The 121,141-nt window shown below is 44.3% G+C and overlaps 2 protein-coding genes across 10 annotated transcripts in view; both read left to right on the top strand.

The window, feature by feature from the left end:
* The window catches only part of LOC133160076 (uncharacterized), a 171,727-nt gene extending 150,479 nt beyond the window's left edge, over nt 1-21,248 (top strand). For all 5 annotated transcript variants that reach the window (XR_009715809.1, XM_061287649.1, XM_061287652.1 and 2 more), the window contains 2 exons: nt 19,970-20,031; nt 20,979-21,248. Coding sequence is in view for 4 of the 5 variants with exons in the window: in XM_061287652.1 (XP_061143636.1) it covers nt 19,970-20,031; nt 20,979-20,990 (74 nt within the window). In the remaining variant the exon portion in view is untranslated. The remainder of the gene's footprint in view (nt 1-19,969; nt 20,032-20,978) is intronic.
* A 13,872-nt stretch (nt 21,249-35,120) lies between these two features.
* LOC133159483 (ribosomal RNA processing protein 1 homolog A-like) lies at nt 35,121-105,487 on the top strand. 5 transcript variants are annotated; one of them, XM_061286516.1, is made up of 17 exons: nt 35,121-35,359; nt 37,661-37,743; nt 40,323-40,380; nt 40,465-40,550; nt 40,629-40,690; nt 40,768-40,897; nt 54,200-54,264; nt 58,612-58,724; nt 76,405-76,499; nt 76,657-76,754; nt 77,843-77,862; nt 77,943-78,032; nt 90,265-91,166; nt 92,477-92,551; nt 92,743-92,809; nt 99,086-99,143; nt 104,382-105,487. In XM_061286516.1, exons 1-16 carry the CDS (start codon nt 35,233-35,235, stop codon nt 99,139-99,141), a joined length of 2,127 nt encoding a protein of 708 aa, XP_061142500.1. In that variant the 5' UTR covers nt 35,121-35,232; the 3' UTR covers nt 99,142-99,143; nt 104,382-105,487. The 5 variants fall into 5 exon arrangements, with proteins under 5 accessions (XP_061142500.1, XP_061142501.1, XP_061142498.1 ...); XM_061286517.1 differs by having other exon boundaries at nt 104,360-105,487; XM_061286514.1 differs by lacking the exons at nt 99,086-99,143; nt 104,382-105,487 and adding an exon at nt 97,194-97,892 and having other exon boundaries at nt 35,124-35,359.
* The last annotated feature ends 15,654 nt before the right edge of the window (nt 105,488-121,141 follow it).

The following is a 121,141-nucleotide window of genomic DNA, read 5'->3' as shown; positions in this document are numbered from 1 at the left end:
ACAAGCTGAACTAGCAAAAATAGAGATGAACAGAATAACACGGGGTCGGTATTGGGTCACGCACGGAAGCACAAATGTTGTTTTTAGTTTTTATCTTATTTTCTTTGCTTGGCTAAATATATTCTGTAACAGCTTAAAGCAGTGCTTCTCAATTATTTTCTGTTACGCCCCCCCCCTAGCAAGAAGAAATCTATTCGCGCCCCCCCTCCCCACCGTGACTATCCTAACTTGTCTTGTAAGTCGTAAAATGTTGCACTGTCGCAAACGTGACAGAAGTAACAATGAGAGCGCCACTGCCCCCTGCTGTAGTAAACCCGCAATTACACTTTATTCTAGTACTGCCAAAAAAAAAGCCTGTTCCCCAGGGTCACACGCGCCCCCCCAGGAATAGCACCGCGCCCCCCACTATTTGAGAAGCACTGGCTTAAAGCAATATTATCACTCAATTGGATCAAGGTGCCCACTACTATGAATATTGTGGTGTGTTAAAAGATGTTTAAAAGATTGATACAAATGTTGTTTTTATTTTTGATCTTATTCTCTTTGCTTGGCACTTATTCAAGATGGCGGCGCATGCACACGCAGCGACCTCTCTCTGTCCCGCCCGTACGGTTTTTATGTTCGTTTAATGAGTGTTTGTCCGAAAGTTTTGTGTGTTCGTCTCGTCGTACTGAGTCGTGCTACAAGTACAGCAGGCAGGTTCTGCTCGACATCGGCGCAAGCGAGTTTTGTGGCATTCTTTGCTGGACAACAAAATGGATTCCGGACTCTGCTGTACATCTGGAGCGGCTAGCGTGCTATTGGGCGGACCGGGCCATTGTAAAAGGGGGAAAATCGCGAGCAGGTGGACTATGCATCTACATCTGTGACGAATGGTACCAGGACTCTGTAGTGGTATGCAAGCGCTGCTCGCCACTGGCGGAGTTTGTGATCATTAAGTGCCGTCCTTTTTACCTGCCGAGGGAATTTACTGTGATTCTGCTAGTCGCGGTATTCATCCCGCGTTCCAACATCGAAGGCGACAGGATCGCGGCTCTTAGTGAACTGTACCAGGCTGTCAGTGAACAACAGACGGCGCACCCTAACGGTTTAACCATCTTCGCTGGGGATTTTAATCACGCTAACCTAAAGTCTGTTTTTCCGAGGCTTCGCCAACACGTTGATTTTCCAACACGTGGCGACAGCTTCCTGGACCTGGTTTACTCTTCACATAAAGGCGCTTTCAAAGTCGCCCCCCTCCCCCATCTTGGACTTTCTGACCATAACACTGTTATGCTTTTCCCCGCATGCAGACAAATGGTGACAGCATCCAGGCCGGTTCGCAAGCGGGTTAGAGTGTGGCCTGAGGGTGCCTCTGATGTGCTTTGAGACTGCTTTGGCTCGACTGACTGGGAAATGTTTAAGCAGGCGGCCACTTGCAATGATCGGACGGACATAGAGGAGTATACTGACTCTGTTTCCTCTTACGTCGCGAAGTGCATTGATGAAGTGACCCACTCGAAATACATCGTCAGTCGGGCTAACTGGAAACCGTGGCTGACTGGGCCTGTCCTCAGGCTGCTCAGGGCCAGGGACAAAGCCTTCAGAGCGGGGGATGAGGCTGGCTTGAGGGCAGCGAGGGCCGACCTATCCCGGGGCATCAAGGAGGCGAAAAGGGCGTTCTCTTGCAGGATTACCGCCCACTTCAAGGACAGCAAGGACGCACGGAGCCTTTGGCAGGGCATTCAGACCATCAGGGACTACAAGCCCACGCCGCAGAGCTGTGAGGGCGACATCCGTCTGCTCAACGATCTCAATCGCTTCGACTCGCAGAACAGCAATTGCCTGCTGAAGGCCCCTCCTCCTCCACAAGAGCAGCCCCTGTGCCTCTCTGCTGATAGCGTGAGGGGGGCCCTTGCCGCTATCAACACTCGTAAGGCGGCGGGCCCTGACAACATCCCGGGTCGAGCACTGAAGGACTGCGCTGGGGAGCTGACGGATGTCTTCACAGACATCTTCAACATTTCCCTGCAGCAAGCCGTCGTCCCTTCGTGTTTCAAGGCTGCCACCATCGTACGTGTGCCGAAGAAACCTGCCCCGTCCTGCTTCAATGACTACCGCCCCATGGCACTGGCGCCCATCATCATGAAGTGCTTTGAGCGGCTTGTCATGGAGCACATCAGATCCATTCTACCCCCCACCATAGACCCCTTCCAGTTTGCGTACCGAGCCAAACGGTCCTCTGAGGATGCCATCTGCTCTGCCCTCCACTCGGCCCTCACCCACCTGGAGAGTAGGGACTGGTATGTGAGATTGCTGTTTGTGGACTTCAGTTCTGCCTTCAACACCATTGTGCCACAACGACGCATCTGCAAACTCGCCAACCTGGGCCTCAGTACCTACCTCTGCAACTGGCTACTAGACCTCAGGTGGTATGTGTTGGCGACAAGATGTCTGCCAGCATCACGCTGAGCACGGGGGCCCCCCAAGGCTGCGTGCTCAGTCCGCTGCTCTTCACCCTGCTGACGCATGACTGCGCTGCGAGCAACAGCACCAACCGCATGGTGAAATTTGCTGACGACACGACTCTGGTGGGTCTCATCACCAAGGGCGACGAGACTCAGTACAGGTTGGAGGTTGACCTTCCGACCACGTGGTGCAAGGACAACAACCTCCTGCTGAACGTCAACAAGACCAAGGAGATTGTTGTTGACTTCCGGAAGGGTCACACACCTGCCGCTGACCATCGACGGTGCTGTGGTAGAGAGAGTGAGCAGCACCAGGTTCCTGGGGGTGCACATTAGTGAGGATCTCTCCTGGTCCACCAACACCGCATCACTGGCGAAGAAGGCCCAGCGCCGCCTGTACTTCCTGCGGAAACTCAGGCGAGCGTGTGCTCCTCCGGCCGTCATGACTACATTTTACCGTGGCACCATTGAGAGCGTCCTCTCCAGTTGTACCCATGTAGTATAATGCGCACCCCAGATTTTAGGACAATAAATTAGTTAAATTTTGCGCGTTATACATGAAAAAAACGGTAACTTGGAGTTAATCAAAAAACTTGGACCAGACAACATTGTATGTAGAACTGGGTGAGGGGAACGACTTTTTCTGTATTTACGCGAGTGGGGGGGACAGCCATCGGGTAGTCGGTCCTCTCGAAGCCAACCTACGTATTTCCCAAATTGGAATTTTAGAAATAAGATCGAACTGATCACTCAACTTTATTTCCACCAAAAAATAGCACCCAAATGATAGCTACCTTTTCCTTCTTTTCTGATTTATGTTTTATAATCAAAGGACTCCGGGATTGAATGATTTTATTTGCACGGGTATCAGTGAGTGAAATTGTTCAGTTTTTGGAGGAATTAAGATTTGTAATTCTATTTCATGCTTCTTCAATAAATATGGCTTATATACTCCTTTGAATCGTTGAGCGCTAATTTGTATGGTAGTATATGCAATCGATTGTTAGTTGTTGGTTTGACAATTCAATTCATTGACGGGTGGTTATTATTAGGGGTGTAACGATTCATCGATACACATCGCTTAATCGCTCTAATGCTCTACGATTTATTGGCATCGATGCTAAACGTAGAGAGAGAGAGAGTCTTACAACCACTCAAACATCCTGGAAGCAAATGCCTCAAAAGAAGTGGAGGTGGTTGTTTGGCGGTCAAACTCAGACGTTCCCCATAGGAGGGCTTTTTGGGTGAGATGCGTGATGGTGTAGCCTACCTTGGCTCCCTCCGTTTGTGGCTGGAGCGCAAACTGATTCCGGCAGCTTGAGATGAAGGGCTGTACTTGGTGCGGGTCCCCGTCGACCCGTTCCGGCTCTCCCACCTTGTGGGCTGAGCCATAACGGAGGCGTGCGGACACAGTTGGGCCGGACGGATGACCGCAGGGGCAGATGCAGTGGCTCCGCTGCCTTGCAATGCTTGCTGGAGCAGCCAAGTAGGGCTCTGGACTTGAGCCAATAGCTCCTCCAGTCACGTTTTGGTGAGCGTCAGTGTCAGGTCTAAATACCATCAGACATTTATTTACACACTGGAAACAAAGAGGAGAAGACAACCAGTATTCTTTTGCTCGCGAGGAGAATTAGATAGAAGGCCCAGTTCACAGTCCTCCACCAATTCTGACCTGCCCTACCGTCATCTCCTCTTTTTATATTGGGTTGCCCTGGTTACAAGAGGCGTTGCTACACTAAAGGGAGGGGAGAGTGTGTCTGTAGCAACGCTGTTTCAGCTAGCTAATAATGTTGTGTGGTGCGAGCCCGCATGGCCTTGGCCGATCCGTGACCCCAGGAATGCAGAGTCTGTTCTTAGATGGTTGGCAGCCTCGTTCCAGGCTGCAATCTCTAAACCTGGATGCCGTGTCTCTGTAAAACAATGCTCTAGACTTTCTTGCTACATTTCACACAATAATAATAATAAGTAAATAATCAGATACCTCTCGTGCAAACACTCTAACAAAGGTTAAGTAGATGTGAGATAACTTGCATGAAGTCTACTTAAACAAACATTGAGTAAATATGGGATAACTAAACACTGTCTCGGACAAAGCAATTAACAGAGAGAGGACTTCTCTTGAACTAACAAGAAACAAAGAACAAAGATGTTCTGTTTCTAACTTGTGAGGGACTCTCAAAGATAAGACAAGGAAAGGGAGTATAAGGACTCCCCAAGGCTAGCCGGCACATATGTTGACTTGAGCGAAGATATGTGACCTTCGGTTCCAGGCCGACCAGCGCTTCAGCAAAACTAATTATTCTAACATTTCCCTCCTGTTTATCACATATTTGCTCAAATCCTCACATCACCGTAAACAACCACTTCTCTCGATTTTCAGTTGTCGGATCACATTTATGAAAACAAATATGTTTACACTCAAAGGATAAACGTCGCGTCGTCATCATTCAGAATCACATGGATCGGGGAAAAAGTCTTCTAACGTCAGTGCACGAATCCCGTCATCAACATCATTATTATCATCATCATCATGTCGCTCAGACATTTGGTACATCCGAGCCATCTTGTCCTCCATGGGCGATATTGCTGTAGTGATGAGACGGTTAAACAGAGCACGCAGGCAAGGAACACAACAACATCCACACAAGGTGAGTATAGCAGCAAATACTGCAACTGATATCAAAATTGAGGACACAAGGCTTCATACTTCCCAAAAACATCCATCCATTTGTCCCACACTGATGTGTCCACACCAGAGTGCTCTTTCATCTTCGCATTGAGGGATTGCAGGCCTGCAATCGCCCTCGTCAGGCTCCAATCAGGAGCGGTGTTGTTGGGGATGAAGGTGCAGCATCGTTCTCCGAACATTGCGCAGACCCCTCCTTTCTCAGACAACAACATATCAAGAGCAATACGGTTCTGGAATGCCATTAGGGAGGTTGTGGCTAGCTGTTCATGCACTGCCTCAAGCCCCGCTTGTGTCCAATTGCCCAATTTCTTCACATTGTAGTGGATGTAGTTTATTCTGTCTACGTTCTTGTTCACCGCTCACCAACAGCAAATGGAGGACTCCCGTCGCGCTGCAATTTGGTCAATTAATTCTTATTAATCAGGGACTCCTCTAGGGACTCCAATTGCATCAATTTCGGTCAGATAATCGTCGCCTCTCAAATTTAAAAATATTTTGGTTTTTACTAGCTTTCTTTCCTGATCTTGGCATGTTGATGCATATACAATTTCACTTGACTACATTCTCTGAAAGCAATGGCTTCTTCTTTTTTTTTTTTTTCTTAATGGATGCTCAATAGAATGTTCTGTCACACATTTCACAATCCAATAGATAGATTTCACACAGTCTTTGATCAATGGTGACGGTACAACATAAAGCAATGGTCGCAAACCCATACATATGACATATTCAATTGTCTTTACAGCTTGTTTTGCCATTAGCAATCAATTGTTTCGTTTAGCAGTTTACTCTTATACTAGTTACCTGAAACAAATTATCCACATTCACTTTAGATATATTCATTAACATCCACAGCGATTGTTGACAAAGTACACATATAAACATCATACTTTCATGGCAGTCCAGATCTGACACAGCAGATCATCCTGCAAAGGTCAAATTTATCTTTTAAATCGCTACAATGCAGCATCATTTTTTAGGAGTGATCAATATAAGTTGTTCACTCATCTCTCCCCTACTCATTATGACTTAGTTCCCACAAATACCATATTGCTGAAGTTAACAAAGTGGCAACAAAGATGGCCACCTTACATGCAATAGCGTCATTGTTCCATTTTCTTGTTCCCGGCATTTCTCTAAGAGGTAAGGCTCCCTTTGGGTCACTTTTTCCGATTGAACGTTACCTCAAAAGAAATTACCCTTTTGTAATTTGCAAGGACCACCTCAACTGACCTTTCTGCTATTTTAATGGCAGTTGACGTAATTATCAATATTCAATGTGGCCCTTCCTCTTTGGAAGAACACCAGTGTTTCATTTTCAATGCTCTTAATGAGAACGTGCTTTGTTCTTTTTGCCTTTAAAACATTAATTATAAATATAGAATGTAAATGCCAAATTTGAATCATCCTTAGTTTCCCACTTGGTTTTAAAACATTGTAATCTATATTGTCGCCCAAACAATTTTTCATACGGGGTTAAACCCACAATACTTGTATTATTTATGTACAGTTTGACCAGGTCTAAACATTTTGTCCATTATCTTCCAGTTTCTTCCATGCACTTCGGCGATGGTGTGCACAATGATTTTTAAACTTTATTGAACATTGTGCTTCTTCTCCTCATTACTTGATTTACAAAGTGCCCCCATTATCATGAGAATTTATCTCCGAAATCCCATATCTCTGTATTATTTCTTTGCATAACGTGTTTGCCACTGTTAAGGCATTCAGTGTTTTTGTTGAAACCAATTCAAACCATTTTGAGAATGCATCTTTTATGACCAGGCAGTATAACCCTGTGGATTGCATGTTAAACAAGCTCTACAAAAAAAAATTGTTTTGAAAATGTTTTGAATATGAATCAAATCCGTATGTTGTATAAAGCTGACGACTGACCTGCCCCACTATCCCTCCTCTTGAGCCATGTGACACGCACTACGTATGGCTCAATATTGCTGCAATTGGTATGGGTTCTTTGGTAGGATAGGTCTGTCTTCTGGTCATTTATAGATGCCATTCTCTACTCTTGCCCCTCTTTTTGTCCATGATTGAATTTCAGTCTATGGACTTTGACGCTGCACATCTTTAAAAACGTTTCAGGAGTTTTAATTTGCTTCTTGTGTGTATAAAATCTGAAGCATCTCTTGCACCACAGCTATGCGGTTCCATCTGCAAGCTTGTTACCTCTTGAATTTAATCAGCTTCTTGTGTGTGTGCCCTGCACACGTGCATATAGCTACTCTTTGTGGCAATTGGACTGCTTCCACAACTAGCTTAGTTGTAGTTTCTTTTCAATCAGTTTCACATCGTTTATCACAAGAATCTTAGTAAAAATAAAAATAAAAATGTATGTTTTATTTTACTCAATAGTACGATTTAGAGAATCCATAAAGTGTTGTATTACTACATATGATTTCATCTTCATTTAATTTCGACACACCTTTCAAAATGCTTCTCAGTGTCCCAGTGCACACATGCTTTGCGTGTGTAACTGGGTGTCTCAACCCGTGTTCCACATCCTAATCTTTCCTCCCTCCAGGTGTCAAACCAATCAAGATAAAGATAAAAACTAACAAAATAACCGTCAGTAAATTAATATAATAGTCAATTCTTGTTGTTTCTTAACTTTAACTAACTCAATCACTCTCTTATCCTCAAATGTAAAAACTTGTGTAGTCTTTACACAACCAATCGACTATTTCTTTTAAATTTAGCTTTGAAATGTTGTTATTTAATAATTTTGCTTCATCCAATTCCAGAAAGCAAGTTCTTTCCATCTCTCAAATTTTGTTTCATCAGGGCTAGGCATTAATGCAGTGTGGACCAGTTCCTGCCCACAAAAAATTGCTTGCCTTTCTTTTCTTCTTATTTTCATTAAATTGCTTTTGTTTTGCGGTGCAAATCATATAGACTACAATCTAGCAAATTCTTTTGTGCACCTACATTAGCCAATTTTAACACATAACACTGACAGCACACAGACAACACAAAAACTTACAGCAGAGACACAGCTCACAAACAATACAAACAAACAAACAACGCTGCGCAAACGTCATCCTCTATTTTGACGTTTTGGTTATACTTTTGTTTTCTCATCAGTGCCTTTTATCCTTCATGCAAATATTGTCACATCTTCCTTAAGCATCACTCTCTGAGAAAATCACACTGGCCCTGCCCCGCCCGCAGCCATAGCACCCCTCGTGCTAGGGGAGGGCGCAGCATCAATGTTGATTGGTCACAGGCTGGCCATTTCCTGCAACAACCATGATGCCGGCCCACCGCCCACACGAGCATAGCAAAGGCCCACGCGGACAGCCCCGCCCCGCGACAACGCGCGAGCGCAGGCACGCTTATCAGTTTCACCTTCTCAAAGGGCAGGCCAACTTTGCTGTTGCCCTCCCCCATCATGTTCACCTTCAACATCTTTCAGTCTTCTACACAACATTTGCTGTCTCTTATTCTCGTCCTATCAAGCCACCGTCTGCCACGCACGTCTTATTTTCTCTACTGCCACACACTGCTCATCTTAGTTTCTCCAACCAACTTAAACACACCATTTTCCACTTCTCAATTTCCCTATTATTGCTCAACAGCCTCCAGAACATTCTCCATTACTGATTTCTTCCATAGGACACACATCTCACTCACACTCATACACACACTCATTCATGAGGATCCTCTGCGCGCACACGCACACCAGCACAAAAGGATGACGCACAACATATAAGAACACATAGAACGCACTAAGAACACCTTTTTGCTCGTATTACTTGTCAGATTTATTCTCTATTTTACTGTTAGAAGCTATTTGTAATTCCTTTCCATTTATTTTGCAAATTTTAACTTCAGTGTTCCTTTATATTACTTTAACCTTTTAACACAAATATCTCCTGTATATTTAAGCTAATTTCTTTTTAATTTTGCCAGCTAGGTTCCCACTTCATTACATGGAAACCTGATTTGATTTGACTTTGGCCTAGTCATAACTGTCTTTGTTAATTTGTGCAGTCACGTGTCATGTGACCGTTTTCTCCGCAACTCCAGCATTCTATTCGAGGTTGCACAACTCCTCTTCCTCGGCCTCTAAGGCCTTCTCTGTTGGGTATTGCTCGCCCTCTCTGGCCTTTCTGTCCTCTGCCTGCATTTTGGTAAAAAGTGTCACTATCCTGGTCTACCAAAAAAGTGTTTTTTGAAGCTTTCATTTGTTTTCGTTTTCGTTTGTCTATTACTACTCTTTCTGCATGGAGGGCGTGATTTATGTATTCCTCCCGCTATGATCTTTAGTTTTGAATTTGTAGCATGTGTTTTCTCTACGTGCTTCTCTACTTTCTCTAGACCTCTCCCTTCTTCTCTAACTCTGTAAATTTTGTTTTTCTCTTGCCTGCCTACTGTTAGGCCCCATCTCATCATCTTCCTGCCTGCAATACAGCGCTTTCTGAGTTTTCTTTTTTTTTTTTTTTTTTTCCTTTTCCTTTCTCTCTCTCTCCTGCTACTTTCAACCAAAACACTACATCCTCATCCCCCTCCTCCTTCATCTTTTTGGGGTTTCTTTTAGTCTTTTCTTTTATGGCACCTCTAAGTTCGGTCAATTTGGTTGTTTTAAGTTGACCCTCAAATTTATATTTTTTAACCCATTTATCAAGATTTTTAAGTCGGTCAGGATCCTGCCTTTCAATTATTTTCCAATCCTTACATTTAAGTGCATCTTGGAGCTTATTTTTGGTCTGCAAGTTCCCCATTTTAATCAATTTGGTCCCAACTGTAAAACCATAGGGGTTTCTAAAGTCGGGTGTTCCCAGTGGGATAACGAAAAGATCCTGTGGTGATTCTCACTTCTACCAGCGTTCTGGTGGGTTCTGGTGGAGAATCCTGGCCTATTGTGTCCACAGAACCACGTTATGTGTTCCCCACTGCTTTAATATGGAATACTATATCTAGTGATGTGTATTCCCATTCACACTCTCATTCACACAGTTTTACGGAATTTTCGGCTTCACGTGGACTCCGCTGACCTTTTTAGACGGACCTCTCCGTCGGACACTTCTGTCCCTTTATTTAAACGGACCTCTCCGTTTTGTTACCTTTAGACGGACATCTCCGTTTTGTAACTTTTCTTGGACACCTCTGTCCTTTTATTTCAACGGACCTCTCCGTTTTGTTACTTTAGACGGACATCTCCGTTTTGTAACTTTTCTTGGACACCTCTGTCCTTTTATTTCAACGGACCTCTCCGTTTTGGTACCTTTAGAACGGACCTCTCCGTTCTGTCCTAGGACTTTTATAGGGCACGACGAGCCCTCGGCCGCACCACACTTTTAAACAAAAACAAACTCACCCTCTGGTTCTCTTCACCTCTGCACTTCGGATTGCCTTCAACCTCTGGACCCCAGCTGACGAGCAGACAGCCAGCCCTTGAAAAGGATTCTAGGACCTCACCTAGGGAGGTCCTGCCGCGCGCGGTCTATCTGGATCTCCGCTGCCGCCCGCTGGAATCCTCGGGTGTATTGGCATCCGGCTCGAAGGACCAATAAAATGTCAGGTCTAAATACCATCAGACATTTATTTACACACTGGAAACAAAGAGGAGAAGACAACCAGTATTCTTTTGCTCGCGAGGAGAATTAGGTAGAAGGCCCAGTTCACAGTCCTCCACCAATTCTGACCTGCCCTACCGTCATCTCCTCTTTTTATATTGGGTTGCCCTGGTTACAAGAGGCGTTGCTACACTAAAGGGAGGGGAGAGTGTGTCTGTAGCAACGCTGTTTCAGCTAGCTAATAATGTTGTGTGGTGCGAGGCCGCATGGCCTTGGCCGATCCGTGACCCCAGGAATGCAGAGTCTGTTCTTAGATGGTTGGCAGCCTCGTTCCAGGCTGCAATCTCTAAACCTGGATGCCGTGTCTCTGTAAAACAATGCTCTAGACTTTCTTGCTACATTTCACACAATAATAATAATAATAAGTAAATAATCAGATACCTCTCGTGCAAACACTCTAACAAAGGTTAAGTAGATGTGAGATAACTTGCATGAAGTCTACTTAAACAAACATTGAGTAAATATGGGATAACTAAACACTGTCTCGGACAAAGCAATTAACAGAGAGAGGACTTCTCTTGAACTAACAAGAAACAAAGAACAAAGATGTTCTGTTTCTAACTTGTGAGGGCCTCTCAAAGATAAGACAAGGAAAGGGAGTATAAGGACTCCCCAAGGCTAGCCGGCACATATGTTGACTTGAGCGAAGATATGTGACCTTCGGTTCCAGGCCGACCAGCGCTTCAGCAAAACTAATTATTCTAACAGTCAGTCGCTCGGGGAGGACAGTTGGCAAGTATGCTTGTAAGTATGGCTTCAGATAAACAGGTTTGTACGGCTCCGTGCGCCACCTGCACCCTTCTTTTAAATAGGCTGTCCCTGTTAGTGGGACATGTCCGCCAGTTAGAGCAGAATAACCTAATAATCGGTTAACATTAGCCCTAAGCAATATGCTAACACAGATGAGCCTATAAAGACACATAGCCTTACCAATCCACCTCGGTCTACTGGCTCTCGCACCTTGGTCCAAGGTGACTCCATTACCCAACATTACGCTTAAAAATCCAGCCTGGAGCCATACCTCCTGACATTGAAGCTAACCTTAGGAAGCTGGCTCACAGCAGCCCTCGACAACAGCATAGCACTAACAACACTCGCTACTTGAGTATAGTGATACACGTCGGCTCCAACGATGCTAGGATGATGCAATAAGAGATTACAAAGAAAAACTTGGCGAGGACTTGTGATCTCGCCAGAAAGATAAGTGTTGGAATAATTTAAGTGAAGCCTTGGCCTGCCAGACCTGTAGGCCTTGTCTTTACGAGTTTATGGCTTTCCTTTTATCTACGTTCTTTCTCTTTAGTGACAAGGATGTCTTTTGATCCCTGTCAGCCATTTGTGTCCTTCCTGTCCTTATGTTATCTGTGTGTTTTTGTTCCTGTAAGAGGCCTTCACTAACAATGAGCAGAGCTTATTTGCATAGGCGAAATGTTCCTATTTGGTTGAAAGAAACTCCATTCCTTTTAGTTAACTGTAGGTTTGGTTCATAGATTGTTGTTGATCAGAACTGTTTTTCTTTGTTAAGTGTTAAACACAGTTTGAAGTGGTTGCGTACAAGTTATCCCATATTTACTCAAGTCTTGTTCAAGTGTTTAGGACAAGTCACTCATTGTTATTGAGTGTTAATTTACTAAGTAGATAAAGTCTAGCCAAGGTTTAGTTGCATTGTTCCACAGGAAAAGCGGCGATTCAAGTTATCTGATCACACTCGAGGACGACTCGGCCAACAACTGGAGAAGAACAGATGGACAAACTCTGCGGGGGTCACGGGCCGACAATGAAGTGCTAATTCACACCACACTACATTCCTTAGCTAATCAACGTTGCTACAGACACAATCTTCCCTCCCTTTAGTGTAGCAACGCCTCTGTAACCAGGGCAACCAAAACATTAAATAGAGGAGCACGTGGAGGGAGAACTCAGAATTGATGGAGATTGTAACCGAGTTTCATCTCTCTATCGTTCTCCTTGCGAGAAAAGACTTAATATTCTGTCTCACTTGTGGTTTGTTTGCTGTTGCTCTTCTCTTAATAGTTATTCAGTCATTGAAATAAACCTGACAATAAGTCTGCATTGCTGGCTCCATGCCTGCAAGAGGTAATGATGAGAGGTTTCGCAGATTATTCTCGCATAAGCGGTGGCTGGCTAATTTCTGTAAAAATCAGGGTCTGCAGTTCATGGACAATTGTGCTTGATGTCACGTTGCACCACAAGGTTGCTGCGAGTGTAGCCGTCCCTTCTGTCACTTCTAATGGCACACAAGTGCCACCAGGGGGAATGTGAGCACATGCAAACATCTTTCACTGGGACGAAAACTAAGTGCCAAGTATTGCACAACATAATCATCACACACTTCTGGATGTGTTTGTCAATGACAGTGTTGTGAGCCAGGTTAGTTAAAAATATATATTTGAGGTGGTTTGACTTAGTGGTCACAAGTTACCATAGCAGCGCTATGCGCATTTTGTACCTCACTTTGCATTTTGTCCCTCAATAGTACAAACCGGATTCGGTTGAAGTTGGGAAATTGTGTAAATAAAAACAAAATACAACGATTTGAAAATCCTTTTCAACCTACCGTTTTTTTCCGTGTATAGTGCGCAAAATTTAACGAATTTATTGTCCTAAAATCTGGGGTGCGCATTATACATGGGTACAATTTTTTTTAAAATTTTTATTTTTAAATTTTTTTTTTTTTTTTTTTTTTAGAAAAAAAAACCAACAACAGGACTGACCGACAAAGTCGTGGAACAAAAAGACAGGGTGACATTACCAAAGACAAGAACAGAAAGCAAACAGACATCATGACAGTAACACATGCAATGATCCGACGGTGAGCGAGGGGCAGACAGGACTTAAATACAAAACACGTTACATCGATTGAGGTGACACAGGAAGAGAGGGGCGACGCGAACAGAAACTATGGCAGCCTAGACACATAGCAAAACTGGGGACGAGACGTGACAAATGTCCCTCGAAATGAAACTTGAAATCACCTTTCTTCTTGTTTGTTGTCAATCGCGCATCGCATTCAGCCATCCTGCCCAACTGTTAGAAAAATGTATATATATGTTATCATGCGTTCTCTAATCAATGCCTTACCGCAATATTACTGCAATATATGCTTGCTGTTTGGCCTTGCTGTTTTTATGATGTACCACAGAAGGACAGTTCCTTTCTAACAAAGATCACTTTGTTAGACAACATGCCTCATTGCTGTCCTGCACCCCAGATGAACCTCCAAGTGACCATTAAAGTCAGGGTTTCCCAACTATCTTGATCGTAGGATTAGGTTGGAATGTATATAACCAGTAATAAATAACTTAGCTTGTTGCATCTGTCAAACGTGCACTTTTTATCGAAGTGCCTCCGGCTCCCCAGTAACGGGTTCAATAAGCCGGGGCGGAGGGACTCGTCCGTAGCTGACCACCCGAGTTAAATTAATTCTACCAGAATCAATGTAATTTCTATACGACGCCAACCCCTTTCAAGTCATCCGACGCGCAAGCCGAGTAACTCAATTCGAGACAAGTCGCCGGTATGACCGCGCCGTAATGATGGCTCCCTCCTGTTGTTTGATGCTGGTATTACGTTACGGATATTTTTTAGATGCCTTTGTTAAGACCTCAAGGATTCGTTAATTCACTAGAGCGCCCTCGCCCTAGCTGAGCTCAAGATAACTACTTCGAACCAGATCTGACAATTCCTGATGTTAAGGATTAAAGCTGTCTTCACTTTAAAAAGAATTGAACGGATTTAAAGAATGACTATGATAGGGAAATAAAGACATTTTAAAGTTGTAATTACCGCATATAAAACCATGCTCGACATAGTTAATACGAAATAATCGATACCGAATTAAGGCTCAAGAAGAGATTTAATGAATAAGCAAGAAAAAGAATTGCAAGTCGAAAAAACAAAATAACAAGACTCACCCAGACAGAACAAGAGAGGAGACTAAAGGTTTAAAATCCTATTTGGTTGAACAAGTCGAGTGATCGGCTCTCCTTTGTTCCAAAATCCGAATTCTGTTTAAAAAAGAGGAAAGGTCTGGCCATGAGGAGAAAGTAAAAGTGGCGACTTCCCCTTTTCTGCCCGGTGGATTTCTCCCCTGCTTTCCTCGAAGTTTAAAATTTGACAAAGTCCAATTCGAAGACTCTGGAAATTCATCTTAGTAGATTTTGGTTCAATCTTGAAGAATGTTCCTTAGCTGATGCCTGTCCAGGCCGGCTAGAAACCACTGGTTGTCTTGGCAACCTTGCTTCAAGCAGCAATCACCGGAAACAGATGTTTCCTGTTTTGCTCGCTCTTTACTTCTAGTATCAGCCCTTAAGTTTCCTCTCAACTTAATGCATTCAGGTATGGATGGAACACCAATGTTAAATACAGGTTGGACAAAACATTGCAACATGAATCACATATATCTTGTCTAATAAAGATCAATCTCAACACATAATAGTACTTAACACAATAATGGGTTCTTCCAACCTAAACACATATATTGATATTGCTCAAGCTGTTGCAACTTAAAATTATGGCATAGCAAATTCATATTCCAAAATTGTGCGTATCTACGTGTTTGAACAGGTCGTGTCCTCCCAATTGCTAACTATTTAATTTGTTAGATTTGTTCATTTCCATCAGGTCACCCCTATGTCAAGCTTTAACACCATCTCCTGGTGACATTTTGAACTACTACATGTTTTGGGATAGCCAATGTGCCTGGGCCAAATTCACTACCTAAGTTTACACCATCTCGTACCTCCATGTCACTTGACAACCCCTCCTTGAATTTCGGGACAGGCAACATAACTCCCCCCACCACAGTTGGGAGCCACTTTGGCATCTCGTCCTCGGAAAAAATAAATAAATAAAATTATATGTCCACAACTTCTCCAGCAGAAGAATCAGGGAGTAGTTCGTCGGGCGGGCTGAGGCAGCCCTATCCTGCAAGCCCCTCCCGGGTCCGAAGCAAGCGCTCCACGCGGTCCTGAATGAACAGGCCGCCGTGACGGACGCTGATGTCGTCGTCGTCGCTGCCGTTGCCATTGTTGTCGATGTTGTCGTTGACGTCGACGCCCCCCCTCAGTGATGGCTTGAAGAAGAAGCCGTCACCGGACCAATGTCCGAGGCAAGGTCCTCCGCATCGAGGGGAGGGTCACACAGCCACGACAGGAGCAGCATCCACTTGACAACGATGCTCACAAATGCTCACACGGTGTTTCGTCGTCCCTGTTCCAATAAAAAGAGTCACATCGCCTAGGGACACAGCCCCGTGTGGCTCTTCTCAGCAGTTCCATGGCCCGACCGGCCATTTTTCCGTTCTGTTTTCTTCGTATGATAACCGCACCTTTGCATGCGGCCAAACACACCAAGGCGGGGACAGCTAAGTTGTCAGCTGTAATCTGGTTCTTTTGGTTACATCTTAGCTCGAATCGGGTCAGCTGGCAATGGTTTCAACTGCTCACCCTCTGGATTTTATTCTTCAAGCGTCTTGATCACGCTCACGATTCCTGTTGGCGTCGGCTCTTCTCACCGCTTCCAGCCCTTCATGTCTTGACAAGGAGTCCACAAGCACACCTCTTGTGCTGTCAACTCACATTGGTCCAGCGACATACTGGCCCCCATGGCACAGTGCTTGAAAGTCAATCCGTCTGTTCGCTGTCCTCTGCGACCTGTGCTGTACCTGTTACACAGTTCATGCAAGGCAGCACGAATTGCACTTTCGGAAATCCAGAGCTCCAGCTTCTCCAACTCCTTTCCGTATAGGCACGGCTCTTCCGTGCCCTATGGCTTCATGTACGGCCGTTACCACATTCTTCACGGACTCACATATGGGACCACTTTCCGCGAGGGGTCTTTTCCCATTTCTCAACTCCTACAACTATAATTATCCTTTCTTGGACGTTTCGATGAACCTTCATTCTTCCAGCAGGCCCCCTCTTAGGGCCCATCCGGTCTTCCTTTCACACCCCCATAGTCATGTTCTTCCCAAATGTCCAGAACGTCTATGAGGGCTTCTTCACCATAACGGCTGTTGGTTATGACTCTCACGCTCCCTGCGTGTCTGTTCACAACCTCCAACAGTCTTTCCAGCACTGTGGGAGCAATTTCTCTTGCCTGTGCGTCACCGGGCGTTCTTCCCCAACGTCTGTAACCCCTCTTAGGGATGAAGCCCCAATGAGCTTTCAGGTCTCCATCCTTTCTTGATCCGTCTCTTTTCGCAGTGTCTGCTTCTGCGGGCCTGTCTGCAACTCGTTTCCTTTTGACATCTCATCAGTCTTGTGTGTGTTTGTGTGCTGGACACATGCATATAGCTTTCTTTTTGTGGCAATTGGACTGCCTCCACAACATTTTTTGCTGGCAAATCTTCTTCAGTCACTTTTCAATAATCTCCTGATTGTTCACAGCAAAAATGTTTACAATTTTGAAGAAAGAAAAAAAAATGAAAAACTTCAAAAATGTTCAGCTTCTTCTAAGTCAGCCAGCCTCAGAGGTCTTACTCAAGGCTGTCGACAGTTCCCTTTTTCGAGACAGCTGTTTCCTCTTTTTCCTCTCTCAAAGATTCTGATAACTCACTTCCCCAAAAAGAAAAGAAAATGGATTAAAAAAAAAAAACGGCTGCCAATAGAGTAATCAAAATTCTTGCTGCCTCAACTTTATATAACCTAATCTCTCTTATTTTCCTGTACAAAAACTTGTATAGTCTTGACACAGCCAATCAACTAGTTCTCCTAACTTTAGGATTGGAATGTCTTTATTTCATAATTTTGCTTCATCCTATTTCAGACAGAAAGCTCTCTGTCCTAAAAAAAAAAAAAAAAGGGGAAAAGAAAAAACAAAAACCAATCAAAAATCCTATTAGGGCTAGACCAGTTCCTGTAAACAACTAATCCCCCCACTATTTTTTTTTCTCCCATTTTGCGATGCAAACCAGACAAACTACAGTCCAGCATATTCTTCAGTGCACCATTATAGCCAATTTCGTCTTACAACACAACACCGACAGACAACATAGAAACAACCAAGCAACGCAGCGCAAATGTCATCCTCTCCCCGCTTCATACACCCTGTGGGAAACACAGACTGTCGCTTTAAAACTCTCCCCGAGCACACTCAGCCCCCACCGGGCGAACGGCCTGCTCTGCTCTTTCATCTTTAGTTTTTTCCTTTTTTACTTCATTCTCTAAAACTCCTTCCTCAAAAAGCGCACACACTACACAGCGAGGCGCCGCTCCCATGCCAGCTCTACTATGTATTTAGCAAACTCTGGAGGCCAGCTTCGCTTCACAAGCCGCCTCCAAAAAATAGTTGTAGGTTCGAGCTGTCTCCTTTCGAAGCCTTTCCGTGTGCACTCGGAATAGGGACGATACAGCTCTTAGTTACTCAACGGCGCCTTTTGCGTCGCCTCTACTCAGAACACCAATTCGAGAACTCCCGCCTCGCTAATTGATGCTCTCAACGGCGGGATGCACTTTCTGCCTTTCAATGTACCGCCACGCAAGAAACGTGCCCATGTACCGTCCCCTCTAGCTTTCGCAAGTTCTGCCGAATACTCTGCAAACAAAACTCATCCTTATAGCAACGTGCTAAGGGGTAGCGGTCACCGTTTACTATGACACAAAACAGTTCTAATCCTCCCGTGCTTTAAAAGGCTCTTTTCTAGGAAACTCTATTCCTTAAAGAAACTGTTTTTATGTCACTCAAGGCCGTTCTGACATTTGTTTGTATCAGTGAGCGGAATTATGACAGTTCCTAGGAAGAAAAAACTGAAAAAACTCCACACAGGTTCGTTTTGGAGCTGCGAGCAAACATCTATTAATAAATCTTAACTCACAACCCCCCTCAACTGTTGGGCGCCAAAATGTCAAACGGGCACTTTTTATTGAAGTGCCTCCGGCTCCCCAGTAACGGGTTCAATAAGCCGGGGCGAAGGAACTCGTCCGTAGCTGACCACCCGAGTTAAATTAATTCTACCAGAATCAATCTAACTTCTATACGACGCCAACCCCTTTCAAGTCATCCGACGCACAAGCCGAGTAACTCAATTCGAGACAAGTCGCCGGTATGACCGCGCCGTAATGATGGCTCCCTCCTGTTGTTTGATGCTGGTATTACGTTACGGATATTTTTTAGATGCCTTTGTTAAGACCTCAAGGATTCGTTAATTCACTAGAGCGCCCTCGCCCTAGCTGAGCTCAAGATAACTACTTTGAACCAGATCTGACAATTCCTGATGTTAAGGATTAAAGCTGTCTTCACTTTAAAAAGAATTGAACGGATTTAAAGAATGACTATGATAGGGAAATAAAGACATTTTAAAGTTGTAATTACCGCATATAAAACCATGCTCGACATAGTTAATACGAAATAATCGATACCGAATTAAGGCTCAAGAAGAGATTTAATGAATAAGCAAGAAAAAGAATTGCAAGTCGAAAAAACAAAATAACAAGACTCACCCAGACAGAACAAGAGAGGAGACTAAAGGTTTAAAATCTTATTTGGTTGAACAAGTCGAGTGATCGGCTCTCCTTTGTTCCAAAATCCGAATTCTGTTTAAAAAAGAGGAAAGGTCTGTCCTCTGCACCTCCATCACTGTCTGGTTTGGATCGGCCTCCAAACAAGACAAGCACAGACTACAACGGACAATCAGAACTGCAGAAAAGATCATTGGAATCAACCTCCCATCTATCCAAGACTTGTACCTGTCCAGGACCAGGAATCGGGCAAGGAACATCTCTACAGACCCTTCTCACCCGGGTTGCAGTCTGTTTGAACTACTCCCCTCCGGACGGCGTTATAGAGCTCGGTACGCCAAAACCAGCAGACACAGAGACAGCTTCTTCCCCCAGGCTGTTGCTCTGATGAACTCACACCACTCATAGAGTCTCAGAGACATTACTGTGCAATAACATCCTGCTCCTCACACCTTTTTGAATTTGTCTACACTGTTTTTGCCATTATTCACATGTCCTGAATGTTGTTAGTCACCTAAATGTTGAACAGAGGGTGTGTTTCTACCGAAGTCAAATTCCTTGTTTGGCACGCTCAAACATGGCGAATAAAAAACTCTTGAATCTTGAATCTTGAATCTTGAATCTTCAGTCCAGCCATGCTGCAGGAAGTGTGTCCTTTGGCACCACCTGGTGGACAAAACGGGAAGAAAACGCGCATGCTGAAATCAATGTTTCAAACATTTGTACATTTATGAAAGTGTGAATAATGTGTTTCACCAGTGAAGGGCGCAGGGCAGCACTGGACTTCTCTCCAACCGCAGCTTGCTGACCTAAAAGACACGGTAACGTTGGAACCATTCTACTTTTAAACTTTTAACCTTACAAGCTGGTTTGGCTTAGCTAGGGCAATCAAATGTCCTCTTTTCCCCGGACATGTCCTACTTTTGAGCCCAAGAAACATGTACGGGGGAATTTCAAAAAACTTTTGCAAAAAACTTTTGCAAAAAAAATTTTGTTGCACTGCCTCAAACATAATACATTGTCAATAGAATTGACACTCCATTCCATCCATCCATCCATTTTCTGTACCGCTTAGTCCCCACGTGGGTCGCGGGCGTGCCAGAGCCTATGCCAGCCGTCATCGGGGCGGGGGACACCCTGAACCGGTTGCCAGCCAATCACAGGGCACACAGAGCCGAACAATTATTCGAACTCGCACTCGCACCTAGGGACAATTTGGAGTGATCAATCGGCCTACCTTTTTGGGATGTGGGAGGAAACCGGAGTGCCCGGAGAAAACCCACGCGGACCCGGGGCGAACATGCAAACTCCACACAGGGAGGGCCGGAGGTAGAATCGAACCCGCACCCTCCTAACTTTGAGGCGGACGTGCTACCCAGTGCGCCACCAAGCCACCTGCCACTCCATTCCATTTAATAATTTCAGGTTTCAGCCATGTAAAGACATCCGGTTATCAAAATAAAAGCTTTAAATTCCAAATATACCTCACCATGTTTTAGTTTTGTCATTTTTCAAATTAAAAATATGTTATTGACATGCACATTTAAATTAGCCTCAGCCCAGAGTGGGAAAACATAGCAGTGCATAACCATGTAGAGACAACCAGTTTTCAAAATAAAATCAGTCAGTGAACATGTTTCGTCTCCTGGCGTGAACAATTCAGTGAGTGAATGTGAACTATGTAAGCCAGAATGTAGATTTACAATTTGCCAAGGAACGAAAGAACCACTCACTGAAACACCACTTCTTTTGTGCTTGTTTTCTCCAGGCTAACGGCTAATGTGCAAGCGTATGAAGAGACCTCCACTTCTTCAACTATATTGCATGAAGGTTATGCTATGCAACAGCAGGGAGATTATGCTTCTCTTTGGAAAATCTTTATTTTATAATACTTACAGTAAATTTTAAGTAACATATGTATGCATTTATACGAAATATCTATATCCAATCTATCTACTGCAATTTCACATTAGATTGCTGGTTTGAAATGTACTTTTATTAGTATTATTATTTGAATAAACCTTTATTTTAAAACTTGTCTGGTGTTTGAGTGTTTTATTCCTTGCTTTTATTTTTGCGCATGAAAACAGAAAAATCCCCCTCCATGAGTCGTCACCTTATCGTGGTGGAGGGGTTTGCGTACCCCTATGATCCTAGGAGCCATGTTGTCTGGGGCTTCATGCTCCTGGTAGGGTCACCCATGGCAAACGGGTCCTAGGTGAGGGGCCAGACAAAGCACGGCTCAAAAAGCCCCTTAGGATGATAAATATATATGGACACAGATTTCCCTCGCCCGGACGCAGGTCACCGGGGCCCCCCTCTGGAGCCAGGCCTGGAGGCGGGGCTCGAAGGCGAGCGTCTGGTGGCCGGGCCTTCGCCCATGGGGCCCGGCCGGGCAAAGCCCAAAAAGGAAATGTGGGTCCCCCTTCCCATGGGCTCACCACCTGTGGGAGGGGCCAAAGGGGTCGGGTGCAGTGCGAGCTGTCATAGTTTTTATGGACAGAATTTCTAGGCGCAGCCGAGGCGTTGAGGGTGTCCGGTTTGGGGACCTCAGCATCGCGTCTCTGCTTTTTGCAGACGACGTGGTGCTGTTGGCTTCTTCGTGCCGTGATCTCCAGCTCTCACTGGAGCGGTTCGCAGCCGAGTGTGAAGCGGTCGGGATGAGGGTCAGCACCTCCAAATCCGAGTCCATGGTCCTCGATCGGAAAAGGGTGGAATGCCCTCTCCGGATCGGGGATGAGATCCTGCCCCAAGTGGAGGAGTTTAAGTATCTTGCGGTCTTGTTCACGAGTGAGGGGAGGATGGAGCGCGAGATTGACAGGCGGATCGGTGCAGCGTCGGCAGTAATGCGGACTTTGTACCGGTCCGTCGTGGTAAAGAGAGAGCTGAGCCAAAAGGCAAAGCTCTCAATTTACCGGTCGATTTACGCTCCTACCCTCACCTATGGTCACGAGCTATGGGATTGGCAGAGAAGTGTCTCTCCAGGCTGTCCCCGTAACACCTCCTGGCTTTCCTGACCTCTCGGTTCAGTGTGTTTCAGCCGCTCCTGTAGGCCTCCTCCTTAACTTTGCGCAGCCTCCTGAGGTTCGGTGTAAAGCAAGGTTTGGCGTTGTTGTGGTGGCGTGGTGGGGGGTGCGTCCGCTAAGCCTTGTTTCAACAAAACAGCGCGGCGGATCTGCTGAAGTCCGTGTTCCTTGAAGTGAGGAGCAGCAGTCCGTCCATCTTGTTCGCCAGGGAGCGGACATTCGCCAGATGAATTGATGGTAGGGCAGAACGGAACCCTCTCTGCCTCAGCAGCCGAGGGCATGGACAACAAAGTAAAGACAATGTCACTGTGCAACTCTGGGCCTGGAGAGAGCGTCAACGCCACGCAGGGGGGACGAAGGTATGGACACAGGTCTGCCGGCAAGCCATCTAAGCCCACCAACTCCAGTTTACAGCCCCAGGGCATGAGAGACACTGGGGAATGCAAGTCCTGTGGCACTGCCAATCATTTTGCTAAAGTATGCATGAAGAGAGGTCAGCACGCACGCCAGTTGAATGCTGTGGATGACCCGTCGGCATGGGAACATGAGGACAGTGATGGAGATGAGAGATGTGTACACAGCAGAGAGTCTGGGAACTGTGAACACGCAAGGGAAGAAGTGGTTTGTCAATCTGCCACTGCAACAGGGGGTCCAGAGGTGCCAGTTCGACTCTGGTGCCACCTGCAATGTGATGAGCATGAAGGACAAGATGAGACAGGTGCCCAGAATGGCTCTTGAAGCTGTACGACAGTGAGTGGATGAACTCGCTGAGGTTGTACAGCACATGGTGTGTCATTAGGGGCAGAACACACAAGCTGGACTTTGAGGTTGTGCATACAGGCCAGAGGCCCTTGCTTTCAGGGGAGACATGTGAGAGACTGGGCCTGATACGATTCACCATTCCTGAAGAGCTAAATAAGGTGGAACACTGCAGGATGGGAGACCTGACCAAAGAGCGTCTCATCAACACATACCACGACGTGTTCACCAGCCTGGTGAAGTTCACTTAGAGCTGGACAGCAGTGTGGCGCCTGTGCAGTGTGCCCCCAGGAATGTTCCAGTGGCCCTCTAGGTAGCTGTTAAAGCACAGCTCGATCAATACAAAATGGATGGACATTTGACCACAATCACACAGCCCACAGACTGGATCAGCAATCTGATCATAGTGAAAAAGTTGAGACTTTGCATTGACCCGAAGCCACTCAACCAAGCCTTGAAACGGTCCCACTACCTTATGCCCACTTTAGATGACGTGCTGTACAAGCTGCCAGAGGAACGTATATTCACGCTAGTGGATGCGCGTGATGCATTCCTGCAGTGCCGACTGGATGAAGAGAGCAGCCGGATGACAACGTTCTGGACACCATAGGGCAGAAAACAGTTGCTGAAGCTCCCCTTTGGTGTATCAGTTGCTTCGGAAGTGTACCAGAGAAAGCAACATGAGCTCCTAGCTGGATTAAAAGCGATCAAGCCCATAGCTGATGACATCCTCATAGGGGATACGGACGTGAGGCCAACCGCGACCATGATGCAAACCTCCTTGCCCTGATGGACAGATGCAGGGAAGTTATGCTCAGGCTGAGGTTGAAAAAGTTGCAGTTCAGAGTGAAGGCGGTCCGCTTTCACGGCCACATACTGTCCACCGAGCGCCTCAAGGCTGACCCTGAAAAGGTCAGGGCGGTTCTGGACATGCCGAACCCCACAGACGCTAAAGGGGTCCAGCGGTGTGTCGGATTTGTGAACTATCTCTCCAGATTTATGCCCTGCCTGTCAGGCCTATGTGAACCATTGAGGAGGCCGCTGGACCAAGACGTGCCGTGGCACTGGCTGCCAAAACATGATGCTGCCATGAAGGAAATGAAGACACTGGTCACAGCAGTACCGGTCTTGCGTTATTATGACGCAAATAAGCCAGTCACCATACAGAGCGACTCCAGTCAGATACGCCTGGGCTGCTGCATGCTACAGGAAGGGCAGCCTGTCACTTTTGCCTCCCGCGCCCTGACCCAGACGGAACAAAACTATGCACAGATAGAAAAGGAGTGCCTGACCATCGTGTTCGCCTGTCAGCGCTTCCACTACTACCTATATGGATGTGGTGATATGACAGCAGAGACCGACCACCGCCCGTTAGTGTCCATCTTCACTAAGCCCCTCCTCAGCGCGCCTAAGCATGCCCTTGACACTCCAGAGCTACTGCCTTACGGTGGTGTACAAGCTAGGCCCTGAAATGTACATCAGTGACACACTTAGTAGAGCCAGCACCCTGCCACGGAAAACAGACACAGGGTACCGACGAGAAATGGTCTGCAGCATGCAACAGGAGCAGTGTGACGCAGCGGCCATTCAGCAGACAGACTACCTCAATGTCAGCAGCCAGCGCCTGGCACAGATCCGAGCACACACAGAGGAGGATGCGTGTCTCCAAACCCTCAAGACAGTCGTACTGCAGGGATGGCCAGAACACAAAGAAGAGGCCCCCATATTCATTAGGGACTACTGGGCCATCAGAGATGAAATAAACGCACAGGATGGTGTGCTCTTCAGGAGCCAGCGCGTCATCATTCCGAAAGCTATGCGTCCGGAAAAGCTGAGGAGGATCCACTGCAATCATGTGGGTGACGAAGCATGCTACAGACATGCCCGCGATACATTGTACTGGCCTGGCATGCAAGGGGAAGTCAAAGACTATGTACAGCAGTGCTCTGTGTGTAACGAGTATGCGCACGAGCAACAGAAAGAGACCATGATGTCACACCCGCTCCCCACGCGTCCATGGCAGCTGGTAAGCATGGTACAGCATGGTACAGCTATGCAGCACAGAACTTTTTTCTTGTGGTGGACCACTTCTCTGACTTCTGGGAGATCGACCTGTTTCCTGACTTGTCGGCCAACATCACGATCCGACGAATCAAGGCACAGTTTGCACGTTATGGCGTCCCGGACAGAGCAATTTCGGATGAGGGGAGCCAGTTTGCGTGTAGTGAGTTCCGGGCATTTTCGAGGGAGTGGGGCTTCGAACATGTCATGTCCTCACCGCGGCACCCTGAGGCTAATGGCAAAGCAGAATCGGCAGTAATGATTGTGAAGGGCCTGTGCAAAAAAGCTGACCGTGCCAAGGAGGACCCCTGGAAGGCCATTCTGCATTGGTGAAACATTGCATTGCAGCCCAGCACAGCGGCTCATGTCACGAAGGCTGAGAACCTTTCTTCCTGTGGCCGACCAGCTACTTGCACCTCAGGTCATCACAAGGGTTCCCGACAAGCTGAGGGGGAAGCATCAGGCGGCGAAGCTAGTGTATGACAAAGCGGTGAGGGATCTGCCGGAACTGAATGTCGGCCTGCCCATCAGGATGAAGCCGCTCCCGGGAGACAGGACGGGCAGAGGAAGGCGAGGGGTGTGCCTGCAGCAGTTGGGACTCCGATCCTATCTGGTCAACGTGGAGGGGACAACATATCGACGTAACAGAATTGATCTTCCACCGGCTGAGACGACCCCTGCCCAACCGCTGGCTCGACCAGGATTGACCCAAGAGCAGCCTGCGAATGGAAGCAGCAATGGAGGCGGCTTTGGCGGAGCCGGGGAGTCTCCACTGTCTTCAGCCTCCTGACAGTCTTGACCTCTAGGTCACACATGGACTGTGACACACACACATACACTCGAATACGGCATGCAAGGACTGGGTGCACTCTCAAACACACGTGGACTGTGAATTCTGTTGAAAAAAAAAAAAGGAAGTAAGTAATGTAACAAACAAAATAAGTGATGTTCTGATTTATTGTGATTTTGATGACAGGTGTGTTTTTATCCTGCTACTATGTAGTGTCACGTTCTATGACCATATATTTGATATCTGACATTTGATGCTGAACCAGGTATTGCTATCTCCATCCATCCATCTTCTTCCGCTTATCCGGGGTCGGGTCGCGGGGGCAGCAGCTTCAGGAGGGACTCCCAGACTTCCGTCTCCCCAGCCACTTCATCTAACTCATCCCGGGGTATCCCAAGGCGTTCCCAGGCCAGATGAGAGACATAGTCTCTCCAGCGCGTTCTGGGTCGTCCCCGGGGTCTCCTACCGGTGGGACATGCCCGGAACACCTCCCCAGGGAGGCGTCCAGGAGGCATCCTGATGAGATGTCCGAGCCACCTCATCTGGCTCCTCTCAACGTGGAGGAGTAGCAACTCTACTCCGAGTCTCTCCCGGATGACCGAACTTCTCACCCTATCTCTAAGGGAGAGCCCAGACATCCTGCGGAGAAAACTCATTTCGGCCGCTTTCGGATCTCGTTCTTTCGGTCACGACCCATAGCTCGTGACCATAGGTGAGGGTAGGAGCGTAAATCGACCGGTAAATTGAGAGCTTTGCCTTTTGGCTCAGCTCTCTCTTTACCACGACGGACCGGTACAGAGTCCGCATTACTGCCGACGCTGCCCCGATCCGCCTGTCGATCTCGCGCTCCATCCTCCTCTCACTCGTGAACAAGACCCCAAGATACTTAAACTCCTCAACTTGGGGCAGGATCTCATCCCCGATCCGGAGAGGGCATTCCACCCTTTTCCGATCGAGGACCATGGACTCGGATTTGGAGGTGCTGACCCTCATCCCGACCGCTTCACACTCGGCTGCGAACCGCTCCAGTGAGAGCTGGAGATCACGGCCTGAAGAAGCCAACAGCACCACGTCGTCTGCAAAAAGCAAAGACGCAATGCTGAGGTCCCCAAACCGGACACCCTCAACGCCTCGGCTGCGCCTAGAAATTCTGTCCATAAAAATTATGAACAGAATCGGTGACAAAGGGCAGCCTTGGTGGAGTCCAACCCTCACTGGAAACGGATCCGACTTACTGCCGGAAATGCGGACCCAACTCTGGCATCGGTGATACAGGGACCGAACCGCCCTTATCAGTTGGCTCGGTACCCCATACTCCCAAAGCACCCCCCACAGAACCTCCCGAGGGACACGGTCGAACGCCTTCTCCAAGTCCACAAAACAAATGTGGACTGGTTGGGCGAACTCCCATGCACCCTCGAGGATCCTGCTCAGGGTGAAGAGCTGGTTCACTGTTCCACGGCCAGGACGAAAGCCACACTGTTCCTCCTGAATCCGAGGTTCAACCTCCCGACGGACCCTCCTCTTCAGCACCCCTGAATAGACCTTACCAGGGAGGCTGAGGAGTGTAATTCCCCTGTAATTGGAACACACCCGCCGGTCCCCCTTCTTAAAGAGGTGAACCACCACCCCAGTCTGCCAATCCAGAGGCACTGTCCCCGATGTCCACGCGATGTTGTAGAGACGTGTCAGCCATGACAGCCCCACAACATCCAGAGCCCTTAAGAAATCCGGGCGGATCTCATCCACCCCCGGGGCCTTGCCACCGAGGAGTTTTTTAACTACCCCAGTGACTTCGACCCCAGAGATTGAAGAGTCCGCCTCAGAGTCCCCAGGCCCTGCTTCCACAATGGAAGGCATGTACGTAGGTGGAATTGAGGAGGTCTTCGAAGTATTCTCCCCACCGACACACGACGTCCCGAGTCGAGGTCAGCAGCACGCCATCGCCACTGTAAACAGTGTTGACGATGCACTGCTTCCCCCTCCTGAGACGCCGGATGGTGGACCAGAATTTCCTCGAAGCCGTCCGGAAGTCATTCTCCATGGCCTCGCCAAACTCCTCCCACGCCCGGGTTTTTGCCTCACCAACCGCCGAAGCCGCGTTCCGCTTGGCCATCCGGTACCTGTCAGCTGCCTCCGGAGTCCCGCAGGCCAAAACGGCCCGATAGGACTCCTTCTTCAGCTTGACGGCATCCCTTACCACTGGTGTCCACCAGCGGGTTCGGGGATTGCCGCCACGACAGGCACCAATGACCTTACGGCCACAGCTCCGGTCGGCCGCCTCAACAATGGAGGCACGGAACAAGGTCCACTCGGACTCAATGTCCCCCCCCTCCCCCGGGACGTGGGAAAAGCCCTGCCGGAGGTGGGAGTTGAAGCTCTTCCTGACAGGGGATTCCGCCAGACGTTCCCAGCAGACCCTCACAGAGCGTTTGGGTCTGCCAGGTCGGACCGGCATCTTCCCCCACCATCGGAGCCAACCCACCACCAGGTGGTGATCAGTTGACAGCTCCGCTCCTCTCTTCGCCCGAGTGTCCAAAACATGCGGACGCAAATCCGATGACACGACTACAAAGTCAATCATCGAACTGGACGTGCACACATGGACACCCTTATGTTTGAACATGGTGTTCATTATAGAAAATCCGTGTCGAGCACAGAAGTCTAATAATAGAACACCACTCGGGTTCAGATTGGGGGGGCCGTTCCTCCCAATCACGCCCTTCCAGGTCTCACTGTCATTGCCCACATGAGCATTGAAGTCACCCAGTAGAACGATGGAGTCCCCAGAAGGAGCGCTCTCCAGCACTTCCTCCAGGGACTCCAATAAGGGTGGGTACTCTGAGCTGCCGTTTGGTGCATAGACACAAAAAACAGTCAGGACCCGTCCCCCCACCCGAAGGCGGAGGGAGGCTACCCTCTCGTTCACCGGGGTGAACCCCAATGTGCAGGCGCCCAGCCGGGGGGCAATAAGTATACCCACACCTGCTCGACGCCTCTCACCGTGGGCAACTCCAGAGTGGAAGAGAGTCCAGCCCCTCTCGAGAGGGCTTGTACCGGAACCCAAAGTGTGCGTCGAGGCAAGTCCGACTATATCTAGTCGGAACTTTTCTGCCTCGCACACCAGCTCGGGCTCCTTCCCAGCCAGAGAGGTGACATTCCATGTCCCAAGAGCCAGCTTCTGCAGCCGGGGATCAGACCGCCAAGGTCCCTGCCTTTTGCCGCCGCCCAGCTTGCACTGCACCCGACCCCTTTGGCCCCTCCCACAGGTGGTGAGCCCATGGGAAGGGGGACCCACGTCCTTTTCGGGCTGTGCCCGGCCGGGCCCTATGGGCGAAGGCCCGGCCACCAGACGCTCGCCTTCGAGCCCCGCCTCCAGGCCTGGCTCCAGAGGGGGGCCCCGGTGACCTGCGTCCGGGCGAGGGAAATCTGTGTCCATATATATTTTTCATCATAAGGGGCTTTTAGAGCCGTGCTTTGTCTGGCCCCTCACCTAGGACCCGTTTGCCATGGGTGACCCTACCAGGGGCATGAAGCCCCAGACAACATGGCTCCTAGGATCATAGGGGCACGCAAACCCCTCCACCACGATAAGTTGACGACTCACGGAGGGGGTATTGCTATCTGAGGTTGAATATAGTGTTACTAATATCTTGTTGGTTTACAGTTGATTTACAGGCAGCATTGTTCCAGTGTGGATACTTTACTATAGGAACGGAGATGTTACAGGGTGATTGTATTGACATAGTGTGCCACCCTGTGGCAGCCACAGAGTCCTCATTTATAATAAGCCTGTGTCACGTGTGGTTACTCCAGTTATATGTCCTACTTGCAGCGTGAATACACGGTACTGAGACATAGCTGGACTCGTGTCTTCCTTATCATGCACCACACATTATAATAATCACTTCCTAAAGTGATTCGTTCTTTTTTCAGTTCATATGACTTCAACCAGTAGGTGTCCGTAATGCGCACTGAAGCTGGTGCCACCTCGCCGGAAAACAAAACGAAGAAAAAAACGACGTAACTTCCCGTTCACGAACGAGTCGTGAATTGTATTTCCCTTTCACCAACGAACGGATCGGTGAGTAAACGAGTCAGTGAGTGATTTGCATTCCCAGTTCATCGCGAAAACGATCAGTGAGGGAACGAGTCAACGAGTGAACTACCTTCCCGTGCATCAACGGATCAGTCAGTGAACATTTTGCGTTTTCTGGCGTGAACTATGTAAGCCAGAATGTAGATTTACGATTTACTTCTAGTAGTTTTGAAATAGCGTGTGTGCATATTCTACATGTCTAAATATTGTTATCCAATATATCTACTGCAATTTCACATTAAATTGCTGGTTTGAAATTTACTTTTAATATTATTATTATTATTATTATTATTATTATTATTATTATTATTATTATTATTATTATTATTATTAGAATTATTATTATTTTAATAAACATTTATGTTAAAACTTGTCTGGTGTTTTATTCCTTGTTTTTATATTCGCCAATCAAAACATAAATGTCGGCCTAACTTTTTTTTTTCAACCTTTTAATCAAACACAAACACATTCGGTATAATAACACCATCAATTACAACCCAACAAATACAAAACTAAAACATCAATGTCGGCATAACGCAGGGGTGTCAAACTCATTTTCTTCGTGGGCCGCATTGTAGTCATAGCTTCTTTCGGATGACCATTATGACTGTCAACCCAAATCAATGTATGACCACCTCATATTATATATACAGTAAAAGCTACAAAACAAACTGTTAAATAACTAGTTTTCAAATCAGACGAGTAAAAACTGGTCACATTAAAAAAAAAAAAAAAGATATCACTAAAAGTGAAGACAATTTGCAATTTTAGTAATGACACGAATTTGATGCATAATTTGTCTCCAGGGGCCACACAAAATGAATTGGCGGGCCGTATCTGGAGTTTGACACCTGTGATTTAAACCCTAGTTTGAAACCCTAACTCTAGTATGAACCCTACTTTGAAACTCTAACCCTAGCTTTAAACCCTACTTTGAAACCGTAACCCTAGCTTTAAACCCTATTTTGAAATCCTAACCCTCGTATGAAACCTACTTTGAAGCCCTAACCCTAGCTTTAACCCTACTTTGAAATCCTAACTCTAGTATAAAACCCTGCTTTGAAACCCTAACCCTAGTTGGAACCCCTATTTTGAAATCCTAACCATAGCTTTAAACCCATGTTTGAAACCATAACCCTAGCTTTGAACCCTACGTAGAAACCCTAACTCTAGTATGAAACCCTACTTTGAAAGCCTAACCCTAGATTTAAACATTCCGGACTCTGCCGTACACCTGGAGCGGCTAGCGTGCTATCGGGCGGACCGGGCCATTGTACAAGGGGGGAAATCTCGTGGAGGTGGAATATGCGTCTACATCCGTGACGAATGGTGCCGGGACTCTGTGGTGGTATGCAAGCACTGCTCGCCACTGGCGGAGTTCGTGATCATTAAGTGCCGTCCTTTTTACCTGCCAAGGGAATTTACCGCGATTCTGCTAGTAGCGGTTTACATCCCGCCTTCCAACATCGAAGGCGACAGGATCACGGCTCTTAGTGAACTGTACCAGGCTGTCAGTGAACAAGAGACAGCGCACCCTGACGGTTTCACCATCTTCGCTGGGGATTTTAATCATGCTAACCTGAAGTCTGTTTTTCCGAGGCTTCACCAGCATGTTAATTTTCCTACGCGTGGCGACAGCTTCCTGGACCGGGTCTACTCTTCGCATAAAGGAGCTTTCAAAGCCGCCCCCCTCCCCCATCTTGGACTTTCTGACCATATCACTGTTATGCTTTTGCCCGCATACAGACAAATGGTGAGAGCGTCCAGGCCGGTTCGCAAGCAGGTACGGGTGTGGCCTGAGGGTGCCTCTGATGCACTGCGTGACTGCTTTGGCTCTACTGCCTGGGACATGTTTAGGAGGGCTGCCACTTGCGACGATCGGACAGACATTGAGGAGTATACTGACTCTGTTTCCTCCTACATCAGGAAGTGCATTGATGATGTGACTCTCTCAAAATCCATCGTCACTCGGGCTAACCGGAAGCCATGGCTGACAGGGGCTGTCTTCAGGCTGCTGAGGGCCAGGGACAAAGCCTTTAGAGCAGGGGATGAGGCTGGCTTGAGGACTGCGAGGGCCGACCTGTCCCGGGGCATCAAAGAAGCAAAGAGGGCGTTCTCGTGCAAAATTACCGCCCACTTCAAGGACAGCAGGGACGCACGGAGCCTTTGGCAAGGCATTCAGACCATCACGGATTACAAGCCCGCGCCGCAGAGCTGTGAAGGCGACGTCCGTCTGCTAAATGACCTCAACCGCTTCTTTGCTCGCTTCGACGCTCAGAACAGCACTTGCCCGCTAAAGGCCACTCCCCCTTCACACGAGCTGCCCCTGTGCCTCTCCGCCGACAGCGTGAGGAGGGCGCTTGCCGCTATCAACATCCGTAAGGCGGCGGGCCCTGACAACATCCCGGGTCGGGCGCTGAAGGACTGCGCTGGTGAGCTGACGGATGTCTTCACGGACATCTTTAACACTTCCCTGCAGCAGGCCATCGTCCCGTCGTGTTTCAAAGCTGCCACCATTGTACCTGTGCCGAAGAAACCCGCTCCGTCCTGCTTCAATGACTACCGCCCCGTAGCACTCACGCCCATCATCATGAAGTGCTTTGAGCGGCTTGTCATGGAGCACATCCGATCCGTTCTCCCCCCCACCATTGACCCCTTCCAGTTTGCGTACCGAGCCAAACGGTCTTCTGAGGATGCCATCTGCTCTGCCCTCCACTCGGCCCTCACCCACCTGGAGAGGAGGGACTCGTATGTGAGATTGCTGTTTGTGGACTTCAGTTCTGCCTTCAACACCATTGTGCCACAACGCCTCATCAGCAAACTTGACGCGCTGGGCCTCAGTACCTACCTCTGCAACTGGCTACTGGACTTCCTCTGTCAGAGGCCACAGGTAGTACGTGTTGGCAACAAAATCTCCGCCAGCATCACGCTGAGCACGGGGGCCCCCCAAGGCTGCGTGCTCAGTCCGCTGCTCTTCACCCTCCTGACGCATGACTGCACTGCAACCTACAGCGACAACCGTATCGTGAAGTTTGCTGACGACACGACTCTGGTGGGTCTCATCACCAAGGGAGACGAGACTCAATACAGGCTGGAGGTTGACCTTCTGACCACGTGGTGCAGGGACAACAACCTCCTGCTGAACGTCGACAAGACCAAGGAGATTGTTGTGGACTTCCGGAAGGGTCACACCCAACACCTGCCGCTGGCCATCGACGGTGCTGTGGTGGAGAGAGTGAGCAGCGCCAAGTTCCTGGGGGTGCACATCAGTGAGGATCTCTCCTGGTCCACCAACACCGCATCACTGGCAAAGAAAGCCCAGCGCCGCCTGTACTTCCTGCGGAAACTCAGGCGAGCGAGCGCTCCTCCGGCCGTCATGACTGCATTTTACCGCGGCACCATTGAGAGCGTCCTCTCCAACTGTATTGCTGTTTGGGGTGGCGGCTGCACTGACTACAACTTGCAGGCCCTGCAGCGCATAGTGAACACGGCTGGTAAGATTGCTGGTGCTTCGCTCCCCTCCTTGAAGGACATTTACACCTCCCATCTCACCCGCAAGGCGACCACGATTGTGAGTGATGTGAGTCACCCCGCTCACTCTTTGTTCGAGCTTCTGCCCTCTGGGAAGAGGTACAGAAGCCTGCGCTCCCGCACCACCAGACTCTCAAACAGCTTCGTACTCCAGGCTGTTAGGATCCTGAACTCGCTCCCCCGTTCTGCGTAGCGTCTTGTACTTTTACTGTCTGTACTGTCTGTATGCACACTGGCTCTTATTTGTTGTGTTATCTGTTTATTTATTATTTATTATTACTCTTATTATTTATTGTTTGTGCCTTTTTGTTGATGATGTTTTTTTTACTTTTGCGCTATGCTTGCTGGCTCCGTTTTGCTCCTCTTATTTATTGTGTTATCTGTTTATTTATTATGTATTCATCACTCTTACTATTGATTGTTTAAATTTTTGCCTTCTTGTTTTTATATGGTGTCGCGTACTTGTATGTCTATCGTGTTATGTGTCTCGTCACCGTGGGATAGAGAAAAACGTAATTTCGGTCTCTTTGTGTGTTGTGACGTGGAGAGATTGACAATAAAGCTGACTTTGACTTTGACTTTGAAAACCAGAGGTGTCAAACTCTTTTTTTCCGCAGGCCGCATTTCGGAAGGTTATTATGACTGTCAACCCAAATAAATGTATGAGCACCTCAAATTATATACAGTAAAAGCTTCAAAACGAATTCGTTTTCAAATCAGACGAGTTTGATGCATAATTTGTCTTTGCGGGCTACATAAAATGATGTGGCGGGCCAAATCTGGTCGCCGGGCCTTGAGTTTGACACCGGTGGCATAACGTGTGTCGGCTGGGATAGCAGCAATACTGTCAGTCACTCACTGTGAATATTCGCGAACGACCAATCAGCGAGCGATAAATGGAGGAGGGACTTTACGAGTCAGTGACGTAATTTCCGTTCACGAATGAGACAAGTCAGTGACGCAACTTCCCGTTCACGACCGGGTGAGAGACTGTTACCAACGGATCAGTGTGACACAGAGACAGCTTCTTCCCCCAACAGTTGCAGTCTGTTTGAACTACTCCCCTCTGGACGGCGTTATAGAACTCGGTACGCCATAACTAGCTTCTTCCCCCAGGCTGTTGCTCTGATGAACTCACACCACTCATAGAGTCTCAGAGTCATTACTGTGCAATAACATCCTGCTCTTCACACCTTTTTGAATTTGTCTACACTGTTTTTGTCATTATTCACATGTCTTGAGTGTTGTTAGTCACCTAAATGTTGAACAGAGGGTGTGTTTTTACCAAAGTCAAATCCCTTGTTTGGCACGCTCAAATATGGCGAATAAAAACTCTTGAATCTTGAAAAATGTGTGCGTTGCCATTGTCGACATTACCCTGTGTTTACTTGATTGTTTTTTTGTCTGGTGTATTGTGAGGTGTATTACTTAGTTGTGTGTGTTATTGAAGTAAAAAAAAAAAAAAAAAACGATCAGTGTATGTGTGTGTGTGTGTGGGGGGGGGAGATTCGTTGAACGATTCGTTTGAACGAATCTTTTGAGTGAACTGATTCTTAAGATTCAGTTCACTTAAAAGAACTGGAATGCACATCACTATCTCCCAGTTCAAAGGAGGGTTCAAGTGTACTTTTCGTAGTTGGAAATCGGAAAGGACCGACTTCCGACTACCTCGATAGCATTGTGTGACGTCATCAGCATGCGACTGAATCAATGAAAGTGCGACGAACAACGGCGCTCCACGTGAATTGGTGTGGAAATGGCGGCGCGACAAGAGCTTGAGATACAGTTGGCACAAAAGTTAGCGTCAAACGAAAAGCCTATTCGAACTAAAGCTTTGAAAAAGTTGAAGAAGTACATATATGTCAGATCACAGAAAGCGACAGGTAAGCCATCCGCGTATTGAGCGCTAAATTTGATTTAGAAACGTGCTCGAACTATTCACAAAGAATGCGAATTATGAAGAATGCGTTGCGCAGTGTTTTGAAAATAGTCACGACAAGGTCACTTTACAATGTCCTAGATTAGTTAATAATCGAAACATTCCATCCTGCTGTATTAACTAACGTTTTAAAGTGTGAGAAATGGGTTTACAATTAAAAGCAGAGAAAAAGGTTAACTATCAATATTTGTAGATATCAAAAACTTCTTCCTATCTACTCGTAATTTCATTTTGAATTAATAGAATTCTAATTCCCCTAACATGTAACGTAACTGTGACGACTCGAAACGTAAGCCAGCGCAAGCGTGGCAAGATCCTTTATTACGTCTCACAGCTTAATGTGCTGCAGATATCTGGAGTTATTATTTTTCATACAATAAATCATGAATCATTTACCAGGTATTATGATCTGATAATGTTTACTTTTACCATTCACCTGTAATGTTTGTCAAAACTGCAACTATTTACAAATTAATTGTAGATGTGTCAAAGCTGGAACGGAATTAACATTTTTAGGAACAATTTGAAATATACAATTTGATTCTGTTTTTAGTCATAATTTAAGTTCAGACATACCTTTCATTGCAAGCATATTTTTTAACCTTTTATTAAATGTTGCTATTGCAAGAGAGAGAATTGTTTGGAGAAACAATCAATTTTTGGACAAGCTTCTTTTTTTTCCCCATCACCATCTTTTAAAAATGGTCTGGGGTAATATGTTTTAAATTTAAACATTCTTTGTATTTGAGTGGTGTATTAGAAAACTTGATCTATTGGGCTAAAGGCATGTACACACCTTTTATACATTAAAATGTTCGAAATGCAACTGTGTGGCAAAATAGGAACAGCTGTCAGTGTTTCATAGCACTTCAATGATTTGGTTTGAAAAAACTTTTTTTTTTTTTTCGCTTTAATCAACGAGTTCTTCACATTATCAATCTGGAAGCGCTCCACTATAATTGGCTTGGGAAAGGAGAAACAGTTGAATGCAATATTTTAAGATTATGGGCAATGTGGCAATTTGTGCAACCGAGCAAACTATTTTTTTGTCCAATATAAATAGATGAAAATCTGAATCAGCAAGTTGAAGAAGCTTAAACAAACGTCTTTCTGTACAAACCTTCATTCCAGCGAAAAATGCACAAAGCAGCTGTCGCTGCTCTTTTTCCAAAAGAAAATTGTGTGTAACTCTGTGAGAACAGAATTAATTTCAGCCTTCCATGCGTTCATCCTTTGGGATTGCCTGATATTTGTTTCCCCTGGCCTTATTTTCACCACAGCGCATGTTCTGCCCCTAAACAAGCAGAAGACGTTTATAATTTTATTTTTTATACACTCTAGTGTACTTTTATATATGTTATTGTATTTTAAACACTTTTCAAAACATTTTAAAGTGTAAAGGTATCACGGCTCTGCTCTGCTCTCGCTGTGCTGGCCGGCTGATGCGCCCCTGGAGCCCAGCGCGAGGGCATCCGCACACGACTTTTATAATTTTATGACGGGCAAACCGGACGATCTGATCGAGAGTGACAAGCAGACACGCAGTTCCACTCTGCTTTGTGATCGAGGAGCGGAGACGCAGTAGTATGTGTAATGAAGGGCAAGTCTGAGGTGCTGCATGTTGACCAGACGGAGTGAATAAAGTGCGGGAGGCTGAGATAAAGTGTAGTTAGAACTGCTAAGCCAATCAGCTGCAAGGAGACAGATCATGTTCCCATTGGCCATTAGTGTCATATGTGTGGGCTCCAAGTGACAAAAAGCTGTGACCATCGGGGAGTCGCTGATGGTGTAGGGGTGCACTTGCCTGTCTTGTTGCCTAGCTTGTGTGCTTCATTGCATATGTCGCTGTGTTGCATCGAATCTATCCGCAATATTTGTTTGAAAAAGAAATTGCAATCGAGCGAGGCCGCGATAGGTGAACCGCGAAGTCGCGAGTGATTACTGTACTACCCCTTTCGGTTCCGGCAAGAATTAACACAACTCGCCGAGTGAAAAGTTAAATAGTCGGTACCACAAAAAGCAGGTATCAATGTATTTTTTGCGTGATGGTACTGAAAGTTCTTTTGACAACACTAGTATGTGTGTGAATAGCTTAATGCGTTTACAAATGAAGCAGTGAGTTACTTTGTATGAAATACACCTTATGAATGAAGCGGTCTTTCTTTGCTTAAAACTAGACTCCCATGCTTTTGCAACACTGGATTCACCTAGGATTTCCATCGGGTTTATTATATTCTGTGTCCAGATGGCTTTACTCGTGAAGAAATGCTCAAGCTGTGGAAAGGTCTGTTCTACTGCTTGTGGATGCAGGACAAACCACTCTTACAGGTATTTTTCTTTTATTCAAATGTTTTAAAATTTGGTTTTAAGTGTTTTGAGTTCTTTGCTATCACACTTCAACTGCAGTTTTTTGATCATGGACCAGAGAGGAGGTGAAATAGCAACTCATCTTAAGCCATTGTTGCATACACTAGTGATGTACGTACCTGGCGTAAAATTTGTCCTACAATAAGACCGTGAAAACAACAAATAGACATCAGACACCATAAAACATCAAAACAATACAGTGTCATGCTAAATCAATAATCCTAGATTAAATGTGTTTTTAAGTGTACCTGTGGCGTTCCCACATTGAGGCCTTGATAGATAAAGGTTAGGGCTGTGTAATCATTTGAAATTCCATTGCAAAATCGTTACAAAATTAGCCGAATCATAATAAATCAATAGGCATTTATATGCAACTGTTCTTTATACAAGGAAGCTACACATATACATATATGCATTTTTAAAACCTTTTTGTTTTTAACATAAATTTTAGTTTTAAGATTTGTTTTATCCAAAAGGTACTTGCTTATAGTTTTCCAAGACATTTTTCTCAATATTTTTTACATATAACCAATTTAATGTTTTGTACCAAAAAAATAAATTATTTTATAATCCATGAGAGCAATAGTCTGAATTCATCCACTTGTTACCCGGAGTCGAGTCGCAGAGGCAGCAGCTTCAACAGGAAAGCCCAAATCCTCTCCCCAGCCACTTCGTTAAGCTCATCCCTGAGAAGCCCAAGGCATGGTAGGAGACATGGTGTCCTGGGTCGTCCTCGGGCCCCTCCTTCTAGTCGTACATACCTGGAACACCTCACACACTTATCAGATGCCCAAACCACCTAAATTGGCCCTTCTCTACGCGGAGAATCAGCGGCTCGACTCAAAGTCCCTTCCGGATGACCGAGGTTCTCACCCTATCGCTAAAGGCGAGCCCGGACACCCTGCTGAGATATTGATTTCGGCCGCTTATATCCAGGATCTTGTTCTTACGGTCACGACCCATAGCCCGTGACCATAGGTGAGTGTAGAACGTAGACCGACTGGTAAATCATCATCACAGACTGGTACAGAGCCTGCATCACAACAGATGCTGCACCCATCCGGCGGTCGATTTCCCTCTCCACCCCATACCCCCACTCGTGAACAAGACCCCGAGATACTTGAACTCCTCCACTTGGAGCAGAATTTCTGTGGAATTTCTGATGAAGCCAGCAGCAGGACATCAGCAAAAAGCAGAGATGCGATGCTGAGGTCACCAAACCGGACATCCTCAACGCTGTTCTGTTCATGCATCTGTTACGAATAGGAGTCCGTCCGACTCATCTGACACTAATCCAACTTGCTGCTGGCCCGCAATGCTGACCAAACTCTGACATCAGTGATACACCACACTGCCCTTATCATATCTGCCAGTATTCTGAATTACCGTATTCTTCGGACTATAAATTGCGTTTGTTTTTCATAGTTTGGGTGGGGGGGGGGGCACTTATACTGAGGAGCGACTTATATGTGAATTTTTTCATAAATTAAAAAAAAAAAGGGTTAGGGTAAAAAAAAGTCGCAAGGGATTACTGTAATTTGAATTTCGAGTGACGTCAGCAGCGCGGCAGTTGTTTATATAAAGAACAAAGGTTCGATCACGGGATGACGAAGATGACGAAGGGCCACACGGAGGACGAAAAGTTTGAAGGATTTAAGGATTTGGAGTGACACAGAAGCTATTAGAAGCCCCACTTTTCAGTTTTTTATTTGTTAAAAAGGTTTAAATTATCCAATCAATTTCGTTCGATTGTGTCCCACTTGTTGATTCTTGACAAAAAATTAAACTTTAATATCTTAATGTTTGAAGCCTGAAATGTTGAAAGGTTCAAGGGGGCCGACTACTTTCGCAAGGCACCGTAGTTATATACTACTTTGTTAACGCTACAATATAGTTGTATACTAGATCTGTGGAATGATGACTAGGCTGACGTCATGGCGCACGCGCGGCGTTGTTGACAAAGGATGAGGAATTTGATCGATGGATTTAATGATTTGGAGTGACACAGAGGGTTTGATATTATTGCTTATATAATAGTTATTTGTTATATAATTTATATAATCATTATATGGGCCTGTGGAATATTTTGAAGTGCAAGCGCCGTAAGCGGCGCGCACCCGTTGTTTACATAAAGGACGATCGATGGATTTAATGAATTGGAGTGACACAGATGGTTTTATAAACGTGTTATTTATGTAAAAGTTATTTTGAATAACTCCGAATGTTACGTCAGGCACGTTCTCAGCTCTTCGTTTCTGTTTGTCACGTTAGCATACCTATCGTTTAGCCTGTTGTTGCTCGTTCATGTCTGTTCTTGGTGTTGGATTTTGTCGAATAAGTTTCCCCCAAAATGCGACTTATACTCCGGAGCGACTTATATATGTTTTTTCTTCACGTTATTGTGCATTTTATGGATAACGCGACCTATATTCCGGAGCGACTTTTAGTCCGAAAAATACGGTAATGGCACTCTTTGCCATCTAGTCCGTAAATTCCCGTTGACTTTCTTAAATTAACAAAAAGCACAATTTTGTTCACAGGAGGAGCTTTCAAACTCTGTTTCCACACTGATTCACACTTTTCATGACGTTAATGGACGTAAGTAGATCCTATGCTGGTGTAATTCCATTTGCAAGTAAAAAATTAGAAAAGCCAGTTGTGAAGGTATATTGTCTTTCACAGAACTATTATATCTGGAGTGCTCCCTTAAGACCTTCAAAAGAGAGTGGAATGGTATCGACAGACTGCGAATGGACAAGTATTTTCAGGTGTGTGCGCGTGAGCATGTGCATGTGCGCATATATCACTTTTGTTCCCTTATGGTGGACCTACTTCTCACATTACAGCTAATCCGCTTCATGTTCAGACAAGGCTTTGAAATGCTGAAGAGAAAAAACTGGGATAGCAGGTAACGTAAATATTCTTTTGCACAAATTCTGCAGTGTCATAACATTAAATTATATACATTATGCTCTTGATTTTTAGTGTGGTTGCAAGATTTCTAGAACTCTTTGCCACAGAGCTCCTGAACAGTGGCAATGATGCACCCGCTAGTCTGCAGCTTCATATCTTGGACATTTTCTTGACAGAACTGGCAACTGTGGGTTCATCAGAGGTAAGGTTACGATCAAAATGAGTTATTTGGCACATGGAGGGGAAGCGAGACTTTGGTTGACCAATTTTTTATGTCCTTGAAGGCATTTCACGAAATAGAAAATACTGCAAGTAGATATGATACAGTAACACAGTAATGGTTACTGCCCTCATCATAGCATTCACACAGCTCATCACTCACGTTATCAATCCATCCTTTTCACAAAATATGTACGCAAGCATTTGGAAATCGTCTTTCCATTTTTAAAAGTGGTGACCCCCAATCCCATGGCAAACTACCCATCAGTCTCAAATACAGTCAAACCTCGGTTTTCGACCACAATCCGTTCCAGAAGGCGGTTCGAGAAGTGAACCGGTCGAATTCTGAACCTATTTTCCCACTACAAATAATGGAAAAAAAATGATCGGTTCCAAGACAAAAAAAAAAAAGCCTTTTTTAAGCATTCTTTTATTTGCGCATTTTTGTCCGATTGCGCAACCACAGCGCATCGCTGAACGCGCGACCGTAGCGCGCCGCCGACCGCACAACTGCACCGCGCTGGTCGCATTATTGTGACGGAGCCGTCGCTGAAATTTGGAAAATATTTTTAAAGTCCTGATGTACTTTCTAAAATTTAAGTAGACCTCAGTGTGCAGGGAGCTTAATTTGGTCCAATCGCGCAACCGCAGCGAGCTGGGCGCTCACTGTCGCATTGCTTTAAGAGTGTCTTTAAGTTTTAGGATAGCTGTTCTGCTCCCGCTAGCTTTCTTTGGAGGCATGATTAGGGGTTAATACAATCCTCAAAGTAACAAAAATACAATAACGAGCAGAGTCAGTCGGCATCCGGGGTGCGCGGTCGGGCTTTCTCGGGTCCTTTCGGCTTAGCACTTTGTTCTACTTTTGTTAAGACAGGACAAGATAGGTTAATTATTACAGGTTACATTTCAACATACCGTTTTTTTCCATGTATAATGCGCCCCCATGTATAATACGCACCCTAAAAATGGCATGTTGATGTGGAAAAAAGCCTGTACCCATGTATAATACGCACCCAAATTTTGACTCCTACTTAAGTCCGTGAACGTAAAATTGTTTCAGAAAAAAGATCATCTTTGGGAACAACCGGTTGTTATTCTGCCGGTCAGTATCACTGCGCATGCGCTAGCATACTCAATAGCGAAGAAATGTTTCGGATTTGTGTAGGGTACATTGTAACAGCAAACGAGCAGGTGATCTCGCAAGCGTCTGATACGAGAGCATTGTGTTCGTATGGAGCGTGTTTGAAGTGAATGGCAGAGAAGAAAGCACATCTGTAATGGCGGCCCCCGTATGATATCCGGATATAAAAAAAAAAATATATATGTTTTGTACCCATGTTTAATGCGCACCCCAGATTTTAGGACAATAAATTAGTTACATTTTGTGCATTATACATGAAAAAAAACGGTAATCATAGGATCAAACTAATCTATCAACCTAACCTATCCCTCCTGTTTGACCACAGTGACTGACCACACTTTGTGGCTGTCAGGGACATTCACACCCCAGACGGGGTAATGACCGACGGGGTAATGTGGTTCAAAGGCTGCAACAGCCCTGCGTCAACATCCAGAAGAGTTGTGTGCTGTCGTCAGCTGATGATGTTGTAATCTGTAGGTGTGGTCGGTCCCCCACACTGGTGCACACGCCCGTGTCCAGTTGGCGGGCAACATTGGACAACTCTTGTGACCACAAAGCCACGAGCCATTCTGAATGAAGTAGGTCCCGTCCGATGGTGCAGCCATGTTGGTAGGAGAGCCATTACGCCTTGAAATGGCTCTCCCATCCTGGCACTCAACGGTGATGTCCAAAGCTCCCTTCCAGTTTCCTCCTGGAGAGCAGTCGTTAATGCATTCGTGGGTTTCATTTTCTTGGATGAAACGCGTGTAGTCCATTCCAGGTAGCCTTTTTGTTTAGGCCACTTGTGGCATCTATCGTCTTTCAACAGTCAAATTACGGTATTATACATGCGTTTATTACGTCGTGCCTTGACGACTAACTCATTATTCTCTGGTCTTCCTAAATCCAGTATTAAAAGTCCACAGTTCGTACAAAATGCTGCGGCAAGACTGCTCACGCGCGGATGAGAAAATTTGATCTCATTACCCCAGCATGAGCCAACTTACATTGGCTCCCAGTCCATTTAAGATTTGACAATACTACCCCTCGGCAATATAATCAGGAAGTTCGGCATCTCATTTCATTGTTATGCGGACGACACCCAGCTATACCTCAAACTTGACCCCCCGCCCTCCATAACCCAGCCTTCTCCATCTCCCTCATCCATCCTCTCCCTGTGTCTGGAGGAGATAAAGGCGTGGATGAATCTCAGCTTCCTGCAAGTTAACAGTGACAAAACCCAAGCCATGTTAATTGGCACTCCCCATCAGATCCATACCTGCCCAATAACAAGCATCTTATTCGCCGGTCTCACTATTCCCCTCTCAGCCACTGTCACCAACCTGGGTGTGAAACTGGACCCTCAACTCAACCTTGAGTCACACATAAAACACATCTGCAAAACCTCCTTCTTCCACCTCAGAAATATCTCCAAACTCCGCCCCACACTTACCCTGACGGATGCTGAGAAACTTGTCCACGCCTTTGTCTCCTCAAGGATAGACTATTGTAACGCACTCCTCATCGGGATCCCTAGCAAGAGCCTCCATAGGCTTCAGTACATTCAAAACAGCGCTGCTAGGATCCTGATGGGGGTGCGGAAAAGCAATCACATCACACCCATCCTCCGTTCTCTGCACTGGCTCCCCATCAAATTCCGAATTGATTATAAGATCGCCCTCCTCACTCACCATTGTATCCTTGGACATGCTCCCCCATATCTCAAAGAACTCCTTGCCCCAAAACCTGCCACCCGAAGCCTCCGCTCATCCAATTCACACCTTCTCCACGTTCCTAAAACCAAGCTGCGCACCATGGGCGACCGGGCCTTCTGCCATACAGCCCCTACACTATGGAACACCCTCCCCGACCACCTAAGAGCACCCCAATCCACTGACTCTTTCAAAACTGGACTTAAAACTCACCTCTTTACCTTAGCATTTCCGTAATTTCTCTCATATCTTGGTTGTAGTCCAGTTGTTCTAAACTTGTCCTTGTTTTGTTTTCTTGTTTTTTATCTGCCATGTAGCACTTTGAGATTACCCCAAATGTAAAGTGCGTTATAAATATAATTTATTATTATTAATTTATTATTAACAATCAGTCGTGCACTGCACAAATCTGGCCTTTATGGAAGAGTGGCAAGAAGAAAGCCATTTCTCAAAGATATCCATAAAAAGTCTCGTTTAAAGTTTGCCACAAGCCACCTGGGAGACACCAAACATGTGGAAGAAGGTGCTCTGGTCAGATGAAACCAAAACCAACTTTTTGGCCGCAATGCAAAACGATATGTTTGGCGGTAAAGCAACACAGCTCATCACCCTGAACACACCATCCCCACTGTCAAACATGGAGCTGGCAGCATCATAGTTTGGGCCTGCTTTTCTTCAGCAGGGACAGGGAATGTTAGAGTGGAGCTCACTCCAACTTGTTTTGCAAGAACCACATGAGTTTGAGTTTATTCACGCAATATCCAAGACATACAACATGAAACAAACAGTATTACGGATGCGTGAAAGGTCACCCCAAGCAAGCTATTTAAAGCTTTTAATAGGGGGCCTGGGTTCCCTTAAGTATCAGATATTGGCCAGATATCCTTACATTTTGGACAACATACAGATATATAATAGACAACAACAACAAACACACAACAAGGTACAGCACACAACAACCATACGACAAGCAATAGACAACCTCAGTATTCTGGTTACACTGGATTTGATGTAAAGTACATTTGCAATTTATAAATTAACTAATATATTAACAACAGGACACAGGTGTTCATGCGATTTATAACCAGCACATTAAATATACATGGATAGTTGATTTTTTTAGATTTGCCTTGAAGATGGATATGGATTGCAACATTTTTAGTGTTTCATCAAGCTCATTCCAAATCTGTGGCCTTCTGCACACAATACTAAAGCTTGTAGATTTTAGTTTGTTTTTTTCCCAATGATTCGATTTCTACTCCTGGTGGTGTGGGTGTGGCTGGGAGTACAGATTGTGATGAGTTGACAGAGTTTGTGGTTTCGTTTATGGAGAGTCTGATACATGACGCAAGCATTCTGGAAATAGTTATATTCAACAAGCCTCAGAAGATTGTGTTGGTGGAAGATTGTTTTAGTGGGGGTGTTAAACTCAGACCATGTTATGGTGCGTATGACCTTTTTCTATATCTCCAGCTTTTTTAAATGGGTTGGAAATGTGTTACACCATATAATAGTGCAGTATTTTAAATGATGTTCAAATAAGGATTTGTACAGAATAAGAAGTGCAGTGAGTGGGAGATAATGTCTCAATTTGAAGAATAAAGCCCCATATTTAGACAGTTTGATTGTGAGATCATCAATATGTTTTTTAAAGTTCAAGAACTCGACAATGTGGATCCCCAGGAATTTAGTAGAGCTGACTCTTTCAATGTTTTGTCCGTTGATTTTTTATGCAAATTTGGTCAGTCCTTTTTTTATGGGACCGGAATACAATGTATGTTTTATTGACATTTAGGGAGAGTTTGTTGCATTTAAACAATGTGTTTATTTTTGCTAACTAACTATTTATAATTTGTTCAAGTGTATTTGGATTTTTGTGGGAAAGAAACAAGTTTGTATCGTCAGCAAATAATACTTTATGTAGTATAGGTGAAGTATTAACAATATCATTTATGTATAAGATGAAAAGGAGCGGCCCTAAGATGGACCCTTGAAGAACTCCATAATTGATGGGCTTGTATGAAGATTTATGGTTGTCAATAGAGACATATTGATGTCTTCCAAACAGATAGCTGCGGAACCAGGCCTCTAATACCATAGTGTTGTAATTTATTTATAAGAATGTCTATCGTGATGGTGTCAAAAGCTTTAGACAAGTCCAGAAAAATCCCAATACCATATTCGCCTTTATCGATTGCCCCGTAGATTTTATCAGTCAAGTCAAGTACTGCCATATATGTAGTGTTTTCCTTTCTGAAACAATACTGGGATGGGGCAATGATGTTTAGTTTGTTTAGATAGTTGATAAGTTTATTGTAAACTACTCTTTCCAAAACCTTGGAAAGAGTAGGCAAGATTGATATTGGTCTGTAGTTGCTAAGATCGTTTTTGTCTCCTGATTTAAAGATCGGTGTGATACGTGCTATTTTTGCTATTTGTGGCACTACTCCAGAGAGTAGAGACAGATTGATACAATATGTAAGAGGTGCAGTTATTATATTGGAGATGCTTTTCAGAATTTTACTTGAGATACCATCTGTTCCAGCTGAGTTTGAATTCTTCATATTCATGATTATTTTATACACTTCATTGCAGTTAGTTGGATTCAGGAAGAAAGAGCCCAGGAAATTACCTGATAGTCTTTAAACGAGGCATCCTGAGGCTGACTGATTTTACTGGATATGTTTCTACTAGGGGTGTAACGGTTCATCGATACACATCGATTAATCTATATAATGCTCTACGATTTATTGGCATCGATGCTAAACGTAAACATCGATTTATATCGCCGTGTTTGACCTGGGACATTAGACGCGACTTTATTTTGAAATCCAGTTCATTGTTGCTCGCTTCCTCTTTCCGGGAGCAGTGCGCGCCGCGGCGTTGTGTTGTGAGCAGAGCAGGCACGTGAAAGGGGAGTCGACAACTAGTACGAGGCTCCTGGGCTGGTGCTATGGCTAGTGTCCAAAAAGACGAGGAAGTTTGCTCCCCTTTAGGCTTCAAGTCATTCGTTTGGAAGCACTTTGGCTTCCAAAGAAAAGATGGCTCAACGGACAAGACACGTCCAGTTTGTAAATCCTGCCATGCGGTGATCAAATATTCAGGGAGGACAAATCTCGCCGCACATTTAAAAAAAAAAACACGACATCAAAGTTCAGTGTTAAAATAAGCACTTTGTATACTACAATACTCTTGTAATTTCCTAAATAAAGAGTTTGCAGTACCTTGTTGATTTTGCGTATGAATTGTTGTAAATCAGGATATTGTTCTATATTTTTTATTAAAAAAAATATGTATATATCGATCGTAGAGCAGTATATCGCGATATATCGTGAATGAATCGCAGCAGGCTTTAAGATATCGGCAAATATCGTATCGTAGTTCTTTGTATCGGTATATCGTATCGTGAGAAAACCCGCGATTTACACCCCTAGTTTCTACCGATAGAGACAAAGTAGTTATTGAATTCGTTGGCAAGACCATTATTTCTGATGATGTTTCTTATATTATGATCGTGGTCAGGGAATACAGGAATTTTTTTGGCTTCTGTTCAAGACCCCGTTCAGTACTCTCCAAGAAATCTTGGAATCACCCTGTGATTCATTTATCAAGTCGGCAAAATGCTTACTCTTCCGCTGTCTGATAATATGTGTAAGTTTATTTCTATAATTAATATATGCATTTTTATGGTTAGGTTCATTTATGTATCTGTTATATAATTTATTTTTATGTTTAATAGACTTTAATATGCCCTTAGTGATCCATGGATTTTGAGTAGTTGTATTACATATGATTACTTTCTCAGGAATGGTCCTTTGAATAGTTGGATCTTTCTTTGGTTAGAGTTTCAAATGCAGCATCAACATCACTACAATCATATATTCCATACCATGTCTTGGTCTGCAGGTCCTCACCTAGACGTCGTATGGTTTCTTCATTGAGTATTTTTAATTTTATTGAATGACGAGTAGGTGGGGGCCTAGCAGGGAGGTCAATGAATAATACAATAGGGAAATTATCAGAAATCTCAGAGAGTACAGTCCCAGAAGTGTGGCGTTTGTAAGATTTGTGATGAAATTATCAATAACTGACTTGAGTGAGTGACTCTGGTATAAGCATCTATTGTTTAGATGCCAATTACGTCAAAGCTACAACCTGTGTTTGTAAGTAGAGTAACTAGATCATCATGATGTTTATTCAAGCTCCTGATGTTTAAATGCAAAAAGGAGCAGTTTTTTTATATTTGTTAACTGTTTTAATTGTTCGGGAGTATACTGATAACAATTTATATTTCGATGATAGTAATTGCAATTTATCACCTCGTCTCCTTCACTGTCCATTTCATTAAGTGCCATGCACAGGGTATTGAGTGGGATTTACTGAGATCCAACAACAAAGTCAAAGTCAGCTTTGTCAATCCTTTCATATGTCAAGACACACAAAGAAACCGAAATTCCGTTTCCTCCATACCACGGTGACGAGACACAGTACACGATAAACATACAAGTAAACGACACAAAATAAAAACAAGAAGGCACAAACAATAACTAATAAATAATAAATAAATAAAATGAGTGATGAATAAATAATAAACAAATAACCCAATAAATAAGAGGAGCTAAACTGAGGCGGTGTGCGTACAGCAGACAGTAAGCATAGCGCAAAGTACAAAACGCTACGCAGAAGGGGGGGCGAGTTCAGGATCCTAAAAGCCTGGAGTATGAAGCTGTTGGAGAGTCTGGTGGTGCGGGAGCGCAGGCTCCTGTACCTCTTCCCAGAGGGCTGAAGCTCAAACAAAGTGAGCGGGGTGACTCACATCACTCACAATCGTGGTCGCCTTGCGGGTGAGATGGGAGGTGTAAATGTCTTTCAAGGGGGAGCGAAGCACCAATAATCTTACCAGCCGTGTTCACTATGCGCTGCAGGGCCTTCTAGTTGTAGTCAGTGCAGCCGCCACCCTAAACAGCAATACAGCTGGAGAGGACGCTCTCAATGGTGCCGCGGTAAAATGTAGTCATGACGGCCGGAGGAGCGCTCGCTCGCCTGAGTTTCCGCAGGAAGTACAGGCGGCGCTGGGCTTTCTTTGCCAGTGATGCGGTGTTGGTGGACCAGGAGAGATCCTCACTGATGTGCACCCCCAGGAACTTGGCGCTGCTCACTCTCTCCACCACAGCACCGTCGATGGTCAGCGGCAGGTGTTGGGTGTGACCCTTCCGGAAGTCCACAACAATCTCTTTGGTCTTGTCGACGTTCAGCAGGAGGTTGTTGTCCCTGCACCACGTGGTCAGAAGGTCAACCTCCAGCCTGTATTGTCTCGTCTCCCTTGGTGATGAGACCCACCAGAGTCGTGTCGTCAGCAAACTTCACTATGCGGTTGTCGCTGTAGGTTGCAGTGCAGTCATGCGTCAGGAGGGTGAAAAGCAGCGGACTGAGCATGCAGCCTTGAGGGGCCCCCAAGACACACACTTAAGACCATGGACACTCACCCATCCCAAAGCTGGCCTGACAGACATACACACATACACCTACACACTCAAACACACAAGAACACTATGTAGACATTACCCGCTGTATTGTCACAGAGCCTACGAATAGACAATTGCTTCGTCCTGCCCAGTCAGTATTCAGGCCAGTTCCCAAGCCAAAATGAGAAATAAATATATGAGAGGAAAAGAGAAGTGAAAAGAGGGGGGGGGGGGCGAGTGGTGAGATGGGGGGAGAAAGAGAGAAATAAGCCATTCACAGTCTCCAGGTTCAGTGGTTGTCATGACGACAGGGACTCTGGTTTTGGTGACGTCATCACGCGCCTGTGTTTACAGTTATGGGGAGGCGGCATGTTTCAAGTTAGTAGACAGTTCTTCTTGGAGTTGAGAATTAATGTCTCCATCTCCTCCACTCAGCCAACAAGTTGTTTGGGGGTTCCTGTACAGTTTGCCGTCGATGTAAAGTTTGTCAATGAACAGTCGAGCAGTCTTTTTGGCTTTCTTTGCCTCGGCCATGATCGGGTGAAGCAGCCTCCGTCTATTCATGATCTCCGGAGGGAACTGGTCGCTGATGGAGTAGTTGGAGCCTCTTAGCTCTCTGCCCCTCGACATGACGGCAGACTTCATCTTTGAGTCAACGACTTTAGCCACAATGGGACGGGGCCTCCTCTGTTGGTCGGTCCTAATCCTCCCGAGGTCCGACGTCCTCAGGCTTCATCTTCAATTTGTTGACAAGAAATGTTTTGACAAGTTCTTCTGATTTCCGGTGAGTTTCATATTTTGTTTCTGTAAGTCCGTGTATAATGATGTTATCCCTCATACTTCGGGACTGCAGATCAAGACTGGAGTTCGCCATGTTGAATTTGTCTTTTTGTAGTTCGGGTGTCAAGCGTTTGAGGTGGTTTACTTCGGTCCGAAGTGACGCATGGTCAGCCTTTAGCTCCTCGAGGAGTGAGTTGTTAAATTCCACAGAGTGCTTCAGTTCTTTTACATCCGTAGTCAGTTGCTCGAGTAGATCAAGCTTCTTGAGTTGTAGTTTTATAGATGTTATAGGCTCACTGATGTCAGAGATTTCCTTTTCCTTTGAGTTCGACTTGGCTCGGGTATTCATGACCTCGGGTTTGTTGTTGGGGGTATTACAATAAAATGTGTCGATGTAGGCTTCCAAGTCCTCTAACGATTCATCAACAGGCGAATCCAGTTTGATTCAGGTTCTGATCATTGGTCAAATTAGATGCGATGGCATAATTGGGAGGTTTTCCTGGCACACCGTAGAGCTCAGCACCTCATGTGGTCGGCCATTTCCTCATGCGCCATCTATGATGGGAGACAATTAAGTCTTTTCGGGCACCTGCAGGCGGAGAGTCCATTCGTCACTGTGCGTACAGCAATGATCAAATGACGTCTGACTGGCCTCCCACAAGAGCCTTTTTATTAAGAAAAACAGGGTGGGGGTGCGAGTGGACTGGATAGAGAGAAAGCCCTTGACCTCTAGTCAAAACATAGCAGGGGATGTTTTACGACATTGTGTAGGATGGGACAAGTTACGATATTTATTACTGGTTACACACCAACATAAGCATAAAACTAATCTAGCTAGGTTATCTATTACTGGTTACATACATTACAACATAATCATACGATCAAGATAGTTTGGAAAACCCTGACAGGGTAGATGGTTAAAATTGATGGGAAGATGGATGGAGCCAAATACAGGACCATTCTGGAAGAAAACCTGTTGGAGTTTGCAAAAGACCTGAGACTGGGACGGAGATTTATCTTCCAACAGGACAATGATCCAAAACATAAAGCCAAATCTACAATGGAATGGTTCACAAATAGACGTATCCAGGTGTTAGAATGACCAAGTGAATCCAATCAAGAATCTGTGGAAAGAGCTGAAGACTGCTGTTCACAAACGCTCTCCATCCAACCTGAGTTCGAGCTGTTTTGCAAGGAAGAATGGGCAAGAATTCCAGTCTCTCGATGTGCAAAACTCATACAGACATACCCCAAGCGACTTGCAGCTGTAATTGCAGCAAAAGGTGGCGCTACAAAGTATTGGCGCAAGGGGGACGAATAATATTGCACGCTCCACTTTTCAGTTTATTTGTTAAAAAGGTTTAAATTATCCAATCAATTTCGTTCCACTTCACGATTGTGTCCCACTTGTTGAGTCTTGACAAAAAATTAAAATTTTATATCTTTATTTTTGAAGCCTGAAATGTGGCGAAATGTTTAAAGGTTCAAGGGGACCGAGTACTTTTGCAAGGCACTGTATATAAATACGATGAAATAAAATGATACGACTGGCATAAAAACAAGTATAAACCACATAAAAATAAAACTCACCATTACGTTGAATTAATAATAACACATTTTATTTACAAGGCTTCTTTCAAGGCACTCAAGGTCGTCGGACAGACTTAAAATAGCATAAAAAAATGACCGGAGAGCAGCAGCAGCAAGTCGCGCCAGCATCCACTCACATCCGGTAGACACAATTACAACATATAATCAGGATAAAACAAAATCACCTACTTGTACACAATGTCTAAAAAGTTGCGTTAGCTTCGCTCAGGCGCCACGTGGCTAGTTGCCGTGGACCATGCGCGTGTCGCCGCTGAGGAAGTTGAGCATGGTCTGCACCAGGGCACCAGCTCGTGCAGGTTGTAGTCGTGCGTCCAGTCCCAGTCGCGTTAGGCCTTGGAGTCGTCGATGGCCTGCCGGACGGGGTGGGGTCCATGTTGTCCAAGACCTCCAGCTCAGCCACGTGCTTCCGCAGCTCCCACACCAGCTCTTCGAGCGAGAAGCTCATGGCGTTGATGTTGTACGTGCGCATACTTAGCGTGTCGTGCCGCAGGAAGCACTCAAACTTGCCCGTCTTGAGAGCGTCATTGGCCAGGCTAGCCGGGACGCGGAGGCTGCTAGCAGGCCAAAATTAGTGGGAGCACTGAGCTTGTTTCTCAGAAACAAGTGGTGTTAGAGCAGTGGTTCTTAACCTGGGTTCAATCGAACCCTAGGGGTTCGGTGAGTCTGTCTCAGGGGTTCGACCGAGACTCCACTGAGGAGGTCCGAACAAACCCGATTTATTGTGTAAATTCTGATTTGCCAGTAATTTGTTGCGAGTTCCTGCATTGTGTTGGTTTTGTTCGTTGACCAAGGTGATATTCATGCACGGCTCATTTTGTACACTGGTAAAAAACATCTATGTCTTGAATTAAAAAAAAAAAAAAAAAAATTCGCTAAGTTCGGTGAATGTGCATATGAAACTCGTGGGGTTTGGTACCTCCAACAAGGTTAAGAACCACTGCGTTAGAGGTTAACTTGCTCCCATGTTATCTTGCTCCCCGTCTCCAGTTGCACTGGTTAGAGTAAAGCGTTGTGTGCAATCTTGTGTTTCGTGACTGAAGATTCGTCACAAGCGATATGGAACTTGCCTGACTGCAACTGTTCAAATTCTCAATACAAACGTTGAAACGTCTAGTTTACATTTCCGACTGGCTGCAAGAAATAGCGAACATAAAAATAAAATAAAAAATGGAACAGTCATAAACGGGACTTGAACCCGTGACGCAAAGTAATAAAGAATGGCTCACTGGCCATCGGCTTAACCGCTATGCTATTGTACAGTCACTGTGACCGAGGCAAATTATCTTGAATATAGCCAAAACCAAATAACCCGGCGAGGGTACGAGTTGATCTGATGCCTAGTGTATACCGCCCATGTTAACTTGCTCCTCTGAACCAACTTGACATGGTCGCGTGGTTGCCGTTCTCATCCCTGTACTTGTGATTTAGGGCTACGTATATAAATAAATATACTTGACTAGACTATGAATCAATTATGTCAAATTTTAATTGGATCGATTCAAAATCGATGACATTTATTATTTCACCAAGCCCTATTCAGTTCACATTTATCCAAAATATGAACGAGTTCATGAACAGATGTTCGTTGAGCACGTTCAAGTACAACGCTGCCTGTTAAATATGGCCTGGAGCTCCGGTTGAGTTGCGCATGCATGTCAGAACAGAAACACCAAATCGTTTTTCCTCAATCATATGGATTTTGAGATAGTCTGGAGCCAAAAATCCTAATTATGATTAAAATTTGATTAATTGAGCAGCACTGCCACTCAAGGCTCAATTTCAGGACCTATTATTTTAACTTTATGTAAATGATTTTCCATCTGTCCGTGCCGATGTGTGGATCCAAATGTGTGATGATATTCAGGTTATCTCTGGTGTCTCAGTAACCCAATAACTCTGTTTCATATCACATCCTGCTTGACCATTCCTGTCTGTAGTTACGTAAATCCATCTTAAACTATATTTGCCACTAAGTCCAGCAAATACACCAATATTGCGATGACATTCACCATCAGATGTCCACACAGGCAGCAAAAATATAGATGCACTCTTTTTCTAATATACTTACTGTTTACTCAACTATGAAACCACTCAAACAAAAAATAGATAAGGAATCAAATGTGGCTCACATCGTTGTCCGATCACACAAAAACACATTACTCACCTGGGAAACAAGGTCAAATATCCACATTTGTTTGTTTAACCGTCTGTCATGTCTCTACATTTTATTTGAGCTTATTTGTACCTTATAGTGATGTATTTTTTTTAATGTAAACATATCATTTTTAGCCTGATAGTACTGTCTGTAAATACGTATATTAACACCATCTGTCTCGGGATGGCCAATGGAAAATAGCTTTCTGGCTAATTCTGGCCTATTGACAGATTTTTTTTTTCTTTACTGTCCTTGATATAGATTCAGAAATAGATATAAAATTCATTCTTGAACTCCAAAACACTGTTGATGCTAATATAATGGTAATACTATAATCAACCTTTTATTTTAGTGACACATCTGTTTTCGAGGATTCTGCAACAAATTTTGACGGACTATAACTGTTAAACTTGTCATGGGTCTTTTCACTTTTTTTCTACAGCTCTCTGCTGAGCAGAACCTGAGATTCATAGAGCCATTCTGCAAAACAGCAACCAAAACCAAAGAGTAAGTCAAACACTTGGCTGCATTTCCTTTATCGGTCGGAATGTTGTTAAATTAGAAGATATGAAAATTCTTCACCATTTTCATGATGATTGATGACTTTATTGGGAAAAAAAAATCAAATTTCAGTACCTTTTGGCCTTTTAATTTTTTTTGTTGCATATATTCACTTAAACCTTGATTCCCATACAGTAAGACCCTAAATTGTATTGTATTACTACACAAATACATATTAGGTGTGGAACGATTCAGTAAATGCGGGTTTGATTCTTGGTTATGTGGTCACGGTTTTTGGTAAATGCTCTCACATTGGAAGGCAAATGTTACAATAAACATGCAAGTCACAAGCCAGTCTCAAGTCGTAGCCTTAACGTTCCAAGCAAGCCCCAATTAAGGTACTAGAGGAAAAATAAAGCAAGCAGGTCAAATCAAGTCACCAAAAAGCTGGTCAAGTGATTACTTTATTCAAGCAAGTCAAAAGTCAAGTATAAAAAATCTTACTCACCATAACAAAGCATTTTGGAGTGATGGTCAAATGTTTTTTTTCACTGATAAAAAAAAAAAAAAAAAAAAGTGCAGTCAGGGGACTAAAAAATCAAATTAAATGATTGTAATTATTTACATTAATCACAATTTAATCTTGCATCTGTTAACTCCTAGATGAAGAATTTGATTTTCTTGAATTCTTGAATTTGATTACAAAACTGTAGTGCACGACGAGGGAGTTGAATATGCCAAGAAGAGAAGATTTGAAATCCTCTTTTGTTGACGTGTGCTTCATAAATGAAATTCAAAAGAAAAAAAGTCGAGCACATCAGAAAACTAACTAGGCCAGGTGCATTATTCAAAAATGTAATACAAATACAGTAATTCCTCGTTTTTTCGCGGGTAATGGGTTCCACGGCCACTCGCGATAGGTGAAAATCCACGATGCAGAGAAAATATATTGTGACAAATCCACACAAGACTTTTATGAACCTTTATTGTATTGTATCATCCATCCGTCCATCTTCTTCCGCTTATCCGGAGTCAGGTCGTGGGGGCAGCAGCTTTAGGAGGGACTCCCAGACTTCATTCTCCCCAGCCACTTCATCCAGCTCATCCCGGGGGATCCCAAGGCATTCCCAGGCCATCTGAGAGACATACCGTTTTTTTCCGTGTATAGTGCGCCCCCATGTATAGTACGCACCCCTAAAAATGGCATGCTGATGCTGGAAAAAAGCTTGTACCCATGTATAATACGCACCCAATTTTTATGAATTTTTTTTAAATTTTTTTTTTTTTTTTTTTTTTAAGTCCCAATGATCGTCACACACGCAGGGAGGCAATGGGTCCCATTTTTATAGTCTTTGGTATGGTCTTAACTAGGCTGGATGTAATTTTTTTCGTTGGCGTTGATTTCTCCGACTGCCCTTAAACGCACCACCGCGCTCCGTGCGCGCACGGGACAGCAAACGAGCAGGTGATCGAGCAAGCGTCTGATACGAGAGCATTGCGGTCGCATGGAGCGTGTTTGAAGTGAACAGCAGAGAAGAAAGGAACAAGGCAAAGTGTTGTGAAATAGAATATTACCTGTAATACGGATTTAGGTAGAGAACTGAACTCTCGCTCTTTATATAGCTGACGTGTCTTGCGCATCTGTAATGGCGGCCTCCGTATAATATCCGGTTTGCGTGTGTGTGCGTGTGTGCGCGTGTGTGCGAGAGCGAGAGAGAGTGAGCGAGAGAGCGCGAGAGAGAACGCTCAACCGTAGCGCGCCGCCGACCGCCCAACTCGATTATTGTGACAGAGCCGTCGCTGAAATTTAGAAGATATTTTTAAAGTCCTGATGTACTTTCTAAAATTTAAGTGGACCTCAGTGCGCACTGCGCAGGTAGCTTAATTTGGTGCAGCGCGCCGGGCGCTCACTGTCGCATTGCTTAAAGAGCGCCTTTGTGTTTTAGGATGAACAGCAGAGACCAAAGGAACAAGGCAAAGTGTTGTGAAATAAAATATTACCTGTAATACGCATTTTGTTATTTGCTGATTGAAACTGCTAATTAAACTGTGAATTGAAACTAATAGGAAGAAAACAACTCTCGCTCTTTATATAGCTGACGTGTCTTGCACATCCGTTCTGTGCATTTTATTTCACAACACTTTGCCTTGTTCCTTCTCTGCTGTTCACTTCAAACACGGTCCATGCGACCGCAATGCTCTCGTATCAGACGCTTGCTCGATCACCTGCTCGTTTGCTGTCCCGTGCGCGCACGGAGCGCGGTGGTGCGTTTACGGGCAGTCGGAGAAATCGACGCCAACAAAAAAAATTACATCCAGCCTAGTTAAGACCATACCAAAGACTATAAAAATGGGACCCATTGCCTCCCTACGTGTGTGACGATCATTGGGACTTAAAAAAAAAAAAAAAAAAAAAAAAAAAAAACAATTTTTTTTTTTTGTACCCGTGTATAATGCGCACCCCAGATTTTAGGACAATAAATTAGTTAAATTTTGCGCACTACACGGAAAAAAACGGTAATCTCTCCAGCGCGTCCTGGGTCATCCCCGGGGTCTCCTACCGTTGGGACATGCCTGGAACACCTCCGCAGGGAGGCGTCCAGGAGGCACCCTGATGAGATACCCGAGCCACCATATCTGGCTCCTCTCAACGTGGAGGAGCAGTGGCTCTACTCCGAGTCTCTCCCGGATGACCGAGCTTCTCACCTTATCTCTAAGGGAGAGCCCGGACACCCTGCGGAGGAAACTCATTTCGGCCGCTTGTATCCGGGATCTCGTTCTTTCGGTCACGACCCATAGCTCGTGACCATAGGTGAGGGTAGGAGCGTAGATCGACCAGTAAATTGAGAGCTTTGCCTTTTTGCTCAGCTCTCTCTTCACCACGACGGACCGGTACAGAGTCTGCATTACTGCCGATGCTGGACCGATCCGCCTGTCGATCTCGCGCTCCATCCTGCCCTCACTCGTGACCAAGACCCCAAGATACTTGAACTCCTCCACTTGGGGCAGGATCTCATCCCCGATCCGGAGAAGGCATTCCACCCTTTTCCGAACGAGGGCCATGGACTCTGATTTGGAGTTGCTGACCCTCATCCCGACCGCTTCACACTCTGCTGCGAACCGCTCCAGTGAGAGCTGGAGATAACGGCTTGAAGAAAGTCAGAGTCAGCTTTATTGTCAATTCCTTCATGCCAAGACACACAAAGATTGGATTGGGCTGTTGGTTATGCGCTGGATAGATTTTCTTGTGCGCTGACAATCTGCGGGCAGTGCGCGATTGCGCACGCGTGCAGCTTAGAGGGAACACTGGTCACGACTCCTCTTTGCACTTGCATGCTGGCCAGTTAATGCGCCCCAGCGGCCCAGCGCGAGGGCACCCGTACAAGAATTATATAATTTATTGTACTATTAAACACTGTATTGTATCTTTAAAAACTTTTTAAGCAGCTTTATAAAGGTTGCTATGCCCGTCTGCTTCAATGACGCAAGCTCGCTGACTGGCTCGTCAGCTGGCCTTGTTGTCCTGCTCTGCTGTCATTCCAGCCCTCCTTGTCTCCTTTAAAATTTGTGTGAGCCCGTGCTGCATTTGGTTGTCCTGTTTCGTTCGTGACAAAAGGAAATGCAAATCAGAGATGTTAATGTAGCGTGACTGCGGGAGGCTGAGATAAACTGCTCTTGCAGTTCCCAGCCAATCAACAGCAAGGATGCAGATCAACAGATCATGTTCCCATTGGTTTTGTCGGCTCTACCGGCCAATAGTGTGCTGTAAAGGCACATGGGCAGACAACACCCCGCGCTTCAAGTTATGCCGCAAAAAGCCGCGATGCACCGAATATATCCACATTTGTTTTCATAAAAACCCGCGATGCACCATGGCCGCAACAGGTGAAGCGCAAAGTAGCGAGGGATTACTGTATAGCTACATAAAATTTAAAGCGGAGTCAATACAGCAATTATAAATTCATAGAGCTTGTGCATTATTTGCATTTCTGCTTCACACAATCTGTCGGTACTTTGAAAAGCTTAAAACAAACTTTTTATTTGCTATTTTAAGCATCAGTGCTCTTGCATTAGAGAGATTAATACTGGCGCAGGGAGGGGGGGGGGTGCACTGTATGCAGTCAGCGAAGCCCAAATAAATGCTGACAACCAACTGAAACAATTTTACATTGCTGTTGTAATTACCTGCCTTTGGAAAGATAAAATTGGAAATCTCGAACTTGTTTACTGATAACTGTTCATTCATGAATATAGTGTTTGCACAGTTGCTGCATATTTCGGCCTTGATGTTAAAATTCCCGCGTGCATTGTAATTTTTGACATCCACTAATTTATCATTCTTTGACTGTCCAGTTGGACACTTTGCCGAGCCATCTGCAACAGCATTTTCAGCACGATTATTGACCAGGCTCCCTATGCCATTGAAGATCTGCTGAAGGAGCTGAAAGCAGAGTCCTCTGATGCAGGTCAGTCAGCTCAAGGGGATGAGAAGAACCTAGTTAAACAGATTAATGGTACTACATTTTCACAGGAAACATCACGCGTTTCTACACAGCTGTGGTCCGTAACTTTTTTTTTGTGGCACAGACGAGTACAAACCAGATTCGGTTGAAGTTTAAAAAAAAAAAAAAAAAGTTGGGAAATTGTGTTAAAATGTAAATTGTTTTTATTTACATTTTACACAATTTCCCAACTTCAACCAAACTGTAAAATGTAAATAAAAACAAAATACAATGATTTGAAAATCCTTTTCAACCTATATTCAATTGAATACACTACAAAGACAACATATTTAATGCTCAAACTCATAAACTTTATTTTACTTTTCAAATAATTAACTTAGAATTTCATGGCTTAAACACGTGCAGTAGAAGTTGGGAAAGGGCATGTTTACCACTTCGTTACATCACCTTTCCTTTTAATACGCAAATGTTTTGGAAAAGAGGAGACTAATTCTCTTTGCTTCTCATGTGGAATTCTTTCCCATTCTTGCTTGATGAACCGCTTCAGTTGTTCAACAGTCTCAGGGGTCTTCCCTGTCATATTTTACGCTTCATAATGTGCCACACATTTTCAATGGGAGACAGGTCTGGACTGCAAGCAGGCCAGGGGAGAACCTGGACTCTTTGACTTCGAAGCCACGCTGTTGTAACACGTGCAGAATGTGGCTTGGCATTATTTTGCTGAAATAAGCAGCGGCGTCCATGAAAGGATTTTCAAATTGTTGTATTACACACTAAACTTTGATGTCGTGTTTTTTCTTCAAATGTGCGGCGAGATTTGTGCTCCCTGAATATTTGATCACCGCATGGCAGGATTTACAAACTGCACGTGTCTTGTCCGTTGAGCCATCTTTTCTTTGGAATCCAAAGTGCTTCCAAACGAATGACTTGAAGCCTAATGGGGAGCAAATTTCCTCGTCTTTTTGGACACTAGCCATAGCACCAGCCCAGGAGCCGCGTACTAGTTGTCGACTCCCCTTTCACGTGCCTGCTCTGCTCACAACACGACAACGCCGCGGCGCACACTGCTCCCGGAAAGAGGAAGCAAGCAACAATGAACTGGATTTCAAAATAAAGTCGCGTCTAATGTCAGAGGTCAAACACGGCGATATGAATCGATGTTTACGTTTAGCATCGATGCCAATAAATCGTAGAGTATTATTATCGATGAATCGTTACACCCCTACTTTCTAAACATTCCCTGTGACGCAACAGTAGTACCGCGGCAACACAGAAGTGTGCACGCGAGTTATTAACAAAGAAAGACTGGACACTGAAAGTTTTTTAAAAGTTTTAATAACATACCTTAACATTTCTTTCCAAACACTGCCTGTGACGCGGCAGTAATACCGCAGCAACACGGAAGTAACACAGCACTAATAGGGTTCGATTAAATAAAACATATTGGTAAAAGTCAGAGACGCGGCGGTAACACAGCAGCAACACGGTAGCACAGCACTAACAGGGCTGATTAAAAAAAGCATACAAGTAAAAGTAAAAAAAAAAAGAACTTCATCGTCTTCATCTTCCTCCTGTGCATTGAAACCATCAAAGTCTTCCGATTGGAATAGCGTTAGTTATCCTTTGCCACACACTTTCTCAGTATCTCTTTTGTCGTCGGTTTTATGCATTTCTTCTAGCATTTTCCATGATGAGGGTCTGTTCATGCTAATTTGATTCATGCACGAAGCACTAAATTACATTAAACTAGCTAGCGACACGTATAGCTCCAGAGTAGACGGGACCACGAAATAAAGAAAAGGGTGACTCAACACAATGTCATCAACATCAACGACCTTTAGCTTAAAAGCGGCATCATATGCATTTCTTTTGTCCCCCATAATGACGGTTTGTGTATCAAAGCTTCAGTAATGTCCGTCTTGATCTCGTTCTGTCTCTTCTTTGTGTGAATTATACGGCACTATTTGCCTGGCGGATGGACATGCGATCAACGCACCACTTTTCTCCCCAGTGACCGTGTCCATAAATCCCTCCGCCCAGCAAAGCGGTGCCGCACAACAGCGGTCCACAGCCTCTTTATGAGTGTATAAAAGTGATCAAGTCATCACAAAAATCACGGAAATAATCATATATAAGCCCCCCATAATGATGGTTTGTGTATAAAAGCTTCCTTTCAGTAATGTCCGTCTTGATCTCGTTCTGTCTCATCTTTGTGTAAATATTACAGCACTATTTGCCTGGCGGATGTACATGCGATCAACACACTACTTTACTCCCCAGTGACCATGTCATATCCCTCCGCCCAGCAAAGCAGTGCTGCAAAACAGCAGTCCACAGCCTTTTTAAGAGTGTATAAAAGTGATCAAGTCGTCACAAAAATCCCGGAAAGAATCCCATATAAAACGCACCAGACTATAAACCGTAGGGTTTAAAATTTGAGAAAAAAGTTGCGGCTTATAGTCCGAGATTTACGGTAATCTCTTTCTGACGCCAATCCCTCTCAAATCAAACGGCGTTCGTGCTGAGTACCGTAACTTCCGCCCTATAAGGCGCACCTAAAAACCTAAATTTTTATCAAAAGTCGATAGTCCGGTGCGCCTTATATATGGATCAAGTGATGAATTTGTTGATCCATACTTGTTGTACACAGTGCTCTGCCAAAATGTTTTAGTACGACTAGTAAATTACAAGGTCGCATCGCTTCCCAACATTACGGTAACTGTAGTCAGGGGGCGTCACCGAATAGCTGTTGTACCCGCGAGGCTATTTCATTTCAAAATAGGCTGCTCCGTTAATGTTTCGAGTAAATCTACGGATTGATATGGAAGGGAAACATAGGTAAGTAGTACCAATGCGTTAAATCGAACTTTAGTCAGTTCTGATCATCTTTATAGGAGATCGTTTGAGAAACTCGATTGTTTACACTTTGCTGAGGCTCATGGGAGATTGCGAGCTGAGGCTCATAGGAAATTGCGGATGGCTAATGCTATAACAATAGCTGCTATACGCGCGAGGCTATTTCATGTCAAAATAGGCTGCTCTGTTAATGTTTCGAGTAAATCTACGGAACGATATGGAAGGGAAACATAGGTAAGTAGTACCAATGCGTTAGATCGAACTTTAGTCAGTTCCAATCATTTTATAGGGGATCGTTTGAGAAACGCGTTGGTTACTGGCTAGTGGGTGCATACCGCAACCCTAGTCAACCTCAGTTTGTTGCAGTAAAGTTTCTATTTTATGCGCCTTATAGTCCGGTGCGCCTTATATATGGACAAAGTTTTAAAATAAGCCGTTCATTGAAGGTGCGCCTTATACCCCGGTGCGCCTAATAGGGCGCAAAATATGGTAACTCTAATTTGAGACACGTCTTCAGAATAACCGCGCCATAATGATGGCTCCCTTCTATTGTTTGAGGCTTTTGTTATGTTACGGATATTTTTAAATGTCTTTGTTAAGACCTCAGGGATTCGTTACTCTCGCGCACACTTGCCCTAGTTGTGCCGTAGTAACTATTTATATGGGTCTGCTCTACTTTGTTGCCGAAGTAGCGAGCCTACTTGTCTTTATTTGATGAAGGATTGAATTAATGGAAGTATGACAATAATAGTATTTGAGAAGAAATTTAATACGTTAATCATTCATTCTAAAACTATATATAAACTCCTAACCGTTGAAATACTTCAACAAACTCGATTGTTTAAATGAATATTTCTTTTAAAACGAATCAAATTTTTAAACAAATTATAATTATCCTTCAAATAATTTTGAAGGCAATTTAATGCTTCAATTGTCCGAGTTAGACTTAGACGCGGCCCGACAAATACGGAGCGGGCCCGCGACCAACGGACAATTTAACAGATTTGAATTTTACAATAATCCAACTAGTCTAATTTAAACTCATTCGTTGTCTTACTTAAATGAAGTACATATTTGAACAAATGAAATATTTAACAGGATGAACTGATCCTTCAAATAATTTTGAAGGCAATTCAATTCGGCAATTGTCCGAGTGAGACACATACAGGATGGGCCCGTGACCAACGGAAAATTAAACAGATTTGAATCTAACAATAATCCGACTAGTCTAATTTAAACACCCTCGTTAATTTTCACGGTCCGATTTTATACCATATTAATAACTACCTGTGAATGAATCGAATTGTCAGAACAACAACAAACAATCGATTGCAGATTCAAGAGGTTTTATTCGCTATGTTTGAGCGTGCCAAACAAGGAATTTGACTTTGGTAAATCCACACCATAACCCTCTGTTCAACATTTAGGTGACTAACAACACTCAGGACATGTGAAAAATGGCAAATATTCTCAAACATCGCCTGATCTTAAACTCCCTAAAGGGCAAGGAAAAACTCAAAACTCCTGCTAGGAGAAATGAGAAACCTTGAGAAGAGACCACAGATGGGAAGGTCCCTCTTCCAGAATGACCAGGCTGCAATGGATGCAGAGAGAGCACAGTACAAACAGTGTAGACCAGGGGTCTCAAACTCCGGTCCTCGGGGGCCGCATTCCTACATGTTTTTCAGGTTTCCCTCGTTAAACACACCTGATTCAAATGATCAGTTCATCCTCACGTTTTGCAGGAGCCTGATGATTGAATCAGGTGTGTTTAACAAGGGAAACTTGGAAAACATGTAGGAATGCTGCCCCCGAGGACTGGAGTTTGAGACCCCTGGTGTAGACAAATTCAAAAAAGGTGTGGAGAGCAGGATTTTATTGCACAGTAATGACTCTGACACTCTAAGAGTGGTGTGAGTTCATCAGAGCAACAGCCTGGAGGAAGAAGCTGTCTCTGTGTCTGCTGGTTTTGGCGTACCGAGCTCTATAACGCCGTCCAGAGGGGAGTAGTTCAAACAGACTGCAACCTGGGTGAGAAGGGTCTGTAGAGATGTTCCTTGCACGTTTCCTGGTCCTGGAGCGGTACAAGTCTTGGATAGATGGGAGGTTGATTCCAATTATCTTTTCTGCAGTCCTGATTGTCCGTTGCAGTCTGTGCTTGTCTTGTTTGGAGGCCGATCCAAACCAGACAGTGATGTAGGTGCAGAGGACAGACTGGGTGATGGCAGTGTAGAAGGTCTTCAGAAGCTCTCGCGGCACGTTGAACTTCTTCAGCTGTCTCAGGAAGTACACCCTCTGCTGGGCCTTCTTCCGGACAGAGTATGTGGCCGGTCCATTTCAGGTCCCGAGAGATTGTGGTTCCCAGGAACTTGAAGGTGTCTGTGGATAGAATAGTATTACTGCGGATAGTGAGGCGTAAAAGTGGTGAAGGGTCACGCCGGAAGTCCACTGTCATCTCCACGGTCTTGAGCGGGTTCAGATCCAGGTGGTTTTGGCTACTCCAATGGACCAGCCGCTCCACCTCCTGTCTGTACGCAGTCTCATCACCGTCCTGGAACAGTCCGATGAGAGTGGTGTCGTCTGCATACTTAGAGAGCTTCACAGGAGAGTCACCTGAGGAGAAATCGTTGGTGTAGAGAGAGAAGAGCAGTGGGGAGAGGACGGACCCCTGAGGGGCTCCAGTATTGGTTGTCCGGGTGTCAGATGTGACGCCCCCCAGCCTCACATGCTGTCTCCTGTTGGTCAGGAAGCTGGTGATCCATTGACAGGTGGAGGCAGGCACCGCAAGCCGGACGAGCTTCTGTTGGAAGATGTCAGAAGCGATGGTGTTGAACGCAGAGCTGAAGTCCACGAACAGGATCCTGGGGTACGTTCCTGGGGTGTCCAGGTGGTGCAGGATGTAGTGCAGTCCCATGTTGACCGCATCATCCACCGACCTGTTTGCCCGGTAGGCAAACTGGAGGGGGTCAAGCAGGGGGCCCATGACATCCTTCAGGTGGTTCAGCACTAACCTCTCGAAAGAGTTCATGACCACAGAAGTCAGTGCGACAAGTTTATAGTCATTCAAACCTGTGATGACGGGCTTCTTGGCCACTGGAACAATGGTGGAGCTCTTGAAGCACGAGGGCACCTCACACAGCTCCAGAAAACGGTTGAAGATCCGTGCAAAGGTGGGCGCCAGCTGCTCAGCGCAGACTTTCAAGCAGGAAAGTGACACGCCGTCTGGGCCCGGTGCCTTGCTGGCGCACTTCCTTCTCGCGGATCTGGAGTGCAGGCGCGGCCTCTGCAAGAGAGAGATTGGGTGACAACGGTGATAGAGGTGTGGACAGAGCAGTTGTGGGGAGAGATGAGTATGTAGATTGTGCTGCAGGAAGTCCCGTTGTGTGGGAGGACCGATCAAACCAGCAGTAGAACCTGTTTAGCTGGTTAGCAAGCCTTGGGCTCTCCACAGGACGGGGAGGGGTCGTTTCTTGAAGCCCGTGAAGCTCTGCAGACCTTTCCACACTGTTGAGGGATCAGGATTGGAAGAGAGGTGTCTCTTCAGGCTCTCCCCGTAACACCTCCTGGCTTTCCTGCCCTCTCGGTTCAGTGTTTTTCTGGTCTGCTTGAACAGGTCGCGGTCGCCGCTCCTGTAGGCCTCCTCCTTGACTTTGCGCAGCCTCCTGAGGTTCGGTGTAAACCAAGGTTTGCCGTTGTTGTACGTGCAGAAGGTCTTAGTCTGCACACACAGAGCCTCACAAAAACTGATGTATGATGTGACAGTGTCAGTGAGTTCATGCAGGTCTGAAGTTGCAGCTTCGAAAACTCCCCAATCGGTGCAGTCAAAGCAGGCTTGGAGGTCCTGCCTTGACTCCACTGTCCACTTCCTCACAGTCCTCACCACAGGCTTAGACGTTTTTAGTTTCTGCCTGTAGGCCGAGATCAGATGAACTAGACAGTGGTCCGAGAGTCCTAAAGCTGCACGAGCCACAGAGTGGTATGCATCCTTAATCACGGTGTAGCAGTGGTCCAGAGTCTGTGCCCCTCTGGTGGGACACGTTACGTGCTGTCTGTATCTGGGGAGTTCGTGTGCGAGGTTCGCCCTGTTAAGATCACCCAGAACAATGATTAGTGAGTTTGGTAGAAGTTTCTCCATGTCTGTTACCTGGTCAGCCAGCATCTGCGTGACTTCACACGCACGTGCGTGTGGTGGAATGTAAACAGCCGCCATGACGATTGAGGAGAACTCCCGTGGTGAATAGAACGGCCGGCAGTTTATGAAAAGTGTTTCTAGGAGAGAGCTGCAAAACTTTCAACACCGTGACATCAGTACACCAACGTTCATTAATGTAGAAACGGAGACCACCTCCCTTTGATTTTCCGGAGAGCTCCGCGCTGCGATCTGCCCGCGTTAGCTGAAACCCCGCTAACTCCACGGCGTGGTGGGGGGTTTGTTCGCTGAGCCACGTTTCAACAAAGCACAGCGCGGCGGATCTGCTGAGGAGCAGCAGTTCGTCCATCTTGTTCGCCAGGGAGCGGACATTCGCCAGATGAATTGACAGTAGGGCAGAACGGAACCCTCTCTGCCTCAGCTTTACGAGGGCTCCGGCTCGTTTTCCGCGCCGCCGTCGCGCTAGCTTGTATAGGACCGCCGCTCCGGCTAGAATCTCCGACAAACACTCTGAATCAGAGAGAACAGGAGAGAAAATACCAGAAGAAGAATGTCCGATGTTTAACAGCGCTTCTATGGTAAAAGTGATCCGGGATGGTTAGCAGAGGACACAGGAAACACAAAATAAGACAAAGAAACAGAAAGCGACTCACCGTGGCTGCCATCCGCGGCGCCATCATATAGTACCATACAAATTAGCGCACAACTAATTAAATTATTATACAAGCCACATTTATTGAACACGCATGAAATAGAATTACAAATCTTAATTCTTTCAACAACTTGAACAATTTCACTCAATGATACCCGTGCAAATAAAATCATTCAGTCCCGGAGTCCTTTTGATTATAAAACATAAATCAGAAAAGTAGGAAAAGGTTGCTACCATTTGTGTGCTAGTTTTGGTGGAAATAAAGTTGAGTGATCAGTTCGCTTTTATTTCTAAAATTCAAATTTGGGAAATAGGTTGGCCTCAAGAGGACCGACGCTAGCCGGACGGCTGTCCTCCCCCTCGCGTAATAACAGAAAAAGCCGTTCCCCTCACCTAGTTCCTCATAAAATGTCGTCAAGTCCAATTCTTTGAGTAATTCCAAGTTAATCCAAGCAAGCGATCTTGCGTCTCACACTAAGATTCCTGAGGCTTGAAAAAAGTCTTGGACCTCTTGCGGACTTCTTCACGTATTAATGCTCTTCGGGAGAGAGAAGCCTCGTGGTTGCCTGCGGTGGCTTTTTTATAGGCCTCACTGCCCCCCCCCCCCTTTACTGGCACCTATACTTTGTATAGCATAGGATTGCCCGATCTCAGCTGTGAACCTCAGCATCTTTATTGCGCAATCAGCGCCCTTTCCCACACTAAGCAAGACTGCTGCTCCTGCCCCTTGGCAGCTGTTTCCGCTTTTTCATTTTTCCCACACACTATTTTCCACCAAAAATACAGCCAACACCCTGGTAAGCCTCCCAATTCCTCTTTTGAATTCTTCACATACCTTTTTATGAAAATAACACTTCAATGTTAAATGTCAACAAAACATAAAATCATGAATCCTTGATTATACTGATTGAAACATCTCAAGACATCCCTTTTGAATATTTCTTACTGATTATGATTAACACGTCATAACTTCTGAATCAAACTTTTAAACGTTTCTTTACTGATTAACACGTCATTACTTTTGAATCAACCTTTTAAACATTTCTTACTGGTTGACGCATGTCATAACTTTTGAATCAACCTGAATCAAACATTTTTTAACACACCACCATATTCATAGTAGTGGGCACCTTGGTCCAATGACGTGATAATATCGCTTTAAGCTGTTACTGAATATATTTAGCCAAGCAAAGAAATAAAATCAAAAATCCAAACATTTGTGCTTCCATGTGTGACCCAAAACACACCCCGCGTTATTCTGTTTATCCCTATTTTTGCTAGTTCAGCTTGTTTTGCCATACTCCCCTTCTGGTCTCATGTAACGGTTTGGCACCATCTCTTGGGAAAAATTTGGAATTCCAGCAATTCCAATTTACTCAATAACTCTCAATTCAAATTTTGCACCATCTGCTGCTAAAATTTATTCCTGGGAACAATCCAATACTCCTGCACCTGCATCTGTTTTCCCCATCCACCATGTTACTTGACTCTCTCGCTCTCTCTCTCTCTATATCTATCTCTCTATATATATATACACACACACACACATATATATACACATGTAAATATGTACCGTAATTTCCGTATAAGTCGCACCGTAGTATAAGTCGCACCAGCCATGAAATGCCAAAAAAAGGGAAAAAAAAACATAAGTCGCGCCGGAGTATAAATCGCACTTTGGGGGGCAATTTATTCGACAAAAGCCAACACCAAGAACAGTCATGAACGAGCAACAACAGGCTAAACGATAGGTATGCTAACGTGACAAACACAAACTAAGAGCTGAGAACGGCCCTGACGTAAAATTCAGAGTTATTCAAAAAACGATTACATAAATAACACGTTAATAAAACCATCTGTGTCACTCCACTTCATTAAATCCATCAATCGTCCTTTGTCAACAATGCGCGCGCCGCGGACGGCTCTTGCACTTCAAAATATTCCACAGGCCCATATAACGATGTATAAATTATACCGTTTTTTTTCGTGTATAGTGCGCAAAATTTAACTAATTTATCGTCCTAAAATCTGGGGTGCGCATTATACATGGGTACAAAAAAAATTTTTTTATTTATTTTTTTATTTTTATTTTTTTTAAATGTTTTTTTTTTTTTTTTTTAAGTCCCAATGATCGTCACACACGCAGGGAGGCAATGGGTCCCATTTTTATAGTCTTTGGTATGGTCTTAACTAGGCTGGATGTAATTTTTTTTGTTGGCGTTGATTTCTCCGACTGCCCGTAAACGCACCACCGCGCTCCGTGCGCGCACGGGAAAGAGGCGTGCCGGGCGCTCACTGTCGCATTGCTTAAAGAGTGCCTTTGTGTTTTAGGATGAACAGCAGAGACCAAAGGAACAAGGCATTTTGTTATTTGCTGATTGAAATTGCTAATTAAACTGTGAATTGAAACTAATAGGAAGAAAACAACTCTTGCTCTTTATATAGCTGACGTGTCTTGCGCAGCCGTTCTGTGCATTTTATTTCACAACACTTTGCCTTGTTCCTTTCTTCTCTGCTGTTCACTTCAAACACGCTCCATGCGACCGCAATGCTCTCGTATCAGACGCTTGCTCGATCGCCTGCTCGTTTGCTGTCTGTCACATTGTACCCTACACAAATCCGAAACATTTGTTGCGGCTCCGAGTCACGACGAGGGGCAAGTTTTGGTTTCCAAGGGTGTTTTTATTCCTCTTCAACGTCTCTCCCATACAGAGCCGCCTTTTTCACGTCCGCACCCGTCTTTCCCGTGCGCGCACGGAGCGCGGTGGTGCGTTTAAGGGCAGTCGGAGAAATCAACGCCAACAAAAAAAATTACATCCAGCCTAGTTAAGACCATACCAAAGACTATAAAAATGGGACCCATTGCCTCCCTGCGTGTGTGATGATCATTGGGACTTAAAAAAAAAAAAAAAAAAAAAAAAATTTAAATTCATAAAAATTGGGTGCGTATTATACATGGGGGCGCACTATACACGGAAAAAAACGGTATATCAAATAACTATTATATAAGCAATAATGTTATCAAACCATCTGTGCACTCTAAATCATTAAATCCATCGATCAAATTCCTCGTCCTTTGTCAACATTGCCGCGCGTGCGCCCTGACGTCAGCCTCGTCGTTATTCCACGGATCTACTATATAACTATATTGTAGCGTTAACAAAGTTCAAGGAAAGACGTGGGTTTGGTAAACGGCTCTTTATTTAACAAAACAAAGCCTGGACTCCCTGGACGAGTCGATCTTTGTCCTTTATGTAAACAACCGCCGCGCTGCTGACGCGACATACATATATATATATATATATATATATACATATATACATATGTATACATATGTATATATATGTATATATATATATATATATATATATATATATATATATATATATATATATATATATATACATATATATATATACATATACATATACACATATATATATATATATACATATACATATATATATACATATATATATATATATATATATATATATATATATATATACATATACATACGTGTGTATATACGTGTGTGTATATACGTGTGTGTATATACGTGTGTGTATATACGTGTGTATATACGTGTGTATATACGTGTGTATATACGTGTGTATATACGTGTGTATATACGTGTGTATATACGTGTGTATATACGTGTGTATATACGTGTGTATATACGTGTGTATATACGTGTGTATATACGTGTGTATATACGTGTGTATATACACCGTGTTCGTAATTATTATGCAAATTGTATTTAAGTGTCATAAAGATTACATTTTTTGTTTTTCAATTAAACTCATGGACGGTATTGTGTGTCGGGGCTCTTTGGATCACTGAAATCAATCTCAGACACCTGTGATAATTAGTCTGCCAGGTGAGCCCAATTAAGGAAAAACTACTTAAGAATGGCGTTCCACATTATTAAGCAGATGACCATTTCCAAGCAACATGGGAAAGAAAAAGGATCTCTCTGCTGTCGAAAAGCGTGAAATAGTTCAATGCCTTGGACAAGGTATGAAGACCTTAGATATTTCACGAAAACTTAAGCGTGATCATCGTACTGTAAAGAGATTTGTGGCTGATTCAGGGCACACATGGGTTCGTGCAGATAAAGGCACAACGAGGAAGGTTTCTGCCAGACAAAAACATCGGATTAAGAGAGCAGCTGCTAAAATGCCATTACAGAGTAGCAAACAGATATTTGAAGCTGCTGGTGCCTCTGGAGTCCCACGAACATCAAGGTGTAGGATCCTCCAGAGTCTTGCAGTTATGCGTAAACCCTCTATTCGGCCACCCCTAAACAACGCTCACAAGCAGAAACGGCTGCAGTGGGCCCAGGAATACATGAAGACTAATTTTCAAACAGTCTTGTTCACTGATGAGTGCCGTGCAACCTTGGATGGTCCAGATGGATGGAGTCGTGGATGGTTGGTGGACGGCCACCATGTCCCAACAAGGCTGCGACGTCAGCAAGGAGGTGGCGGAGTCATCTTTTGGGCCGGAATCATGGGGAGAGAGCTGGTTGGCCCCTTTAGGGTCCCTGAAAGTGTGAAAATGACATCTGTAAAGTATGTGGAGTTTCTGACTGACCACTTTCTTCCATGGTACAAAAAGAAGAACCGTGCTTTCCGTAGCAAAATCATCTTCATGCATGACAATGCACCATCTCATGCTGCAAGGAATACCTCTGCATCATTGGCTGCTATGGGCATAAAAGGAGAGAAACTCATGGTGTGGCCCCCATCCTCCCCTGACCTCAACCCTATTGAGAACCTTTGGAGCATCCTCAAGCAAAAGATCTATGAGGGTGGGAGGCAGTTCACATCCAAACAGCAGCTCTGGGAGGCTATTCTGACATCCTGCAAAGAAATTCAAGCAGAAACTCTCCAAAAACTCACAAGGTCAATGGATGCAAGAATTGTGAAGCTGCTATCAAATAAAGGGTCCTATGTTAAAATGTAACTTGACCTGTTAAGATGTTTTTGATTGAAATAGCTTTTGATTTCAGTAAATATGACCTCCTAATGCTGTAAATTCTAAAGATGAGCATTTCAGTTCATAACAACCTATAAAATGTTATAAAACTCTGTTGTGCGTAATAATTTGGAACAGTGCATTTTAAGTTTTTTATTTTTGAAAAATTCTGTTATCATTGGGAGGTTTGTTCAATAACATTCGAATTCATTAAACTAATGGTTGATGACTTGAAAACTATGCTGACTCATTTGCATCGACTATTTAGGAAAATCTGAGATAAATATCATTTGCATAATAATTTGGAACACGGTGTAGTTGAATGCCCTTTTAATGTGTAATGATATTTGTCATAATCATCCTTTGGTGGTAACATTGCGTCTTCCAAATATGTACACTCAAAAGATGACGCCTTTGATTGCTACTTTGGTTCGGTGGCGAGCTATTTATTTAGTAGCAGCTAAATTGCGATTGTTTATGTGGGTGGGATGTCCAAACTGTACTCATATTTGTGTTACACATGGTCACTTGGGTGGTACAAGTTCAAGTAATTCAACTAGATTTACTTAATCATGCCCCTTTTGGAGGGCATATTTTGCACGTGCACAATGGGAAGCTTTATTTACGCCGCGTCACTTCAGCGAGCAGTACTGCCATGGAAGAAATGATGTGATGTTCCATCCATCCATCCATCTTCCGCTTATCCGGGGTCCGGTCGCGGGGGCAGCAGCTTCAGGAGGGACTCCCAGACTTCTCTCTCCCCAGCCACTTCATCTAGCTCATCCCGGGGGATCCCAAGGCGTTCCCAGGCCAGCTGAGAGACATAGTCTCTCCAGCGCGTCCTGGGTCGTCCCCGGGGCCTCCTACCGGTGGGACATGCCCGGAACACCTCCCCAGAGAGGCGTCCAGATGAGATGCCAGAGCCACCTCATCTGGCTCCTCTCAACGTGGAGGAGTAGCGACTCTACTCCGAGTCTCTCCCGGATGACCGAATTTCTCACTCTATCTCTAAGGGAGAGCCCGGACATCCTGCGGAGAAAACTCATTTCGGCCGCTTGTATCCGGGATCTCGTTCTTTTGATCACGACCCATAGCTTGTGACCATAGGTGAGGGTAGGAGCGTAAATCGACCGGTAAATTGAGAGCTTTGCCTTTTGGCTCAGCTCTCTCTTTACCACGATGGACCGGTACAGAGTCCGCATTACTGCCGACGCTGCACCGATCCGCCTGTCGATCTCGCGCTCCATCCTCCCCTCACTCGTGAACAAGACCCCAAGATACTTAAACTCCTCCACTTGGGGCAGGATCTCATCCCCGATCTGGAGAGGGCATTCCACCCTTTTCCGATCGAGGACCATGGACTTGGATTTGGAGGTGTTGACCCTCATCCCAACCACTTCACACTCGGCTGCGAACCGCTCCAGTGAGAGCTGGAGATCACGGCCTGAAGAAGCCAACAGCACCACGTCGTCTGCAAAAAGCAGAGACGCGATGCTGAGGTCCCCAAACCGGACTCCCTCAACGCCTCGGCTGCGCCTAGAAATTCTGTCCATAATAATTATGAACAGAATCAGTGACAAAGGGCAGCCTTGGCGGAGTCCAACCCTCACTGGGAACGAATCCGACTTACTGCCGGAAATGCGGACCAAACTCTGGCATCGGTTATACAGGGACCGAAGCGCCCTTATCAGTTGGCTCGGTACCCCGTACTCCCGAAGCACCCCCGACAGGACTTCCCGAGGGACACGGTTGAACGCCTTCTCCAAGTCCACAAAACACATGTGGACTGGTTGGGCGAACTCCCATGCACCCTCGAGGATCCTGCTGAGGGTGAAGAGCTGGTCCACTGTTCTACGGCCAGGACGAAAGCCACACTATTCCTCCTGAATCCGAGGTTCGACCTCCCGATGGACCCTCCTCTCCAGCCCCCCTGAATAGACCTTACCAGGGAGGCTGAGGAGTGTAATTCCCCTGTAATTGGAACACACCCTCCGGTCCCCCTTCTTAAAGAGGGGAACCACCACCCCAGTCTGCCAATCCAGAGGCACTGTCCCCGATGTCCACCCCTTAAGAACTCCGGGCGGATCTCATCCACCCCCGGGGCCTTGCCACCAAGGAGTTTTTTTTAACTACCTCAGTGACTTCAACCCCAGAGATTGGAGAGTCCGCCTCAGAGTCCCCAGGCCCTGCCTCCACAATGGAAGGCGTGTCGGTGGAATTGAGGAGGTCCTCGAAGTATTCACCCCACCAACACGCAGCACGCCATCTCCACTGTAAACAGTGTTGACGTTGCACTGCTTCCCCCTCCTGAGACTCCGGATGGTGGACCAGAATTTCCTCGAAGCCGTCCGGAAGTCATTCCTAATGGCCTCGCCAAACTCTCACGCCCGGGTTTTTGCCTCAGCAACCGCCGAAGCCGCGTTCCGCTTGGCCATCTGGTACCTGTCAGCTGCCTCGGGAGTCCCGCAGGCCAAAACAGCCCGATAGGACTCCTTCTTCAGCTTGACGGCATCCCTTACCGCCGGTGTCCACCAGCGGTTTCGGGGATTGTCGACACGACAGGCACCAATAACCTTACGGCCACAGCTCCCGTCGGCCGCCTCAACAATGGAGGCGCGGAATAAGGTCCACTCTGACTCAATGTCCCCCACCTCCCCCGGGACGTGGGAAATGTTCTGCCGGAGGTGGGAGTTGAAGCTCTTCCTGACAGGGGATTCCGCCAGACGTTCCCAGCAGACCCTCACAGAACGTTTGGGTCTGCCAGGTCGGACCGGCATCTTCCCCCACCATCGGAGCCAACCCACCACCAGGTGGTGATCAGTTGACAGCGCCGCCCCTCTCTTCGCCAGAGTGTCCAAAACATGCAGCCGCAAATCCGATGGCACGACTACAAAGTCGATCATCAAACTGCGGCCTAGGGTGTCCTGGTGCCAAGTGCACACATAGACACCCTTATGTTTGAACATGGTGTTCATTATAGAAAATCCGTGTCGAGCACAGAAGTCCAATAATAGAACACCGCTCGTTCCTCCCAATCACGCCCTTCCAGGTCTCACTGTCATTGCCCACGTGAGCATTGAAGTCACCCAGTACAACAATGGAGTCCCCAGAAAGAGTGCTCTCCAGCACCTCCTCCAGAGACTCCAAAAAGAGTGGGTACTCTGAACTGCCGTTTGGTGCATAGACACAAACATTAGTCAGGACCCGTCCCCCCACCCGAAGGCAGAGGGAGGCTACCCTCTCGTTCACCGGGGTGAACCCCAATGTGCAGGCGCCCAGCCGGGGGGCAATAAGTATACCCACACCTGCTCGACGCCTCTCACCGTGGGCAACTCCAGAGTGGAAGAGAGTCCAGCCCCTCTCGAGAGGGCTTGTACCGGAACCCAAACTGTGCGTGGAGGCAAGTCCGACTATATCTAGTCGGAACTTTTCTGCCTCGCACACCAGCTCGGGTTCCTTTCCAGCCAGAGAGGTGACATTCCATGTCCCAAGAGCCAGCTTCTGCAGCCGGCGATCAGACCGCCAAGATCCCTGCCTTTGGCCGCCGCCCAGCTTGCAATGCACCCGACCCCTTTAGCCCCTCCCACAGGTGGTGAGTCCATGGGAAGGGGAACCCACGTTTCCTTTTCGGGCTGAGCCCGGCCGGGCTCTATGGACGAAGGCCCGGCCACCAGACGCTCGCCTTCGAGCCCCGCCTCCAGGCCTGGCTCCAGAGGGGGGGCCCCGGTGCGCCGCGTCCGGGCGAGGGAAATCTGTGTCCATATATATTTTTCATCATAAGGGCCTTTTTGAGCCGTGCTTTGTCTGGCCCTTCGCCTAGGACCCGTTTGCCATGGGTGAGCCTACCAGGGGCATGAAGCCCCAGACAACATGGCTCCTAGGATCATAGGGGCACGCAAACCCTTCCACCACGATAAGGTGACGACTCACGGAGGTGATGATGTGATGTTCTTTTGTCAAAATGGCTTAGTCTTCGGAAGATAATGCCAAGTAATCGATGCCCATCAGATGCGTATTTAGCTGCATCTTACGTTCTGACAAAAATAGAACAGAAATTAATTGAAAAAAATGTGTGGCTCGAAACAATTACCGTTTAATTGAGGACAGAGGAAAGTGACGTGCGGACATGTGAAAAAGGCGGCTCTGTATGAGAGAGAAGTTGAAGAGGAATAAAACCACCCTTGGAAACCAAAACTTGCCCCTCGTCGTGGCTCGGAGCCGCAACAAATGTTTCAGATTTGTGTAGGGTACGTTGTGACAGCAAATGAGCAGGTGATCGAGCAAGCGTCTGATACAAGAGCATTGCGTTCGTATGGAGCGTGTTTGAAGTGAACAGCAGAGACGAAAGGAACAAGGCAGTGTTGTGAAATAAAATATTACCTGTTATACGCATTTTGTTATTTGCTGATTGTATTAAACTATCACATTCATTGTCAGTCAAGAAGAGAAGAGGACTATTCGCATCGGATCCATAGTGCGCATGCGCAGTGATACTGCCTCCGTATGACGTCCAGTCCGCGATGGAAATTAAGAAACAAACAATATTTGACAATAACACAGGTTTCTGTTCCTGTCTTTGGTAATGTCTTCCTGACTTTTTGTTCCGCGTCTTTGTCGATCAGTCCTGTTGGTTTTGTTAGAGAGTTATGTTAGTTTACCAAGTCTGTGTTTTGAGTTCCTCCAATGAACCCTGGTCCAAGATGCACTTGGTCGGCCTGCGATATATATATATATATATATATATTTTTTTTTAAATTGTACCCATGTATAATGCTAGTTAAATTTTGCGCATTATACACGGAAAAAAACGGTAACAGTTTTTGGGGTCCATGGAGCCAATGTTCCATGTTTCTGCATGAACGTTTACTACTGGGTACACAAGTCTCGTCAAACTTCCATTTAATTGAATCAATGAATGACATTCATTTTGAAAATTAAGCTGTGTGCTAATTCATGTTGAGCTCATTAAGTCTAATGTCTACGGTGTGTGAATCATTTTTTGAACATATTAGGAAGACATTATTTGCTGGTTACTTTGTTTTCAGGTCGTGAATTATACGCTGAACAAGACAATCATGGATCAGGAGACTCAGACACTGAGTTACCGTTTGATGACGATAATGTACTACCAGTTCTACAGGTTTGAGTTTGTATTTTTAACACAAATGCATTTTGTTGTTTTAATAATGAGTACGTATAGATATTAATGAATGTGGTTTATTTAAAATTTATATGCTACACTGGACCACTTTTCATCCAGACACTTCCCCTTCCCCCTTGAAACATTTGTTTTATAGTTCGACTATGCAGCTCTTGCTGACAAGTTGTTAGTGATGTCAAGTCAAAGTCGTACACCCAGCCAGAATAGACAGAAAATCTACAAAATCATCAAACTGTAAGTATGTCATAAAATTGTGAGTATCATATTGTATTAAATGTTCTGTCTGTTATCAAATCTGTGTTAATAATCCCATTTCTGGGGGGCAAAAAGGACTAAGGAGTTGTCAGAGACCCATTTTAGTTAGGCATCATCAGTGTGAATTTGGAAACGATATTTGATAATTATACTTTAATACCGTATTTTCTGCACAATAAGTCAGTTTTTTTGTTTTTTGGAAACAATATTTGAAAATTATACTTTTTATACCGTATATTTCGCACTACAAGTCAGTTTTCTTCATAGTTTGGCCGGGGTGTGATCTATAATCAGGAGCGCCTTATATGTGTAATTATAAACACATTATTACTTTATCATTAACACATTACTCACTTACTATAGTATAGTTGCTCACATGTTATTTCCACTTTAAACCACATAGGGCGCACTAGGCCTGTGGAATAATTGGAGCCGCAACTGACAATGAGTCTGACCTCAGCGCCACATGTACTTCCGGAGTCAGCAACGGTGTTTTTTTTAAGTGACAAAGAGGACAAAGATTTTGATGGATTTAATGGTTTGGAGTGACACGGCTGGTTTGATAAACGTGTTATGTTACAGTTATTTGAATAACTGTTATGTTACGTCAGGCACATTTTCAGTTCGTTTATATAACGTTAGCATACTGCATCGTTTAGCCTGTTGTTGCCTATTCATGTCTGTTCTTGGTGTTGGATTTTGTCAAATAAATTTCCCAAAACTGTGACTTGTACTCCTGTGCGACTTGTATATGTTTTTTTCTTCTTTAATATGCCTCTTATGGCTGATGCAACTTGTACACCAGAGTGACTTATAGTCTGGAAAATACGATACTTGATCAGTTTATGAAATTTGTGACACTTTGCATTATTGGTACCCAAGAAGTTGCCCTGCTTTAAATAAGAATTTAATAAGGTAGAAATTATCCCTATTCACAAATTTTCAATTGATAAAGTTGTTCGACTCATTTGAAAAGATCGGTTTCCTGCAAAGAGAATGTTATTTCTGACAAGCATTATTAGCCTAACTTGTCTTTTCACATTCTGTTTCTCTCTATTGAATGGCAGGCTGCAGGATCTCAGTGAAGGTATTGCTTTTTTTTTTAGTAGTCTAAACAAAATGTATTTTCCGCTTGTGTTGTGACTCTTTCTCTGCCTTTTTTTTTAGGCATATTTCCTCAAGATGGCTATCCTGAGGAAGTCTCAACAGATGAGGATGATGAAATGTTTGGCAGCAGAAATAAGATGAAGCGTGGAAGTAAGGGAAACATTTAAGAACTGTAATGCCCTTTATCACTGAAAAATGTGGGAATCAAGCCTAGTCATTTGCCAACTATGCGCCAGTGGAAATATATCATAACAAGATGGCTCAGTAAATGTTTATTCATGTAAAAATAAAACAGGCATGCATCCATCCATTTTCAACACTGCTTGTGTTCAATACAAATTAAACAAACATAATGACGAGTTAGGTTTACATCAAGCCTTCGACTGCATTTAGGTCGTGGCTTCTTTCGGCTTATCCCCAAACGCGTCGCCACAGCAAACCGTCCATTTTTGTCCATATGATTCGCATGAGAGGTTTGTGGCACAGTTTTTACGCCGGATTCCCTTCCTGACGCAATCCTCTGCATTTACCCGGGCTCGGAACCGGCACAGGGGAGACACACCCCCCCCCTTCCCCCATGGCTGCATATGGTTCCCTCACTAAGAATCGAACCAAATTATAAAGTATAATTAAATTTTATTTGGGTTCTAAGTCTTGGTATATCTTGTTGGCTGTCCTTCTAGAGCAGGGGTCTCAAATTCAATTTACATGGGGGGCGCTGAAGGCAGAGTCTGGGTGAGGCTGGGCTGCATCAGGATTTCCACAAGACAAGCGGTGATAAAACATTTCAATGTTCTCAAATATCTTTATTTTTAACACAAAATAATGAATTAAATAAATTAAAAATGGATGAAAAAAATAAATCTGTAATAATAAATAAAATTATATTAATGATCATACAGCAGGTGCGGGTTCGATTCCACCTCCGGGCCCTCCCTGTGTGGAGTTTGCATGTTCTCCCCGGGCCCGCGTGGGTCTTCTCCGGGCACTCCGGTTTCCTCCCACATTCCAAAAACATACTTGGTAGGCCGATTGAAGACTCCAAATTGTCCCTAGGTGTGTGTGCGAGTGCGAATGGTTGTTTGTCTCCGTGTGCCCTGCGATCGGCTGGCAACCGGTTCAGGGTGTCCCCCGCCTACTGCCCGATGATGGCTGGGATAGGCTCCAGCACTCCCGTGAACCCCGTGGGAACTAAGCGGTTCAGAAAATGGATGGATGGATGGATGGATGGATCATACAGCAGATACAGACGACTGAAGAAACCACATACAGTCAAACCTCGGTTTTCGACCCCCCCCATCAGCGTTAAGCATGTCTCCAAGGTAGCAGAAGATGTCCACCACCTCGTACATCTCCCCATCTACCACGAGCTCCTCTTGCTTAGCTGGGTCTGCTTGGGCGACTTCTCCCCTACACCGCTTGCAATGGAAGGTCTCACTTGCAGCTAGTAGGCTGCCTTTTACTCCGCTGCATCTTCGGTGTACCCATCCCTGGCAACCCTTGCACCGGATAGTTAGCTTGCACTCCCTTCCCACAAACTCCACATGGCCATGCTCCTGACTGCGATATCACTCCCAGGCCAGCACCACCGACCATGACCTTTGATTTTGCCGCATTCACCTTCATTCCTTTCACTTCCAGGCACGTCTTCCAGGCCGCTAGCTTCCTAGCTAGGTCTTCTCGGCTGTGAGCCATCAATACCAGGTCATCCGTGTAGAGCAGCTCCCATGGTAGTCCACCCCTCACTTCCCTCGATACCACATCCATCACGATAGCAAACAGTAATGGGCTGAGCACTGATCCCTGGTGCACCCCTACCGTTACTTCAAACGCATTACTGTCGCCAACTCCTGTTCTAACAGTTGTGCAGGCTCTGCGGTAGAGAGCCATCACAGCCTTTACCAGTCCCTCCTCCACACCCGACTTTCTTAGGGCCCACCTCACCACCTCCCTTGGCACCCTGTCGAACGCTTTTTCCAGGTCGACAAAAGCGAAGTACAACCTCTTCCTCTTCTCCTGGTGTTTCTCTTGCATCTCTAGGATGACAAAAATTGCATCTGTTGTACCTTTACCAGGCATGAAGCCATACTGCATCTCGTCCACCTTTACCCGTGTCCTCACCCTCCTTTCCAACACCCTCTCTAATAACTTCATTCCATTCAATAATAAATAAAATAAATAAATATATTAAAAAACTGTATAACAAAATAAAACAAAAAATCCTGCTTTAGCAATCATCTTACCAACGACGTAGCTAGCTTCGACTGCTGCATTATTCTCTGTGGTTGCTTTCTTAAAGAAATCTTGCCTCAGCAGACGTGTTTTAAGACTGGCAACCTGGTTGGCTCTCTCATCTCCCTGGCATTTTTTGTACTCCTCAGCATGTCTAGTTGTATAATGACGTTTCAAATTGTATTCCTTGTGCACCACAACCTTTTCAGTGCAAAAGTGACACATCTGGGTGCCCCTGTGCTCAACAAAGAAATATTGCACTCCCCACTTTCCCTGAGAATGTCTGTGCTCATTTCGCGGATCGAAGGACGAAAAATTTGATCGATGGATTTAATGATTTGGAGTGACACAGATGGTTTGATAATATTTTTGCTTGTATAATAATTTGATATATTATTTAAATATCGTTATATGGGCCTGTGGTATATTTTGAAGTGCAAACGCTGTCAGCGGCGCGCACCCAGCCGGCATTGTTGACATAAAAGACTATTGATGGATTTAATGAATTGTAGTGACACAGATGGTTTTATAAACATGTTATTCATGTAAGAGTTATTTGAATAACTCAATGTTACGTCAGGCCCGTTCTCAGCTCTTCGTTTGTGTTTGTCACGTTAGCATACCTATCGTTTAGCCCAGGGGTCCCCAAACCTTTTCCTGTGAGGGCCACATAACTTTTCCCTTCTCTAATGGGGGGCCGGTGTCAGTTTGTAACAGAAAAAGTATGACGATCGTAGGGGAGCTTAAAAAATTTATTGTTTTCCAGAAAGCCACACATAACCAAATAACGGTTATTTAATAACCCTTTCCAGGTTCTTGACAGAAAAAAAGTCAGGAAACGAATAATAACACTATTAATGAAATAAATGATAACAAGATAACCCTGTCTGAGTTCTTCACAGAAAAAACAGGAAATAAATAATAACTAAATAACTCTCTCTGGGTTCTTCATAGAAAAAAAAGCCATGCAACATTAACTTTCTGTTGTGCCATGCACAATCTTAACAGATAAAAGTTCAGCTCAATTGTCAGAGCAGAATCTCTCTGACACATATGAGCAGTCTCTAAAAGTTCTTGCGTTCCTTCCTTATAATCCTTTTGTAGGTTCCAGTAGGCTTGTAGACACTGCTGTCTTTTTTGTTAAAGTTTGCTAGTGCGTCATAGTCTGGAGTAAAATTTGTTGTTCGCAATTCTTAGGCGAGATCTGAGGTGTTGGTCCGTTTACCTCGATCTGTGACGGGTTGATGTTGACGTTCATGTGGCTGAATGTCACGTTGCGTACGTCGAGCCAAATTGGCCACTCTCTTTTAAACGCTCTGCACTGTGTCCACCTTGCTTTTCCTTGGGCGACTCATTTTAATGGAAGGATTCCAGGGGAAGGTTTGTGGGTGGCTTTAGCACAAAACTGCATCTGAAAGCTCAGCACGCGAATGACAAGAATGCTGTCGTCACAGCCCACGCTATAAATTCGGGACTGATACAAATAGAGCGCGAGTGCACCATGTCCGTACACTCAGTAGTACTGAAAGCACCGAGCTTTCTGACACAGCTTCCGGTAGTAAATGCGCAGGGTTGCGCTTCCCCATCTACTGGGGAAACGCAGTCATTGCAGGCAAAATGATCAAAAAAAAAAAGTTTAATACAATTTGTTCAGGGTTGGCGGGCCGGATTAAACGGTCCCGTGGGCCGTATCCGGCCCGCGGGCCGTAGTTTGGTGACCACTGGTTTGGCCTGTTGTTGCTTGTTCGTGTCTGTTCTTGGTGTTGGATTTTGTCGAATAAATTTCCCCCAAAATGTGACTTATACTCCGGAGCGACTTTTTTTTCACGTTATTGTGCATTTCATGGCTAATGCGACCTATATTCCAGTGCGACTTTTAGTCTGGAAAATACGGTAAGTTACCCATGCCGTGGGAACTAATGCGCCCCCATACCATCACACCTGGCTTTTGAACTTAGCGTTGATAACAGTCCGGATGGTCCGCTTCCTCTTTGGTCCGGAGGACACGACGTCCAGTGTTTCCAAAAACAATTTGAAAAGTGGACTCATCAGACCACAAAACTCTTTTTCCATTGTGCATCAGTCTAGTTGACATGAGCTCGGGCCCAGAAGACCCGGCGGCGTTTCTTGATGTTGTGTATAAACGGCTCTTGCTTTGCATGGTAGAGTTTTAACCTGCACTTACTGATGTAGTGACGAACTGTATTTACTGTCAGTGGTTTTCTGAAGTTTTCCTAACCCCATTTGGTGATCTCCTTCACACACTCGTGTCGGTTTTTAAGGCAGTGCCGTCTGAAGGATCGAAGGTCACGGTCATTCATTCTTGGTTTCTAGCTGTGGCGCTTACGTGCAGTGGTTTCACCAGTTTCGCTAAAACTTTTGATGATATTATGGACTGTAGATGTTGAAATCCCTAAATTCCATTCAATTTTGCTTTGAGAAATGTTTTTAAACTGTTCAACTATTTTCGCAAGCAGTTGTGGACAAAGTGGTGAACCTCGCCCCATCCATGCTTGTGAACGACTGAGCATGTTTGGGGAGGCTCCTTTTATACCCAATCATGGTACCCACCTGTTCCCAATTAGCCTGATCACATGTGGGATGTTCCAAATAGTTTGATTCAAGAGATTTAAGATTCAAGAGTTTTTTATTCGCCATGTTTGCGCGTGCCAAACAAGGAATTTGACTTCGGTAAATCACAGCCTCTGTTCAACATTTAGGTGACTATCAACACTCAGGACATGTGAAAAATGGCAAATATTCTCAAATATCCCCTGATCTTAAACTCCCAAGAGGGCAAGGAAGAACTCAAAACTCCAGCTAGGGGAACTGAGAAACCTTGAGAACAGACCACAGATGGGAAGGCCCCTTATCCAGGATGACCAGGCTGCAATGGATGCAGAGAGGACACAAAGTACAAACAGTGTAGACAAATTCAAAAAAAGGTGTGGAGAGCAGGATGTTATTGCACAGTAATGACTCTGAGACTCTAAGAGTGGTGTGAGTTCATCAGAGCAACAGCCTGGGGGAAGAAGCTGTCTGTGTCTGCTGGTTTTGGCGTACCGAGCTCTATAACGCCGTCCGGAGGGGAGTAGTTCAAACCAGGGCTGTGGACTCGGGGACTCGGACTCGCTCGGACTCGGTCATTTTTGCCGGACTGTGCTGATTTTGACCGAGTCCACCGAGTCCCTTGCTGCTGAGAATGCGCGTAGAAATACTGTCCACAGCCCTGCTTGCTTGTTATGAAGACAAATTTAGTTGTTGCGTGCGCGCCCGCGCCTGCCAGCCTGCGTGCGTGCGCGCTAAAGACCCACAATGCCCCGCGCGCAGCCAAGCTGGAAGAACCAGCCGCGGGAGCGCCACGCCTTATTTGGAAAGCAAAAAAACGATGTCGTACGGCGTCAGCACTATGTTGTTTTCAATAAAAACATGAACTCACGTTTGCGTCAGTCAATTTTAATTTTTATAAAGGATTATTCTCATTTGATGTCTTAAAATTCATCCGCGTTCTGCCATTGAAGCGGGGTGCATTCATAGACCAGTCGTACAGACGGAACACTCATTCACTTCACCAAAACACTTCACCAAAGGTCTATAGTCATTCAAACCTGTGATGGTGGGCTTCTTGGCCACTGGAACGATGGTGGAGCTCTTGAAGCACGAGGGCACCTCACACAGCGCCAGAGAACGGTTGAAGATCCGTGCAAAGGTGGGCGCCAGCTGCTCATCGCAGACTTTCAAGCAGGAAGGTGACACGCCGTCTGGGCCCGGTGCCTTCCTGGTCTTTTGTCTCCGGAACATCTGGCGCACTTGGATCTGGAGTGCGGGCGCGGCCTCTTCAAGAGAGAGAGTAGGTGACAACGGTGATGGAAGTGTGGACAAAGCGGTTGTTGGGGGAGGTGAGTATGTTGATTGTGCTGCAGGAAGTCCCGTTGTGTGGGAGGACCAATCAAACCTGCAGTAGAACCTGTTTAGCTGGTTAGCAAGCCTTGGGCTCCCCACAGGACGGGGGGGTCGTTTCTTGAAGCCCGTGATGCTCTGCAGACCTTTCCACACTTTTGAGGGATCAGGATTGGCAGAGAGGTGTTTCTTCAGGTTCTCCCCGTAACACCTCCTGGCTTTCCTGACCTCTCGGTTCAGTGTGTTTCTGGTCTGCTTGAGCAGGTCGCGGTCTCCGCTCTTGTAGGCCTCCTCCTTGACTTTGCGCAGCCTCCTGAGGTTCGGTGTAAACCAAGGTTTGTCGTCGTTGTACGTGCAGAAAGTCTTAGTCTGCACACAAAGATCCTCACAAAAACTGATGCATGATGTGGAAGTGTCAGTGAGTTCATGCAAGTCTGAAGTTGCAGCTTCAAAAACTCCCCAATCGGTGCAGTCAAAGCAGGCTTGGAGGTCCTGCCTTGACTCCTGACCACTTCCTCACAGTTTTTAGTTTCTGCCTGTAGGCCGGGATCAGATGAACTAGACAAAGGTCCGAGAGTCCTAAAGCTGCACGAGCCGCAGAGTTGTTTCCATCCTTGATCACGGTGTAGCAGTGGTCCAGAGTCTGTGCCCCCCCCTGTGGGACACGTTACGTGCTGTCTCTATCTGAGGAGTTCGTGTGCGAGGTTCGCCCTGTTAAGATCACCCAGAGCAATGATTAGTGAATTTGGTAGAAGTTTCTCCATGTCTGTTACCTGGTCAGCCAGCATCTGCGCGGCTTCACGCGCACGTGCGTGTGGTGGAATGTAAACAGCCGCCATGACGATCGAGGAGAACTCCCGTGGTGAATAGAACGGCCGGCAGTTTATGAAAAGTGTTTCTAGGAGAGGTCTGCAAAACTCTTTTACACACCGTGACATCAGTACACCAACGTTCATTAATGTAAAAAAAGAGACCACCTCCTCACGAGTTAGCCAAAACCCCGCTAGCTCTACGGCGTGGTGGGGGGTTCGTTCGCGGAGCCACATTTCAACAAACCACAGCGTGGCGGATCTGCTGAAGTCCATGTTCCTTGAAGTGAGGAGCAGCAGTTCGTCCATCTTGTTCGCCAGGGAGCGGATATTCGCCAGATGAATTGACGGTAGGGAAGAACGGAACCCTCCCTGCCTCAGCTTTACGACTGCTCCGGCTCGTTTTCCGCGCCGCCGTCGTCGGGCTAGCTTGTATAGCACCGCCGCTCCGGCTAGAATCTCCGACAAATAGTCTGAATCAGAGAGAACAGGAGAGAAAATAGCAGAAGAAGACTGTCCGATGTTTAACAGCGCTTCTCTGGTAAAAGTGATCCGGGATGGACAGCAGAGGACACAGACAACACACAAAATAAGACAAAGTTTTTTAATCTCCATCGCGGACTGGACGTCATACGGAGGCCGCCATTACAGATGCGCAGAACGGTTGCGCAAGACAAGTCAGCTATATAAAGAGCGAGAGTTCAGTTCTCCACCTATTAGTTTCAATTCACAGTTTAATTAGCAGTTTCAATCAGCAAATAACAAAATGCGTATTACAGGTAATATTTTATTTCACAACACTTTGCCTTGTTCCTTACGTCTCTGCTGTTCACTTCAAACACGCTCCATACGACCGCAATGCACTTGTATCAGACGCTTGCTCGATCACCTGCTCGTTTGCTGTCTGTCACAAGTACCCTACACAAATCCGAAACATTTGTTGCGGCTCCGGGTCACGACGAGGGGCAAGTTTTGGTTACCAAGGGTGTTTTTATTCCTCTTCAACGTCTCTCCCATACAGAGCCGCCTTTTTCACGTCCGCACGCCTTTTTCACATGCGCGCACGGAGAGCGGTGGTGCGTTTATGGGCAGTCGGAGAAATCAACGCCAACAAAAAATAAATTACATCCAGCCTAGTTAAGACCATACCAAAGACTATAAAAATGGGACCCATTGCCTCACTGCGTGTGTGACGATCATTGGGACTTAAAAAAAAAAAAAAAAAAAAAAAATTAAAAAAAAACATAAAGATTTGGTGCGTATTATACATGGGTACAGGCTTTTTTCCAGCATCAGCATGCCATTTTTAGGGTGCGTATTATACATGGGGGCGCACTATACATGGAAAAAACGGTATGCCAACCTAGACACATAGCAAAACTGGGGACGAGATATGACAAATCTCCCTCGAAATAAAACTTGAAATCACCTTTCTTCTTGTTTGTTGTCGATCGCGCATCGCATTCAGCCATCCTGCCCAACACACTTAGTCAGTAAAATTCATAATTGACGACATATCGTTTGATGCGATGGTGCAATCCTTGATGGTGTGGTGTTGTCAAATATTGTTTGTTTTTTAATCTCCATCGCGGACCGGACGTCATACCGAGGCAGTATCACTGCGCATGCGCACTATGGATCCGATGCGAATAGTCCTCTTCTCTTCTTGACTGACAATGAATGTGATAGTTTAATACAATCAGCAAATAACAAAATGCGTATTACAGGTAATATTTTATTTCACAACACCTCCGTCGTTCCTTTCGTCTCTGCTGTTCACTTCAAACACGCTCCATACGAACGCAATGCTCTCGTATCAGACGCTTGCTCGATCACCTGCTCGTTTGCTGTCACAATGTACCCTACACAAATCCGAAACAATTGTTGCGGCTCCGAGTCACGACGAGGGGCAAGTTTTGGTTTCCAAGGGTGTTTTTATTCCTCTTCAACGTCTCTCCCATACAGAGCCGCCTTTTTCACATGTCCGCACGCCTTTTTCACATGTCCGCACTGAACGCGGTGGTGCCTTTACGGGCGGTCGGAGAAATCAACGCCAACAAAAAAATACACATCCAGCCTAGTTAAGACCATACCAAAGACTATAAAAATGGGACCCATTGCCTCTCTGCGTGTGTGACGATCATTGGGACTTAAATAAATAAATAAATAAATTTTAAAAATTGGGTGTGTATTATACATGGGTACAGGCTTTTTTCTAGCATCAACATGCCACTTTTAGGGTGCCTATTATACATGGGGGCGCATTATACACGGAAAAAAACAGTATTTTTAATGCTGTTAATAAATGCATTTGTTTTCGAAAAGGTTTTTTTCAAATTTCCATGCTTTACTGCCTACGAAAGCCCAAAACCTTTTATGCAATGACCTTTACGTGTCATTTATATTACTTCACACAAACACTACATCCATCTGTTCCTGATTCGGCCCCCCAGTAAGCGTCCTTCATTACGGTGTAGCAGTAGTCTAGTGTCTGTGTCCCTCTGGTGGGACACTTTATGTACTGTCTGTATTTGGGGAGTTTGTGTGCGAGGTTCGCTCTGTTAAAATCACCTAGAACAATGATCAGTGAGTTTGGTAATTTTTTCTCCATGTCTGTTACCTGGTCAGCCAGCAGCTGCGTGGCTTCGATCGCACGTGCATGTGGTGGAATGTAAACAGCCGCCATAACGATCGAGGAGAACTCACGAGGTGAATAAAATGGCCGGCAGTTTATGAAAAGTGTTTCTAGGACAGGGCTGCAAGACTCTTTGCACACTGTGACATTAGTACACCAACCTTCATTAATATGGAAACATAGACCACCTGCCTTTGATTTTCCCGTGAGCTCCGCGCTGCGATCTGCGCGTAGTAGCTGAAACCCAGTTAGCTCTACGGCGTGATGGGGGGTGCGTCCGTCAAGCCTTGTTTCGATGAAGCACAGGGTAGCGGATCTGCTAACGTCCGTGTTCCTTGAAATGAGAAGCAGCAGTTCGTCTATCTTGTTAGTGTGGTGAATTCTCTTCGATGGTCAGCTGGTCTTCCAAACAAAACGGTGAAAAAGTGGCTGGCTTGGAGAAGGAAAACTTCAGTCACGCACGGCTGATAGGGGAAAGATTTTATTCAACCGATGTCAGAGAGAAGTGTCTCGCGCCTTAGCCAAGATGTCGAGTCGCTTTGTCCACTCTCGCCGTAAAACGTATACCCCCGCGCTCCCTTTCACTCGGGTGCGCGCACAGGGGGCTGTTGGGTGATCTATGACCCCCTAGTCAGCCTCCCTAACTCTACACGGTGCATATCTTAGCAGTTGTTAATGGAAACCAGATGTGTCTGGTGCCAATGAGCCTACATTCCTAGACCAAGCCCCAAACAATCCCACACGAACCTGACCCGAACATGACCTGGTCACACTTAGGCTTACTAGTGAGATATACATTGCATGATACCAGAATAAAAATTCACATTAGCCAGAGAGCAGACATTTACCAGATGAATTGATGGTAGGGGAGCACGGAACCCTCTCTGCCTCAACTTCATAAAGGCTCCAGCGCGCTTGCCACGCTGCCGTCTTCAGCATGCTAGCTTGTAGAGCGCCGCCGCTCCGGCTAAAATCTCTGTCAAACAGTCTGAGTCAGTGAAAACCGGAGAGAAAGTATCAGGAGAAGACTGTCCAATGTTTAACAGTTCCTCTCTGGTAAAACCACAACCATGTGATTGTGTTTTTTTTTTTTTTTAGAGCAGAACACAAGAACAACACTGGGGTGGGCAGCAGAAGATGCAAAAAACACACAAAATAACACAAAGCAGAGAGGGAGTCACCGAGGCGGCCATCCTCGGCGCCATCTTGTTAGGCGGTTCAGAAAATGGATGGATGAATTTGTGGTACCTGCACCACTCTTTGGTAGTTACTGGTTTAAACCATTAAAGAGCAAGCTATGATCCCCAAAGCGCTTAAGATACTTAGACCATTTCAAATGCTTTCAAATATACTGAGCCCGAATGCCGACTGACTCTACTCGTTATTGTATTTTCGTTACTTTGAGGATTGTATTAACCCCTAATCATGCCTCCAGAGAAAGCAAGTGGGAGCAGTAAAGCCATCCTAAAACACAGACGCTCTTAAAGCAGTGCGACAGTGAGCGCCCGGCGCGCTACAGTTGCGCGATCGGACCAAATTAAGCTCCCTGCGCACTGAGGTCCACTAAAATTTTGGAAAGTACATCAAGACTTTAAAAATATTTTCTGAATTTCAGCGATGGCTCTGTCACAATAATGCGACCAGCACGGTGCAGTTGCGCGGTCGGCGCCGCGGTACGGTTGCGCGTTCGGCCATGCCCTGCGCAATTTTGACAAAAATGCGCAAATGAAAAAATGCTTAAAAAAGGCGTGCTTTTTGTCTTGGAACGGATAACATTTTTTTCCATTATTTGTAATGGGAAAAATGGATTCGGAATTCGAACGATTCACTTCTCGAACCGCCTTCTGGAACGCATTGTGGTCGAAAACCGAGATTTGACTAGTAGTTTACCTAAAAAAAAATGACCAGACGGGGTTTTCCGCAAATAATGGGATAGCCGCCGTCAAAAAAGAAAATACCGTAACTTTCGGACTATAAGTCGAGGTTTTTTCATAGTTTGGGTGGGGGGGGCGACTTATATATGGGTTTTTTTTTTCAAAGATTTTAAAAAAAAAGTGGAACCGCGATAAACGAACCGCAATGTAGCAAGGCATTACCGTCCTCAGCTCTTAGTTTGTGTTTATGTCACGTTAGCATACCTATCGTTTAGCCTGTTGTTGCTCACGTGTTGTTGCGACGCTGCGTCAGCAGCGCGGCGGTTGTTTACATAAAGGACGAAGATTGACTCGAAGAGCTGCTTCTGACGCGATGTTGCGCTGCTGTCGTCACTTGAAATTCAAATTCCAGTAATCCCTTGCTACATTGCGGTTCGTTTATCGCGGGTTCACTTTTTTTTTTTTTTGAAGATTTTTTAAAAAAAAAAAACATAAGTTGCTCCTGAGTATAAGTGGCCCCCCCCCACCCAAACTATGAAAAAAAACCGTGATTAATAGTCCGAAAATTACGGTAAAAGTTTTTTGAATAACTAATTTGACGTCAGGGCTGTTCTCAGCTCTTAGTTTGCTTACCTATCGTTTAGCCTGTTGTTGCTCGTTCATGACTGTTCTTGGTGTTGGATTTTGTCGAATAAATTGCCCCCCAAAATGCGACTTAAACTCCGGAGCAACTTATATATGTTTTTTTCGCTTTTTTGGGCATTTTATGGCTGGTGCGACTTATACTCCGGTGCGACTTTTAGTCCGAAAATTACTGTATGTGATTTTGGAATTTTGCAAATACCAAACTGCAAAGTGTACAGTCATTATTATATAGTCATTACATTATATTTCTCCTAACTAACGAAAAATAACTGCTTTTTCTTTTTCAGGGAAAAAAAACAAACTCAAGCAAAATGATGACTCTGGTAAAGATGTGAAGACCACAGATCTTATTCACAAAGACATCACAAAGCCAAGAATAAAAAAAAGGAGGGGATGTCATGGGGATGATTTAAATGCCGGAGTGTCAAATATGGAGGGCACCAACGTTCCAAATCAAAGCAAGAGTCTGCTCAATGAGTCTGAAGATAAGGCAGCAAAACAGTCATCTGTTTCTGCCTCAGATAAAGCCAGCAAACTCAATTCTGGCATTACCAACAAAAACAAATCAAAAAAGAAAACAAAGAGAACATCAGGGGGTAAAGAAGAGTCAGTAAATGAGACACATACTCTGCAACGGTTTGCATCACAAGTTAGGTGGATGGTGGATCCTGTTTCCTGTGAGATCACATTGAGTGAACCTGAGCTCCAGGTCTTAAACACTGCCAAGACAAAAGAGAGAAGTCTGAAGGGTCCGAAAGTCAATTCATTTGCAGCTTGTTCACAGCAAATTCCGTTTGATTCTCTCTCATTACCTTGTGCTGATTCTACTGATGTTGACACAGCACTCAAACTTGAAGATTTAGCTGAACTCACTGCCTTCCCTGAGTGCAAAAGGGGAAAAAATGAAGCAGAGAAAGTAATGATTGCAAGTAAAAGTAAAACCAATGAAAATGAATGTGCATCAAACAGTCAAATGGGAACTCTACTGAAGAAAAATAAACGAAGCTCTGCACAGGTGAAAGACATTAGCAGCACGGAAAAGAACACCAAAGAGGCATACTATTCCCCAAAGAAGCTAAATAAGAAAAGAAAAATACCTGTGGTGCTTGAGTTTGAGGCTGCTGAGCTTGAGTTTGCTACACCAACCAGTGACATTGTAGACAGAGCACTGGGTGTCAAGAAGATAAGAGTGAGTATTAAAAAGGGCATGTTTTTAACATTGACATGATATTCATCTGTGAGCCTAGATCAGGGGTCACCAACACGTTGCCCGCGGGCACCAGGTCGCCCGTTAGGACCGCATGAGTCGCCCGCAGGACTGTTCTAAAATTAGCTCAAATAGCGGCACTTGTCAGTGAGCTGCATCTATTTATTTTACAGTCAAACCTCGGTTTTCGAACGTCCTGGTTCTCGAACAAATCGGAATTCGAATGAAAAATTAGAGATTATTTTGCTTCAGTTGTCGAACAAGATTCGAAGGTCGAACCTCGCGAGATGAGCTGAAAGGATACAAGAAAACCCAACCGCGCGTCCCAGATGCCGACTGACTCCGTTCGTTATATTATTTTTGTTACTTTGAGGATTCTATTAACCTCTAATTATGCCTCCAAGGAAAGCAAGTGGGAGCAGTGAAGCCATCCTAAAACACAAAGATCCTCGCTTTTAAAGCAATGCGACAGTGAACGCCGGGTGCACTGCCGTTGCGCGATCAGACCAAATTAAGCTCCCTGCGCACTGAGATCCACTTAAGTTTTGGAAAGTACATCAGGACTTCAAAAATATTTTCTAAATTTCAGCGACGGCTCTGTCACAATAATGCGACCAGCGCGGTGCATTTGCGCGGTCGGCGGTGCACTGCAGTTGTGCGATCGGACAAAATTAAGCTCCCTGCGCACTTAGGTCGACTTAAATTTTGGAAAGTACATCAGGACTTTAAAAATAGTTTTAAAATTTGAGCGACGGCTCTGTCACAATAATGCGACCAGCGCGGTGCAGTTGCACGGTGGGTAACACGTTACGGTTGCGCGTTCGGCGGTGCGCAGCAGTTGCACGATCGGGCAAATATGCGCGAATGAAAAATTGCTTAAAGGCGGGGGGTTTTGTCTTGAAACGGATTCAATTTTTTTCCATTATTTGTAATGGGAAAAATAGATTCGGAATTAGACCGATTCGCTTCTCGAACCGCCTTCTAGAACGGATTGTGGTCAAAAAACAAGGTTTGACACTTGCACGTGAACTGGAAATGACAATAACACAGTGAAAGCCAAATTGAGCAAATTGGCTATTGCAGAAGTCTGTGTCAAAGTGGTAGCCCTTTGCCTTAATCAGTCCCCAGGAAGTAGCTCTCGGTTTAAGAAAGGTTGGTGACCCCTGGCCTAGATCACATTCTTCCCATGCATATATGAAATAGTTCAATAAATAAAAGTCATGGTTCATCTAAATCTACTACAAGCCAAGCCGAAGTTGATAAAGACGTCGTGTAATTTTGACTCATTTCAGAGAAGCGGCAAAGTTCCAACACCACTCATCTTCAGCACTGAAGCAAATTGCAAAAACCCAGTCTTTGGCAATGAGGTAATGTTGGTCTTCTGTCACAATAGGAAAGGTTGTAATAATTAGTCAAGATTACGATTTTAGAAATCTACTGTGTAAATAGCTATACACTGTGTGTGTGCGTGAGTGTATGTATATGCATCCTACATGTATGTATAAAAATCAGAGAAACATACATTTATTGTGCATTCTTTTTTTTTTTTGCTCCACAGATAAATCATACTCCCACATCAGACAGCAAAAAGGTGACCTTCCATCTCAAGAATAATAAAACTGCTGGTAAGAAAATGTGAAAGTGTGTGGGAACGTGTACGCATATTAGTGTGCTCAAGTGATTGAAACTAATTTTATTAATCACAGAATTTGTAATTAATCTAATTCATCATAATTTAATAATTAATTTTAATCTCATATGTGATGAATGTCCCCAATTACAGAATTTGTCATAAAGGACATTGTAGTGCATGACTAATCAGATGAATAGACCAAGAACGGAGGATTCGAAATCCACATTTTTTATTGGTGAACTGTGCTTCATAAATGAAATCCAAAAGAAAAATGGTCAAGCATATTAGCAAACTAGTTTGGCCAGGTGCATTATTAAAAAATGCAGTTAAAAAATACTCAAATAAAATATAAAGCTGTATACAGCAATTCAAAATTCTCTCCTTCATTAGTTGCACTTCTGCCTCACACAGCCTGTTGCCACTCCAAATGTTTCTTTGATTTTGAGCTTTGTTTACTATGTACTGTACAACAAACCTTAATATATACTATTGTACTGTACTACCAGCTTGAAAATACAAACGTCTCTTGACGTAAACATTGAAAACATGACCCAAAAAACATAACGCGCATGAGTGACTCCCCCAGATGACTGAGGGGAAATGACTTCTCTCATAATGTACATAACTACCGTATTTTCCGGACTACAAGTCGCTCTGGAGTACAAGTCGTATGAAATGAATAATAAAGAAGAAGAAAAAAACATATCCTATAAATCGCACCGGTGTACAAGTCGCATTTTCGGGGCAACTTTATTTGACAAAATCCATCACCAAGAACAGACATGGATAGGCAACAACAGACAGGCTAAATGATACGGTATGGTAACTTTACATAAACACAAACAAGGAACTGAGAATTTGCCTGATGTAACATATTAACAATTATTCAAATAACTACAACATGAATAACATGTTTATCAAACCATCCGTGTCAGTCCAAATCATTGAATCCATCGAAATCTTTGTCCTTTGTGTCATTTGTAAACAACGCCGCTGCTGACTCCGGAAGTGTATGCGGCGCTGACGGCCGAATTGTCAGTTGCGGTTCCAGTTATTCCACAAGCCTATATAACTTGTATATCAAATAACTATAACATAAATAACTATTTTATTGAACCATCAGTGTCACTCCAAATCATTAAATCCATCGAAATCTTCGTCCTCTGCGTCACTTAAAAAAACCACCGCTGCTGACTCTGGAAGTACATGAGGCGCTGACGTCACTCATCCTGAGTTGCGGCTCCAATTATTCTACAGACCTATATAACTATATATAAACTATACGTATATCAAGTGAATATAACATAAATAACTATTTTATCGAACAATCCGTGTCACTCCAAATCATTAAATCCATCAAAATCTTCGTCCCCCGTGTCACTTATAAACAACACCGCTGCTGACTCCGGAAGTACATGCGGCACTGAGGTCAGATTCATTGTCAGTTGCGATTCCAATTATTCTACAGGCCAAGTGCACCTTCATGCGGTTTAAAGTGAAAATAACATGTGAAGTGATCAGCTATACTAGTAAGTACCGTATTTTTCCATGTATAATGCGCAAAATTTAACTAATTTATTGTCCTAAAATCTGGGGTGTGCATTATACATGGGTACAAATTTTTATTTATTTATTCATATCATACGGAGGCCGCCATTACAGATGCGCTTTATTCTCTGCTGTTCACTTCAAACACGCTCCATACGAACACAATGCTCTCTCGTATCAGACGCTGCTCGTTTGTTGTCACAATGTACCCTACACAAATCCGAAACATTTCTTCGCTATGGAGTTTGCTAGCGCATGCGCAGTGATACTGACCGGCAGAATAACATCCGGTTGTTCCCAAAGATGATCTTTTTTCTGAAATAATTTTACGTTTACGGACTTAAGTAGGAGTCAAAATTTGGGTGCGTATTATACATGGGTACATGCTTTTTTCCAGCATCAACATGCCATTTTTAGGGTGCGCATTATACATGGAAAAAAACGGTAATGTGTTAATGATCAAGTCATAATGTGTTAAAAATTTCACATATAAATCTCTCCTGATTATAAATCGCACCCCCGGCCAAACTACGAAAAAAGCTGCCACCTATAGTCAGGAAAATACGGTATTTCATATTCCAAAATCAAAAATTGTTTGTGTGCATGTTGGTGTGTTTTACCTTTTTTTTAAATCTTATTTTGTTAGAAACAAATCGCTTGGTAAAACTTAAACCACAACTGAAATAGGTGTGTTGATTGATGAGTTGTTGGCTTTAAACTACATTTTAGTGAGTGATGCCAACCTCCTTCTGCCATGAAGCGAAACATGATGTTTTATTAGAGTTACCTACGTATTGGTGGCCAGGCATTTCCTCAGACTACAGACTGACATGCAGAGAGTGCTTACTTTAGGTGAGTGGTACAAACTCAGGGAGGCTATTGCAGCGCAACAAGTGACGAGGCACCGCAGGTTTGCGCATTGACTTGACACTCACGATAAACTGCGTTAACTTTGATAGTGTTTTTATTTGCAGCATGATTAATTTAAATAACGCATTAGTGACAACTAGAGATGCACCGATCCGACTTTTTCAGTTCCGATACCGATGCCGTGGCTTTGCGTATCGGTCGATACCCGATACCGATCCGATATTATGGTTGACTTTTCAAGCTACATAACTCTGCATGTGGAACAGAAAATACCAAAGGCAATGGCATCAGGCAGACTACAAAGTTCTTTGCTCTAAATTAGGGGTGTCCAAACTAACGGTCCAGTTTTTATTGGCCCGCAGCAAATTCTGAAAACATAATTGAATATGGCCCGCACAAGAAGCTTGAGCTCAGCTTTCTCAGTTTCCACACTAGATGGTGTAATGTATTTGGACTGTGTGGTTACCCGTACTGGGGGGTGGAGCTAGAGGTATGGCGGGCGGATGGCATGTTGTAGCTAGGAGAGACTGCGGCTAAAAAGAAACGAACATCAATACATGATTGACTCACTGCTTCCCTAAAACCTGGTCGTCTTGTCAAGTTATTTCTCATGGTATAGAGAAACATTACAGATGGAGCCCGCCACACAAAGCGTTTGACATCCCATTAACACCCCCCCGGAAGAGAAGCGAACACGCAGCGTTTGACATCCGATTAGCCTCCGCCGCCCCCCCCCCCCCCCATTCGGGAGAGAAGCGAACGCGCAGCCTTTGACGTCCCATTAGCAACCCGAAGAGAAGCGAACGCGCAGGGTTTGACGTCCGCTTAGCAACCCGGGGAGAGAAGCGAACGTTCGCTCCATGTTTGCATTTGTTTAGAAAGCTCTCGTGGCATGCGGCACACGTGCTGCTGACGTATGACGTAGCCCGCGTCCCAATAAATTAAGGAAAGTATCGGCTCACAGATCGGCTGTATTTTCCGATACCCGATCCATCTATTTTGTTGATATCGGGACCGATATCCGATCCAGATATCGGATCGGTGCATCTCTAGTGACAACCCTAAAGTATATATTTTTAGGCCTCAACACTGTCAATTATTAATTATTCACTTTCAATAACAGTAGTTTATCACAATAAAAAAAACAAAATTAACAAATCTTTAAAACTAAAAAAAATTTACCTGACAAAATAACTCCACAATTTATATTAATACCTTTACTTGTATAGTACCTTGTAAAACAAAGCTACAGGGTGTTTCACAATAAAAACAGTCAGTCAACAAACTTAAACCTACGGTGGGATCCACACAAACAATAAAAATGAATGGAGAAAATGAATGAAATAAATAATACAAACACAACAAATAGTAAGGATTTCCAGGATTTTTTCTCATGTCTACATCACAAAAAAATTAATCAGCCACGGACGGACGGCAACAGGGCTTAGCAAAAACTCACAAACTTTGTAACAATGTCTACAAAGACAACAAAGACCTCACAGCGATCGCTTTTCAGGCCTTTTTTAAATTTTCTACACAAACGATAGGGACTTTACAGAGATCGCTTTTCGGGCTCTAATAATAATTATTTCCACAGAAACAAAAGGGACCTTGCAGCCAAAACTTCTCTGCCCCTAATACCGTAATTTTCGGACTATAAATCACGTTTTTTTTCATAGTTTGGGTGAGGGGGCGACTTATACTCAGGAGCGACTTGTATACATATATGTTTTTTTTCACTTTTTGGGGCATTTTATGGCTGGTGCGATTTATACTCCGGTGCGATTTATAGTCCGAAAATTACGGTAATAATCTCTTCAAATCCAGTAGGGACCTCATAGCGATCGCTGCTCTGGCTAATAATTTTTACCTAACAAACCAAGTTTGTTTGTCAATGGAAGCCAAGTTTATTTGTCAGTGGATAGTCTGCTTCATTGTTGCTTATTTTCATGTTGCAGAGTTCAGGAAGAATGATCGCAGCTTGTTATTAAGCCCAGAGGGGTTATCCAAAGTCCCTTTTGACCCAAAACAAAAACCCAAATCTGGGGTTTTAAAGTCTACTCCCATGCCATTTTACAACATCAAGAAGACTCCAAAGGCGAACAAGAAGAGGGTTTTGAGTACTCCAAAAAGTACGCCAAGAAGACGGCCTACTGCATCTGACTTTTTTTGAAATCCTAACCTTGGAATACTGTAGATACAAACTTTTTTTGTTTCTTCAACCTCAAATTGTAACTGCAGTCTTTTCACGTGAATGTGCAAATCAAACAGGCCAATTCCCCATGCTCTATGTTTATGGTGCGATCATGTTGTGTGCTACTGCGACGTTAAAGAATATTGAATGGAAACAGACTGTTGGAATGTACATTTGACCATGACTTTTAGTATTAAATTAGTTCAGTCGTAAATTGTTTTTTACTTTGTACTTTAAAACATTTTATTCATCTGCATTTATTTGTCGTGTCCTGTTTTACGGTTCACAGTAGTCATTGGCATTATGTACGTATTTACAATTTTCAAAAACAATTGCGAAGCTGAAAAAATAGCAAATTTTAAACTAAGCACAATATCAAGTCTTAGTGCTCCAGAAGTGTTTAATTTGAACTAATGTTTGTATAGCACATTCAGAATTCTGACAAATAAATTTTTATAAATAAGTTTGTACTGGTCCACATTACTTAAGTCTGGATCATTGTTCCCAGAACTATGTGACGTTATCTGAGCACATGTGATATAATTTCCAGTAGACAGCAAGTGGTAAAATGATTTTAAACGTGTTAATAGTACATCAAAAATAATGATATTGATAAAATATTAACTTTTTACTATTGTAAATGGATTTTTGCAATGAACGGGGGCTTTGAAGCCGGCCTATAATTACTACTGAGACACTACTGAGGTCGAGGTTTGGTCGCTTAAGTATTGGTCGAATAGTAGTGGTCTTAAAGGCTGTTGGCATAGTGCCTGACATGGGTGACAAATGGTATTTAAGAGGAAAGGTCCTAAAATCTGAAATAGTTTTAACATGTTTGCCAGGAAGCGGGTTGTAAGTTGTGTAACTAACCAGTTGTGTAAGCCTTTCAAGGACCACTTTTTAAAATGGGCCAAGTCTGTCAGATGATTGTCAGCCTTAATATGAAATTCAGTAGGCCTAATCACAGGTTTTGACTGGGTTTTAGGAGCGGTGTCCATAATCTCATCCCTAATTAGCTGAATCTTCTGAGTAAAAAAAATGCATGAAATCGTTGGCTGATTGAGGAGTGTTACTGGAGGTTGGCTGCAATATGGTTAGTCACAATATATAGTATTATGGTTTATTTCTATTGAGACCAATAATTCTGGATAAATCATTATTATAATATAAAACTCAAATTGACCCACCTTCCAGGGTCCAATTGTAATCCCAGCAGTTTTTGGGGTGTACTGTCTGGGAGAGAGAGAACTCATCGTGGTTCATTTTGCACTTCCAGTGCTTTCTAGTCAAACGTCTTTATTACTGATATTCCCATGTTTTCCATGCAATCTTACTTGCTCGTGTAGCTTTGCGTCTCACTGTACATTTCAAGAAGCACGGATGAATCCGTCTTGGCTTCCACTTGCCTGTGCAACCGGTGAAAACGCATGCAGATGTGACCCATTGAAGTTTGAGGATACCTGGACCCGTATTGTGGAGTTTTCTTGTGGAGAATTCTATAGAGATCCATGTTGAATGTATTATACACTTTAAATGTGGAATTGACTTGTGTATGGACTCAAAAGTTGGAAACTGGTTCTCCCTCGTGATGTACATGGAAGGACACCTCACAGGCTACTGTGAAGGACATATGTCATTGTCTCCGATTACGTCTAGATGGGACCGGCTCATTTCTGAGAAACAAACTCTGTGCTCCCACTAATTCAACGTAATGGTGAGTTTTATTTTTGTCATTTGTACTTGTTTTTATGTCAGTCTTATCATTTTATTTCATTGTATTTATATATTTATTATAAATGTATTTATTTATATAAATGTATTATATATTTATATAAATGTCGGTCCGCGAAAATATTTCTGACATGTGGCGCAAAAAAGGTTGGGGACCACTGGTTTAAGGGTTGCCAATAGCAACACATCCCACCCCACATGAGCGCAGCATTTCTAAAGATTTCACGACCCACATTTGTCAAATAAAACCAAACGTTTCATAATCTATCACACCATTTCCACCATTATAATGGCTGCAGTTTTTGTGAATTGTGCTTTAAAACAATTACTCCAAGCTGCAAGCATATCAGCAGCTGCCATCAACGTGGCTGCCACCAGCCAAGCACGGGAGCAGTTAATTGAGTCAAAACGTGCATTATAATGTTTCACCTTCACTAGTACACTAATAATAGTGTATATACAGTGCCTTGCGAAAGTATTCGGCCCCCTTGAACCTTTCAACATTTCGCAACATTTCAGGCTTCAAACATGAAGATATAAAAGTTCATTTTTATGTCAAGAATCAACAAGTGGGACGCAATCGTGAAGTGGAACAAAATTGATTGCGTCATTTAAACTTTTTTAACAAATAAAAAACTGAAAAGTGGGGCATGCAATATTATTCAGCCCCTTTACTTTCAGTGCAGCAAACTCACTCCAGAAGTTCAGTGAGGATCTTTGAATGATCCGATGTTGTCCTAAATGACTGATGATGATAAATAGAATGCACGCGTGTGTAATCAAGTCTCCGTATAAATGCACCTGCTCTTTGATAGTCTCAGGGTTCTGTTTAAAGCGCAGAGAGAACCATGAAGACAAAGGAACACATCAGGCAGGTCCGAGATACTGTTGTGGAGTAGTTTAAAGCCGGATTTGGGAACAAAAAGATTTCCCAAGCTTTAAACATCTGAAGGAGTACTGTGCAAGCAATTATATTGAAATGGAAGGAGTATCAGACCACTGCAAATCAACCAAGACTCGGCCGTCCCTCCAAACTTTCATCTCAAACAAGGAGAAGACTGATCAGAGATGCAGCCAAGAGGCCCATGATCACTCTGGATGAACTGCAGATAACTACAGCTGAGGTGGGAGAGTCTGTCCATAGGACAACAATCAGTCGTGCACTGCACAAATCTGGCCTTTATGGAAGAGTGGCAAGAAGAAAGCCATTTCTCAAAGATATCCATAAAAAGTCTTGTTTAAAGTTTGCCACAAGCCACCTGGGAGACACCAAACATGTGGAAGAAGGTGCTCCGGTCAGATGAAACCAAAATCAAACTTTTTTGGCCACAATGCAAAACGCTATGTTTGGCGTAAAAGCAACACAGCTCATCACCCTGAACACACCATCCCCACTGTCAAACATGGTGGTGGCAGCATCATGGTTTGGGCCTGCTTTTCTTCAGCAGGGACAGGGAAGATGGCTAAAATTGATGGAAAAATGCATGGAGCCAAATACAGGACCATTCTGGAAGAAAACCTGTTGGAGTCTGCAAAAGACCTGAGACTGGGAAAGAGATTTATCTTCCAACAGGACAATGATCCAAAACATAAAGCCAAATCTACAATGGAATGGTTCACAAATAGACGTATCCAGGTGTTAGAATGGCCAACTCAAAGTCCAGACCTGAATCCAATCGAGAATCTGTGGAAAGAGCTGAAGACTGGTGTTCACAAACGCTCTCCATCCAACCTCACTGAGCTCGAGCTGTTTTGCAAGGAAGAATGGGCAAGAATTCCAGTCTCTCGATGTGCAAAACTGATAGAGACATACCGCAAGCGACTTGCAGCTGTAATTGCAGCAAAAGGTGGTGCTACAAAGTATTAGTATTAGTAGTAGTAGTAGTAGTAGTAGCGCAAGGGGGCCGAATAGTATTGCACGCCCCACTTTTCAGTTTTTTACCGTTTTTTCCCATGTATAATGCGCAAAATTTAACTAATTTATTGTCTTAAAATCTGGGGTGCGCATTATACATGGGTACAATTTTTTAAATGTTTTTTTATTTTTTTATTTTATTTATTTATTTATTTATTTTTTGTAAGAAAATCATGGTACAACAATTTTTGAAGAAAATCTTGTCACGGATGGAGTGTGGAAAGGAGCAGGGCGACCAAGTGCAGCTTGGACCAGGGTTCATTGGAAGAACTCAAAACACAGACTTGGTAAACTAACATAACTCTCTAACAAAACCAACAACAGGACTGACCGACAAAGACGTTGAACAAAAAGACAGGGTGACATTACCAAAGACAGGAACAGAAACAGTGTTATTGTCAAATATTGTTTGGTTTTTAATCTCCATCGCGGACTGGACGTCATACGGAGGCAGTATCACTGCGCATGCGCGCTATGGATCCGATGCGAATAGTCCTCTTCTTGACTGACAATGAATGTGATAGTTTAATACAATCAGCAAATAACAAAATGCGTATTACAGGTAATATTTTATTTTACAACACTTTGCCTTGTTCCTTTTGTCTCTGCTGTTCACTTCAAACACGCTCCATACGAACGCAATGCTCTCGTATCAGACGCTTGCTCGATCACCTGCTCGTTTGTTGTCACAGTGTACCCTACACAAATCTGAAACATTTGTTGCGGCTCCGAGTCACGACGAGGGGCAAGTTTTGGTTTCCAAGGGTGTTTCTATTCCTCTTCAACTTCTCTCCCATACAGAGTCGCCTTTTTCACATGTCCGCACGTCACTTTCCTCTTTTCATTTTAAACGAACTGATCGCGGTGGTGCCTTTATGGGCACCGCAAAACAAAAGCAATTGTGTGAGAATAAGAAGAAAAGAAAGGCAAGCAATTTTTTGTGGCCAGAAACTGGTCCACACTGCGTTAATGCGTGTAATGCCCTGATGAAATAAAATTTGAAAGATGGAAAGAACTTGCTTTCTGGAATTGGATGAAGCAAAATTATTAAATAACATTTCAAAGCTAAATTTAGAAGAAATAGTCGATTGGTTGTGTCAAGACTACACAAGTTTTTACATTTGAGAATAAGAGAACGATTGAGTTGAAGTTAAGAAACAACAATAATTGACAATTACATTAATTTACTGACGGTTATTTTGTTGGTTTTTATCTTTTATCTTGATTGGTTTGACACCTTGTGGGAGGAAAGATTAGGATGTGGAACACGGGTTGAGACAACCAGTTACACACGCAAAACGTGTGCATTGGGACACTGAGAAGCATTTTGAAAGGTGTGTCAAATTAAATGAAGATGAAATCATATGTAGTAATACAACACTTTACTACATATGGATTCTCTAAATCATACAATTGAGTAAAATAAAACATACATTTTGATTTTTATTCAAATTGCTAAGATTCTTGTGATAAACGATGAGAAAATGATTGAAAAGTAACTAAAGTAACTACAACTAAGCTAGTTGTGGAAGATGTCCAATTGCCACGAAAAATAGCTATATGCATGTGTGCAGGGCACACACACAAGAAGCTGATTAAATTCAAGAGGTAACAAGTTTGCAGAGGAAACCGCATAGCTGTAGTGCAAAAGACGCTTCAAAACACTAAATTACTGAAGCGTTTTTAAAGATGTGCAGCGACAAAGTCCATAGACTGAAATTCGATTATGGATGGAGCTTAAGATCAGGGGATGCTTTGAGAATAATTGTCAATTTCTGTCTATGTGAACCCCTTTGAGACTGCTTGTGATTTAGGGCTATACAAATAAACTTGACTTGACTTGGATGATAAAGAGGGCCAAGAGTGGAGAATGGTATCTATAAATGACCAGAAGACTGATCTGTCCTACTGGGGAACCTATACAAATGGGCAGCAATATTGAGCCATAGTGCGTGTCACATGGCTCAAGAGGAGGGATAGTGGGGCTGGTCAGTCAGCTTTATACAACATACGGATTTGATTCATATTCAAAACATTTTTTGTAGAGCTCGTTTAACATGCGCTAAACACAATCCGCAGGGTTATACTACCTGGTCATAATAGATACATTCTCAAAATTGTTTGAATTGGCTTCAACATAAACACTGAATGCCTTAACAGTGGCAAACACGTTATGTAAAGAAATACTTTGTAAATCAAGTAATGAGGAGAATAAGCACAATGTTCCATAAAGACTTAAAAATCATTGTGCACACCATCGCCGAAGTGCAGGATTAGTATAAAGTGTGAAGAAGTGCATGGAAGAAACTGGAAGATCATGGACAAAATGTTTAGACCTGGTCAAACTGTTCATAAATATTACAATTACTGTGGGTTTAACCCCATATAAAATTGTTTGGGCGACAATATAGATTACCGTGTTTTGAAACCAAGTGGGAAACTAAGGATGATTAAAATTTGGTGGAAATAAAAAAGGAAAAAAACAAAGAAAACTGCTGCATTGTAGCAATTTAAAAGCTCAATTTGACCTTTGCAGGATGATCTACTGTGTCGGATCTGGACTGCCATGAAAGTATGATGTTTATATGTGTACTTGGTCAATAACCGCTGTAGATGTTAAAGAATGGGATGATTATATCTAAAATTAATGTGGATGATTTGTTTCAGGTAACTGTAAGAGTAACTGAAAAACAAAACAATTGATTGCTAATGGCAAAACAAGCTGCAAAGACAGAAACAAAAATCGAATATGTCATATGTATGGATTTGCGACCGATTCTTTGTTATATCGTTGCCATTGACCAAAGATGGTGTAAACTTCTGTCATATGTACTAATTGTGAAATGTGTGACAGAGCATTCTATACACTAATATCCATTGGAGAAAAAAAAAAAGAAGCCATTGCTTTCAGAGAATGTAGTCAAGCTAAATTGTATATGTATCAACATGCCAAGATTTGGGAAAAAGCTGGAAAAACAAACAAAAGCTCTTTAAATTTGAGAGGCGACGATGATCTGACTGAAATTGATGCAATCAGAATCCCTAGAGGAGTTCCTGATTAATAAGAATTAATTGACCAAATTGTAGCAGGATGGGAGTCTTCCATTTGCTGGTGGTGTACGATGAACAAGAACGTCGACATGATAAATTACAACCATTGCAACATGCAGAAATTGGGCAAACGGACACAAGCGGGACTGATGCAGTGCACGAACAGCTAGCCACGCCTTCCCTAATGTCAATCCAGAACCGCAATGCTCTTGTTATGTTGTTGTCTGAGAAAGGACGGGTCTGCGCAATGTTCAGGGAACAATGCTGCACCTTCATCCAGAACGACACCGCCCCTGATGGGAGCCTGACGAAGGTGATTGCAAGCCTGCAATCCCTCAAAACGAGGATGAAAGAGCACAACAAGTGGATGACTGCTTTTGGGAAGTATAAAGCCCTTGTGTCCTCAATTACTGATATACTCACCTTGAGTGGTTGTTGTTGTATTCCATGTCTCAGTCTTCTGTTTAATCGTCTCATCACTACAGCAATATCGCCCATGGAAGACAAGATGGCCGGGGTATACCTAATGTCTGAACGCCAGCATGTTGATGATAACGATGATGAGGATGAGATTTTTGCACTTGGGTTCACAGACTTCTTCCCAGATCTGGGTGTTTCCGAATGATAATGTCACAACGTTTATCCTTTCTTGGTGTAAATTTATTTGTGCTCATACTTGTGATCCTACGGCTGAAAATATTTTTGAAGTGGCTGCTTTTAGGTGATAAGATGGTCTCTGAGAACTTATGATAAACAGGAGGGAATTGTTAGAAAAATGTATATATATGTTATCATGCGTTCTCTAGTCGATGCTTTACCGCAATATTACCGCAATATTATTGCAATATATGCTTGCTGTTTGGCCTTGCTGTTTTTATGATGTACCACAGAAGAGAGAGGTTACTGGGTCAGACAGGTCGCAGCTGACCACTCAGCAAAATGAAGACCTCTACCAAGACAGTTCCTTTTCAACAAAGAATGATTGCTGATCACTCATGTTTCCTGATTTCATCACGGACACAAAGAATGATCGCTGATCACTCATGTTTCCTGATTTCATCACAGACACAAAGAATGAACGCTGATCACTCATGTTTCCTGAATTCATCACAGACACAAAGAATGGTTGCTGATCACTCGTACTCTTTCTTACACTGTTCCATATCAGTATGTAACACCTTGGGATTTTTCTTCTTACGAGACAAAGACCACGTGCTTCCCTCCTCCCCTTTTAGAGGGCTTGTCTCATTTTTGTGGGTAGGGCAAATCCAAATAAAAAGAGCAGGAGTGCATACAGATAATTAGTGTAGTGAGATTGTTGTAAGCGATCTGTACTGCACTCCTCGCGAGAAAAGACTTGATATTCCGTCTCACTTGTGGTTTGTTTGCTGTTGCGCTTCTCTTAATAGTTATTCAGTCAGCGAATTAAACCTGACAGAAATTGGGGGCTCGTTCCGGGATCTCGACACACCTGGAGGGTCCAGCGGACTCTTCGACGCAGGCGAAAATCCTCGGCCGAGGTAAACAAAAGCCCTTTGACGGGACTGTCTCGATCAGTCCGGCTGGACACCGGGAGGGTTGACGAGATCTGCCGAGGAGGAGAATCAGCAGACCGTGAATAGGAATATTAATTCTACTAAAAAGGAATGAATGAGCAGTGACAAGAGGTCACTTAATACGAGCGGTGACAAGAGGTCACTTAAAAAATGAATGAGCAGTGACGAGGTCACTTAAAACGAGCAGTGACAAGAGATCACTTAAAGACCTTGAGAATTCTAGACCCTATCAAGTGCAATTAGAAACAGTTAAATTCCGCAGGGGCGGTGTGGAGCCCCCTCGCTTTCAAGCTAGTTAAATTCCGCAGCAGGAGCGGCGGACTCCTCTGTTAATAAAAAAACGCGCGTGGTATGCTTGTGAAATGGTTTGACTGAGAGTGATCTCATTTGAGCTCTCCTCTATATAAACACACAGGATTGCAAACAGTGGCTTTGTGTGGGTGCAGAGGCAAGAACTCTCCGCTCCCTTCGGGGAGGTGAAGGGAGACTTACCACACATCGAATTTTTAACCACTGTCCTGTGAATAAAGTTGGTTTTAAGACACTGTAGGTGCCATTCAAACTACCAACTCCAAAATTTAGAAAACTAAACCATGGGAAACTTAGATAGTAAGCGAAAGTCCCTACCCCAACATGAACTAAAATGCAAAGATTGGAAAATAATTGAAAGGCAGGATCCCGACCGACTTAAAAAAGATTTCGATAAATGGGTTAAAAAATATAAATTTGAGGGAGAACTAGAAGCAGTACAAGTGCGAGAAAACACATAGTACAAATTCAAAACTAAAGATCATAGCGAAGTTGTATCCGCAAATACATGACACACAGAAAATTGAGGAGTCACCTCCTTATGGGTTGACGGACAGAGCCACTAGACAGAAAAGCCCGCTTGAAATTGATTGGTCAAAGGAAATCAGAGCAAATTATACAGAAACACTGAGAACAAAGCAAAATGATAATGAAACCTTTGATGAGTATCGAGTGCGCATGACAAAAGTGTTTAAAACACACAGTGGACTGGTGGAAGATAATGCGCCTCAAGGTGCTTATCAACAGCAATTAAAAAATGCCATCCACGCAGGGTCCAGACCAGCAATACAAGGCTGGGTGATCAAACATATAGGCATGAACACCGGAACTTTGGAGGAATACATAAATCATGCCCTCCGTGCGGAAAAAGTAGTAATAGACAAACGAAAACAAATGAGTCCATCACGGACTACCAGCCCGCACCGCAGAGCTGTGAAGGGGACGTCCGTCTGCTCAATGACCTTAACCGCTTCAACGCTCAGAACAGCACAACACCCCTGTGCCTCTCCGCCGACAGCGTGAGGAGGGCGCTTGCCGCTATCACATCCGTAAGGTGGCGGGCCCTGACAACATCCCGGGTCGAGCGCTGAAGGACTGCGCTGGTGAGGTGACGGATGTCTTCACAGACATCTTTAACACTTCCCTGCAGCAGGCCATCGTCCCGTCGTGTTTCAAAGCTGCCATCATCGTACCTGTGCCGAAGAAACCTGCTCCGTCCTGCTTCAATGACTACCGCCCCGTGGCACTTACGCCCATCATCATGAAGTGCTTTGAGTGGCTCGTCATGGAGCACATCCGTTCCGTTCTCCCCCCCACCATTGACCCCTTCCAGTTTGCGTACCGAGCCAAGCGGTCCTCTGAGGATGCCATCTGCTCTGCCCTCCACTCGGCCCTCACCCACCTGGAGAGAAGGGACTCTTATGTGAGATTGCTGTTTGTGGACTTCAGTTCTGCCTTCAACACCATTGTGCCACAACGTCTCATCAGCAAACTTGACAAGCTGGGCCTCAGTACCTATCTCTGCAACTGGCTACTGGACTTCCTCTGTCAGAGGCCACAGGTGGTACGTGTTGGCGACAAGATCTCCGCCAGCATCACGCTGAGCACAGGGGCCCCCCAGGGCTGCGTGCTCAGTCCGCTACTCTTCACCCTCCTGACGCATGACTGCATTGCAACCCACAGCGACAACCGCATAGTGAAGTTTGCTGACGACACGACTCTGATGGGTCTCATCACCAAGGGAGACGAGACTCAGTACAGGCTGGAGGTTGACCTTCTGACCACGTGGTGCAGGGACAACAACCTCCTGCTGAACGTCGACAAGATCAAGGAGATTGTTGTTGAATTCCGGAAGGGTCACACCCAACACCTGCCGCTGACCATCGACGGTGCTGTGGTGGAGAGAGTGAGCAGCACCAGGTTCCTGGGGGTGCACATCAGTGAGGACCTCTCCTGGTCCACCAACACTGCATCACTGGCGAAGAAGGCCCAGCGCCGCCTGTACTTCCTGCGGAAACTCAGGCGAGCGAGCGCTCCTCCGGCCGTCATGACTACATTTTACCGTGGCACCATTGAGAGCGTCCTCTCCAGCTGTATTGCTGTTTGGGGTGGCGGCTGCACTGACTACAACTTGAAGGCCCTGCAGCGCATAGTGAGCACGTCTGGTAAGATTATTGGTGCTTCACTCCCCTCCTTGAAAGACATTTACATCTCCCATCTCACCCGCAAGGCCACCACGATTGTGAGTGATGTGAGTCACCCCGCTCACTCTTTTTTGAGCTTCTGCCCTCTGGGAAGAGGTATAGGAGCCTGCGCTCCCGCATCACCAGACTCACCAACAGCTTCATACTCCAGGCTGTTAGGATTCTGAACTCGCTTCCCCTTTCTGCGTAGCGTCCTGTATTTTTGCGCTACGCTTACTGTCTGCTGTATGCACACTGGCTCCGTTTTGCTCCTCTTATTTATTGTGTTATCTGTTTATTTATTATTTATTCATCATTCTTATTATTTATTGTTGTGCCTTCTTGTTTTTATATTGTATCGTTTACTTGTATGTCTATCGTGTAATATGTCTCGTCACCGTGGGATAGAGAAAACGTAATTTCTGTTTCTTTGTGTGTCTTGACATGTGAAGAGATTGACAATAAAGCTGACTTTGACTTTTGAAATGAAAGCGTCAAAAGACACTTTTTTGGTAGACCAGGATTGTGACACTTTTTACCAAAATACAGGCAGAGGGTGGAAAAGCAAAAGAGGACGAGGTGGATCGAATAGAGGAGGCTCCAAGGGCCACTGGAGAGGGTTTGTACCTTATAGTGAACGAGAATGTTGGAATTGCGGAGAAAACGGTCACATGGCACGTGACTGCACAAATGAACAAATACCATTATGACTAGGCTAAAATCAAATCAAATCAGGTTTCCATGTAATGAAGTGGGAACCTGGCTGTCAAAATTAAGGAGAAATTACCGTTTTTATCCATGTATAATGCGCAAAATGTAACTAATTTATTGTCCTAAAATCTGGCGTGCGCATTATACATGGGTACAATTTATTTATTTTTTTTGTAAGAAAATCACGGTACAACAATTTTTGAAAAAAATCTTGTCACGGATGTAGTGTGGAAAGGAGCAGGGCGACCAAGTGCAGCTTGGACCAGGGTTCATTGGAAGAACTCAAAACACAGACTTGGTAAACTAACATAACTCTCTAACAAAACCAACAACAGGACTGACCGACAAAGACGTGGAACAAAAAGACAGGGTGACATTACCAAAGACAGGAACAGAAACCTATGTTATTGTCAAATATTGTTTGTTTTTTAATCTCCATCGCGGACTGGACGTGATACGGAGGCAGTATCACGGCGCATGCGCGCTATGGATCCGATGCGAATAGTCCTCTTCTTGACTGACAATGAATGTGATAGTTTAATACAATCAGCAAATAACAAAATGCGTATTACAGGTAATATTTTATTTCACAACACTTTGCCTTGTTCCTTTTGTCTCTGCTGTTCACTTCAAACACGCTCCATACGAACGCAATGCTCTCGTATCAGACGCTTGCTCGATCACCTGCTCGTTTGCTGTCACAATGTACCCTACACAAATCTGAAACATTTGTTGCGGCTCCGAGTCACGACGAGGGGCAAGTTTTGGTTTCCAAGGGTGTTTCTATTCCTCTTCAACTTCTCTCCCATACAGAGCCGCTTTTTTCACATGTCCGCACGTCACTTTCCTCTTTTCATTTTAAACGAACTGATCGCGGTGGTGCCTTTACGGGCAGTCGGAGAAATCAACGCCAACAAAAAAAATACATCCAGCCTAGTTAAGACCATACCAAAGACTATAAAAATGGGACCCATTGCCTCCCTGCTTGGCACTCAGCATTAAGGGTTGGAATTGGGGGGTTAGATCACCAAATGATTCCCGAGCGCGGCGCCGCTGCTGCTCACTGCTCCCCTCTCCCCCAGGGGATGGATCAAAATCACACGGGGATGGGTCAAATGCTGAGGACAAATTTCACCACACCCAAGATGCGTGTGTGTTAGGTCTAAATACTATCAGACATTAAACCACACACTGGAAGGAAGAGGAGAAAAGAACCAGAACAGGTTTACTCGCGAGGAGAACGATAGAGAGAGGAAACTCGGTTACAATCTCCATCAATTCTGAGTTCTCCCTCCACGTGCTCCTCTATTTGATGTTTTGGTTTCCCTGGTTACAGAGGCGTTGCTACACTAAAGGGAGGGGAGATTGTGTCTGTAGCAACGCTGATTAGCTAAGGAATGTAGTGTGGTGTGAATTCGCACTTCATTGTCGGCCCGTGACCCCCACAGAGTTTGTCCATCTGTTCTTCTCCAGTTGTTGTCATGGCCGAGTTGTCCGCGAGCAAGATCAGATAACTCCTGTGGAACAATGCAACTAAACCTTGGCTAGACTTTATCTACTTAGTAAATTAACATGCAATAAGAATGAGTGACTTGTCCTAAACACTTTAACAAACATTGAGTAAATATGGGATAACTTGTAACCATCTATGAACCAAACCTACAGTTAACTAAAAGGAATGAAGTTTCTTTCAACCAAATAAGAACATTTCGCCTATGCAAATAAGCTCTGCTCATTGTTAGTGAAGGCCTCTTACAGAAACAAAAACACACAGATAACATAAGGACAGGAAGGTTACATATGGCTGACAGGGATCAAAAGACTTCCTGTCACTAAAGAGAAAGAACCTAGATGAAAAGGAAAGCCATAAACTCATAAAAGATAAGGCTTTACTTAAATTATTCCAACAGTGTGTGACGATCATTGGGACTTAAAAAAATAAAATAAAAAAAATAATAAAAAAATTAAAAATTTGGGTGCGTATTATACATGGATACAGGCTTTTTTCCAGCATCGACATGCCATTTTTAGGGTGCGTATTATACATGGGGGCGCATTATACATGGAAAAAAACGGTATTTGTTAAAAAAAATTAAATTATCCAATCAATTTTGGTCCACTTCACGATTGTGTCCCACTTGTTGATTCTTGACAAAAAATTAAAATTTTATATCTTTATGTTTGAAGCCTGAAACGTAGCGAAATGTTGAAAGATTCAAGGGGGCCAAATACTTTCGCAAGGCACTGTAGTATAATATATATATATATATACATACATACATATATGTGATATAAAATACTACCGCCTCTTGAGTGAGCGTTTCTTTTGTGGTTCAGGTTTCTGGGAGAATACACATTGCCAGTTTAACAAGGGATCCCCTCATTTAAATGTGGCTCCACTCACACTGGGTAGTGGTCATCTATCGACGGGAAGCTTTTTTTTGTTTTATAGCCTACGTCATAATTCTGTTTAATCCTATGTAAATTCTAACCTCCAATCCTTTAAAAGAAAATGATCTCGTTGATAGTATTATCAACCATGATTAACTAACTTTGCTTTGGTGTACTGTACTGTACTGTACTTTAGAGGACAATGTGGGTTCCCCTTCCCATGGGCTCACCACCAGGGGAGGCAAAGGAGGCCATGGCTCCCCTGCCATCATGAAAAGAGGAAAAAACTAATTCAAATTCAATTGCCATGTTCATCAAATTGTTTTTATTATAAACTTTATAAATATCATTTTCCTTTTAATTTCAGTAATTTTGTATCATTTTGAACCAAAATCGCTGAATTTTTATAGTTAAAACCAAAGACGAGTCGCTTGGAGGAGGCAACTTCCTGCCTTGCCTCCTCTAAGGATTGCAGAATCACACGGCTGCCAATGCTGACAGGCTATGTAGTTAGATTGAACTGCTGTCTGTCTCTATGTCGCTGTTTCAGTGTTCAAACACTAATAACTAATTTCTAGAGGTGTAACGATTCATCGATACACATCGATGAATCGATATAATGATCTACAATTCATTGGCATCGATGCTAAACGTAATCGATTTATATCGCCGTGTTTGACCTCGGACATTAGACGCAACTTTATTTTGAAATCCAGTTCATTGTTGCTTGCTTCCTCTTTCCGGGAGCAGTACGCGCCGTGTTGTGTTGTGAGCAGAGCAGGCACGTGAAAGGGGAGCCGACAACTACGCGGCTCCTGGGCTGGTGCTATGGCTAGTGTCCAAGAAGACGAGGAAATTCGCTCCCCTTTGGGCTTCAAGTCATTCGTTTGGAAGCACTTTGGATTCCAAAGAAAAGATGGCTCAACGGACAATTAAAATTATTGTAAATATATAGTTCAATAATGCACTTTAAAGTTAATGGTATTACAAAAAAAGAAAGAACATTCATTTTTCTTTACTTATATGAGAAAAAATATAGGAATTTGATAAAGTTCAGTGTTAAAATAAGCACTTTGTATACTACAATACTCTTGTAATTTCCTAAATAAAGAGTTTGCAGTACCTTGTTGATTTTGCATATGAATTGTTAGAAATCAGGATATTGTTCTATATTTTTTATTTAAAAGAAATATATATATATATCGATCGTGGAGCACTATATCGTGATGTATCGTGAATGAATCACAGCAGGCTTTAAGATATCGGCAAATATCGTATCGTGAGTCTTTGTATCGATATGATATCGTATCGTGACAAAACCCGCGATTTACACCCCTACTAATTTCCATAGTTAAGCTGATGTATATAACATCTAGTGTTTTTTGTCATCTGTCTGTAACGTTGTGTTTCTTTAGATGAGCAAAACGGCTTTGAAAAGACAGAGGCAACGAAAGAAAGTTCTCCAGCCTTATGGCAGGGAGCGCTAGTGATCCTGGGATGCCACCTGTAGAATAAGTGATCTCCAGTTCAAATTTACAGTGAACAACTAAGGCGCAGTCGTTCATTTATTTCATTTTATTTTTTTTTTCCTTTCGTTTTTGCATTTTGTTTTACAATGGAGGATTGCATATTCGAACTCAAACGATTTTCAACTATGTATTTTCGGTCGAAGTAGGAGGTCATCAGTAAAGGAAGACCATCTCCGGAGTTAAAAGGTTTGATTCGGATAACGGGACTTTGGAGCAGTGTGCCTTATTGAGTGTTTTTATGTGTGACGACTGCTGATATGGGGTTTTAATTAAAATAGTTCAAATTAAATAATGAAAAAACAACCTTTTTTGTGACACGGTTAGGTGTTGGACAAATTTCAACGGCGGGGGGGGGGGGGTCGTCAGTGCCTCCCCAGTCATGAACCTCACCTCACCGCACGTCACTGCTAAGGACGTGTATAATGTCACCTCTGGCAAGGAAGAGGTCAGACTAGACATAGACGGACTTGCCTCCATACACAGCTTGGGCTCTGGTACTGATCCTCTTAAATTGGGCTGGACTCTCTTCCACACTGGAGTTGCCCACGAAGAGAGGCCTTTGGGTGAAGGGCACATGTTGCTCAGCTCAGAGTAGCCGCTTTAGAGTCCTTGGAGGGTTTGTAGGAGAGCGCTCTCACTGGGGACTCCTTTATTGTGCTGGGGGACTTTAATGCTCACATGGACAATGACAGTGAGACCTAGAATGGGGTGATTGGGAGGAAGCACAAAATTTTGCAGAATTTCACAAAATGTAGTTTTTCCACTTCTAATTTCTACATTTTCCCACCGATTCAACTGGTTCCAACTTTGAACTGTTCATCATTTGCCTATCTATTCCACACCTTCCCACTTACCAAAATTTCAATTTTGAAATTCACAACAAATTTTTCAAAAATGTAGTTTTTCCCTTCTAATTTCTACATTTTTCGACCGATTCAACCCATTCCAACTTTATTCACTTTGTTCACCTTATTGTTAGGTTTTGGATTTTAGCTATTGATCTGACTCCAAATTATGATCAACATTTAACACATGAATTGCTATGTTCTAATCCACACACTGGCGCACCTAACAATTTTGCGAGTTCGTTCTGTAAAAGAGAAGACCAGTAGCTCAATCAGACCGAATTTACCAATTGTTTATTCCTGACAACGCAAGCTATTACAGGCCTGGGTTTCCCGGGCCCCTGACACAAAAACTGGTGTGTTCCTTGAGATCATTAAGGAACAACACATTCTTCCGGGTTGCCCAGTTATAAAGAAACACAATATGAATATTCAAACATGCAAAACAATGTGAGATGATTGGTCGATGACCGTCTCCTCCTCACTGGGTGCTTATGGGCAAGTGCCGATGCTCTGGTGGTTGGGTTTGTCTAGCACGCCCGACCACAACGACGAGGTGTGATTCTCACTTTGACGGCTTGTACGTGTCTTGGTCTCGCCTGACCGATGCTTGCACCCTGTGTACACAACACTTAGGAGAAAACATCTTGGTACAGTTGTCTGCGCACTTCCTCACTTTCCGGTTCATCAACTGCTATGCATGAGCACAGCCACTACTGAAGATTAACTTGATGTGATTATATATATCTCTAACTTAGCCTTTAAGAAAATGTTTGCAAGCTGCCAAAAAGCAAATTTTCCTTCATTATGCTTACCATATTTACCGCCATTCACACCCATTTCCACTATTCTTACACGATTAAACCCTTGACCCCCACTTCCAGTGTGGCGGCCATCTTGGATTGACCCTGAAGATACAAGATTCAAGAGTTTTTATTCGCCATGTTTGAGCGTGCCAAACAAGGAATTCGACTTTGGTAAATCACACTCTCTGTTCAACATTTAGGTGACTAACAACACTCAGGACATGTGAAAAATGGCAAATATTCTCAAACATCCCCTGATCTTAAACTCCCAAAAGGGCAAGGAAAAACGCAAAACTCCTGCTAGGGGAAATGAGAAACCTTGAGAAGAGACCACAGATGGGAAGGTCCCTCTTCCAGGATGACCAGGCTGCAATGGATGCAGAGAGGACACAGTACAAACAGTGTAGACAAATTCAAAAAAGGAGTGGAGAGCAGGATGTTATTGCACAGTAATGACTCTGAGACTCTAAGAGTGGTGTGAGTTCATCAGAGCAACAGCCTGGGGGAAGAAGCTGTCTCTGTGTCTGCTGATTTTGGCGTACCGAGCTCTATAACGCCGTCCAGAGGGGAGTAGTTCAAACAGACTGCAACCTGGGTGAGAAGGGTCTGTAGAGATGTTCCTTGCACGTTTCCTGGTCCTGGACAGGTACAAGTCTTGGATAGATGGGAGGTTGATTCCAATGATCTTTTCTGCAGTCCTGATTGTCTGTTGCAGTCTGTGCTTGTCTTGTTTGGAGGCCGATCCAAACCAGACAGTGATGGAGGTGCAGAGGACAGACTGGATGATGGCAGTGTAGAAGGTCTTCAGAAGCTCTCGCGGCAGGTTGAACTTCTTGAGCTGTCTCAGGAAGTACAGCCTCTGCTGGGCCTTCTTCCGGACTGAGTCCATGTGGCCGGTCCATTTCAGGTCCCGAGAGATTGTGGTTCCCAAGAATTTGAAGGTGTCTGTGGAGAGAATAGTATTACTGCGGATAGTGAGGGGTAAAAGTGGTGAAGGGTCTCGCCTGAAGTCCACTGTCATCTCCACGGTCTGTCAGCTCCAGGTGGTTTTGGCTGCACCAGTGGACAAGCCGCTGACAAAGACAAAGAAACTGTCAGGTTTAATTCGCTGACTGAATAACTATTAAGAGAAGAGCAACAGCAAACAAACCACAAGTGAGACAGAATATTAAGTATTTTCTCGCGAGGAGTGCAGTACAGATCGCTTACAACAATCTCACTACACTAATTATCTGTATGCACTCCTGCTCTTTTTATTTGGATTTGCCCTACCCACAAAAATGAGACAAGCCCTCTAAAAGGGGAGGAGGGAAGCACGTGGGCTTTGTCTCGTAAGAAGAAAAATCCCAAGGTGTTACATACTGATATGGAACAGTGTAAGAAAGAGTACGAGTGATCAGCAACCATTCTTTGTGTCTGTGATGAATTCAGGAAACATGAGTGATCAGCGATCATTCTTTGTGTCTGTGATGAAATCAGGAAACATGAGTGATCAGCAATCATTCTTTGTTAAAAAGGAACTGTCTTGGTAGATGTCTTCATTTTGCTGAGTGGTCAGCTGGGACCTGTCTGACCCAGTAACCTCTCTCTTCTGTGGTACATCATAAAAACAGCAAGGCCAAACAGCAAGCATATATTGCAATAATATTGCGGTAATATTGCGGTAAAGCATCGACTAGAGAACGCATGATAACATATATATACATTTGTCTAACAGAAACAGAGAGCGACTCACCGTGGCTGCCATCCGTGGCCATCATATGACGTCATCCCATATGAAGTGCCCCCAATGAACCCAGAATGAGCCAGAAGCGCCACAAATCAAACAGGAAGTGACCCCAAATAGACCGGAAGCGACCCCAAATCAAACCGGAAGTGAACTCACGTAAACCGGAAGTGACAAAAATAAACCAGAAGTGACATTTTTAAACTGGAAGTGACTCCAAAAAAAACGGAAGTGAGCTCAGCTAAACTGGAAGTGACCTAAATTAAACAGGAAGTGCCCCAATTAAAGCGGAATTGACCTTATTTCAACAAGAAGTGCCTTAAATGAAATCAGAAGTGACCTACTTATAACATTTGCTCTAACTTTTACAATTTTTGTCCAATTCCACCATTTTTAACTTTTGAACTCCAAACTGAACCTCTTGAACCTGTAGTTTTTGTTTTGTTACAAATTTAAAAAAATGTTGGTGCAAATTTTTTTTTTTGAAGAATTAATAAATGCAACAATCTTAATTTGCTTTGAAAATACCTGAGTAATAAAATAAAATGGATGGATGGATGAATGATGATCACAATTAAGTAGAAAGTCTCCTTTGTAATATATACTCCTTGTAGCCTGTACCCAAAAAGAGGAGTTTCTTTGCATCAATGTTTATGCAAAGAGCTCACGTAATTATATTGTTGCGTTTTGGTGAAGTGAATGAGTGTTCCGTCTGTACGACTGGTCTTTGAATGCACCCCGCTTCAATGGCAGAACGCGGATGGCATCAAATGAGAATAATCCTTTATAAAAATTAAAATTGACTGACGCAAACGTGAGTTCATGTTTTTATTGAAAACAACATAGTGCTGACGCCGTACGACATGGGTTTTTCGCTTTCCAAATAAGGGGTCGTCACTAATTATTTGTGTTTAGATAAATGTCTGAGCTATAATGGTGTAATTAATGATTAAAACTTGAAAGTATCTGTTTATTGTATTCGTTTATATGTTTAATAAAGACAAAGCCATCACAAAACTGTTGTAATTATTTAGATTTTGATCTAAATTAGCCTTGAATAAAGACTAAGCAGTCAAATGAATTAACAGAAAAAATGGACAGCCGGACTCGGACTCGGACTCAGACTCGTGGCCAAGAGGCCGGACTCGGACTCGGTGCAAAAATCCGACCGAGTCCACAGCCCTGGTAGAAAGTGTGTCCACGTGTACTGTAGCACTATTAAAACTGTGACGCTCTAGTCTACACAAGGAGCTATTTGCATGCTGGTAGTCGAGCCTAGTGCTAGTTAACTTCAACTTAACAGACTCCAAACCCATCCTAACACGTGGTCTAGTCACCTGTGACCTGGCCTGCTCTAAAGTGACCTGTCATGAATGGCTCAAACAGTAATCTATAGTCCTTGAAAGAGTGAAGGCGCCTTCATGGTTAGGATGAAGGTTAGTCCTTCCTCAGCAGGTCGGGGCGGCCCCAGCAGGAGTACCAGTTATCTAAAAAATACAATCCCTGCTTTTTACAGAACCCATCAATTAAGGGAGACTAATCTACTAAACCTCTCATCAGTGCCTCTCCCAGGCAGGGTGCCAGAGACAAATACTCGATGCCGACTCATCTTTCTGGCGAGATCACAAGTCCTCAACATGTTTTTCTTTGTGATCTCTGATTGCCTCATGCTAAAATCATTGGCGCCTACGTGTATCACTATGTCCGATTAGCGAGTGTTGTTGGACCTACGCTGTTGACTAAGCCTATTGTGAGTCAGCTCCCTAAGATTAGCTTTGCTGTCTAGTGCTCTGCCTCCAGGAATACACATTACCGTGGCTGGATTTTTAAGCGTGATTTTTGGGTAATGGAGTCACCTATGACCAAGGTGCGAGGGCCAGTAGACCGAGATGACTTTGGAGGGCTCAGTGTCTTACCTGGCTCATCGCGGTTAGCAAGCCGCTTGGGGCTAATGCTAACTGGGCTCGCAGGCTGACGACAGCCCGCGTCTGTGTCCGCCACATCTACTGTTATTGCACTATTCTGCTCTAGCTGGCGGACACGTCCATCTAGCAGGGACAACTCCTTTAAGAGAAGGGTGCAGTTGGTGCACGAAGCCGTACAAACCTCTTGATCCGCAGCCATACGTGTCCGATGATCGACGGTAGACAAACAGCCACGAATTCTCCTCAGAGAGCCAAACAGCGACACCACTAATCAAACTCACTTTGTTCCATAACAGTCAGAGTCAGCATAATCATGTATTACTGTTTTTGAGTCGCTTATTCATTATTTAATTTGAACTATTTTAAATAGTAAAATCCCATACCATATCCCAATCACACATAAAAACACTCAATAAAGCACACTGCTCCGAAGTCCCGTTGTCCCAATCAAACATTTTAACTCAGGAGTCGGTCTTCCTTTACTGATGACCTCCTGCTTCGACCGAAAATCCATAGTTGAAAATCGTTTGAGTTCGAACATGTAATCCTCCATTGTAAAACGAAATGTAAAAACGAATGTAAAACGAAATAAATGGACGATTGCTCCTCAGTTGTTCACTGTAAATTTGAACTGGAGATCACTTTCAAGCACCACTGTACCACACAGGGTGTTGATGGCTTTCTCTGCTTGCAAGCGTTAAATAGCCAAACTGTCTCACGTGTGGTAGCCATTGATTTCTTTTGTTCAGACAAGGTGTGAATGTCTTACCTTGATAACTTTTCAGACAGTTTCGGCAGCAACTTCCGCCTTCGTCAGAGAGTGTCACACGGTGGTGTGTGTGACACGTCTTTTCAGCTGTTGTTACTACGTGGGCGTGACCCTCCTGTCAGATTTGACAGGTGGATCAGGCCCCCTGCTGTCCTCTCACCGCTCCAAAATGCTGGGCCAAGTGTGTGAGAGCATGTATGCTCCCTCATCTCGGTTCATAGTGTATTGTCCATTTTTTCTGATTTCTATAGCCTTCATAATACAGCGGTGGTGTCGGTTTTCTTTGGTGCGGATGATTCTGCCTTTGTTCCAGTTCATAACATGGTTCTCCTTTTTGCAGTGATCTGTTATGGCTGATTTGTGGGTCTCTTGCAGTGCCTTTTCCTTTGTCGCTCTTGTGTGTATCTTGTCCGTCTACTCGCATTCCTTTTGGTGTTCTTTCTTCCTTGTGCTGAAGCTCCTTCTCGTTTCAACGATGTACGTATGTTTTATTGCATATTTGGCCGGGTATTTCGTATATTGTATTGCACTTGTTGTCTTGTTCTATTTTGTCCTTGGGGTGTACTAACAACCGTCTCAGTTTTTTATGTGGTTTGACCGGTGTGCTGACATGATATTTTCGCATTGCTCTCTGTATTTCTTCTGTGATAACTCTAATGTATGGTAGTGTTACCATTCCTCTGTTTTCCGTCTATAGGTGGGTTTCTTCTTTTTCTTTGGTTCTGTTTATTTTCTCTTGACTTGTGCTGCTCCTTTGTTTATAGCCCATTGTGAATATTGACATATTTTTTGTGCTTGTTGAATGTGCTTCTCTTCTGTTGCTCTGTCTTCTGGGTCCGTGATTATTGTTGCGCGTTCGTGAAGTGGTCTGATGACTGACATTTTGTGTGCTGTGGGGTGTTCTGATGTCCATAATAAATATTGATCAGTGTTGGTGGTTTTTTTTGTGATTTTTTTTGTCCCCGCTGTCTGTGTGCTGTATTTTGATATCTAAAATTGTGACGGTATTGTCTGTTAGAGTGGTGCTCACTCTAACTTATTTTGCAAGAACCACTTGGAGACAAGTTAGTCGTTTTGGGCACCTGCAGGCGGAGAGTCCATTCGTCACTGTGCGTACAACAATGATCGAATGACGTCTGACTCTCGCTTCCCACAAGACCATCTTTATTAGGAGAAAAAGGGTGGGGGTGACAGTGGACTGAATAGACAAGTAAAAAAGACCCTTGACCTCTAGATTAGCAGGGCAGGGGATGTTTTACGACATTGTGTAGGATGGAACAAGCTAGGTTATTTATTACTGGTTACACACCAACATAAGCGTAAAACTAATCTACCAAGGTTATTCATTACTGGTTACATACATTCCAACATAATCATATGATCAAGATAGTTTTGGAAAACCCTGACATCTCCCTCCTGTTTTATCATACGATTATGTGAACCAGATCAATAAAACATAAGTAAGAAAATATAAAGAAGAATAGTAAAAACAATAATAAAAAAAATCAATAAAAAAAACTGAGATGACAGCGAATGGGCTGGGGAGCGTGTAGGGTGAAACATGACAAAAACAACAAACAATGATAGCAACAACTTCCAGTGAAGATGAGGACTTTCCTCAATACTCCAGATTAAACTTATTGTGTGGTCTAAAAACCTGCTGGCCGATGTTAATACGCAGGAAAAGTCTCACACGGTCCCTCTGCCTTAGGCGACCAGAATGCTATCAATAAGAAAATATAAATAAAGTCACGATCCGTTCCGAATGAAGTAGGACCCGTCCAATGGTACAGCCATGTTGGCAGGAGAGCCCTTACACCTTGAAATGGCTCTCCCATCCTGGCACACAGCGGTGATGTCCAAAGCTCCCATCCAGTTCCCTCCTGGAGAGCAGTTGTCGTGAATGCATCCGTGGGTCTTGTTTTCTTGGATGAAACACGTATAGTCCATTCCAGGTAGCGTCCTGGTTTAGGCCACTTGTGGCATCTGTCGTCCTCCAACAGTCACATTGGGATTAATCCAAAATAGTTTGATCACAGATTCATTCCTGCGAGTCCAGGGCGGTAGGGGTAGCGTCACTGACTGACAGTACGGTGTTGATATCAATCTCCTCCCATGGATGCCATACATTTTGCTTCAGTGACATTCATTGCTCTGGCCTCCAAGTGAACTTGTGTGGAGCAAGGGGAGTTTTTGGAAACACAGATAACATCCCTCCTGTGTGTGCGCTCTCACAGTGACCTTCACATACCGGTACCAAGCGTT

The sequence above is a fragment of the Syngnathus typhle genome, linkage group LG9 (genome assembly GCF_033458585.1).
Source record: "Syngnathus typhle isolate RoL2023-S1 ecotype Sweden linkage group LG9, RoL_Styp_1.0, whole genome shotgun sequence".
Lineage (NCBI taxonomy): Eukaryota > Metazoa > Chordata > Actinopteri > Syngnathiformes > Syngnathidae > Syngnathus > Syngnathus typhle.
This window is presented reverse-complemented; position numbering and strand designations above follow the sequence as displayed.

Coding starts and splice junctions, on each gene's coding strand:
- LOC133159483 (XM_061286514.1), top strand. CDS start 35,233: ATGGCGGCGCGACAAGAGCTTGAGATACAGTTGGCACAAAAGTTAGCG. Junction 40,551..40,628: donor GAATGGACAAGTATTTTCAG/GTGTGTGCGCGT, acceptor CTCACATTACAG/CTAATCCGCTTCATGTTCAG. Junction 58,725..76,404: donor AGCAGAGTCCTCTGATGCAG/GTCAGTCAGCTC, acceptor CTTTGTTTTCAG/GTCGTGAATTATACGCTGAA.